The sequence below is a fragment of the Chiloscyllium plagiosum genome, unplaced genomic scaffold, assembly GCF_037043375.1.
Source record: "Chiloscyllium plagiosum isolate Xiang-an unplaced genomic scaffold, Cpla_swu_hap1 HiC_scaffold_17, whole genome shotgun sequence".
In the NCBI taxonomy this organism is placed as follows: Eukaryota; Metazoa; Chordata; class Chondrichthyes; order Orectolobiformes; family Hemiscylliidae; genus Chiloscyllium; species Chiloscyllium plagiosum.
In genome coordinates, this window is record NW_028270155.1 from 5,978,968 (window position 1) to 6,089,703 (window position 110,736).

Here is a 110,736-nt window from a genome sequence, read left to right on the forward strand (position 1 = left end):
TGGGGAAAAGGAAGAATCAGAATTGTGGATTTCCAGGACATGAACATGAAAATCAAGATGCCTTAGGGAGGATGATCTTTCCAGAGGTGCCATCTTTAGGGTGAGGTTCTGACCAGAAGTTCCTGTCTGCCCCCTCAAAGATCCCCTGGTGTTTTGTAGTGAATATTTATCCCTCAGTTAATGTCACGAAGGATCATATTTATTACGTTGTTCATTTGTTAGTTACCTTGACAAAACTTAGCTGTTGCATCCACAACATTACAAATGTGGCTGCATTTCATTGGCTGTAGAGTGCTCTGGGACTTCCATGACTTGTGAAAGGTGCTATATAAATGAAATTTCTTATTCACAAACTACCTTGTAATTTGTAAATGTTTCATTGCTTCTTCGATGTCTCACTCCAATGTATCTTAAAGTCAGTCCGTTATGATGGAGAGGAAAACTGTTCTGGAACATAAAGCCTTGAGCCTTAAGCCATAATGTCTGCAGCTTCTAACTGGAGCAGAATTGTTGCTCTAACCTGAGGCCAAAATAGTAATTTCCCTTAATGAGCTGAGTTATAATTTAGAGCCTTAAAGGATACATCCTATACTCCCGAACCATGTTTGTGCTGATATAAATGCCCATAAGACAATGTGTTACAGCAATTTGTGGGTTTGATATAAAATAAATACATCCTGTGCTTATCTTTCTCTGCCCAGCTGTCTATATGCAAATTTCAAACCGTTTCTGAAAGACAAAATCATTTTCCGGCCAGACAAATAGCAGGAAACAAGCAGAGACTCATCAATTCAACACGAGAATGAATTTCTCAAGTGAATGTGCAATATCGCCTGGCACTGCTTTGACAAAAAGCAGCAGTTACCCTCTGTGTCCCGGGCCACAACTAATCCCTCAATGAATATCGCCAAAATAGATTGCCTGTTTATTTATCATTTTATATCGAACAAGTCCCCATGATCGTGAGATGTCACAGAGGTTAGCACTGCTGCCTCACAGCACCAGGTACCCGGGTTTGATTCCACTCTCAGGCGACTGTCTGTGTGGAATTTGTACATTCTCCCTGGGTCTGCGTGGGTTTCCTCCAGGTGCTCCAGGTTCCTCCCAGTCCCAGGTTATGTGAATTGGCCATAGGAAATTCCGGATAATGATGTAAGGGGGGTGGGGGGTAGAGTTGGGAGAGGTCTTCAGAGGTCAGTCTGGGCTTGATGGGCTGAATGACCTGCTTCCACACTGTAGGGATTCTATGATCAGTAAATTGGTTGTGCTGCTTGCCACAATACAAGAGGCAGCACTCAGAACTGATTCTTCTGCTGTTAGAATGTGAAATACGGTATATAAATGCAAGTCAGTATCAGGCAGGCTATTAGAGAGGTGTGGATGGTCAGAGTCTTTTTCTCAGGATGGTAAAAATAAAGGGAAGGATTGTAGGAAAAGGGGTAATCTGCCATGGGTGGCTAAGGAAATAAGGGAGGCTATTAAATTGAATGAGAAGGCATATAAAGTGGCAAAGACCCAGCAGGAAACTAGAAGATTGACAAAACTTTAAAAGTCAACAGAAAGCCACAAGAAAAGTTATAAAGAAAAGTAACGTAGATTGAGAGTAAACTGGCTCAAATATCAAGGCAGATCACAAAGGTTTCTACAAATATATAAAACAAAAAAAAGAGTGGCAAATGTAAACATTGCTCCTTTAGAGGATGAGAATGTGGGTTTAATATTGGGAAATGAGGAAATGGCAGAGACATTTAATAGGCAATGTGTATCAACCTTCACAGTAAGAACACAAATAATATGCCAGTAATTGATGACAAGGAGGCTAAAGTAGGTGAGGGCCTAGAAACAATCATTATCATGGGGACAAGCTAATGGAGGTAAATGCAGAAAGGTCTGATATAATGCATCCCAGGATACTAAAAGAAATGGGGGAAAAATAGCAAATATGCTCGTGGTAATTTTCCAAAACTCGCTGGACTCTAGAGCAGTTCCGGCAGATAAAACAGCAAATGGAGCCATAGAGTCCAACAGCAGGGAGACAGGCCCTTCAGCCCAAACTGGTCCATGCCAATCAAAATGTCCATCAACACTAACCCCATTTCCCTGTACTTAGCCCATATCCTTCCTTTCCTATCCATGTATTTGTCCAAATGCCTTTTAAATGTTGTTAATGTACCCACCTCAACCAGTTCAGTTGGCAGCTCATTCCATATGCATACCACCCTCTGAGTAAAAATGTTGCTCCTTAGGTTCCCTTTTATTCTTTCCCCTCTAACCTTAAACTGATGCCCTCCAGTCCTTAATTCCGCAATCCTGGGAAAAAGACTGAGTGCATTCACCTGATCCATGCCTCTCGTGATCTTATGCACTCCTATAAGATTCTCCGTCAGTCTCTAAAGAAAAAGTCCTAGCTTGTCCAACCTCTCCCGATAACTCAAATAGTTGAGTCCTGGCAAAATCCTTGTAAATTTCTTCTGCACTCTTTCCAGTTTAATCCAGTTTAATAACATCCTATCGCAAGCTGACCAAAACTGAACACAATACTCCAACTGGGGCATTACCAATGTCCTAGAGGTAAAAACCTTACCAATGTCCTGTCCAACTGCAACATAACTTCCCAATTTCTTTACTCAATACCCTGAACTGATGAAGGCCAGTGTTTCAAAAGCCTTCTCCTCTGCACTTTTAAAGAATCATGCATCTGAACTCCAAGGTCCCTCTGTGCCACTACACTCCTTAAGGCCCTACCATTCACCATTTTGCCAGGACTCAACTATTTGAGTTATCGGGAGAGGTTGATTTGACTTTCCAAAATGCAAGACCTCACATTTATATTAAACTCCATTTGCCATTTCTTAACCCACTTCTCCAGCTTATCAAGGTCCTGCTGCAATTTCTGATAACCTCCCTCACTGTCCACGATACTTCATATTTTAGTGTCATCTGCAAACTTAGTAATCATGCCTTGTACATTCTCATCCAAATCATTGATATAGATAGCAAACAGTAATGGGCTCAGCACCAAACCCTGAGCCACACACGCAGATGACAAGCAACATGAATTCGACTGGGACAACACTACCATTATAGGGAAAGCCAAACAGAGAACAGCCAGGGAATTCCTAGAGGCATGGCACTCATCCACAGACTCTATCAACAAACACATCGACCTGGACCCAATATACCGGCCACTACAGCGGACAGCTGGAACTGACAACCGGAAGCGACAGAGACAGGCCACTATAAATGCCGGAGGAAACATCACAGAAGCACTTCACAGGAGGCTCCCAAGCACTGAGGATGTCACCTAGACAGGGGACGAAACGTTTGCAAGACAAATTCCCAGCTCGGCGAACAGAACCACAGCAACGAGCACCCGAGCTACAAATCTTCTCCCAAACGTTGAGCACTCCACTAGTCACAGGCCTCCAGTCCGACAAGCATCCTTCCACTATTACCCTCTGATTCCCACTATTAAGCCAATTGTGTATCCAATTTGCCAGGTTCCCCTGGATTCCATGTGATCTTACCTTCTAGAGCAGTCTACCATGTGGAACCTTATCAAAGGCCTGACTGAAATCCATATAGAAGACATCTACTGCCCTGCCCTCATCACCCTTCCTGGTCACTACATCAAAGAATTCTTAACAAATTTCTGTGGCATGATCACCCATGCAAAAAGCCATGCTAACTATTCCTAATCAAACCCTGTCTTTCCAAATGCATGCATATCTTATCTCTCAAAATCTTCTCAAGTAACTTAGCCACTATAGGTGTCAAGCTTTACTGGTCTATTGTTCACAGATTTTTCTTTGCAGCCCTTCTTGAATAAGGCACAACTATGACATCACTGATTAAAAATGGAGGTAGGCAAAATTACAGGCTTAACTTCTGTAGTGGCAAAAATGCTTGAATCAAGGTAGAAATAGCAAGACATCTAGATAGAAATTGTCCCGTTGGGCAGACACACCATGGGTTCCTGAAAGGCAGGTTATGTTTAACTAATCTACTGGAATTCTATGAAGACATTATAAGCACGGTGGACAACGGGGACCTGGTAGAAATGGTGTATCTAGATATCCAAATGGCATTTGAAGGTGTCACACAAAACGCTGCTGCATAAGATAAAGATGCAAGGCATTATGGACAATGTATTAGCATGGGTAGAGGATTGATTAACAGGAAGCAAAAGAGTGGGGATAATTGAGTTTCCTGTTTGGTGATCAGTGACTAGTGGGGTGCCTTAGGGATCAGTGTTGGGACTGCAATTATTCACAATTTACAAAGATGATTTGGAGTTGGGGACCACGTTTAGTGAGTCAAAAGTTTGTGGATGACACTAAGGTGAGTGGCAGAGCAGAGTGAGCAGAGGACAGTGAAACTTTACACAGGGACACCGATAGTTTAAGCGAGTGGGCAAATGTCTGGCAGATGGAATACGGTGTTGATAAATGGGAAGTTATCCATTTCAATAGGAATAACAGTAAAAAGGACTATTATTTAAGTGGTAAGAAATTACAGCACGCTGCTGTGCAGAGGGACCTGGGTGTCCTTGTGCATGAATCACAGAGGGTTGGTCTGCAGGTACAATACATAATTAGGAAGGCAAATGGAATTTTGTCCTTCATTGCTAAAGGGATTGGTCTCCTTGAGAAAGGATGGACTGGCACTGGAGAGGGTGCAGAGGAGGTTCACTGAGTTGATTCCGGACTTGAGGGGGTTGGTTTATGAGGAGAGACTGAGTAGACTGGGATTATATTCATAGGAATTCAGAAGAATGAGGAGGGATCTTATAGAAACATATACAATTATGAAGGGAATGGGTAAAATAGAAATACAGAGGATGTTTCCACTGGCAGGTGAAACCAGCACAAGAGGACATAGCCTCAAAACTAGGGGGAGCAGGTTTAGGACCGAATTGAGATGGAACTTCTTCACCCAGAGGGTTGTGAATCTATGGAATTCCCTGTCGAGTGAAGTATTGAGGACTCCTCAGTAAATGTTTTTAAAGCTAAGATAGATAAATTTTTGAACAGTGAAGGAATTAAGGATTACAGTGAGAGGGCGGGTAAGTGGATCTAGGCCATGAAAAGATCAGCCGTGATCTTATTGAATGGCAGAGTGGGCTCATAGGGGGTGGGGCTGCCTTATTAATAACAAATGAAATTAAATCAATAGTAAGAAATGAAGCAGGGTCACATGGTGTAAAACCTGTGTGGGGAGAATTGAGGAACCACACATTCCACAGTTGGAATTATGTACAGGGCTCCAAACAGCAGTCAGAGGCTAGGGTGCAAAATAGACCAGGAGAAAGAAAGGATGTGTCGGAAAGGCAAAGTTAGTGACCATAGGAGATTTCAATGTGCAGGTGGACTGGGAAAATCAGGTTGGTAGTGGATTGCAAGAAAAGGAATTTGTGAAACGTCTTCAAGATAGCCTTTTGGAGCAGCTTGTGGTGGGGCCTGCGAGGGAGGAGGCAATACTGGATTTAGTGTCGTGCAATGAGGCAGACTTGATAAGGGAACTTAAGGTGAAGGAACGCTTAGGAGGCAGTGATCATAATATGATTGAATTTATGCTGCAATTTGAGAGGGAGAAAATAGAATCAGAGGTATTACAGCTGAATAAAGGCATGAGGGAGGGGCTAGGGAGAATTGACTGGCAGAGGAACCAAGCAGGAAAGACAGTGGAACAGCAATGGCAGGAGTTTCTGGGCGTAGAGTCGTAGAGACGTACAGCATGGAAACAGACCCTTCGGTCCAACCCATCCATGCCGACCAGATATCCCAACCCAATCTAGTCCCACCTGCCAGCACCTGGCCCATATCCCACCAAACCTTTCCTATTCATATACCCATCCAGATGCCTCTTAAATGTTGCAATTGTACCAGCCTCCACCACTTCCACTGGCAGCTCATTCTATACACGCACCACCCTCTGTGAAAAATTTGCCCCTTATGTCCCTTTTATGTCTTTCCCCTATCTCCTTAAACATATGCTCTTGAGTTCTAGACTCACCCACACCAGTGAAAAGACCTTGTCTATTTATCCTATCCATGCCATTCATGATTGTATAAATTTCGACAATGTCACCCCTCAGCTCCAGGGAAAACAGCCCCAGCCTACTCAACTGTAGCTCAAATCCTCCAACCCTGGCAACATCCTTGTAAATCTTTTCTGAACCCTTTCAAGTTTCACAACATCTTTCCGATAGAAAGGAGATCAGAATTGCACGCAATATCCCAACAATGGCCTAATCAATGTCCTGTACAATAGCAAGGTAAGCTCCCAACTCTAGTAGTCAATACTCTGACCAATAAAGGAAAACATACCAAACACCTTCTTCACTATCCTATCTACCTGCGACTCTACTTTCAAGGAACTATGAACCTGCACTCCAAGGTCTCTTTGTTCAGCAACACTCCCTAGGACCTCACCATTAAGTGTATAAGGCCTGCTAAGATTTGCTTTCCCAAAATGCAGCACCTTGCATTTATCTGAATTAAACTCCATCTGCCACTTCTCAGCTCATTGGTTCGTCTGATCAAGATCCCACTGTAATCCGAGGTAACCTTCTTCGCCGTCCAATACACCTCCAATTTTGGTGTCACTTGCAAACTTACTAACTATACCTCCTATGTTCACATCCAAATCATTTATATATTTGAGGAAAATTAGTGGACCCAGCACTGATCCTTATGACACTCCACTGGTCACAGGAGACACAGCCAGATTCATTCCTAGGAAATAAGAAGGGACGGTGAGGAAACCATGGCTGACCAGAGAAGTCAGGGAAAGCATGAAAGCAAAAGAGAAAGCATATAATGTGGTGAAGGGCAGTGGGAAACCACAGGATTGGGAAGCTTACAAAGACCAACAGAGGGCAACAAAAGAAGAAATAAGGAGGGAGAAGGTTAATTATGAGGGTAAGCTAGCCAGTTATATACAGGAAGACTGTAAGAGTTTCTTTAGATATATAGAACATAGGACATAGAAGAATACAGCGCAGTACAGGCCCTTCAGCCCTCGATGTTGCGCCGATCCAAGCCCACCTAACATACACTAGCCCACTATCCTCCATATGCCTATCCAATGCCCGCTTAAATGCCCATAATGAGGGAGAGTCCACCACTGCTACTGGCAGGGCATTCCATGAACTCACGACTCGCTGAGTAAAGAACCTACCCCTAACATCTGTCCTATACCTACCCCCCCCTTAATTTAAAGCTATGCCCCCTTGTAATAGCTGACTCCATACGTGGAAAACGATTCTCACTGTCGACCCTATCTAAACCCCTAATCATCTTATACACCTCTATCAAGTCACCCCTAAACCTTCTTTTCTCCAATGAAAACAACCCCAAGTGCCTCAGCCTTTCCTCATACGATCTTTCTACCATACCAGGCAACATCCTGGTAAACCAAAGGGCAAAAGAAAGGCAAAGGACATTGAGCTGCTGGAAAATGATGCTGGAGAGATAGTTGTGGAGAACAAAGAAATGGCTGAGGAACTGAATAATTACTTTGCATCAGTCTTCATGATGGAAGACACGAGTAATATCCCAAAGATTCAGGAGAGTGAGGGGACAGAGCTGAGTATGGTGGCCATCACCAAGGAGAAGGTGCTAGAAATACTGAATGGCGTGAAGGTGGATACATCACCTGGACCAGATGGACTACACCCCAGAGTTCTAAGGGAGATCTCTGAAAAGAATCCCTAGAGTGTGGTAACAGGCCCTTTGGCCCAACAGGTCCACACCGACCCTCCAAAAAGTAACCCACCCAGACCCATTCCCCTACATTTACTCTTGACTCATGCACCTAACCTATACATCCCTGAACACTACGGGCAATTTAGAATGGCCAATTCACCTAACCTGCACATGTTTGGACTGTGAGAGTAAACCGGAGCACCCGGAAGAAACCCACACAGACACGGGGAGAATGTGCAAACTCCACACAGACAATTGCCCAAGTCTGGAATTGAACCCAGGTTCCTAGTGCTGTGAGGCAGCAGTGCTAACCACTGAGCCACCGCGCTGCCCCGAAGGACCCTTTTATCTTTCAGGAATCACTAGAAATAGGGAGGATCCCAAAGGATTGGAAATTCATTGACATGACACTCCTGTTTAAAAAGAGAGTATGACAAAAGATGGGAAATTACAGACTGATTAGCCAAACCTCAGTTGTGGGTAAGATCCTGGGATCCATTGAGAAGGATGAGATTTCTGAATACTTGCAAGTGCATGGTAAGATAGGGCAAAGTCAGCATGGTTTCATCAAGGGGAGCTCATGCCTGACAAATCTGTGAGAACTCTTTGAGGAAGTAACGAACAGGTTAGACCAAGGAGAGTCAATAAATGTTACCCACCTGGATTTTAAGAAGGCCTTTGATAAGGTTCCGCACAGGAGGCTGCTGAGTAAGATAAGGGCCCATGGTGTCAGAGGCAAGGTACTGGCATGGAAAGAATCCAGGCTGTTTGGCAGAAAGCAGAGAGTGGGGATAAAAGGGTCAGTCTCAGAATGGCAGCCGGTGACAAGTGGTGTTCTGCAAGGATCAGTGTTGGGGACCACAACTTTTCAAGTTATATATTAATAATCTGATGAAGGAACTGAGGGCATTCTGGCCAAGTTTGCAGACAATACAAAGATAGGTAGAGGGACAGGTAGTACTGAGGAGGCAGGGAGTCTGCAGAAGGTTTTTGACACGTTAGGAGAGTGGGCAAATAAATGGCAGATGGAGTACAATGTGGAAAAGTGGAAAGTCATGCACTTTGGTAGGAAGAATAGAGCATGGACTATTTTCTAAATTGGGAGAAAATTCAGAAGTCTGAAGTGCAAAGAGACGTGGGAGTTTAGTCCAGGATTCTCTCAATGTAAACTTGCAGGTTGAGTCAGTAGTTAGGAAGGTAAGTACAATGTTGACATTTATTTTGAGAGGATGTGAATATAGAACATAGAACAGTACAGCACAGAACAGGCCCTTCAGCCCACGATGTTGTGCCGACCATTGATCCTCATGTATGCACCCTCAAATTTCTGTGACCATATGCATGTCCAGTAGTCTCTTAAATGTCCCCAATGACCTTGCTTCCACAACTGCTGCTGGCAACGCATTCCATGCTCTCACAACTCTCTGTGTAAAGGACCCGCCTCTGACATCCCCTCTATACTTTCCTCCAACCAGCTTAAAACTATGACCCCTTGTGTTAGTCATTTTTGCCCTGGGAAATAGTCTCTGGCTATCGACTCTATTTATGCCTCTCATTATCTCGTATACCTCAATTAGGTCCCCTCTCTTCCTCCTTTTCTCCAATGAAAAAAGTCCAAGCGCAGTCAACCTCTCTTCATAAGATAAGCCCTCCAGTCCAGGCAGCATCCTGGTAAATCTCCTCTGAACCCTCTCCAAAGCATCCACATCTTTCCTATAATAGGGCGACCAGAACTGGACGCAGTATTCCAAGTGCGGTCTAACCAAAGTTTTATAGAGCTGCAACAAGATCTCACGACTCTTAAACTCAATCCCCCTGTTAATGAAAGCCAAAACACCATATGCTTTCTTAACAACCGTGTCCACTTGGGTGTCCATTTTAAGGGATCTATGTACCTGCACACCAAGATCCCTCTGTGCCTCCACACTGCCAAGAATCCTATCCTTAATCCTGTACTCAGCTTTCAAATTCGACCTTCCAAAATGCATCACCTTGCATTTATCCAGGTTGAACTCCATCTGCCACTTCTCAGCCCATCTCTGCATCCCGCTGCAGCCTACAACAGCCCTCTATAAAAGCAGGGCTGTACTTTTGAGGCTCTGTAACACTCTGCTCAGACCACATTTGGAGTATTGTGTGCAGTTTTGGGCCCCATATCTCAAGAAGGATGTACTGACCTTAGAACGTGTTCAGGAGAAAGTGAGGAGTGCAGACGCTGGAGATCAGAGTCAAGAGTGTGGTGCTGGAAAAGTACAGCTGGTCAGGCAGCATCAGAGGAGCAGGAAAGTTGACATTTTGGGCATAGGCCCTTCAATAGGAATGAGGCTTGTGGGTCGGGGCTGAGAGATAAATGGGAGTGGGGTGGGGTTGGGGGAGGTAGCTGGGAAAGCGATAGGTGGATGAAGGTGAGGGAGAAGGTGATAGGTCAGAGGAGGCAGTGATGGACAGGTTGGAGGCTGGTGCTGAGTTGGAGGCTTGGGACTGGTATAATGGTTGGGGGGGTGGGAATGAGAAAGCTGTTGAAATCCACATTTAGCCCATGTGGTTGCTATCATATCTGATGCTACCATCTCTCCTGGGCAATGTGTTCCAGGTACCTACCATCCTCTGTGATAAACCCTTTCCTCACACATCTCCTTTAAACTTGTCCCCTCTCATTTTAAACCCTGTGCCCCTTTGTATTTGACATAAGAACCAGGAGCAGGAGGAGGTCATATGGCCATAAGACATAGGAGCACAAATTAGGCCATTCAGCCCATTGAGTCTGCTCCACCATTCAATCATGGCTGGCTTGTGTGGTGTTTGAGTGTAACATATTATCCAACACTCTGCCAAATCAGAACATTTTTAATAAAAAATACTTTCTAACCAGCCTGTAGGAAAATATACTTTCTAACTTATTGCCCACCTCTGGAGCTGGTGGGACTTGAACCCAGGCCCCCAAAGGATCCCTAGAAAATTAAATCAGCTGAAATACCCATGATTGGAACTTTTTATTCATTTGGAAGCAAGTCTTTCTCTCCTGGATGCCAGTTATGAAGTGACCTCTTTGTTAATGCAGCTAATTAAGATTTCCTCCCTCCAGTAGTTTAACTAATTAGAGTTATTCAGTGTTGCCACTTGGTTCCAGAGTTGGTACTAAAAATGGTGATTACAAGGCGAGCAATTTCAACTTCTCATCGAAATCAGCAACAACACATAACTCTGAATTTGGGATTACTGTGACAGCACAAATGTAATAGCTTCCAGTTTACTTAGTTCCTTTTACATAGAGTAATGTCCCCCAAGATCTATCAAAATGTTTAGCAATAATCTAAGTAAGATTAGGCTCCTAGGACACATGACCAAAGGCTTGGCCAAAGAGTTGGGTTTTAAAGGTGAGAGAGAGAGAGAGAAGCAGAGGTTTGGGGGTAAGGTAGGCAATTCCAAAACTCAACCTTCAGAAACACCTGGTACATTTTCTGATGGCAGGCAGTGAGATTCAAGGTCACATTGTGAGGAGTGCAGTTATGTGTGGGCTCCCTCAGGGCTGGAGGAGGTTCCAGAGATGGTGAGGGGGTTTTCAACATGAGAATGAGTGTTTAAAATAAATCGGCATTTTTTTTCACTGAGAATCTGGAGAACTGGCCTCTCAGTGTCAGGGATTGGTTGATTTGAACAGATACAGCATTCTCTGTGTTTACCCTCAGGGGAGATGGTGATGCTGTGGTTATGTCACTGGAGTAAACCCCCCCCCCCTCCAGGAGAAAGTGAGGTCTGCAGATGCTGGAGATCAAAGTTGAAACTTTATTGCTGGAACAGCACAGCAGGTCAGGCAGCATCCAGGGAACAGGAGATTCGACGTTTCGGGCACAGGCCCTTCTTCAGGCCCCCCCTCCAACCAGGCCAATATTCTGGGGACATGGTTCAAATCCCACCCTGGCTGGTGGTGAAACTCAAATTCAATAAAAATCTGGAATTAAGAGTCTCGTGATAATGTTCAAACAAAATCATCTGGTTCATTAATAGTTTTCAACATCCATGACAATGTGATTGATTCTTAGTTGCCCTCAGAAATGGCCCAAGCAAACCACTCAGTTCAAGGGTAATTAAAGGTGGGCAATAAATTACGGCTTCGCCAGCAATATCCACCTGCAGGTACAAATGAAGAAGTCTTCATGATAGGTTATTCTTTTTCAGTCTTAAAACTGTCCAATTGTCCCAATGAGTGCTGATTACTTTGTTGCTTGTTACAGTGTACGTAACGCTGCAATGATTTTCCCTTCTCTTCCTGACAATCCATCAGCATTGTGGCTTGATATTCTGTCCATCGTTCTGTCATGTTACTGATCTTCAATCTGCTCCATGTCGAAGCAATCTTTGAGTACACAGGCAGTCCCCAAGCCCGGTCATTATTTCTCAGCTCATGACTCCCACTTCACAAAAGTTCTCTGTCAGTCTTGCTACCTGACAACAAGTTGTGTATGAGTCTGAACCACCGCAATACCCTCCCGCACTGCCCAAACTTTAGCAGCTGCTTGTCTGAAGAAGGCACTGTGGATGAGGAGATTCAACACCATCTTCTACACACCCCATCTTCTACACACCACAATCGTGTTTTTCAAAAGCAAAGACCTTCACAAGTCAATGAGAGCCCTGGTGCCATCATTACACTCCTGTACTGGAGTGAGGGCTGGCCTGTGTACAGAGTAATTCCACCATTCAACCGGAGCACCATCAAACAGATAATACTGTCATAGAACCATAGGAGTGTTACAGCATAGATGGTGGCCATTTGACCCATCTTGCCTGTACCAGCCCATTAAATGAGCATTGTTACCTAGTGCCCTGCTCTCCTGCTTTCCCCCTAGCACTTGCACACTGTTTCCATCCAAATGCTCTCCGAATGCTTCCATTGAACCTGCTTCCATCACATTTCCAGTCAATGCATTCCAGAGTCTAACTCATCCTGGGTGGAAATGCTTTTCCTCACTTCACCATTACTTCTTTTGCAGATCCCTTTAATGCTCCATCTGTCTTAAAGTCAGCTCCACAAGCACTCAGAAAAAAAAACTCGCACAAAGTCAATGAACTGCTCTGACTGGGTTGCAGGTGTCCATAAAGTGTCTCCCCAGCAGCTTCCGTTTAGTTAGCTCTCAAAATGGCCAGCATTCTGGCCAAGAGAAGGGCCCTGCAGAGAGACTCTCCTCGAAGTCCAGCCAGCGATGACCAAAGTAACTAGGAGGAACTTGATCCTAATTGTTCAAAATGGCAGCAGTGTGTCTATGAAGGTGCATCATGGTCTGACACTGAAAGGAAGGGAAAAGTGGAAACTGATGTTTGTGCTAAAAAGCTAAAATTCACAATTAAACTCTTGTAAATCTCTGAAAAGGTCTTTTTCTGCCTCATTGAACAGACGGATATCAGTCTGTTAAATATCTCGAACTACTAATGAAGAGAAACGCAACATTTAAAATCAGAATTCCTCTATTAAAAACAAAGCTAAGAGACCAATAGGTTCGCATTTTCAAGACAAATGATACTTCTGTCTGACAATGACTCACTGGCAATTGTTAGAATTTGGAAAATCACCTCTCTGGAGCAAGACTCAGTCAAAAAGAAATATTCAGAATCTTTTGATTCTCTGATGGGGTCTTTTGTTCTATTTGGAATCCGGTCTGAATTTACGTGGCTCCCAGCACCAGCTGTGGGTCCACCTTGCAACAGGGAGGGGTTATAGTGCAGAAGGAGGTCATTTGGCCCATTGTGCCTGCACCTATTCAATTAAAGAACACCATTATCCGATGCCAATCTCCTGCCTTTGCCCCATGTTCTTGCATTCCTTTTCTATCCAAATAACCATCCAATTCCCTCTTCAGTGCCTCGGTTGAACCTGTATCCACCACATTTCCAGGCAGTGCATTCCACGCCCTGACTACTCGCTGACTGAAACAGATTTTTTCTCACATCACCCTTGCTTCTTTTGCAGATCACTTTACTTCTATGTCCCTCTTGTTCTTGTTCCTTTTATAAGTGGGAACAGCTTCTCCCTCTCTTCTCTGTCAAGCCCAATCCTGATTTTGAAAACCTCGATCAAAACTCCTCGCAGTCTGAACCTCTTCAATTTGTCCTCATTGTTAAACTTTCTTACTCCTGGAACCATTGTTGCAACTGCTTCTGCATTCTTTCCAATGCATTCACTGCTTTCACATGTGGTACCCACACCTGTACACAGATTTAGCAGTTTGGATTGGAAACTGGCTTTCTGTAAGAGGATAGTGTGGCTGATGGAAAATATTCAGCCTGGAGTCTGGTTACTAGTGGTGTGCCACAAGGATCTGTTTTGGGACAACTGCTGTTTGTCATTTTTATAAATGACTTGGATGCAGGCACAGATGACACTGAAATGAGTGGAGTAGTGGACAGTGTGGAAGAATGTTGCAGGTTGCAGGGGGACTTGGATAAACTGCAGAATTGGCCTGAGAGGTGGCAAATGGAGTTCAATGCAGATAAATGTGAGGTGATGCACTTTGGGAAGAATAACAGGAAGGCAGAATACTGGATCAATGGAAAGAGTCTTGGTAGTGTGGATGTGCAGAGGGATCTTGGTGTCCATGTACATAGATCCCTGAAAGTTGACCCCCAGGTTGATAGTGCTGCTAAGAAGGCATACGGTGTGTTAGGTTTCATTGGTAGAGGGATTGAGTTCCGGAACCGTGATGTCATGCTGCAACTATACAAAATGCTAGTGCGGCTGCACTTGGAATATTGTGTACAGTTCTGGTCATCCCATTACAGGAAGGATGTGGAAGCATTGGAAAAGGTGCAGAGGAGATTTACCAGGATGTTGCCTGGTGTGGAGTAAAGGTCTTATGAGGAAAGGCTGAGAGACTTGAGTCTGTTCCCACTGGAGAGAAGAAGGCTAAGAGGGGATTTGATAGAGACATACAAGATGATCAAAGGATTAGATAGGGTAGATAGTGAAAGTCTTTTTCCTAGGATGATGACGTCAGCTTGTACGAGGGGACATAGCTGAAAATTGAGGGATGATAGATTTAAGACAGATGTCAGAGGCAGATTCTTTACTCAGAGAGTGGTAAGGGTGTGGAATGCCCTATCTGCTAATGTAGTCAACACAGCCACATTAGGGAGATTGAAACAAATCTTGCATAAGCACATGGAGGATGATGGGATAGTGTAGGGGGATGGGCTTAGATTAGTTCACAGGTCGGCGCAATGTAGAGGGCTGAAGGGCCTGTTCTGCGCTGTATTGTTCTATGTTGTATGTACACAATCTCACTCTCACTCCTGGCATGTGCACTATGCCCTTGGTTGATGGACAGATCACACTCTGCTTGACGTGTAGGGTCAACACAGGAACATTCCTGATGACGGGCTTTTGCCCAAAATGTCGATTTTCCTGCTCCTCGGATGCTGCCTAACCTGCTGTGCTTTTCCAGCACCACTCTAATTTTAACACAGGAACAGGTCTTTTGGCTCATCATGTCTGTGTGACCATGATGACGTTCTAAACTAATCCCACCTGCCTGCTCATGGTCTGTATCCCTCTATTCCCTTCCATTCTGTGTAAATGTTTCTTACACTTTGCTAATGTATCTGCTTTTCCCATCTCCCCTGGAGGCATGTTCAAGGCACCTACCACCCTTTGTATAAAACTCTTGCCTCAAATATCACCTTTAAACTATTCTCTTCTCATCTTAAACCTATACCCCTCTAGTATTTGACACTTTCATCCTAGAAAAAACACTGACTACCCACCCTACCCGTGCCTCTCGTAATTTTATATATTTCTATCAGATCAACCCTCAGCCTCCAATAACTCAAGTGAAAACAATCCAAGTTTGTCCAATCTCTCCTTGTGACTAATACACTCCGATCCAGGTAATCCTCTCCTGTACCCTCTCCAAAGCCTCCATACTCTTCATGTAGTGCAGCAACCAGAACTGCACACAAATGTGGTCTAACTAAAGTTTTATCCAGCTGCAACATGATTTGCCAATTCTTACACTCAGTGCTCCAACCAATGAAGGTAAACATGCTATACACCTTCTTATCCACCTGTGTTGCCACTCTCAGGAAGCTATGGACCTGCATCCTAACATTTCTCTGTACATCAGTGCTCCTAAAAATCCTCCCATTTGCTGTATACTTTCCTCTTTCATTCAACCTCCCAAAATCCGTCATCTCACACTTGTTCAGATTGAACTCCATGTGCTGTTTCTCCACCTGACTTTGCAACTGATCCATATCCTGTCGAATCCTTTGACAATCTTCTTCACTATCCACAACTCCACCGATTTTTGAGTCATTTGCAAACTTACCGATTAGACCACTTGCATTTTCACCCAAATCATTTATATAAATTACAAATAACAGGAGGTCCCGGCACGGTGGCACAGTGGTTAGCACTGCTGAGCACTGCTGCTGAGCACTGCTGCCTCACAGCTCCAGAGATCTGGGTTCAATTCCCGCCTCAGGCGACTGACTGTGTGGAGTTTGCAGATTCTCCCCGTGTCTGCGTGGGTTTCCTCCGGGTGCTCCGGTTTCCTCCCACAGTCCAAAGATGTGCAGGTCAGGTGAATTGGCCATGCTAAATTGCCCGTAGTGTTAGGTAAAGGGTAAATGTAGGGGGTATGGGTGGGTTGCGCTTCGGCGGGGCGGTGTGGACTTGTTGGGCCGAAGGGCCTGTTTCCACATTGTAAGTAATCTAATCTAATCTAATCTAATCTGATCCTGTGGAACACAACTGGTCACGGACCTTCAGTCAGAAAAAACACATCTCCATAGCTCCCCATGTCTTCTCTGGTCAAGCCAACTTGCAAATTCACTATGGATTCCACGCGACTTGACCTTCTGGATCTGCCTACCCTGAGAGACTTTGTCAAATGTTTTAGTTAAGTTCTATTCTTGGAATTCTGTGTCAAAGGACTTGAGAGCATGTCCACATGAGGGAAAGTCTGCTCACACAACTTGCCAAACAATTCCCCACTTCCACTGTCATTCACAATCCATGAGAAAAATGACCAAATCAGGATCTGGATTTCCTGACACACCTTTACATTGCTCTGGGTCACCATGTCTGTGTCATTCAACTGTAAAGCCAGCTCTGGGCAGGAAAAACTGGGAAAAGAGAGAGAGAGTGGGAGGGTGGAGTTGAAAGAAAGAGGGATAGAAAGATTGGGAGTAAAGAAATTTTATGTTTACACCATTCACATTCTGACCCTCGTGTTCAATGGAGTCTCGGACTGGAATTTGATCTCATAACATTCTGACAGAGGAGAGATTGTGATCTACTGAAATTTGGGATTACTCATTGAGGAAATCTGGGAACATATAAACTGGGATTAGAACAAAACTCTGCATTTATGTAGCACCTCTCACAATCATGGAACATCCCAAAGTCCTTCCTGGCCAGTGAACTAAATACTTTAAAACTGCAGGGTAGGAAATGTAACAGGCAAATTGTGCCCAGCAAGATCCCAGAAACATAAATGTGGTAGTCTCGCAATAGTCTATTTTGGTAATGTTTATCCCTTAGGCAACATTAGCCAAGACACTGGAGGAGAGAGAAAAATAGAAAAAAACAAACTCCCGTGCTCTTCATGTGGACGCACTGGTTACAAAGGCCAAACAATGTCTCTTCTTCCTCCGGCAGCTGATGAAATTTGGCACGATGGCGAATATCCTTGCCAACTTTTATCGAGAGCATTCTGTCTGGATGTATCACTACCTGGTATGGCAACTGTACCATTCAAAATCGGAGACTGTTACAGAGAGAACTCGGCCCGGACAATCACAAAGGCTAACCTCCCATCTATAGAATCTACCAGGCCCGCTGTCAAGGAAAGGCCGCCAGCATTCTCAAAGATCCGTCCCACCCTGGCAATGTTTTTCTACAACCTCTACCATTGGGAGAAGGTACAGAAGCCTAAACATACACACCAGCCAGTTTTGTAACAGTTTCTACCCTACTGTTGTTAGAATACTGAATGGACTCTCAAACTCTTAACATTTGCCTGTACCTGTGTTTTTGTTTTTGCCACTGTTTACCTATTATCTACTTATCTATGCTGCTTAACTCTGTGATCTGCCTGTATTGCTCACAAGACAAAGCTTTTCACTGTGCCTCGGTACATATGACAACAAATTTAATACAATTCTTTTTTCAAAATACTAGGCTTAGCATCTCTTACAACCAGCTGAAAGAGCAGCTCAGTTTCAGATGCTGGTGTGGAAGAAGGTACCTCTGATAGTGTAGCACCCCCTCAGCACTGCACTACACTGTCAGATTAGTCCTATCACAGAACCTGAACTCTGAACCAGTTTGTGATTCAGAAATAGTATCTAAAGAGCTGATGTGTGGTTGTGGAGAGCAGGAATAGTGAAAAATAAGAATGAATGAAAATGACAGGATTTGGGGGCAGGGGTGTTGTGGAGAAGAGATGTAATGAGAATAGACAGAGGAACAATAGACCAGTGAGTCTGATGTCGGTGGTGGGCAAGTTGTTGAAGGGAATCCTGAGGGACTGGATGTTCATGTATTTGGAAAGGCAAGGACTGATTAGGGATAGTCAACATGGCTTTGAGCATGGGAAATAATGTCTCACAAACTTGATTGAGTTTTTTGAAGAAGTAACAAAGAAGATTGATGAGGGCAGAGCGGTAGATGTGATCTATATGGACTTCAGTAAGGCGTTCGACAAGATTCCCCATGAGAGACTGGTTAGCAAGGTTAGATCTCATGGAATACAGGGAGAACTAGCCATTTGGATACAGAACTGGCTCAAAGGTAGAAGACAGAGGGTGGTGGTGGAGATTTGTTTTTCAGACTGGAGGCCTGTGACCAGTGGAGTGCAACAAGGATCGGTGCTGGGTCCTCTACTTTTTTGTCATTTACATAAATGATTTGAATGCGTGCATAAGAGGTACAGTTAGTAAGTTTGCAGATGACACCAAAATTGGAGGTGTAGTGGACTGCAAAGAGGATTACCTCAGATTACAACAGGATCTTGACCAGATGGGCCAATGGGCTGAGAAGTGACAGATGGCGTTTAATTCAGATAAATGCGATCTGCTCCATTTTGGGAAAGCAAATCTTAGCAGACTTATACACTTAATGGTAAGGTCCTAGGGAGTGTTGCAGAACAAAGAGATCTTGAAGTGCAGGTTCATAGCTCATTGAAAGTGGATTTGCAGGTAGATAGGATAGTGAAGAAGGCGTTTGGTATGCTTTCTTTTATTGGTCAGAGTATTGAGTACATGAGTTGGGAGATCATGTTGCAGCTGTACAGGACATTGGTTCGGCCACTGTTGGAATATTGTGTGCAATTCTGGTCTCCTTCCTATTGGAAAGATATTGTGAAACTTGAAAGGGTTCAGAAAAGATTTACAAGGATGTTGCCAGGGTTGGAGGATTTGAGCTATAGGGAGAGGCTGAACGGGCTGGAGCTGTTTTCCCTGGAGCGTCGGAGGCTGAGGGGTGACTTTATAGAGGTTTATAAAATCATGAGGGGCATGGATAGGCAAAGTCTCTTCCCTGGGGTGGGGGAATCCAGAACTAGAGGGCATAGGTTTAGGGTGAGAGGGGAAAGATATAAAAGAGACTTAAAGGGCAACTTTTTCACACAGAGGGTGGTGCGGGAATGGAATGAGCTGCCAGAGGAAGTGGTGGAAGCTGGTACAATTGCAACATTTAAGAAGCATTTGGATGGGTATATGAATAGGAAGGGTTTGAGAGGGATATGGGCCAGGTGCTGGCAGCTGGGACTAGATTGGGTTGGGATATCTGGTCGGCATGGATGGGTTGGACTGAAGGGTCTGTTGAGGAGAAAGTGAGGTCTGCAGATGCTGGAGATCAGAGCTGAAAATGTGTTGCTGGAAAAGCGCAGCAGGTCAGGCAGCATCCAGGGAACAGGAGAATCGACGTTTCGGGCATGAGCCTGAAGAAGGGCTTATGCCCGAAACGTCGATTCTCCTGTTCCCTGGATGCTGCCTGACTTGCTGCGCTTTTCCAGCAACACATTTTCAGCTCTGAAGGGTCTGTTTCCATGCTGTACATCTCTGACAGAAAGAGAGATGAAAATGGAGAGAGAGAGAATAGGCAGAGAGTTTGAGGATAGACTGAGAAAGGGAATAGAATGAGGATAAACAGAAAGAATGAGAATAGACGGAGAGAGAATGAGGACAGAGAGAAAGTGGGAATAAACACAAGAGAGTGAGAATAGACACAGACAGAGAGAGAGAGAGAGAGAATGGCTAGGGAGATTGATGTGAGGGCAGTGGTCAGGGACAGTGGGAGTTTATAGAGAGAAGGTGAGACGGTGCAGAGGGAGGGACTGGAGCTGGAGCTGGGATTACGGAGAGACGGAGGGAGGAGGCAGCAGCGAGCGGCTCCCGCTCCCTAACCCGCCCGGGGATCGCAGCCTGAGAGGCGGCTGCGGAGGCGCTGTGTGACCGGGGCCAGGCGCTACTGCTGCGGGCTTTGTGTGTGCCGAGGAGTCGGTGTGGTCTCCCCCCGCTCCCCCGCCTCCTGTCCCCGGGGCTGGAGTTAACTTTGAGCCGCTGAAGGTGAAGTTTGTCTGGGAGCGGGGAGCCGGTGTCCCGGTCTCAGGCACCATGAGGAATACCGAGGAAGGCGATGGGTTCGAGGCGGAAGCCTCCAGCACCTCCATGATGTCCGGGGCGAGCAGCCCGTACCAGCCGACCACCGAGCCGGTCCGCCCGGGCCACCACCGGCGGCTACAGCTCGCCTGGGACCCGGACTACCTGCGCTCCAGCTTCGGCATCCTCAAACTGCTCGAGGTGGTGAGTGTGACTGTGCCTACCCACCTACCGCGGGCTCACACTCACACTCATTTACACTGTCTCTCATTTACTCTCACACTCACTCATTTACATTCTCTCTCACTGTCACCCGCTCATTTACACTGACACTCATTTACACGCACTCACTCATTTACACTCAGTCTCACTCATTTACATTCTCACAGTCTCACTCATTTACACGCACTCATTTACACGCACTCAGTCTCACACTCATTTACACGCACTCAGTCTCACACTCATTTACACTCAGTCTCACTCATTTACACGCACTCATTTACACGCACTCACTCATTTACTCAGTCTCACTCATTTACACTCCCTTATTTACAGTCTCACACACTTATTTACAGTCTCACACTCATTTACACACTCACAGACTCACTCGTTTACACTTACACTCATTTACACTCACTCATTTACACTCTCACACTGTGCTCACATTCACCCCACGTGTACTCTCACACACACACACATTTACCCGGAGCACTCTCACTCTGTGTGTTTTCACACTCACCCTGGGTACTCCCTCTCAACCACTGTGGGTGTACACACACACTCACCCTGGATGCTTTCACTCACTCACTGCTTGTGTTCTCTCTCTTGCCCCATCTATAAACACTTCTCCCTGTGGGTACTCACACTCGCCCCCATCTGTGCACATTCATCCCACACACTCCCTGTTCACACTCCTACTTGCCCATCTACAAACACTGACCTCATCTATACACACATATCAGGGCTATACACCCTGAGTATACATATTTTCTCCCCCCCCCATCAATAAACATTTAACCCCATCCATACACCCACCCTCTGCTATAAACATTCCCACACCTCTGTGTGCACACACTCACCCTATATGTGTACACAGCAATTTACACAGACTATCTGCATACACTCTCCTCTGCACAGCATTTCCTCCCCCTCCTCTCTCTCTGCCTGTCTCTCACTCATTCTCACAATCTCACACTCACCCACTCATAGGCGTACCCCACACATCCTCTACCCCACGTCCAACCCACCATCAACAGACAAACCGTGTGTTTGTGCACACTCACTCACTGTCTACATCTCCTGCCACCACAGTCCCACACGCTTTCAGATCTCTGCATTAGGTACTTGAGTTCCAGCTACAAACAAGACAGTCCTGCATTTATATAGCACTTCTCATGACCACCCACATCTCAAAGCACTCTGCGGTCACTAAATAAGTTTTTGAAGTGTAGTGCAGTAAACATGGACGCCCCTCTGTACAGCAAGCTCCCTCTAATAGAAATGTGACAATGATCATATAGTCCGTTTTGAACGATGTTGGTTGAATGATAAGGGTTGACCAGACCATTGGGGAGAATTCACTTGATCCTCTTCAAAATAATCTCATGGGATATTTTGCCCTGACCTTTTAGTTTAATGTCTCACCTGAAAGATTGTCACCTCTGACAGTGTACCCTCCGCTCAGGACCACACGGGTGAGTGTCAGTCTTAGTCTTTGAGTTTAAGCTCTGGAGTGGAAGCTGAGCCTTCAGATTCAGAGGGGAGAGTGCAAGCATTGAAGGTCTGAATGTAACCACAAGAGGTACTGGGAATATCCAGGTTAGACAGCATCAGAGAGACAGAAACTGTTTGGGGTTCGGGTTGATCAGAACTGGATGACCGTTAGCTGTGGAACTGACATTAAAATGGGTTCAGACTGCAGTGGGTCTGTTTCTGATACTTGATGGATTTCCATCTCTCTGGGATCGGCCCTGTGTTTCTCTGCACTGATGTTGCCTGACTTGTCAAGAGTTGTCGGTGTTTTCTCCCTTTAGTTTTGGTTTTTTGTTGAACTTTAATGGGCCTGAGCTCCTGGCTCAGAGATAGAAAGTGGAGAGTCTAAGCCCCCACTACAGAGAGGTAGAGGACAGGATCTTGATCCACACTGTCAGAGGGGCCTGTCCATCCCCTCGGCTGAATCTAAAGACTCTGTGACACTATTTTAAACTCATATTACCTATAATGTGGTTATTTATCACTTAAGCACTTGTGTGAGCTTTCTGTTTGCAAATTGGCTGTTTTGATTCCTATGTTAGAACATGGCATGTTGCAGGCTCTTGTGCAGTGATGGTGTCCCTACCTCTGAAGCAGGAGGGCCAAGGTCAAGTCTCACTTGCTCCAGAGGTGTGTAATAAAAGGAGGCAATGGCCAAATGGTCTTATTGCTCGACTGTTAATCCAAAGACCCAGCCAGACGATAAATCCAGGTAATGTGTTCTGGGGATTTGGGTTCATATCCTGCTACTGCAGGTAGTGGAATTTGAATTTCATAAAAATCTGGGATTAAGAGTCTAATGATGACCATGTAACCATTTTCGATTGTCAGAAAAGCTCATTTGATTCACTATTGTCCTTTCGGGAAAGAAATCTGCCGTCCTTACCTGGTCTGGCCTACATGTGACTCCAGACCCACAGCAATGTGGTAGATACTTAACAGTTAGAGATGGGCAATAAATTCTGGGCTAGCCAGTGTTACCCATGTTCCACGAATAAGTTTAAAAAAAACTCCACTGGTTGATTTAGAACAGATCGAAATTCCTGGATATTAATTGTGAATTGGTTGTTGTTAACTGTATGCATGTTGTAAGGATTTGGTATGTAAAGTTGAGGTGAGGGTTGAGGTACAGTTGCATGCTGATTATATTTCCGTTTGTGAATCAATCTAAACTCGATAAAGGTTAACTTTGGTTTCATCCTTCACCAACTGACTCTTGTTGAAAAAGGCAGTTCGTGCCTGAACAAACTTCGATCAATGTCATGAGCTGGTCTATGTCCATTAGGTTATAAAGAACTGCTCCTGGGAGGAGCCAACCAGTTTGTGTTTGCAAGACCAGCTCTTGGTTTCATGTAGCTAATAGTAACTTGAGAATAGCTGAATATTTCCCAAGAGACTTTCATATGGTATCAGTGCAATGTAACTGGTTACTAAATACTATGTAATAAACAGAGTCTGTTTATCAAGGCTGAGCTCCTGGATGGCTGAGGTCATTGTGTGGGTATGTCACTCGGTTCTGGTAATTTAGAAGAAGGATTGGTGTCAGTGAGTCTCCCCAAATCCTGGGTGGACAGGACCATATAGATATCAGCTATCCGGGGGTTCACACCTGCCGATTTTACAGATTCTTTAAGATCTTTGGGATGTTCAGAGGCTCTAAAAGGTGCTACAAAAATGCAAGTTCTTCAGAATCAGCTTTCAATCAATCAGCTACCTTTCCCTCCGGAAGTTTAAACTGTGAATGTTAAAAATTTGGCATTCTTGCATTTGTCCTGATGAGTCCGAGGTGAAAAGCTTTGGTGACATGTTGCTGTTTTCAGCAGCGTTCTAGTTTGTTTGTTCTTTCTATTTCTTTTATCTTTACACCTCTTTCCCCAAACCCTGCCCCTGGGATTGCAATGGGATCATGCTCTACCTGAACCTGAGGCAACAGAACACTAGCCGGGAATCCAACCCTGCATGCTCATGAGCTACGTTTGGAGGTCGCCTCTTCACCACATGGGCAGTGATAGTTACTGGAAACTTGCTCAACATGCCTTGCAGGGTTAGATGCCATCTTTTGTGCAAATTTGGAGCCGGCGATGATGTTAGTTTATCTAATCCTTTCCTCCAGTCTGTTGATTTGTTTACTTTTCGCATATTAACTGGAATTCCCACAGGCTCGGTAAATGCTACTGATGTTGCTTGCTGTACTTGGAGCTGTCAATGACATTTTAAACTGTTTGCTTTCATCTTTGAAATGTTCTGCTAGATTTTGGGCCTTTTTTTTGTGCTAGCTTCTTTTTTGTACCCAGACCAGTATGTTTCCCCACTGCCCCCAGATTGAAGTTTCTCTTAAACAGACACTTCTCTGTCCTTGCAGCCACCATCCCTTTCTGCAGCAGTTGCTTCAGAGCTTTTTTGATTCCTGTACATTCACGGAACATAGAGCAGTACAGCACAGAAACAGGCCCTTCAGCCCACCGTGTCCGTACTGACCATGATACTATTCTAAGTTTATCCCATCTGCCCGCACGTGGTCTGTATCCCTCTGTTCCCTGCTTGTCGATGTCTGCCTTAAAGTGGAGGAGCCGGTGTTGGACAGGGGTGGGCAAAGCTAAAAATCACACAACACCAGATTATAGTCCCAACAGGTTTATTTGGAAGCACTAGCTTTCGGAGGTAGCTGGTGAAGGAGCAGCACTTCGAAAGCTAGTGCTTCCAAATAAACCTGTTGGACTATAACCTGATGTTGTGTGATTTTTAACTTGATGCCTTGTAAGCATTGCTATTGTATCTGCTTCCACCACCCCTCCTGGCAGCGTGTTCCAGGCACCTACCACCCTCTGCAGTTAAACCAAAAACTTGCCTCGCACACCTTCCTTAAAGTTCCCATTCATCTTCAACCTCTCCTGACTTTCTCCCCTTTTTTTTTGTGCTGCACTGAACTTTTGAGTTTTAAAACCATTTTAATGGGAAGGCAGATTTTTGAGCAAGTCTGGGGTTCTCGTGAAAAGGCAGGGAAGAGGAGTTGAGGATGATCAGGTCAGCCATGACCTCGTTGGCTGGCAGAGCAGACTCGATGGGCTGAATGGCCTACTTCTGTTCCTATATCTGATGGTCTGAGAACGTTCCGAAGAAATACTGGAACCTCGACAGAGTGGCCCAAGCATGTCCCTGAGAGTTTTACAGCCTTTTGAAAGTCAGTTCACTGTTGTGATGTAAGGAAACACACCGACCACTTTACAAACAACAATCTGATAAATGAGCAGTTTGTGTTTTTTTTTAGCAATGTCGGTTAGGGATAAATATCAGTCAGGACACAAGGAATGTGGTTTTTAAGAATTTCTGGCTGTTTCTGCCCAGTCATGGTGAAATCAGTTGTAGGGTCCCCACCCATGGAGAGGGAGATTATCAAGACAGTAAACATGACCAGCTCATTCTTATTTTATTAAAGATTAGAAACTTCCTCTCCTCCCAGCACAGTGAGGGGGCAGTTCCACAGCGCTCTCACCATGAATTCCACAACATTTTAGAATTTGTGATGTGAAAATATTTGGTTGAATTTCATGTTCTTTACTGAGGAGTTCAGTGTAATACGTAGTTGTGGAAGGAAGGAAAGAGCAAAGGAGTTTGAATTTTCAATTTTGGGGATCTACCTAAAGGACTGGAGTACAAGAATGCAGAAATTATGCTGCAGTTATACAAAACCCTGGTCAGACCCCACTCCGAGCACTCTGAGATCTGGGCACCACACTTTAGGAAGGATCAATTGGCTTTGGAGGGAGAACAGAAAGTGTGGTGCTGGAAAAACACAGCCAGTCAGGCAGCACCCAACCAGCAGGAGAATCGACGTTTCGGGCTCATTCCTGATGAGGGGCTTATTCCCAAAACATCGATTCTCCTGCTGCTTGGGTGCTGCCTGATTGGCTGTGCTTTTCCAGCAACACACTTTTTGACTCTGAGCTCCAGCATCTGCAGTCCTCACTCTCTCCTTGGAGGGAGTACATTGTAGGTTTACAAGAATGATACCTGGACTTCAGAGATTAAGTTATGAATACAGGCAATGCAAATTAGGCCTGTTTACTCCAGAATTTAGAAGATTAAGGGTTAATCTGATCGAAATCTTCAAGCTGTAAACAGGAGAAGACAAGTTAGATAAAGATAAACTATTCTCACTGGTTGGTGATTCTGGAACTAGGGGGCAGAGTCTGAGAATTAGGGCCAGATTGTTCAGGAGAGATGTTAGGAAGCACTTTGATACACAAAGGGGTGAGAGGTTTGGAACTCTCTTCGACAAATGACAATGGATGCTGGATCAGTTAATTTTAAATCTCAGACAGATTTTCTTTCGTCAAGCAACAGTGTTGAAGGATAGGGACCAAAGGTAGGCAAGTGGAGTTAGGACACAGGTCAGCCGTGATCTCATTGAATGATGGAACAGGCTCAAAAGGCTGAATGGCCTACTCTGTTCCTATTTGGGGTCCAGGCTTTCAGTTTTCAGGTACTGTACATGCCTTAGTCCTCAGATTGTGATCTAATTCGAAAGCGATTGCATGAGTTGTGTGTGAACCATTTGGTAAGATGCAGACGCTCAGTAGCAGCAGTGTATACTATCCACAAGAAATGGGTGAGACCTGGAGCTGAGCACGCAGTGGCAGTTCGGTGGGCTGAGGTAATTAAGAATCTGTGTGCTGACGTTTATCAATGTCAATACCTTTTCACGATAGAGCCTGACTCTTGGCGATCTTTCTCATTCACGAGATGTGGGCATTGCTGACTGGCCAGTGTTTATTACCCATCCCTAGTTGCCCCTTGAGAAGGTGGGGGTGAGCTGCCTTCTTGAATTGCTGCAGTCCATGTGCTCTAGGTAGACCCACAATGCCCTGAGGGAGGGAAATCCAGGATTTTGACCCATTGACAGTGAAGGATCAGCGATATATTTCCAAGTCAGGATGGTGAATGATTTGGAGGGGAACTTGCAGGGGGTGGTGTTCCCATGTATCTGCTGCCCTTATCCTTCAAGATGGAAGTAGTCGTGGGTTTGGAAGGCACTGCCTGAGGATCTTTGGTGAACTTCTGCAGTGTATCTTGTAGCTAGTACACACTGCTGCTACTGAGTGTCAGTGAGGGAGGGAATGGACGTTTGTAGATATGGTATTAATCAAGTGGGCTGCTTTGTCCTGGATGGTGTCACATTTCTTGAATGATTGGAGCTACACTCATCCAGGCAAAAGTGGAGTACTCCATCACACTTCTGACTTGTGCCTTGTAGATGGTGGACAGGCTTTGGGGAGTCAGGTTGAGTTACTCACTGCAGCATTCCTAGCCTCTGACTTGCTCTTGTAGCCATTGTGTTTATGTGGCTGGTCTAGTTGAGTCTCTGGTCAATGGTAACCCTCAGGATGTTGACATTGCAGGACTTGGTAAAAGCACCATCATCACTCTTCCTCCTTGGGGGTGAAAGCTGTTTTTGAAATTGAAGCTCATTGCATTGTCTCCCCTTTGGTTTTGTCAGTAGCACTTATTTAGCCCCTGAGTCATGACCTGGTGGGTTCAGCTCCAATTCCAGGAACATGAGCAAATGATCCAGACTGTGTGTCCAGGATAGCTCAGTGTAGGACTGAGGAATGCACTATTTGAGATGCCAGCTCCCAAGTGAGGCATTAAACTGAAGTCCCATGACACCAGTTCATGTGTTTGTGGGACCTTATTTTGCTCACTGGGCTGCCAACTCTCCAAAGGTGCTGCTTTGTCTGTAGTACTCTTTGGAAAGTTACCGTCCCAGGAAAGGCATGATCAATTGTCAGGCCCTTGGTTTTTTTTCTACATGTATCTCCGCATTGCACTGTCTGCCTCTATCCTTTGAAGTAGATGAGTTTGGACTTGAGAGGGTGTACATTGTAGGAAGGAGTGAGCCACTGCATTGGGACTCTGGAGTTGGAGTAGGTGATAACTATGGAAGTGGGGGGGGGGTGTTCTGGTTTAAATCCAAGGGCTGAAAAGGCACTCCAATCTTGATGACCATTTGTGTATTCTATATCCTTCACAGAGCTAGACGCCTTCCAATATTTATCTCCAAATATTAATCCTCTAATACTGATCTTGTTTATCTCCTCACTGGATGTGGCAGTTGAATTACCAACATAACAACGACTGGACTTTAGGGAATGCAGAAAATTTTGAGGTTACAAAATGTGCTTATGTAAGTAAATGTATTTTCGCGGAGAGTGAATGGCTTTCCTTGAATCAGAAATCCAGTTGTTTCAGATAACATGATGGAGCAATAGTGATGAGGTGACTGTTCACTTGGCATTAAAGCTTACATCCTTTTGACATAAGTCTCCCGCTGATAAACTGGGAGGCGAGAGCCCTTTCTGTGCTGAGGTATGAACAGGACAATTTGACACCTGGCTGTATTTAAGGGCCTTCTGTCCCAGGTTTGACAATGGGGGAAAGACTCCAGTGAGCGGGCAGACTGTAGTTGAGAACAGCACCTGGTGCTTGAAGCCCGATGTAGACTGGAGAAGGAACTTCAAGAATGGAATCATCGAATCCCCGCAGTGTGGAAAGAGGCCATTTGGGTCAACCAATCCTCCGAAGACCCATTTCCCCCTACTGTATTACTCTACATTTACCCCTGAGTAATGTACCTAACCTACACATCCCTGAACATTATGGACAATTTAGCATGGCCAATCCATCTAACCTGCACATCTTTGGATTGTGGGAGGAAACCGGAGCAGCTGGAGGAAACCCACACAGACACTGGGAGAATGTGCAAACTCCACACAGACAGTCACCATAAAATCCGACAAGGGCTCTTTCCACAGAGTGGTGAGAATATGGTACTCGCAACCACAGAGAGGGCTTGAGGAGAATGGAATTGGTGCAATAAAGGGGAAGCTGGGTAAACACACACACAGGAGGAAGGGGGCTACTGAGAGGCTGGGAGCAGACCCATCTCGAGCTGACCAGAGGCCAGGGTGCAGGAGACCTGGGATTCTGCACCGTGTTAGGATTCATGAATGGCCTCATGATGCAGGCACCACGAGGGAGCGGTGACCGTAATATGATTTGAATTTTACATTCTGCTTGAGGGAGAGAATCTCTGCCTCAGTCTCCATCTTTAAATAAGGGCAGTTCTGGGGCACTTAAAGCTAGCTGAAGTGAATTGGCAGATCAGGTTAAAGGACAGGTCAGAAGAGATGATGTGGCAGACTTTTTTTTAAATTACATTACAGTGTGGAAACAGGCCCTTCGGCCCAACAAGTCCACACCGACCCGCCGAAGCGCAACCCACCCATACCCCTACATTTACCCCTTACCTAGCACTACGGGCCATTTAGCATGGCCAATTCACCTGACCCGCACATCTTTGGACTGTGGGAGGAAACCGGAGCGCCCGGAGGAAACCCATGCAGACACTGGGAGAACGTGCAAACTCCACACAGTCAGTCGCCTGAGGCGGGAATTGAACCTGGGTCTCCGGCACTGTGAGGCAGCAGTGCTAACCACTGTGCCACTGTGCCGCCCAATTCTAAGGGAATATTTCAGAATGTACAGTAAAGACTTTCCAACAGAAATTCCAAGGCATGGATCCACATCTGTGGTTAAAGACAGTATGAAACTTAAAGCACAGAACTGTGCCAAGGTATGGCAGGTCAGAGATTGGACAGAATATTAAAATAAAATTACAAAATGAATGGGGAAAATCAGAGTTCAAGAGAGAGCTCACAAAAACATATATAACGATAGTAAGTTCCTATAAATTATGTGAACAAAGTGAGTGTTGGTCTTCTAGAAAGTAAGTCTGGAGAATTGATAATGAAAAATGAGGACATGCCAAGTTCAATCAACAAGAATGTTGCATTGGTCTTCACTAGAAAGGAGATAAGTAACTTCTCAAAAGCAGCAATACATCAGGAAATGGAAAGAAGGAATTATGACAGAGCAGGTACTGAGTAAACTGTTGGAGCTGTGTGCTAATAAACGACCCTATTTCTTCCTGAAGAACCTCCTCCTCCTATTGTCTTGGAGGAAGTGGCTGGTGAGGTAGTCAATGCAATGGTTTTAATTTTCCAAAACACACTTTGTTTGGGGAAAGGCTCCATTGGATTGGAAGATAGCTTATCCTTTTATTCAACAAGGGAGAGAGAAGGAAAGCAGAATGCTGAAGACTGGCTAATTTAACATCTGTCATTGGGACAGTTACAGCTGGGCACTTAGATCAATTCCAGGTGATCAGACAGAGTCAACACGGTTTTGTTAAAGGGAAATCATGCTTAATCAGTCTATTGGAATTCTTTAAGGAGATAATGTGCTGCTGATAGAGGAAACCAGTTGATATACTGTACTTTCCAGAAGGCATTTCATAAAATGCCTCAACAAAAGCATTTGTGGAAAATAAAAGCTTGTGGGAACATAAGCAACGAATCTTCTATCCTTGTTACTATCAGGAAACAGGAGTAGATAGACTAGGCCTTTTCATATTGCTGTAGGAGTCTGACCTGGGACCTCAACTGTTTAAATTTATATAAATAACTTAGATGGAGGGATGGTTGCTAAATTTGCTGATGACACAAAGACAGATGGGCAAGTAAGTTGTAAGAGAGCAAAAGGAGTTTACAAAACAATTTGGCGTGGTCAGATAACTGGGCAAAGATATCGGATAATGTAATCCGAGAAGATGTGAAGTTGTTCATTTTGGCAGGAAGAATGTTTTTGAAAACAAAGCGCATTATCTAAATGGTGAGAGATTGCGGGTTTCTGATGCAGAGGGATCTGGACGTTCTAATGCATAAAAAGCCTAGTATGGGGATAGAGCAAGTAATTGCAAGCACTAAGAGAAAATATTATCATCAGAAATAGGGAGGTTATCCAGGGTACTGGTGAGACCATGTCTGGAGTAATATGTATAGTGTTTGCCTCCTTTTCCTGAGGAAGGATGTAAACATGTTGGAGGTGGTCCAGTGAAAGTTTACCAGACTAATACCTGAACTGGGGTGAGTGGGGGGTGTGGGGGGGGAGAAGATGACGGGGGTGAGATGTTGTCTTGTATCACCTGGAGTCTAGAAGATGAAGGGTGACTTGATTGAAACATAAGTGATCTTGAGGGGCATTGACTGGGTGCTTTCGTGTGAGAATCGCGAACCAAGGGTCAGCCATTTAAGACAAATGAGATTTCTTTTCTCTGTTAGCACTGTGGGTGTTTGGAACTCTATCAATTGTGGAAGCAGAGTCTTTGAATATTTTCAAGACAGAAATAGATTTTAATGAAGGGGGTTCTTATTGAATGGTGGAATGGGCTGGAGGGACTGAGGGGCCTACTGTATGTTGTATGGTACATAAACACCAGCAGTGAGCAGGTGTACTGTAAATGCTATTTAAATCTAAGTGGGATCTTCTGACAATTTTGAAAGGGTACTGCTGGTATGAACAGAGAAGGTGACAGAATGATGGATTTAATTATAATAGACTGAACTGTGCAACAACAACTGTCATTGCAGCTACAGGAACGGATTGTAACAGAGTGAGCTAGATCGCGTGTATGTCATCCTACAGACTTTGTCCGGGTGCCAGCATTTGTTGGATCTCTCTAACTGATATTTGCTGTACGTCCCACTGATATTTATTATGTAACACAAACCAAAACAGGCAGCACAGTGGCTCCATGGTTAGCACTGCTGCCTCATACTGCCAGATTCCACCCTCTGGCAACTGTTTGCACATTCTCCCTGTGTCTGTGTGGGTTTCCTCCCACAGACCAAAGATGTGTAGGTTAGCCTGAATTGGCTAAGGGAAATTGCCCTGAGTGTGCAGGGATGTGTAGGATAGGTGGATTTGCCATGGGAAATGCAGGGTTACAGGGTTAGTGTAGGGGTGGGTCTGGGTGGGATGCTGTTCCAAGGGTCGGTGTGGACTCGGTGGGCCGAATGGCCTGCCTCCACACTGTCGAAATTCTGTGAAAATTGCCGGAGAAACTCTGGCAGCACTTGTGGAGAGAAAGCGGAATTGAGGTTTTGGGTCCAGTGACCCTTCCTCAAAAACCTCTTGGCAAATTTGATTTAAGAATTGATTGCCTGAACATTTTAGAAGCTTTAAACTGGGTGTCACCAGTCTGTGGTTTATATGGTTTTCCCACTCCTGTGTCTGATGTTTCGATCTCAGCTGATGTCTGCCTTCCCGAAAACGATCGCTGGGGACTTTTGAGAATGTAAAAGTGCCCACAGCCCCTTGTGCTGTGCATGACTGCCTCAGAGTCCGAATTGGTTCTAACCTTTTTCTCTTTATCCAAACGCCAAATGTTAAAAATGTGGAGCTCCCTTCCCACTCCACTCAGACTGTCTGTTGAGAATGAACCTGCTGATCTTGCATTCCCAGTCTGACCGGTTTCTCGGGCTCAGGGTGAACGGGCAGGTTGAAATATTTCTCTCTCGTACTCCAGGAAGATTGTGTTGCAAACAGGAAAGAATGAACTTCCTTTTGAATAGCACCTTCCAGATTTGTAATAGAACATTGGTCTTTATTCACCTCTCTTGTGCCTGTGATATTCTGTCACCACAGTACGGTGGTTGAGGTCAAGTAGATTAGGCCTGAACTCGTTGGAATATAGAAGACTGAGACACAATTTTATTGGAACAGGCAAGATTCTTGAAAGGACTTGACAGAGTAGAAGTGGAGAGTGCTTCCCCTTATGGGAGGACCAGAAGATGTAATCTCGGAGTAAGGGGGCTAAACATTTAAGACTGAGATGAGGAGAAATGTCTTCTCTCAGGAGGGCAGTGAATCTGGAATTCCTTACCATAGAGGGCTGTTGATTCAAGTACATTCAAGGCCAATTTAAATTTTTAAGCAATAAGAGAATTATTGTGATTGGAATGATTTGGCCAAGTCAATCTCATTCAGTATGAGTTCCCTGGGTTGGCCCAGGTTAACAATCAGCCAGTATCCAAGGACTAGGAAAATCGATGCTTCAGGCAAAAGCCCTTCATCACAAATGGAGGCAGGGAGCCTCCAGGGTGGAGAGATAATTGTTGGGAGGGGATGGGACTGGGGTGAAGGTAGCAAAGAGTACAATAGGTGAATGGGGGTGGGGATGGAGGTGATAGGTCAGAGAGGAGGGTTGAGTGGATAGGTGGAAAGGAAGATAGGCAGGTAGGACAAGTCATGAGGATGGTGCTGAGCTGAAAGGTTGGAACTGGGGTGAGGTGGGGGAAGGGGAAATGATGAAACTGGTGCGAGTCTGTTTCAGGACATGATTGAAGAGCTTCAGGACATGATTGAAGAGCTTCAGGGCAGAGGAGATGACCTGGGGGTTGCAGTGAGAGAGAGATTCACTGAGATTCTTGTGGAAAGAGGAGGAAAACTTGAAGATAGGCATCCTTGCAAGAGGATTCACAGTAAGGTTAAAATCAACTAGGCAAAAGTGAGGACTGCAGATGCTGGAGATGAGAGCCTAGATTAGAGTGGTGCTGGAAAAGCACAGCAGGTCAGGCAGCATCCGAGGAGCAGGAAAATCACCTCCATCCCCACCCCCATTCACCTATTGTAATCCTTGCTACCTTCTCCCCCCCCCTCTAATTTATCTCTCCACCCTGGAGGCTCCGTGCCTCCATTCCTGATGTGAAGGGCTTTTGCCCGAAACGTCGGTTTTCCTGCTCTTCAGATGCTGCCTGACCTGCTGTGCTTTTCCAGCACCACTCTAATCTTGACTCTGGTTTCCAGCTTCTGCAGTCCCCATTTTTGCCTAACAATCAGGGAGTCCTGGCTGACAGATATCAACAGGAGTCCGAGTCTCCTCTGTCTAGGGCCTGGCTCTGAGCTGGCTGGTCAGAGCCCGTGTGCTGTACTTGTGTAAATAGAGGGTGACTTGGTGACGGGATACTGGCCTCTCTACAGTTATTTCAGAATCAAGGGTTATGGGGAAAAGGCAGGAAAATTAAAGTTGAGGATTATCAGATTAGCCATGGTCTGGTTCAATGGCAGAACAAACTTGATGGGCTGAATGGCCTACTTCTGCTCCTGTGTCTGATGGTCTTTGAGATCTGGGTAAGACCCCTGAGTGCACCTCCAGGAGGATACGATGTCTGCCTAAATGATGCAGCACAGACTTGGCCAAAGCGGTTTGGTATGGAATATGTGAGGGCACTCCGTTAACCTGAGGGGTTGTGTGTGTGTGTGTTGGTATTATAGTGGACTCAATTGGCATGTTACAACCACCTGAAAAAGGTGCACAATTCACCCCTCCTAGCTTTCCCTGCCATTTTATATGATAATGGCTGATCGAATCTGTCTACGTTCCTCACTGCCTGATGACCTTTCACCCCTTGTTACCCACTTCAGCCTTAAAATTATTCCAGGACTCTGCTTACATCACCTTTTTGAGGAAGCGCGTTCCAGAGACACTCACCCCTCAGAGTATTTTTGCCTCCTCTCCATTTTAAGTGGGCCTTCCCTTATTTTGAAACAGTGATTTTTTTCCCCCCCCCTGCCTCATCCTCGATGGTCCCAAAGGAGGAACGAATCACCATCTGCAGATCCACCTGGTCAGCATCCCTCAGAATCTGAGTTGTTTTAAATTTGTTCAAGAACGTTAAAGGAATTGCGAGGATGGGAGACGTTAGAGAGGATGTAGAAAAGATTCCGAGGATGTTTTGAGGGGTGAAGGAATTTAGTTGCAATGAGGGAGTGGGGCAGTTGGGCTTGGGGTCTCCTTGGAGATGTAATAGAGATAAAATCTTTCCCATTGGTGAAAGGATCCAGGACATCAAATTGAAATGATAGGCTAAAAGAAGACCAATAAGATGTGAAATACCTTTCTTACAATGAGTGGTTAGGTTCTGGAATGTACTGTGCATTGTGGTAGAGCCAGGTTCCATCATGGCTTTCAGAAGGAAATTGCAGTACTATCCAAAGTGAAGAGAAGAATTTCAGTGGCAAGGAAAAGGCAGGGGTGTGTGACTAGATTAGACAGCAGCTAATCATTTTCTCTTGGCATTTAATGGCATTACCATCATGGACTCACCCATTATTAATGTCCTTCCTCTAAACTCCAGTGAATATAATCCTAACTGACTCCATCTCTCCTCTACATCAGAGCTGTCATCCCAGAAATCAATTTGATAAATCTTTGCTGTACTCCCTCTATCACAAGAGCATCCTTCCTCAGATAAGGAGACCAAAACTGCACACAGTATTCCAGGTGTATCCTTACCAAGGCCCTGTATAATTGCAGAGGAGAAAGTGAGGTCTGCAGATGCTGGAGATCAAAGTTGAAACTTTATTGCTGGAACAGCACAGCAGGTCAGGCAGCATCCAGGGAACAGGAGATTCGACGTTTCGGGCACAGGCCCTTCTTCAGGAATGAGCAGAGAGTGTTCAGCAGGAGAAGATAAAAGGTAGGGAGGAGGGACTTGGAGGAGGGGCGTTGGAAATGTGATAGGTGGAAAGAGGTCAAGGTGAGGGTGATAGGTCGGAGTAGGATGGAGGCGGAGAGGTCAAGAAGAAGACTGCAGGTCAGGAAGGCGGTGCCGGGCTGGAGGGATCCGGCTGAGACAAGGTGGGGGGAGGGGGGATGAAGAAACTGGTGAAGTCCAAGTTCATCCCCTGCGGTTGGAGGGTTCCCAGTCGGAAGATAAGACGCTCCTCCTCCGACCGTCAGGTTGTTGTGGTTTGGCGGTGGAGGAGCGATTCAGAGAGCACCTCTGGGCCACCCGGACGAACCAACCCAACCAACCTGTAGCACAGCATTTCAACTCCCCCTCCCACTCCACCGAGGATATGCAGGTCATTGGACTCATCCACCGCCAAACCACAACAACCCGACGGTCGGAGGAGGAGCGTCTTATCTTCCGACTGGGAACCCTCCAACCGCAGGGGATGAACTTGGACTTCACCAGTTTCTTCATCCCCCCTCCCCCCACCTTGTCTCAGCCGGATCCCTCCAGCCCGGCACCGCCTTCCTGACCTGCAGTCTTCTTCTTGACCTCTCCGCCTCCATCCTACTCCGACCTATCACCCTCACCTTGACCTCTTTCCACCTATCACATTTCCAACGCCCCTCCTCCAAGTCCCTCCTCCCTACCTTTTATCTTCTCCTGCTGAACACTCTCTGCTCATTCCTGAAGAAGGGCCTGTGCCCGAAACGTCGAATCTCCTGTTCCCTGGATGCTGCCTGACCTGCTGTGCTGTTCCAGCAATAAAGTTTCAACCTGTATAATTGCAGTAAGTCATCCTTGTTCCTGTACTTGAATCCTCTCGCTATGAAGGCCTACATACAGTTTACCTTCTTTACTGCCTGCTACACCTGTGTGTTTACTTTCAGTGACTGGCGCATGAAGACACCCAGGACTCGTGCAACATTCCTGTCTTACTTTACAGCCATTCAAATAATAATCTGCCTTCCCAGATTTGCTCTGAAAGTGGATATTTATCCACATTATGGTGCATCCAGCATATATTTTGCCCACTCACTCAGCCTGTGTAAGTTGCACTGCAACATCTCTGTCCTCACAGCTCACCCACTCACCCAGCATTGTGTCATCTGCAAACTTGGAGATATTGAATTTAGTTCCCTCATCTAAATCATTCCGATATACTGTGAATAGCTGGGGTTCTAGAATCAATCCCTGCAGTACCCCAGTAGTCACTGACTGCCATCAGAAATAAACACCCATTTATTTCTACTGTCTGCTGACCAATTTTCTGTCCATCTCAATACACTATCCCTAATCTCATAGGCTGGTTAGCTCAGTTGGCTGGACAGCTGGTTTATAATGTAGAATAACATCAGCAGCATGGGTTCAATACCTGCACAGGCTGAGATCACTGTGAAGGACTCCCCTTCTCAACCTCTTCCCCTCGCTGGAGACATGGTGACCCTTGGATTAAACCACCTCTAGTCCTTTGCTTTCGCTCTGTCATGATAGACCAACCCTGTGTATTCCAATTTTACCTTTTACCACTAACCAGAAACTGAACTGGGCTCATTGTATAAATGGTGTATCTGCACAAGCAGGTCGGAGCACCCCCACGCCCTCTTCCTGGAGTTGTGACAGTGCGACAGGCTGCTCTGGTATGTGCTTTCAAATGGATTTTTTCTCTCTCTCTCCTGCCTTCTGGCTTTTGTAAATTGCTTTCTGTTTGAGCCCCTTGGGACATGTACTCCATTTATAAGATATCTGTATCTTACCCAAAGAGGACCATTAGATACAGAAGCCAAATTAAGCCATTTGGCCCGTTGAGTCTGCTGTACCATTTGATATGTTTGTCAACCCCATTCTCCAGCTTTCTCCCTGTAACCCTTGATTCCCTTTTTATGTGGTTTTATAAAGTGCAGGCTCCTCTTGGGAAATGTAACTCGTGCAGCAGTTGCTCAGCCAGACTCCAGCGAGGTGATTGACAGGATAATGGAGTAGCCTCATGCTTTGCGAGTGTCAAACCTTCAGATCGATGCAGTCAAAACCTGCTGCGATTCCATACTTGGTGTGTTTGAATGTGTCAGCACTGATTGACTGCTGGTTTCACTTGACCAGGGACATGGTGAAAGTGGATCACGGCAGTGTGACAAGACACTGTGCACTACAACAGCATCGCCAGTTAGCTTCATTCAACTGTATGGGACTCCTAGATTCTGACACTTCATCACTGAGAGAGCCAACCAAATAACTTTATTCCTGAATCCTAACCACTCTGGTCTGAGCAGAGGGGCTGTGGCTTGTGATGTCTGTATTTACCCTGGAGATCGGATATGGAGACTGCTGTAACACGGATTATCACAACAATAGAATCTGCATTGATGTAGCAACTGGAACACAGTAAATACGCACAAAAGGCCTCTGCCAACGTTATCTGATTTTCATACCTAGCTATTTCAATCAGAAAAGTGTTGCAGTGCAGAAAGAGGCCATTTGTCCCATTTGTTCCTGCACCAGCCCATGAAATCAGCATCATTAATCTCCTGTCTAGATAAGAGTTGTGCTGGAAAAGCACAGCAGGTTAGGCAGCATCCGAGGAGCAGGAGAATCGATGTTTTGGGCAAAAGCCCTTCACCAGGAACATTATTCTCCTGCTCTTTTCCCTGTATCCATGAAAGAGGAGGTTTAGGGAAGGCATTCCAGAGCTTTGGGGCCTGGGCAGTTAAAGGTATGATGTCTGACAGTGGAACAATTGAAGAGGGGGGTGTGCAAGAAGCTAGAATTTGAAGACGATGGAGATCTCTCAGGGTTACAGGGCAGGAGGAGGTATGCGATAAGGAAGGGCAAGGTCATGGAGGGATTTAGAAATGATGATAAAAATGTTCCAGTAGTTGCACTTGGGGGAGGGGTGGGGAGTGGGGGTTGCCTGTTGGAGCCAGTGTGTGTCACAGGGTGACGGGGAATGGGGTTGGGGGGGGAGCACTGATTGGGCAGTGGCATTTTGGCGAGTTCATGTTTAGAGTGTGGACGCCAGTAGCAGAGGATCTGAATGGTCGACTCTGGAGGGAGCATGGAACGTAGAGTTAGCAGCAGATGAGCTGAGCCAAAGGAACTGGGAGGAGGCCAACCAGCCCCTTGAGCTCGCTCTACCATTTAATATGATCATGCTGATCACACCTCAACCTCAACTATATTTTCGTGCCTACTCCTGGTAAGCCTTCAGCCCGTTACTAATTAAAAGTCTGTCTCCTTAAATTTACCCAATCTCCCAAAATCCACCGCACTCTGGGGGAGTGAATTCCACAGATTCACAACCCTTTGAGAGAAATAATTCCTCCTCATCTCTATTTTAAGTCTGCTCCCCCTTATCCTAAAGCCATAACCTCTCGCTTTAGATCGCCCAAATGAGAAAATATCCTCTGTGTCTGCTTTGTCAATCCCCTTTAGCACCTTCTAGACCTCAGTTAGATCTCCACTCATTCTTCTAAACTCCAGGAGTATAGGCCTGAACTGCTCAATCTGTCCTCATAAGGTGACCATTTCACGCACCTCTTCCTGTCACCACCTGGTCAGTATTAAGCACCAATGCTTTCAGTTGAATGTCCAAGAAAATCTCTTTCTGCTAATTTGGGCTCCTATCTGTAGGCAGTTGAGGATAGTTTAGTGTCTCTGAGTTGTCTGTAGAGAGTGGGCTATGGAGGCGATCGCTCAGCAACTTTCCAAAGGTTGGGTAGGGAATGGCATGGCACCCTTTTGGGTGAATATTAAAGATCCCACAGGGGGAGGTTGGTTGACTGGTTAGTTCAGTTGGCTAGATGGCTGGTTTGTGGTACAAACAGTGTGGGTTCAACTTCTGCACTGGCTGAGGTTACCATGAAGGACTCTCCTTCTCAATCACCTCCCTTCACCTGAGGTAGGTAAGATGAGGTGACTTTACCCTTCCTTTCAGCGGTAGTCGTAGAAATATACAGCACGGAAACAGACAACTCAGTCCAATTCGTCCATGCCAGCCAGATGTCCTAACGTAATCTTGTCCCATTAGCCATCACTTGACCCATATCCCTCTAAACCCTTCCTATTCATATACCCATCCAGATGCCTTTTTAAATATTGTAATTGTACCAGCCTCCACCACTTCCTCTGGCAGCTCATTCCATACATGCACCACTATCTGTGTGAAAATGTTTTGTATCTTTCCCCTCTCGCCCTAAACCTACACCCTCTAGTTCTGGACTCCCTCACCCCAGGGAAAAGACCTTGTCTATTTATCCTGTCTATGCCCCTCATAATTTCATAAACATCGATAAGGTCACCCCTCAGCCTCCGGCACTCCAGGGAAAACGGCCCCAGTCTATTCAGCCTCTCCCTGTAGCTCAAACCCTGGCGACATCCTTGTAAATCTTTTCTGAACCCTTTCAAGTTTCACAACATCCTTTCTAATGTTTGGGAAGACCTTCCTGTTGAGTTAGCCAGTATTTACCCCCCCCCACCCTCCCCCCCCCCCCCCCTGCAGCTATCACACCACATTTGTGTTTTGTGGTATCTTTCTGTGCATGCGTTGGCACTCCTGTTGCTCACCTTGTAAAGCGACTACACCTTTTTTTTTAACCCTAGGGTTGGTGGTCACGTGTGTTGGAATGTTCTGGGAATGAGAGTGCTGGGTACTATTTATAAATGAGAGGTTTTATTTTCTGTTTTCAGTAGTGCCTGTGTATTTCTGTTCAATTCCTCCCAGGTTTTGTCGGGATTTTCTTTGGGATGGTTGTGGGATGGAGTGTGTGTCTCAAGTGCAGTCACGCTCTGTGCCCTTTGATTGTGTCACATGAGTGGGTGGATAATCCTCCCCCTCTCCTTGTGACATGGCGTGTTTGTTTCCAAACTCTGTGTTTTCCCCAGGGGGGGAGGGGGGTGGGGATGCGGCTCTGCATTTATCAGGCTGCCACATTTGCTACTGATTTGTGCTGCTGGGCCTCACTTTAAAACACCCCCACTTCACGAAGCCTTCATCAGATGGGATTTAGGCTGGCTTTTGTTTTCCCTGCACCCAAACCAGCAGGTGTAACAAAAGACTTGCATTTGTATAACACCTTGGGACTTGCCAGAATATTTTACAGTGAATACAGTTTTTTTTTAAAGTTGGTTGCTGTTGTTCAAAGTATATTTATGCTTGTACCTTACCGGTTAAAGCACAAAATGCATTGTGATAAATTACTGACAATGTGGCAGGTTATAGAGTTAGCCAGGGAGCAGCTATGACACTCCATGAATGGCAGTACCACATAAAGAGACCAACTGATCTCCCATCTTAACTCTGCATCGGTCCTTCGTTCCCCATCTCCACTTAGCTCACATTAACGCTCTCCCTCTTTAAGTCACTGCTTCGATAGCACCTCTGCAATTCTCCTCAAATACTTACCCATCTTTTTGCTCTGTGCGTGTGCTCTCCTCTCCCCCAACCCCAGTTCCGTACCCATGAAGATGGCCTCCCCATACAACCCGACCACACTTCTGTATCTGTAAAATCTTCCTTAGTGTCCTGTTTTTGCACCATCACTTTGATAAATTGTTATGATCTCTCTACCTTAATTTGTACAGTTTTGGATTACTTTATTACTTTGGTTTGACCCTCTGCATGTGACTCTTATACTTAGCATGTTACTCCAGTTATTCCGTTGTCTCCAGCACCACCTTGTTTTTATATTTTGTTTTGTAATTATCTCTCTGCCTCATTTAATCAGATTAAAGATCATCCCTTCACTTGCTATTCAGCTGTTGACACTTTACTCACACCGTCTGGCAATCTTGATCATCTGCAGAGATTGATTATTTGACCCACACACATCATTTGTATGATGTTTTGCTCTCTCTGTCTATAAATTCTGTGCCTGTATGCTTCTCTCTCACTTTACCTGACGAAGGGGCAATACTTCAAAAGTTTGTGATTTCAAATAAATCTATTTGTCTGTAACCTGGTATTGTGTGACTTCTGTCTGCCTCTCTGTCAGTGTGTCTGTCTCTGTCTCTCACTCTCTCTCGCTCCCTGTCTCTTGCTGTCTCATGCTGCCTTGGTTCAGTATAGTCTTGAATCTGTACAGTCCTCGCAGACTTGCTCAGAGCTGGAAGGAGCAGCTGCTGTCTGCTCCGCCCTGAGCTCAGATGCAGTAGCTGCTTCCAAAGGAGGATTCCAATGTTCCAAATCACTTCCCACTCAGTCTCATTCCTGGGTCAGGAATTTCTCTCCTTCCGGATTCTCTGGTACTGGTGCCACGGATTTCTCCTCTGTGCCCTGTGTCCCTTTCGGAAAGGCTTTTGGAAATTTTACAAAGAATGATTTGGAAAACTGGCCACTTTCCTCGGAAATTCCTGATGGTCTGACCAATGCCGCAGTTTTAATGTTGACCTCCATTCCAGAAATGTTTCTCGCAGAGTCATACAATTGTGGAGTCGGATATCACAGAAACCGACCCTTTAACCCAACCTGTCCGTGTTGATCCATTTCCTAAGCTGAACTATGCCCATTTGCCTGTGTTTGGCCCATATCCCTCTAAACCTTTCCTATTCATATACCCATCCAAATGTTTTTTAAGTGTTGTAATTGTACCCACCTCTACCTTTTCCTCTGGCATCTCATTCCATACACACACCACCCTCGATGTAAAAATAGTTGTGTCTCAGGAACAGTTTTAAATCTTTCCCCTCTCCACTTAAACCTATGCCCTCTAGTTTTGGACTCCCCTACTCTGGGGAAAAAGGACCCTGGCTACTCACCCTAGCCATGCCCCTCGTGATTTTATAAACCTGTAAGGTCACCCCTCAGCCTACAAAACCCTGGGGTGGGGGGGCAGTCTCATCTTATCCAGCCTCTCCTTATAACTCAAACCCCGCGGTCCTGATAATATCCTTGTAAATCCTTTTTGCACCCTTTCCAGTTTAATAATATCCTTCCTATAGCAGGGAGAACAGAATCACATGCAATATTCCAAACGTGGCCTCACCAATGTCCTGTACAGCTGCAACATGACCTCCCAACTCCTATACTCAGTGCACTGACCAATGACGGTAAGCATGTCAAATACCGCCTTCCCTATGTCTACCTGCGACTCCGCTTTCGAGGAACTCTGTACCTGTACTCCTCGGTTTCTCTGTTTGGCAACACACTTCCCAGGTCCCTAACATTTAACTGCATAAGTCTGACCTGGTTTGTCTTATCAGAATGCAGCATGTCACTTTTATCTAAATTAAACTCCATCTGCTACTCCTCAGCCCATTGCCCCATCCGATCAAGATCCTGTTCTACCCTGAGGTAATCTTCCTCACTATTCACTATCCTACCAATTCTGGTGTCATCCACAAACATTCTAACCATGCTTCTGCATGTACACCCCCACCCACTCAGCCTCCTCCCTGCTGTCATTGTCTCTTTGTTTTGAAGGGATTGCTGAGCTCTCCAGCATCTCTCTATTGTATCTTCGGGGCTTCCCACTGGTTCTGTCTCCTAAAGTCTGAACATTGTGGTCTCGGTTCGCCAACACCAGGAGCTCGAGCACACAAGCCAGTATGACACCCCTCCCAGCTCAGCATTATGGGAGTGCTGCTTTGTCTGAGGGGCAGCCTATCACAGGAGTCACTAAACTGAGGCACAGCCTGTCCTCTCGGGGGCTATAACTGATTCCATCATATGTGTTTGCAGCAGTGAAAATGAATTCTTCCTGCTTGTCCTGGGCTAATGTTTATCTTTCAACTCCCAACACTCAAACAAATAGGAAGGTGATGGCCTAATGGTATTATCACTAGATTATTAATCCGAAGACCCAGACAGTGTTCTGGGCCCACAGGTTCAAATCCTGCCATAGCACATTAACGATGACCATGGGAAAAATCCATCAGGTTCACTAATGTCCTTTAGGGAAGGAAACTGCCATCCTTACCTGGTCTGGCCTACATGTGACTCCAGACCCACAGTGATGTGGTTGTCCATTTGGATGCAGAACTGGCTCGAAGGTAGAAGACAGAGGGTGGTGATGGAGGGTTGCTTTTCAGACTGGAGGCCTGTGACCAGTGGGTGCCACAAGGAACGGTGCTGGGTCCACTACTTTTTGTCCTTTAAACAAATGATTTGGATGTGAACATAATGAGGTATAGTTAATAAGTTTGCGGTGACACCAAAATTGGAGGTGTAGTGGACAGCAAAGGAGGTTACCTCCGATTACAATGCGATCTTGATCAGATGGGCCACTGGGCCAAGGAATGGCAGATGGAATTTAATTTAGATAAATCTGAAGTGCTACATTTTGGAAAAACAAATCAGAGCAGGACTTACACATGTAATGGTAAGGTCCTAGGGAGTGTTGCTGAATAAAGACACCTTGGAGTGCAGAATTATAGCTCCTTGAAAGTAGTCGCAGGTAGACAGGATAGTGAAGATGGCATTTGGTATGCTTTCCTTTATTGGTCAGAGCATTGAGTACAGGAGTTGGGAGGTAAAATTGCAGCTGTATTAGACATTGGTTAGGCCACTTTTGGAATATTGCTTGCAATTCTGGTCTCCTTCCTATCAGAAAGATGTTGTGAAACTTGAAAGGGTTCAGAAAAGATTTACAAGGATGTTGCCAGGGTTGGAGGATTTGAGCTACAGGGAGAGGCTGAACAGGCTGGGGCTGTTTTCCCCTTGGAGCATCAGAGGCCAATGGGTGACCTTATAGAGGTTCATAAAATCATGAGGGCTGGACAAGGTCTTTTCCCTGGGGTTGGGGAGTCCAGAACTAGAGGACATAAGTTTAGGGTGGGAGGGGAAAGATTTGAAAAAGACCCTGAGGGACAACTCTTTTGTATGTAGGTTTGCTCACTGAGCTGGAAGGTTCATTTTCAGGCGTTTTGTCACCATACTAGGTAACATCTTCAGTGAGCCTCTGGACGAAGCACTGCTGATGATTCCTGCTTTCTATTTATATGTTTCGGTTGGTGATGTCATTTCCTATGATGATGTCATTTCCGGTTCTTTTTCTCGGGGTGGTAAATTGGTCCAAGTCAATGCGTTTGTTGATAGAGTTCCAGTTAGAATGTCATGCTTCTAGGAATTCTCGTGTGTGTCTCTGTTTGGCTTGTCCTAGGATGGATATGTTGTTCCAGTCGAAGTGGTGTCCTTCCTCATCTGTACGTAAGGATATAGTGAGAGAGGATCATGTCGTTTTGTGGCTTGTTGGTGTTCATGTATCCTGGTGGCTAGTTTTCTGCCTATTTGTCCAGTGTAGTGTTTGTTACAGTCCTTACACGGTATTTTGTAAATGACATTAGTTTTGCTTGTTGTCTGTATAAGGTCTTACAAGTTCATTAGCTGCTGTTTTAGTGTGTTGGTGGGTTTGTGGGCTACCATGATGCTAAGGGGTCTGAGTAGTCTTTTATGCAGAGGGTGGTGTGTGTATGGAATGAGCTGCCAGAGGAAGTGGTAGAGGCTGGTATGATTACAACATTTAAAAGGCATGTGGATGGGTATATGAATAGGAAGGGTTTAGAGGGATATGGGCCAAGTGCTGGCAAACGGGATGAGATTAGGTTGGGATATCTGGTCGGCATGGACGAGTTGAACCGAAGGATCTGTTTCCGTGCTGTACATCTGTGATTCTGACTCCTAACTGCAGTCTGGGCAATTAGGAATGGACAATAAATGCTGGCCTGATACACATCTTGTGAATGAATAAAGATGATGTGGGAAAGGGAGTAAAATGCTCACCTGTTTAATAGCAGCATCAAACTCTTCCCAGGACAGGGACAGCATGGTTTTAGATAGAGTAAAGCTCTCTCAATACTGTACCCATCAAACTCTACCAGGACAGGGACAGCATGAGGTTAGATACAAATAAAAGTCAAGAATTTCGATTATAATCGGACAGCAGTTGATGCTGATAAGAAGGAATTAGTCAGAGTGTGTAACCAAACATCTAGTCAGAGGGAGTTTCTGAAGGGCCCTTCCAAGGAAGGAGTGGTGCGGATATTTGAAGCATTAATGGCAGAGAATGGGATCTTCTTGGCTTTCAGTGATGGGCCCACAGGAAAGAGAGAATCTTCTGATTTTTGGGCGGCGGCGGCGGGGGGGGGGGGGCGCCAATGAAGATGGAGGTGGTGACCGAGGTAGGGAGGGACAGGGCAATGGAGAGTTATGTGAAGATTGAGAATGGGGAAGTATGAGGCTAATGGAAACCAGTCTGTAAACAGAAAGGTGATGGGTTAATGAGTCTGAGAGAGTTTGTAATGTCGAGCAGAGTCTGGATTAGTTCCTGCTTCAAGGCCTGAGGATGGGAGCCTGTCCAGGAGACTATTGGCATTGTTCCATCTGTAGATGATGAAGATGTGGCTGAGGATTGTCTGTGTATTGGAACCCTCACTCTCTGGGAGCACTTGATCCTGATGTAAATATCAGAACAGAAGAGCAGAGAGTTTGAAATCTGGTGATTCTGTGCTTCATGCCTAAAGTCCCTTTTCCAACATCTGTCATGAATCTGTTATTTTTATGTACATATGGAGGATACAGTAATATAGTGATGGATGAAAGAAGACATACATTTTGTTGAAATCCTTCAACTTGCACTCACCAGGACAGCCTAGCCGTTAACTGCCAATCATCATTAACTAAAGCATTCTCAATGCCTCTCACTTGCCAACCAATCAGCATTCTCCTCTCGTGTAGCATAAATATTGCTTTTCCCCTTGAATTGGTATTCTTGAAAATTTCCCTGATCAATGCAAGACAGAAAGCTTCAGTAGAATGTGTCTTTTTTTTCAGCAGCACTCGAGTTCTATATAACCAGTGATTACTGTTGGACCGGTAATCTAGACAAAGGAGCCGATGAACCTAAAAGCAAGTTCAAATCCTTCTGAGGCAGCGAGGAACTTAAATTTCATTTAAAATCTGGATTTGAAGTTTAATGATGACGGTGAAGTTACCAGATTGTTGTATTTTTTAAAATCTCACCTGATTCGCTAATGTCCTTCAGGGCAGGAAACATGCCATCTTTGTCCTTTCTGGTCTACTTCTGACCCAGCAAAGTGATTCACTGCGAAGCATCCTCTGGATATGGCCTAATAAGACCCTTGGGGTAGTATTCAGAGGTCAATGCTGGTCATTACCAGTGGCATTCACACACAGCGGATGAATAGATACCAAAGTGGCCCAACATAAAGAGCTAAAGATATAATGCTGGTGGCCGTGCATCGAGGAAACAGTAGTTTTTGGTATTGAGGGATTGTTTTAAAAAATCCAACATACTTTGGTTTATGTGGGAGGTTTAAAAGGAATGCTCGCTCTGCATGCAATTATTTGGTGAATGCATTGGCTGTCCCCAATTTCGAACTTAGCCTTTTTGAGTGATTCTGAAGTGATCCAGAAAAGGAGGAGAGTCTTTTATATATTAAAAAAAAAAATTGGTTTTTAGCAACATATGGTTAAGTTGTTCTGCCCTGAAGGGACAGTGGACAGTTAACTTCCTGAAGCTCATTTTGTAAATATTTTCAGGCGAATGTTTGCAGGTCCTTGGGGGAAGAGCAGGATGGGGAGGGTGAGGTGAGTTGGGTAACTCCTCTAAAAAGGGCTATCACAGTCGCAATGCACCGCATGGCCTCCTTGTCACCACCTCGATCCTATGATTCATTGAGTGGAGCCCTCCCTCTCTCTCTCTCTCTCTCTCTCTAATGAACAGGTTTGAGCTCTCTGTTTGATATTGTTGCTCTCAGCTTACTAGAGGCTGCAGTTCCCATGGCAACAGGAATCTTCAGAGGGGTGTAACATGAACTGTTCCAGATGGGTTATTTTAGTGAATTCATGGCAAGGTTCAGACATTTAATAAAGACTATCACACATAGTGGTGTGATTTAAATTCATAGTAATCATTGCTCTCGATTAAGCCGATCGTTATATACAAAAGTACCAGGTGGCATGTGTTTTATAAATTATATTGATAAACAGATTATAATCCATGGAGCCTGTTAATCTGTACATACTGTTACATATTACAGGCTTGCATGCAGAAATATATATTTTATGAAACACTTATAAAGCCCAGAGTCCTGAAAACGGGCCACTGAGAGACATAAATAATTGATGGGTAACTGGACCATGGTTTTAAGAGACTGATTTATTCAGTGTCTCATGCTGGATCTCCAAAGCATCTCAAAACTGATGTTAATAAAGTTTGAAGTGAAATAGCTCTTGCATGGGGAAGGGCAGACAGCATTTTATGCACAGCAAGATTCCATGACAGCACTGAGATGAAGGACCAGCCAACCAGCTGTGACCTGGTCCCAGGCCTGTTGATCAGCTCAGACCGGTGCTGAACCCCATTGGAGGGAGAAATGTTGAAGAGATTGAAGCCAGACTTTCTGGTCCCCAATCCAAGCTCGGTTTTACCTACTGATTCTTCCATCCCTCTCCCTGGCGGCTATCTGACGTTATGCCAAACTCTCCCCAACCTTGGTGTTGCATTTGACCGCACCAACCACACTCTCCCCAAACAGAGTTATGTCTAGCTCTGTAGCATCTCTCGAGTTTCTCCCTAATTGTGCTGATCTGCTACTGAAACTCGACTCTGTGACTTTGTTGCCTCTAATACTGACTATTCTGACACTTTCCTGGCTTATCTCCACAATGTAACCCATCCTGACAGCATCCAAAAACTGTTGCCTTTGACATAACTCGCACCCAGACCCCTAGTTTGCTGATTGGATTTAAAACTTACAGGCCTGATTTCAAATCCCTGACGGCCTGTTCCCTCGTTAACTCTGTCATCTCCTCCAGCTCCACAATGTCCTGAGATCACTGCATTCCTCTAATTCTAACCTCTTGAATATCCACGGTTTTTAATCACTCCTCCCGTGTCTCTACTTTCAGTTATGGAAACACAGACTAGGAGTAGGCCATTGGACCCCTGGACCATGGTTAATCATTGAGCTCAGAATCCTGATTTCCTCCCCCCACCCCCTCATTATTCCTTGATCCCTTTAGTCACAAGAGCTATATCTACTGCTTCCTTGAAAAAACACAATGTTTTGCCTCCCCACCCGACCCCCCACTTTGTGTTAGTGAATTCCACACGCTCACCACTCTGTGCAGGAAGAAATTTCTCCTCTTCTCAGTCCTAAAGCATTTGCCCCTTATTCTTAACCTCTGACCCCCTAGTTCTGGACTCACCCACCAGCAGGAACATGTGTGGATACAAAACTCTGGAATTCCTTCCCTCAACCTCTGCACCTTCCTTTCCTCCTGTTTGAAATATTTAGTAGAATCGATAACTTTGACCAATTGTTTGTGGTCATCTGCCCCGATAGCAGCTGGTGTAACTGCATTTATTCTTGCTTTACACCATGCGTTCCTGTGAAGCGTCCTGAGACACATCAATAAAGATGCTGGGTAAATACCCTGACAGGACAGCTGTAAGTGACTATTCCTTTGAAAATCTGGGGTTTTAGCCTGTTAACAAAGCATTTTGTCATCTTCAATGACTTTTATAATTAACAAATGATATCATTTAAGGAAAATGGGTTTGTAAAAATAAATCACTTTTTCTTTCGCGTCCCAATGGTTTTTTTCCTTGGGTTTTTGCCCATCAATTAATTTTCCATTCCCAGAGACTCCAGGACAACTTTGGATAGTTGGCAATCCCATAGATGGTCAGGAATGCCTTGTTGTTACAGTGACTTTTATTTGTATCTAACCTCAGAGCCATCACAATCGAATGTTATGCTGGTCAATTCCTGCTGCAAGGAGAATGTCCTCTGGTTGATCTTTGACTCCACGTGTGTTGCCTACTTAGCGTTTTTCTTTGGTAAATTATTTCACCAGTTGTTAAAACATTTGTGGAAGACTTTCCGCCTGAATCTCTCTGTCTGTCTGTCTGTGTCTCTCTGTCTAATGAACATCTATAATGAGACACTTGCTGTCAAGTCCATGGCGTTTGGGATGCCTGTGTGGAGGGAATGCTGAGCATCGGTTGGAGCTTTTACCGTACCAGCGACTTGCCCTTTGTGAGCCGGGCCAAGCTGGCCAGCGCCTGATCTACACAGTCCTCCATCAAGGGTCTTTGCAATGCCCTGCTCTCTGCCCCTCTCCTGTGATTACATCTCCCATGGAGGGGGGGGGGGGGGCATGAGGGCACAGGGCAGACTGGTAATTGGTGGGCACCACACAGGCCGGGGTTTACTATCACCTAGGAGAAAGTGAGGACTGCAGATGCTGGAGATCAGAGCTGAAAATGTGTTGCTGGAAAAGCGCAGCAGGTCAGGCAGCATCCAAGGAGCAGGAGAAACGACGTTTCAGGCATAAGCCATCGCCCCCAACAATAATATTTTAATTTACGTTTGATCATTTTCCATTAACGTCATTCAGTAAACTGCCAGAGGAAGTGGTGGAGGCTGGTACGATTACAACATTGAAAAGGCGTCAGGATGGGTTTAGAGGAATATGGGCCAAATGCTGCAAATGGGACGAGATTAAGTTGGGATGGACGAGTTAGACTGAAGGGTCTGTTTCTATGCTGTACGTCACTATGACTGTATCTGTTAGAGTTCCCCACGGGGCCTCTCTAATTGACAACTGGTTTTTATTAAGAGTAGGGCCTCTTGTTCTGCAGCCTTACCAACATGTACACATTGTTATCAAACCCAGAGGTCTGCCTGAGAATTCGAAGATGCCAGACTATGGCAGTCGGATGGGGAGCCTCCTGCAGAAGGTCTCTGTGGGTGAGTTGGTGTCCCTTACTCTGTGCCTTGTAGCCTGGATCAGATTGCCCTTCACTGGGGATTTTGTAGGTGTCTGTGCATCTACAAATCCTCCCTGCCTGCTATCTGCCCAATCCTCTGTCTGAGGGACGGGTTAGAGTACAGAGACACCTTTCTGGGGGTTTCCATTTGATCAGAAACTGAACTGGTCCAGCCAGGAAATACCTGAGCAGCTCAGACGTTAGGACAAAGGCAGTAGATACATGGGGGCACCAGCCCCTGCATGTTCCCCTCCAAGCCACTCGCCTTACCTGACTTGGAAATATATCACCATTCCTTCAGTGTCGCTGGGTCAAAATCCTGGAATTCCCTCCCTAGGACATTGTGGGTCTTCCTACAGAACACGGACTACAGCGGTTCAAGAAGGCAGCTCACCCCCACCTTCTCAAGGGGCAACTAGAGATGGATAAGAAGTACCAGTCCCAGCTATGATTCAAGCATCTTGCAAATGACCAATTAAAAAGTAGTAATCCTTAAATCACACAAGGCTAATTACAGCAAGGTCAGACAACAGCTTTAAACTGAGAGAGGATTGTGGAAATCTTGTTTCCCTGTGCAATGTGGGTGCCGTTGGGGTTGGGACTTTGATTGAAGCTTTCACAATTAAGAGGTTTGGATTTCATTACCAGGTGGTCAAAGACAAAGAGGCATTAATGGGGGAGGGGGAGAGGTGTTGAAAAGTTGGGTGCTTAAAGGAGGCAATTGAAAAAGACGGGCATTGGCAAGGAATTCCGGAGCTCCAGCCCTGTGGCATCCACTCTGACAGTGGAGCGATCCTGACTGGGGATATGGAAGTGCCCAGGAATTGGAGGAGGGCTGGGGTTCAGGTTGTAAGTTTGCTCGCTGAGCTGGAAGGTTTGTTCTCAGACATTTTGTCCCCATGCTAGGTAACATCATCAGTGAGCCTCTGTTGAAGTGCTGGTGTACAGTCCCGTTTGCTATCTGTGTGTGTTGGTCTGTTTGTGGAGGGTGATAGCATTTCTGGTTCTGTTTCTGAGAGGTTGGTAAATGGGGTCCAAATCGATGTGTTTGTTGATGGAGTTCCGGTTTGAATGCCAGGCCTCTAGGAATTCCTGTGCATGTCCTTGTTGAGCCTGTCCCAGGATGGATGTGTTGTTCCAGTTGAACGGGTGTCCCTCATTGGCTGTGTGTCAGGGTACTAGTGATAGTTGGTCATGTCTTTTGGTGGCCAGTTGGTGCGCGTGTATCCTGGTGGTGAATTGCTATCTTGGAGGGTTGTGGGGCTGAAGGAGTTTACAGATAGGGAGGGTCAGACCATGAAGGGGTCTGAGCACAAGGAGAAGAGTTTTAATGCAGCTTTGTTATAGGAACAGGCGCTGGTACCTTTTTAAAAAAAAATGCTGGTATCAATAAAAAGTGGGAAGGAAGCTGTTGGTTGACCTGATGTTTTGTTAACTGTCCTGTTTTTAGGGAAGGGAATCTCCTGTCATTCACCTGATTCTGATCTAAATGTGACCTCAGGCCTGGGTGATGTGACTGGTTGTTAATTGTCCTCTGAGCTGGACACTCGGTTTATATCGAACTTCCTGGTAAACTTCCCCCCCCCACTGCTGCTTCCTTTTTTATTTTGAGAAGCATTCTTCGGGAGAATTGACTTCACTTGAGGTGACTTGTCAGATGTGGGAGTTTAAAGAGAGTTTAACGGTTATTGTGGATTATATCTACAATAAATGCTGTTGGCTGCAAATCCTGTCAGATCAAGTGGATCGGTTGGAGAGACAGTTAGAAGCGATGAGCAATTTGCAACAGCAACAGTACGTGATGAGTGGTAGTTATAGGAAGGGGGAAAGTCTCAGATACAGTCACATAGATGGGTTAACTTCAGGAAGGGTAAGAGAGGTAAGCAGCTAGTGCAGGAGTCTTCTGTGGCTATACCCATTTCAAACAAGTATGCTGTTTTTGAAAATGTAGGGGGTGATGGATTCTCAGGGGAACGTAGCACGAACAGCCAAGTTTCTGGTATTGAGACTGGCTCTAATGCAACGAGGGGTACATCGGGTTCCAAGAGATCAATTGTGTGAGGGGATTCTCTAGTTCGAGGTACAGACAGATGTTTCTGTGGCCAGCAGAGAAAAAGCAGAATGGTGTGTTGTTTCCCTGGTGCCATGATCAAGGATGTCTCAGAGAGGGTGCAGAATGTTCTCACGGGGGAGAGGGGCCAGCAAGAGGTCATTGTACACATTGGAACCAACGACATTGGAAGGGAAAAGGTTGAGACTCTGAAGGGAGATCAGAGAGTTAGGCAGGAATTTAAAAAGGAGGTCCTCAAGGGTAGTAATATCTGGTTTACTCCCAGTGCTACGGGCTAGTGAGGGCAGGAATAGGAGGATAGAGCAGATGAATGCATGGCTCAGGAGCTGGTGTATGGGAGAAGGATTCACATTTTTGGATCATTATAATCTCTTTTGGGATAGAAGTGACCTATACAAGAAGGATGGATTGCACCTAAATTGCAAGGAGACTAATATACTGGCAGGGAGATTTGCTAGAGCTGCTCAGGAGGATTTAAACTAGTAGGGGGGATACAGTTGAGAACAGAAGCGAGTCAAACAGTCAGGGCAGGCAGGGACAAGGTAGGACTAATAAATTAAACTGCATTTATTTCAATGCAAGGGGCCTAACAGGGAAGGCAGATGAACTCAGGGCATAGTTAGGAACATGGGACTGGGATATCATAGCAATTACGGAAACATGGCTCAGGGATGGGCAGGACTGGCAGCTGAATGTTCCAGGATACAAATGCTACAGGAAGGATAGAAAGGGAGGCAAGAGAGGAGGGGGTGTGGGGTGGCATTTTTGATAAGGGATAGCATTACAGCTGTACTGAGGGAGGATATTCCCGGAAATACATCCAGGGAAGTTATTTGGGTGGAACTGAGAAATAAGAAAGGGATGATCACCCTATTGGGATTGTATTATAGACCTCCTAATAGTCAGAGGGAAATTGAGAAACAAACTTGTAAGGAGATCTCAGCTATCTGTAAGAAAAATAGGGTGGTTATGGTAGGGGATTTTAACTTTCCAAACATCGATTGGGACTGCCATAGTGTAAAGGGTTTAGATGGAGAGGAATTTGTTATGTGTGTACAAGACAACTCCCAAGCCAGGGAACTATAGACCAGTGAGCCTGTTGTCAGTGGTGGGCAAGTTGTTGGAGGGAATCCTGAGGGACAGGATGTACATGTATTTGGAAAGACAAGTGGTGGTGGAGGGTAGTTTTTCAGACTGGAGGCCTGTGACCAGTGGAGTGCCACAAGGATTGGTGCTGGGTCCTCTACTTTTTTGTCATTTACATAAATGATTTGGATGCGAGCATAAGAGGTACAGTTAGTAAGTTTGCAGATGACACCAAAATTGGAGGTGTAGTGGACAGCTAAGAGGGTTACCTCAGATTACAACAGGATCTTGACCAGATGGGCCAATGGGCTGAGAAGTGGCAGATGGTGTTTAATTCAGATAAATGCAAGGTGCTGCATTTTGGGAAAGGAAATCTTAGCAGGACTTATACACTGAATGGTAAGGTCCTAGGGAGTGTTGCTGAACAAAGAGACCTTGGAGTGCAGGTTCATAACTCCTTGAATGTGGATTCGCAGGTAAATAGAATAGTGAAGTAGGTGTTTGGTATGCTTTCTTTTGTTGGTCAGAGTATTGAGTACAGGAGTTGAGAGGTCGTGTTGCGACTGTACAGGACATTGGTTAGGCCACTGTTGGAATATTGTGTGCAATTCTGTTCTCCTTCCTATTGGAAAGATGTTGTGAAACCTGAAAGGGTTCAGAAAAGATTTACAAGGATGTTGCCAGGGTTGGAGGATTTGAGCTATGGGGAGAGGCTGAACGGGCTGGGGCTGTTTTCCCTGAAGCGTCGGAGGCTGAGGCGTGACCTTATAGAGGTTTACAAAATTATATGGGGCATGGATAGGGTAAAGAGGCAAAGTCTTTTCCCTGGGGTGGAGGAGTCCAGAACTAGAGGGCATAGGTTTAGGGTGAGAAGGGAAAGATATAAAAGAGACCTATGGGGCAACATTTTCACACAGAGGGTGGTATGTGTATGGAATGAGCTGCCACAGGATGTGGTGGAGGCTGGTACAATTGCAACATTTAAGAGGCATTTGGATGGGTATATGAATAGGAAGGGTTTGAAGGGATATGGGCCGGGTGCTGGCAGGTGGGACTAGATTTGTGTTGGGATATCTGGTCGGCATGGACGGGTTAGACCAAAGGGTCTGTTTCTGTGCTATATATCTCTGACTCTCTATAAACAGAGGCTGGTGGAGGTGCTCAGCAGGCTCTGGCAGTGTCTGTGGGGAGAGAAACAGAGTTAATATTTTATGTCTTCCTTCAGAGCTGATTAGCAGTGTAAGAGAAGGTTGGTGTATGTGCTGAAGACTGAGCAGGTAGAGATAGAGCTCAGAGAGGGACAGCAAGTCTATTCGGCAGACAAAAGGTTAGATGATGAGAGGCTGAGAAAAGCCAGTAATGGGGACCAGAGATTAGCGAAAATGTAGACTATGCTGAAAATAGTCAAGATTAGAATGGTGCTGGAAATGCACATTCCTGATAAAGGGGTCCTGCCTGAAATGTTGATTCTCCTGCTCCTCGGATGCTGCCTGACCTGCTGTGCTTTTCCAGCACCATTCTAATCTTGACTCTAATGTCTAGCATCTGCAGTCCTCACTTTCGGCCTGTGTTGAAAATAGCCCTTATCATGCTTTTGTCCTTTTTGTCTGTCTGCCTGCCTATCTACTTCTCTCGCGTGCACACTCTCTTTTTCCCTCACTCCTATTTTCACTTACTCCTCCCCCACCCATCCCTTGTCTTCATGTAATACCACCTTTTCCTAGCTACTATCAGTTCTGAAGGAGGGTCAATGGATTCAGACCTGCTGTGTTTCTCCAGCATTCACAGTCCTTTGTTTTATTTTAGTTTAATTTTACATTTCCGCCTTGACCCACCCCACTTCTGTACAAATTGTCACTTCCAAATTTGGTGTTTTGTCACAATTTTCATTCTGACTGTGTACATGTTGCACTGGGCACAATTCAGTGTGAGCTAATTTCTGATAGAGCCATCTGGAGAATGATTGACTGGTTTCTGCCTCTGTTCCCAGTGCCTACTTCAGTCTTTACTTATATAATCCGTGTCACCGTTTGTAACGCCTTCCTCTTTCAGGGTGTTGTCAGCCCGGGGACAGAAGATGGTCCATTCAAATCTCATTCCAAAGCCTGCAGCCCTGATCCCAGACTGAGATTCTCACTGCAGCATGGAGGGGAGTGCTCTCTTTCACATGAAGACACCAAACCCAGGCTCCCTTTGCTTTGACCCTAGTGGCTGTTAAAGGTCCCTAGTTGAGACAGGTCATGGAAGTTCTCTCTTGTGCTCTCTCCTGTTTCCAGTGTCTGTGATAACTGCAGAACCTTGGCACAACCTTGCAGTGCTGTCACTGAATGGCATGCCACAGAGTATCAATAGTACAGAGTAGGCGGAGTTTGATAACTTCTGAATGAGGTCATAGAATCATCAAATCCCTACAGAGTGGAACAAAGCCATTCGGCCTATTGGATCTTTAAGATCCTTTCTTTATCTTTTTGATTTGAAATTGGAAAAGAACTGGTTTGAAAAACAAGGATTGGTGAAGAATTGCAAAATGTTTTCAAAAGCAAGTCACCTGACCCTCATTGTAAGTGCTGTTTACACAGCTGCTTGTTCAGGCAGTGGGCGAGTTCTCATTATCGAAGAGCCAGAGCCAAGGGCTATGTACAAATTGGGCTTTGCCTGGAAACCAGTAGCTGATTAGTCGATGGATCAGGAACCTGTGGCCAATTAGCGAAGACGAAGGTCTCTTGCCTACCAACAGTTATGTGATTGGCTCACGGGAGCTGAACAGCTTGTGGGTGTGAACGTTTGGGTCAGAAACCATCGACCCCCCCCAGACCGGAGGAAGCTGTTTCTGCTGCACAATGAAAAGGCACCTCCAGCCTGAATGTAGCCACGTTATTTACCTCAGCAGTTGCTGTAGATCTTTTTAATCCACCTCTTCAGAAAAGTTATGATATACCACTAGTGTGCTGCAACTGGAACTTGAACTTAGGCTTCCTGTCCTAGAGGTAGGGACTGTACCACTGCACCATAAGACCCCTCTTCTTCAGTCACTAAAGTGTGACTTTTAATAAGTCTGGGACCTTCGTGTATAAACCAGTCACTCTGTGTCTCTTGCAAATAAGTGAGAGGATAAGGAATATTGAGAAGCAGCATTCTTTTCCTGAAGAAGGGCTTATGCCCGAAACGTCGATTCTCTTGTTCCTTGGATGCTGCCTGACCTGCTGCGCTTTTCCAGCAACACATTTTCAGCAGAAGACTCATCTCTGTAAACCTATGGACGGACAGAGAGAACTGAAATGCCGTCCCGCTCTTTCCCTCTGCCCATGACACCCATGTTTCTTATTGGTCTGTCTGTATGTGGGGGGGTGTTTCAGAATTGGGTTAGAGTTAGCACTGCTGCCTCACAGTACCAGAGACCCGGGTTCAATTCCCGCCTCAGGCAACTGTCTGTGTGGAGTTTGCACATTCTCCCCGTGTCTGTGTGGGTTTCCTCCGGGTGCTCCGGTTTCCTCCCATAGTCCAAAGATGTGCAGGTCAGGTGAATTGGCCACGCTAAATTGCCCGTAGTGTTAGATGTAGGGGAATGGGTTGGTGTGGACTTGTTGGGCCGAAGGGCCTGTTTCCACACTAAGTAAGTAATCTAATCATTGAAGGTTCATGTTGTTTATCTGTATCTAGAATCTATTTATCTGTAGCACATAGTGATGCCTATAAAGTACAGAAACCTGGACTGTGCCCTCTGTCAACCTGGGTTGGAAAGACAGCTACATTGGGGAGTTCCATGTACCTTTTATCGAACCTTTTGTGATGACTCTGGAAATAGCAGGGTGTGATTTCCATTGCATTACCCCAGTGAAGGATAACAGTTACTTTGAAGTCTATGCCTGAATACAGTTCCTGACTTTACCTTTTCCTCAATCAGTCAATCCTGAACCTAAACTCGTCATGTAACACCAAACTGCATGATAAAGGAAATAACTTCTTAATCGATATCACAGAAACAGATGATTAAGTTGTTATCACGTTACTGTTTCTGGGAGTTGCTATGTACTATCTACATTGACAATTATGTTTCAAAACTGGCCTTTTATTTTCTGCGAAATGTTTTGCACAGCTGTGGGGATAAAAGGTGCTATAGAAATGCACGTGTTTCTCCAAGGTCAGGCACAGTCCAACCTGCACCCTTTTCCTAAACTGTGTTGCTATGGAAACCTGGACTGTATTGGAACCAGGGTGCAGAGTTTCTGTCTCAGCGGGTTGATTCGCAGCGTGTCTGGTCTCTGTTTTATTGTTGTTTGTCAGTAATTGGTGTGATTTTCTTTTTTTGTTGTTTTTGAAATATCTGACAATGTGATTTAGTTTTCAGTTAATGAGGAAATCCCACTGAGACCAGTCTCAGCCGTGTCTTTCTGCTTGAATGAGCAATTTCCCAGCGTTGCTTTTGAGGTGTATATGTAGAAGGCACAGTGTAGATGCTGAGTTGGTTAAATGTGCAGGGATAATACATAATTAAATCCTCTGACTGACATTTTAGCACTTGCTCTAAATATAGCTCAGCGTAGTCTCCCTTTTTAAGTGCATTACAAATTGTAAGCCCCCCTTCTAATGGCCTGCCCTCTGAGATAGTTTAATTCATTGTCATATTGACAGTCTGAGTCATCCAGATTTCACTTGAAGCTTGAATATCTGTGGCACCTGCTACCTGTGTCATCTCGGCGTCTGTCTGTCTCTCTGTGCGTCTGTCTGTCTCTCTCTCACTCTCTCTGTGTGCCTCTCTCCCTGTGTGTGTGTGTGTGTGTGTGTGTGTGTTTCTCTTTCTTGCTGTCCCTCTCTCTCTCTGCCCCTCTCTGCTTGTGTGTCTGTCTGTCTCTCTCTCTCTGTGTGGCCCCCGCCTGACATTTTGAAGAAGTTTGGGGGGTGTCTCAGTGATTTTGATTTAATATTTATCTCTTCATCAACATCACTAAACTAGATTGAGTCATCCTTATTGTGATGCTATTTGTGTGATTTTCCTGAGCAGTCATTGGAGTCTACTTCACAATTATTCTTTGGCTGGAAAGCAGATTTTGGCACCCTTTTGCCTTGAAAGGTGCTACGTAAATGCAAGTCTTATAGCCTTGAAGAATGGGGTTAAAGTAGTCTCCTGGCACCAATCCTCACCTGTTGGCCAATATCACTTTCCGAAGTAATAATTATTACTCGTTATTATGACTTGATTGTTTGTTTGCTGAGCATTGATTTATTGCCCTGTTTCTGACATCACAGCAGTGATTACACTTCACAGTTACATAACTGGCTTTGAAATGCTTTAAGAGATTCTGAAAGTCCTAATATAAATGCACATCTTTCTTAAAACCTTCGGTGGGAGTTCAGTCATGAACTGACACCTACAAATGGTGAGAATTTGTTTTGAGGTCCTGAGGAATATCACTATCGCATAAACAGTGCAAAAATTGGAAGAAAATTAAAGGCACTTACTGGGGGAATGAGAGAGAATATGAGCCAAAGCCCCAGGGGAGTGCCCTTGTTTCCTTTAACCCCACCAAACCAAGTAGTTGGCATTTTTGCTAATGTAATGCTCCCTCAGTAGTGCATTGGACTGAAACCCCTAATGTGGAGGCAAGTGACCTACCGGTTGATTAAGGCAGCGCACACCTTTTTTAAGGTCACGCAAGATCTGTGGTGAGCTTGTAAGGTGGACAAGAGAACTGGCTTAGTTATAGAAGACTGTGTAATGGTGGAAGGGTGTTTTTCCAACTGGAGATCTGTGATCAGTGTTGTTCTGCAGGGATCAGTCCTCAGTTCTGTTGATTGCAATACACATAAATGGTTTGGAGGAGATTGTAAATGGCCTGATTGATCAATTTATATACGACACCCAAGACTGGGGGAGCTGCGGATACAGCAGGATATAGATAGACTGGAGACTTGGGCGGGGAAGTGGCAAATGGAATTTAATCTGAACAAATGTGAGGTGATGCTTTTGGAAGATCTAGAGCAGGAAGGAAGTATACAATAACTGACAGAACACTTAATAGCATTAACAAAGAGAGGGATTGAGGTACACAGTTCCCTGAATTTGGCAACACAAGTGGATAAGCTGGTCAAGAAGACATGACATACTTCCCTTCATTGGTCGGTGCACAGACTATAAAAATTAGCAAGTCATGTTGCAGCTGTACAGAATTTTAGCTTGGCCACGTTTGGAAAATTCTATGCAGTCTGGTTACCTCACTGCCAGAGTCTCTAGATTAGAGTGGTGCTGGAAAAGCACAGCAGTTCAGGCAGCATCCGTGGAGCAGTACCTCACTACCAGAAGGACATGGAGGCTTTGGAGAGAGTATAGAACATAGAGCACACACAAATGGTTTACCAGAATGTTGCCCGGTTTGGAGGGTATTAGCTCTGAGGAGAGATTGGACAAACTTGGTTTGTTTTCATTTGAATGTTGAAGGACTAGGGATGACTTGATAAATGTTTATAACGTTATAAGAGGCCTGGATGGAATGGATAGTTGGAGTTTTATCCCAGAAATGTCAATTGCTAGGGGACATGGGTTTAAAGTAAAGGAGATGTGAGAATTTTTACAGAGGGTAGTAAGTGCTTGGAATGTGCTGCCGATGGAGGTGCATACGATAGCAATATTTAAGAGGCATCCTGTCAGGTACATGAATAGGCAGCGAATAGAGGGATACGGACTATGTGGAGGTGAAATGGTTTTTATTTCAAAACCTCATGTTGGTGCTGAAGGGCCTGTTCCTGTGTTCTTTGTTCTTGAATGTGTTATCAATCCTGTAGCTTTGCAATACTTTCTGTTATTGCTTAATAGATGAATTTGAGCTGAGCACAAGGTATTTAGGCCTTTATATTTGATTACTCTGCTCTCCCCTGTATTCTTGAAGTACTTTGTTCCAGTTTATTTAAACTCTTGAATGTAAAAACTTTTTTTACAATTTATTGGTGGTTCTGTGTTCTTTGTGAGCAAACATTGAGTTGAGTTTTAACAGAGAATCTCAGAAGTGCAAGGATGGCCTCAGTGGAATTGGCCATGAAGCTGAGATTGATATTAAGTCCATTGGTTCACTGATGTCCTTTCGGGAATGCAGTCTGCTGTCCTTGCTCAATCAGGATCTGTCGTATAACTTCAGACCCACAGCAGTGCAGCTAACTCTTAGCTGTCTGTGGACATGGCTTGAATCAAACGTGTGAAGCCCCCTTCTTGAGGACATATTGAGGTCAGTAAATGGGAAATAATCTGTCACCAACCATCTCCTGAAACCCTTCATAATGTGGAGCGGGGGTCTCTGTTTCAAAATTACAGGTCACCCATTTTAAGACCGAGATGAGAAATGTTTACCGAGAGGGTCGCAAGTCCTAGAAATGTACAGCATGGAAACAGACCCTTTGGTCCAACCCGTCCATGCTGCCCAGATATCCCAACCCAATCTAGTCCCACATGCCAGCATCCAGTCCATATCCCTCCAAACCCTTCCTGTTCATATACCATCCAAATGCCTCTTAAATGTTGCAATTGTACCAGCCTCCACCACATCCTCTGGCAGCTCATTCCATACACGTACCACCCTCTGTGTGAAAATGTTGCCCCGTAGGTCTCTTTTATATCTTTCCCCTCTCACCCTAAACCTATGCCCTCTAGTTCTGGATTCCCAACCCCAGGGAAAAGACTTTGCCTCTTTATCCTATCCATGCCCCTCATAATTTTGTAAACCTCTATAAGGTCACCCCTCAGCCTCCGACGCTCCAGGTAAAACAGCCCCAGCCTGTTCAGCCTCTCCTTATAGCTCAAATCCTCCAACCCTGGCAACATCCTTGTGAATCTTTTCTTAATCTTCCTGAAAAGATGACGGAAGCAGAGTTTTTAAAATGTTTTCAAGGCCAAGGTGGAGAGAAGAGTCAAAAGCCAAGAATGAAGAGATATCCGGGGCAGGTAGGAATAAGGATTTGATTTGATCTCGTATCGTCACATGCACCGAGATAAAGTGAAAAGTGTTGTTTTGCGTGCTATCCAGACAAATCGTACCCTTCCTAAGTACACGAGGATAATAAAACAGAATGCAGAATATAGTGTTACAGCTACAGAGAAGGTGCAGAGAAAGATCAACTCTAATGTATGAGAGGTCTATTCATAAGTCTGATTTAAAAATCACAAAGCAAGTTATAGTCCAACAGGTTTATTTGGAAGCACTGGCTTTTGGAGCACTGCTCCTTCATCAGGTAGCTGTGGAATAGGATCATACGACACAGAATTTAGAGCAAAAAATCAGTGTCATGCAACTGGAGCGATAAATTAGGCAAACCTAGATTGCTATTAAGTCTTTCATCTCTTAGAATGGATTGCAGGTTTTGGTTCATTAATATGTTCTTTCAAAACACATTTTCGAGATAACTCAAGGTTTTATTAAAAAAAGTGACATTTCAGCTCAGGCATGTATTACAGGTGTGAGGTTAGTGTCTGCCTATATCCCAATTTTGAGTCAGACTGATTCTATTTCCAAAGTAGGAATTTATAAAATATTATAAAGATTGACTGACTGCCTGCAGATTGTCTGCTTTTTGAACAAAATAGAATGTATCTGCAAATACAAATTCTACAAGTGCAGATTTACCCCATAGTTTTACGCACGTGTGTGTGTGTGTGTGTGTGTGTGTATGTGCATGCATGTGAGGGAGAGAGAGAGAGAGAGAGTGTTTGCATGTGTGTCCCCCTTGGGGTGTATGTGTGTCTGAGAGAGAGCGTGTGTATAAGAGAGGGTCTGCGTGAGTATATAAATGTGCGTGTATGTGTGTGTGAGAGTGTATAGTGTAGTGAGTCGCCCGTAGTGTGACATGAACCAAAGGTGCCAGTTGAGGCCATCCTCACAGATACCAAACTTGGCTATCAGCAGCTGCTCGCCCACTCTGAGTTTTTGCATATTCCGAAGTCTGCCTTGGTGGATGGTTACTGAAGATCAGAGGCCGAATGTCCTGGACCGCTGAAGTATTCCCTGACAGGGAGGGAACATTCCAGCCTGGCGATTGCTGCGCGGTGTCCATTTATCTGTTGTTTTAGCATTGATTTTGTCTCGCCAATGTACCACTCTGTTTCTGAATGTGCTAGTGCGTGTTTTCAAGCTTTTATATCTTTCTGATGGAAGACGGTGGAAGAGAGTATAAACGGAGTGGGAGGGGTCTTTGAAGTTGACTGCTTTCTTCAGCAGCAGGAAGTGTAGACTGAGTCAGTGGATCGGAGGCTGTTTTCCTGATGCACTGGGCTGTGTTCACAACTATCTGTAATTTCTTGCAGACCTGGGGCAGAGCAGCTGGTTTTCCTGATGCATCCTGTGCTGTATCTATAAAACTTGGACATGACCCCAATGACTCTTACCAATTTCCTTAGCCTCCTGAGGAAATAGAGGCATTGGCGTGCTTTCTTGACCATAGTATCGACGTAGATGGACCAGGGCAGATTGTTGGTGATATTTACTGTGAGGAATTTGAAGCTCTTGAACTTGGAGCAATCCGATCAGCTGTTAGAGGGGCTGAGTGGCCTATTTCTATCTGAATTTGTACGTTTGTATTTAGTCACATGGTATAAGATGGCCAATTTGAAGTGCTTTGGATTGCTTTTGTGCATTACAGCTGCTATATTAATGAAACTTCATTGGATTTTTATTCCTTGCAGAGGGCAGCAAAGTAGTTTTGAGCTAGAAATGAAAACATAAAATGCTGAAAATATTCAGCAAGTTGGGCAAAGTCTGTAGAAAGAGAAACTGAGCTAACATTAAGGTCTGATCATTCAATGACCAGGAGTCACAGTTGAAGGATATAGGGTGGGCCATTTAGGACCCAGAAGGGGAGAAATTTCTTCACCCAGAGAGTGGGGAGCCTGTGAAATATTTTGTCACAGAAAGTGTTGAGACCAAAACATTTTGCATGTTTTCAAGGAGGAGTTTGGTATGGTTCTTAGGGCTGAAGGAATCAAAGGGTATGGGGAGAAAGTGGGAGCAGAGCACTGAGGTCAGTTATGATCATATCGACAGGCCCGGGGTGCCGAATGGCCTACTTCTGTTCCTATTTTCTGTTTCTATTCTTAAAACAGGAACAATAAATATGTAATCTGCTTTTGAGCAAACGAGAAAGTGGGGAGGGGAGAAAAGAGAGGATCTGTCAATGAGCGCAGAGCAAAATAATGAAACGTTTTGAGGTCGTGGGTGAAGATAAGATCAGATCAACAATGATGTTAAATGGCAGAGAGGGCTCGCAGGGCAGAATTGCCCACTCCCACTCCTACAACAACGTCTCTTCTTCCTCAGGCAGCTGGGGAAATTTGGCACGATGGTGAATACCGTCGCCAACTTTTATAGGTGCGCCATTGAGAGCATTCTGTCTGGATGTATCACTACCTGGTATGGCAACTGTACCATTCAAGATCGGAGACGGTTACAGAGAGTGGTGAACTCAGCCTGGACAATCACAAAGGCCAACCTCCCATCTATAGAATCCATCTACCAGGCCCCGCTGTCATGGAAAGGCCACCAGCATTCTCAAAGATCCATCCCACCCTGGCAATGTTTTTTGACAACCTCTACCATCGGGGAGAAGGTACAGAAGCCTGAACACACACCAGTCTGTTTCAAAACAGTTTCTATCCGCCTGTTGTTAGGATACTGAATGGACTCACAAACTCTTAACGAGGTAAAAACAATGACTGCAGATGCTGGAAACCAGATTCTGGATTAGTGCTGCTGGAAGAGCACAGCTGTTCAGGCAGCATCCAAAGAGCAGCGAAATTGTTGGATGCTGCCTGAACTGCTGTGCTCTTCCAGCACCACTAATCCAGAATCACAAACTCTTAACATTCACCTGTACCTGTGGTTTTTTTGTTTTTGCTGCTGTTTACTAATTATCTACTTATCTATGCTACTTAACTCTGTGATCTGTCTGTATTGCTCACAAGACAAAGCTTTTCACTGTGCCTCGGTACACGTGACAGTCAATTCAATTCAATTCCATTCATTACAATACAAAGGCACATTCCAGAAGGAGATATGTGACCGTCTCTATCTCCCCACCTGCCTTCCCACCACAAATAACAGCAGTGGGTGGTGATAGCAGTGACTTGAACAAAGGGGTGAATGCTATGTTTGCAAAGTTTGTGAAGACGAATCAGTAATGGGATATAGTTAGGGTCAGTGAGTGGGAAAGAATTTGGCAAATGGAGTACAATGTGGGAATTCATGAACTTGCCCACTTTGCCACAAAGACTAAAAAGCAGAACGTTAATTAAATGCAGAAGGATCCAGATGTCCTGGTACAGTAATCTCAAAAGGTTAGTATGCAAATGAAACAAATAATTAGTAAGGCAAATGGATACAAATGTTAATAGCAAGGGGAATGGAACTTAGAAGCCGGAGAGTCTTGCTATAGATGTGAAGAGTTGGTGAACTACATCTGGAATATGGAATACAGGTAATTCTTCTATAATGCGATGGTTGTGTTCTTGTGTAACCTCATGTTATAGAAGAAATCTCATTACAGCCAACATACATTTAAAATGTGGATATGCCAATGTTGGACTAGGGTGTACAAAGTTAAAAATCACACAACACCAGGTTACAGTCCAACAGGTTTATTTGGAAGCACTAGCTTTCAGAGCGCTGCTCCTTCATCAGGTGGTTGTGGAGCAGAATCACAAGACACAGAATTTATAGCAACAGGATTGCAGTGTCGTGGAATGTAATATTAAACAAATTTATCTGAAGTCTTTCATCTTTTAGAATGACCATGTTCATTTCAGTTCCTTCATATATAAATCCCAGTTACATTCTCAAGGTAGCTTTTAACAATAGTTAAAAATCTCACAACACCAGGTTATAGTCCAACAGATTTAATTGGAAAAACTAGCTTTCGGAGTGCTGCTTCTTCATCAGATGGCTGTGAGTACACAGTTGTAAGACACAGAATTTATAGCAAAAGTTTACTGAAATTATACATTGAAAAATACCTTGATTGTTTGTTAAGTGTCCCATCTGTTTAACAATAGGTGTCTTCTCAGTCTAACCTAACATTGGGACACAGACAGACTTTAACTTCACACCTTCAATGCATTATCTGAGCTGAGAAGACGCCTATTTTGAGAATGTAACTTTTAAAAATGTTCTGGAATTTACATATGAAGGAAATGTAATGCAGTACTTCACAAGCTACTGCTTCCCAATAAACCTCTAGGACTATAATCTGGTGTTGTGATTTTTAAACTTATGTTTTAAAAGTTTTTGCTGGAGAAACAGCATCCCCAATTCATCACTTGTGTTACAGTGAATTTGTGTTGAAGAAATAGGCGTTATCTCAGAATGACCTGTATAATTTTAATCTCATTTATCGAAGATCAATAAAGCAGTTCAGAGAAAGTTCACTTGACTGATCTCTGTCTTGGGGGATAGTCTTGGGGAAGGGTTGAACAGGCTGGGGAGGTTTTGAAGCATGACTGGTAATAGAACATAGAACATAGAACATAATCTTCTGAAAGATCTTAGGGCTTGGACAGTGTGAATGGTGAGGGCATGCTCTTCATTGAGAGAGAGAGAGAGAGAGAGAGAGAGAGATTAGAATGAGGGAATGCAGGATTGTTTAAAATAAAAAGGTCTTCCACTTCGGGTGGAGATATGAGAGTTTTATTTCCCATAGGGTTGAGTCCGTGAAACACTCTCTAAATGGAGCAGGGAAGGTAAAAACAATGACTGCAGATGCTGGAAACCAGATTCTGGATCAGTGGTGCTGGAAGAGCACAGCAATTCAGGCAGCATCTGAGGACAGACAAAATCGACGTTTCGGGCAAAAGCCCTTCATCAGGACTAAAGGCAGAGAGCCTGAAGCGTGGAGAGATAAGCTAGAGGAGGGTGGGGGTGGGGAGAGAGTGGCATAGAGTACAATAGGTCAGTGGGGAAGGAGATGAAGGTGATAGGTCAGGGAGGAGAGGGTGGAGTGGATAGGTGGAAAAGGAGCTGGGCAGGTCGGACAAGTCCGGACAGGTCAGGGGATCGAGTTGCTGGAGGTTAGAAGCTAGGATGAGGTGGGGGAAGGGGAAATGAGGAAACTGTTGAAATCCACATTGATGCCCTGGGGTTGAAGTGTTCCGAGGCGGAAGATGAGGCGTTCTTCCTCCAGGCGTCTGGTGGTGAGGGAGGGGTGGTGGAGGAGGCCCAGCACCTCCATATCCTCGGCAGAGTGGGAGGGGGAGTTGAAATGTTGAGCCACTGGGCGATTTGGTTGATTGGTGCGGGTGACTCGGAGATGTTCCCTAAAGCGCTCTGCTAGGAGGCGCCCAGTCTCCCCAATGTAGAGGAGACCGCATCGGGAGCAACGGATACAATAGATGATATTAGTGGATGTGCAGGTAAAACTTTGATGGATGTGGAAAGCTCCTTTGGGGCCTTGGATAGAGGTGAGGGAGGTGGTGTGGGCGCAGGTTTTACAGTTCCTGCGGTGGCAGGGGAAGGTGCCAGGATGGGAGGGTGGGTCGTAGGGGGGCGTGGACCTGACCAGGTAGTCACGGAGGGAACGGTCTTTGCGGAAGGTGGGGAGGGAAATATATCCCTGGAGGTGGCGGAAATGTCGGCGGATGATTTGGTTTATGCGAAGGTTGGTAGGGTGGAAGGTGAGCACCAGGGGCGTTCTGTCCTTGTTGCGGTTGGAGGGGTTGGGTCTCCTGGTGCTCACCTTCCACCCTATCAACCTTCGCATAAACCAAATCATCCGCCGACATTTCTGCCACCTCCAAACAGACCCCACCACCAGGGATATATTTCCCTCCCCACCCCTCGCTGCCTTCCGCAAAGACCGTTCCCTCCGTGACTACCTGGTCAGGTCCACGCCCCCCCTACGACCCACCCTCCCATCCTGGCACTTTCCCCTGCCACCGCAGGAACTTATGGAGCAGGGAAGGCAGAGTGCCTTAATATTTTTAAGAAAAGACTTAGATGGGCTCCATTGTTAGTCAAGAATCGAGAGTTTCAGGTGTAGGCAGGGATATGAAGTTGTGGCCACATTCCAATCCACCAAAGGGCCGAATGGCCTGCTGCTGATTCGTATGAGATCTGGATTGAAGGGGAGATGTTTGTCGAGTTGAATGGGCAGAGCAGAGGAGGTTGTGTTTGTTTGGATTACAGTTTCAAGGAGCTGGTACAGACCTGATGGGTTGAATGGCCTCCTGTACAGTGTGTGATTCTAATCTATAGTTAGCCTCATACATTAGTGCCAGGTCACACTGTGTAACTGAGCTGGGCAAGAGCTGGGGCATAGAAATTGTTCTGAGTCTGTTGAAAGAGGCACTGTGCCGTGTGTGTGTGTGCGTGAGAGAGTGTGTCATGGTGTTGGGGAGAGACATGCCCCTCAGCAGCCATTGACCTTGTGTTGTGGCTTTTTGAGCGGACTCTGTGCGCCACTGACTGCCAGGTTGTTTGTTGTTTCATTAATGTTCAACATGAAGCTGTTGGTTACCCAGAAACGGGAAGCCAGCAGGAGGTCATGTTGCTGCTCTGTTCAAAATGAGCCGACATCTCTCCTAGTGAGTGTGTCTCAGTGCAAGTTTTCTTCTATGTTCTAAAGTTTATATGGAACAGTGTCCACTCTCCTGAGAGGGAAATGTTTCATTGAGACAATTCTCAGTATTATGTAGGTAAATTTTGTGTGTATGTGACCCCGCCCCTCAGTGAAGCTGCATTTATTGCCGGTCTCTGGTGTTCCAGTCGGTTGGTTTGGTTTGATAAGTGTTGAGGATATTTTAACTCCGGGTGTGAGGGGTGGAGGGGAAACCTGGCTGAGCCAGTAGCAGCAGCAGCAAGCAGGGGTGGCACGGTGACTCAGTGGTTAGCACTGCTGACCCGCAGCACCAGGGACCCATGTTCGATTCCTGTTTGCACATTCTCCTTGTGTCTGCGTGGGTTTCCTCCCACAGTCCAAAGATGTGCAGGTCAGGTGAATTGGCCATGCTAAATTGCCCCAGTGTTAGGTACATTAGTCAGAGGGAAATGGGTCTGGGTAGGTTACTCTTTGGAGGGTCGGTGTGGACTTGTTGGGCTGAAGGGCCTGTTTCCACACTGTAGGGAATCTAATCTAAAAGACGTTTCTGGGAGCTGCTGAGTTGAAGGAGCCTCAGCCATGGGAGACCAGGCTGTGTTATAAAGGAGGACAGTGTTGGAATTGGGTGGGGGAACCAGATCCAGGTGGTAATGGAATGGGACAGATCCCATTCTGAGCTTTCTACCAGTTAGGAGGGAATTAAAATCATGGTTACGGTCAGGAACCACATGGGGATCACACCATCTTACATTTATCTAATGCCTTTCACGTAGTTGAAATGGCCCTTCAGAGTGCTTTCAGACAAAGTTTGACTCCAAGCCATTCCAGAGAGAGTTTGATAACTTATTCCATTGGGAACAGGAGGAAGCCATTCAGCCCTTTGAGCCTGTTCTACCAATCAATGAGATCCTTGCTGATGTGTGGCCTGACTCCATATATAGTACCTGTCTTTGGCCCATATCCCTTACATTTTTGTTAAGCAAAGGTATTATCTACCTCAGATTGATCCAGCATCAGCTGGTGTTTGTTGAAGAAATTTCCAAACCACTACCTCCCTTTGTGGGTAGAAGTGCTTCCTAACATCGCTCCTGAATGGTCTGGCCCTAATTCACAGACATTGCCCCCTAGTTCGAGAATCCCAGCCAGTGGGAATAGTTCATCTTTATCTACTGTCTTTTTCTGTTAATCAGATCACCCCTTAACCTTCTAAATTCGAGAGAAAACAGGCCTAATTTGCATAATCTCTCCTTACAACAATCCTTGAAGTTCAGGTAATCATCCTTGTAAACCTACATCGTACTACATCTAAGGCCAATATATCTAAGGCCCATACTACATCTAAGGCCCATATATTCTTCCTCAGACCTTGTTTCCGGGCTCTGAGCTACTGAACATTGTTTGACAGGAGATTTTAATATGCATAATACACAAGACTTTATCCAATGCTCGGTTCATCCCCAACTGGAATATTGTGCCCTGGACCCTACACTTTTGGAACAATGTTAAGGAACTAGAGAGTGCAAAATAAAAGTGACTGGGACTGATCCCAGAACTGAGAGACTTCAGTTATGTGGATAATTTGAAGAAGCAGTCAACTCTTAAAGGGTATAATATATTTAGCTAGGCTGGGTCTGCAGCAGGTGACAGGAAAACTAACTCGATGGAGAAACCTACTTTAGCTCGTGTTCACCAGTCTACCTGTCACAGATACATTTGTGCGTGACAGTATTGGTAAGAATGACCACAGCACAGCTTTTATAAGGGCAAAGTCCCACCTTCGTATTGAGGAATACCCATCATTGTATGGTATTGCAGTACCACCAAGCTGAATGGGGCAGACTTAAGCAGCAGCAGGAATATACTCCAACCTCAAGGCCCGGCATATCCTCCACCCAACCGTAACCATCAAGCCAGGGGATTAATCTTGGCTCAATGGAGAGTGTCGGAGGCTGTGCCAGGAACAGCAACAGGCATAACTAAAAATCAACCTGGTGAAGCTACCAAACAGGACTACTTGCATGCCAAACAGAATAAGCAAAATGTGATTGAGGTCACCAATCTCACAACCAACAGATTAGATCTAAGCTCTTCAGTCCTGCCACGCCCAGTCATCAATGGTGGTAGACAATTAAACAACTCGCTGGAGAAGGAGTGTTCATAAATATCCCCATTCTCAATGATGGAAGAGTCCAACACTTCAGTGTTGGGATAAGGCTGAAGGATTTGCAGCAATATTCAGCCGGAAGTGTTATGTGTGTTAGGTTTCATTGATTGAGTTTCGGAGCTGCAATGTCGTGCTGCAACTATACAAAACACTAGTGCGGCCGCACTTGGAATATTGTGTACAGTTCTGGTCATCTCATTACAGGGAGGATATGGAAGCATTGGAAAAGGTGCAGAGGAGATTACCAGGATGTTGCCTGGTCTGGAGGGAAGGTCTTATGAGAAAAGGCTGAGAGACTTGGGTCTGTTCTCATTGGAAAGAAGAAGCTAAGAGAGGATTTGATAGAGACATACAAGATGATCAGAGGGTTAGATAGGGTAGACAGTGAATATCTTTTTCCTAGGATGATGATGTTGGTTTTATGAGGGGGCATAGCTGAAAATTGAGGAGTGATAGACTTAAGACAGATGTCAGAGGCAGGTTCTTTACTCAGTGAGTGGTAAGGATGTGGAATGCCCTATCTGCCAATGTGGTTAACTCAGCCACATTAGGACATTTAAACAATCCTTGGATAAGCACATAGATGATGATGGGATAGCATAGGAGGACAGGCTTAGATTAGTTCACAGGTTGACGCAGCATCGAGGGCTGAAGGGCCTATTCTGAGCTATGTTCTAATTTGCTGCCTCGAACAGTGTGCAGTATTGGGTAAGGGTTGTTCGAGGTAGATTGGTGCAACCAAAACCACCTTTTGTCTTTGAACACAAACCAAAATTGCTGGAGAAACTCAGTAGATCTGACAGCATCTGTGAAGAGAAAACAGAATTTGCTTCGAGTCCAGTGACCCTTCATCAGAACTGGTGATTTGTGATGGAGGATGCAGTACCATGGAGTATCCACAGAGGAGGTGATATTTTTGGATAACAAGGAGGCTTATTTCATGACAGTAATAGGTACAACCACACTTGGTCAGGGGCAATGATTAGCACCTTAGGGAGCTGTGACAGATATACCTCTCTCTCTGAAAGAGAGAACAGGACTCATCATCTCCATCCACTGACTCTGTCTCATGAATTGAAAAAGTGGAGCCAAAGTAACATGAACATTAATAACCATTAATTTATACAAATCATGCTCAACAACTAGCTGTTCCCTGAGCCACTTAGCCCCTGATCTCATTACAGCCTTGATTCAAACATGGACAAAACAGCTGAATTCCAGAGGGATGGGGAGAGGGACAGCATTTGACAGAGTGTGGCATTATGGCTGCATTTGACAGAGTGTGGCATCAAGGATCCCTCGCAAAACTGGAATCAATGGGTATTGGGGGCAAACTCTGTGCTGGTTAGAGTCATACCTGACACATTGGAAGATGGTCGTGGTTGTTGGACATCAGTCCTCTCAGCTCCAAGGCATCTGTGTAGGAATTCCTCAGGATGGAGATTTTCTAATCAGCCTGTTCAGAGATGTTATGACACACTGGCAGCACAGTGGCTGAGTGGTTAGCACTGCTGCCTATCAGCGCCAGGGACCCGGGTTCAAATCCACCCTCGGGCGAATGTACAAACTACACACATGTTCTCCCTGTGTCTGCGTGGGTTACTTCTGGGTGCTCCAGTTTCAAAGATATGCAGGTTAGGGTGAATCGGCCATGAGGAATATTCCATAATGTCCAGGGATATGCAGGCTCGGTGAGCTAACCACAGTAAAATCCCCATGTGTGGGGTGGGTCTGGCTGGGGTGCTCTTTGGAGGGACATTGCAGACCTTCGGCACTGTAAGAGTTCTGAGTGGGTGGAACTTGAACCCAGGACATCTGGCTCAGAGATTGGAACACTAGACCCAACCATTTTCAGCTGTTCATCAATGACATTCCCACTTCTGACTTGATGGAGGCAAGATTGGGGGCGATGTTCAGAAACTGAACTGGATCAGAGCAGGTCAGAGGCTGTGTGTGTGTGTGTGTGTGTGTGTGCCTGCACCCTGAGAACTGCTGCAGTTCGAGAAGGTGTATGACTACCATCACCTTCGAGGTAATTGGGTCAGCGTTTTATTGCCTGTTCCCAATCAGCAACCATGCCCCACAAATGAAGCAAGAGAGAGGTGGAGAGATTTAGGGAGGGAGTTCCAGAATTTAGGATCTGATCACCTGTGCAGCAGGCAAGGAAATTTGGAAAGTGCAAGAGAGCAGAATTGGAGGAGTGCAGAGATCCGAGTGTGTGATAGGGCCGGAAGGGGACTCGAGAGATGGAGAGGCCGGATACCATGAAGGCAATTGACATGAGGTTGGCATTTTTTTTCTGCTGTGGTTTCGAGATGGTAGGAGTTTCTCCTCTCTGAGAAGGGAAACCTCTGAACAGATTTGTTAAAGTTGCTGAACATCATGAGGGGGCTACAGCGAATAGTTGAAGGGAATCTGTTCCCAGTATTGGAAGGATTAAAACTAATTTTTGAGGATGTTGGCAAGGTAACCAAAAGTGACTGGAGGCAAAATATTTTGCGACTGAATGGGTGGGGTTTGGATTGCGGAGCCCAGGAGGATGCTGGAGGCACGGTCAATCGAGGCTTTTGAACCAAAATCTGCCTTGAAGAGAACCAAAGCTGCAGGGGAAGGGTGAGGAGTTAACACAGACTTGATGGATTGAATGGCCTCCCCCTGTGGTGTGAGGATGAAGAGTTTGTGGTTGAAAGAGAGTATTGTGTGTGTGTGTGTCCATTGCTACCTCACTTCTGGAGGACAGTCTCGTTACTCCTCTCTCAATCCTGTCCACTATTACTGTAGAAACATAGACAATAGGAGCAGGGGTCGGCCATTTAGCTCTGTATCAGCCTGCTCTGCCACCAGTATGATCATGGCCAATCATCCAATTCTGTCCCCTGTTCCCATTTTCTCCTCATATTTGTTTGATCCCTTTAATGCTAAATATTGTATCTTAGAGATGTACAGCATGAAAACAGACCCTTTGGTCCAACTCATCCATGCTGACCAGATATCCTAAATTAATCTCGTCCTATTTGCCAGCATTTGGCCCATATCCCTCTTAAACCCTTCCACCTCATATATCCATCGACGTACCTTTTGAATGCTGTAATTGTACCAGCCTCCACCACTTCCTCTGGCAGCTTATTCCATGCACGCATTACCCTCTGCGTGGAAAAAGTGGCCTCTTAGATCCCTTTTAAATCTTTCCCATTTCTCACCCTAAACCTATGCTGCCTTGTTTTGGACTGTCCTACCCTGGGAAAAGACTTTGGCTATTCACCCTATCCATGTCCCTCATAATTTGTGAGGTTCAACTCAGCTGGTCCTTATTACATTCATCACTTTTGGTGGGATCTTGCTGTGCAAGTTTCATACATTACAAAAGTGACGAACAACAAAATACTGTTTCATGTAGAGGTAGAGTCCTACAGCATGGAGACAGGCCCTTTGGCCTAAACTGGTCCATGCCGACCAAAATGTCCGCCCACGCTAACCCCATTTCCCTGCACTTGGCCCATATCCTTATAAGAGTCAAGATTAGAGTGGTGCTGGAAAGGCACAGCAGGTCAGGCAGCATCTGAGGAGCAGGAAAATCGACTTTTCGGGCAAAAGCCCTTCATCAGGAATGAAGGCAGGGAGCCTTCGGGGTGGAGAGGTAAATGGGAGGGGGTGGGGCTGGGGAGAAGGTAGCCAAGAGTACAATAGGTGGATGGAGGTGGGGACGAAGGTGATAGGTCAGAGAGGAGGGTGGAGTGGATAGGTGGAAAGGAAGATAGGCAGGTAGGACAGGTCATGAGGACAGTGCTGAGCTGGAAGGTTGGAGCTGGGGTAAGGTGGGTGAAGGGGAAATGAGGAAACTGGTGAAGTCCACATTGATGCCCTGGGGTTGAAGTGTTCCGAGGCGGAAGATGAGGCGTTCTTCCTCCAGACGTCGGGTGGTGAGGGAGCGGCGGTGGAGGAGGCCCAGGACCTGCATGTCCTCGGCAGAGTGGGAGGGGGAGTTGAAATGTTGGGCCACAGGGCGGTGAGGTTGATTGGTGCGGGTGTCCCAGAGATGTTCCCTAAAGCGCTCTGCGAGAAGGTGTCCAGTCTCCCCAATGTAGAGGAGACCTCATCGGGAGCAACTGATATAATAAATGACATTGGTGGATGTGGAAGGCTCCTTTGGGGCCTTGGATGAAGGTGAGGGGGGAGGTGTGGGTGCAGGTTTTGCAATTCCTGCGGTGGCAGGGGAGGGTGTCAGGATGGGAGGGTGGGTTGTTGGGGGGGTGTGGATCTGACGGAGGGAATGGTCTTTGCGGAAAGCTTATAATCCTTTCCTATCCAAATATTTGTCCAAATACCTTTTAAATGTTAATCTACCTGGCTCAACCATTTCCGCTAGCAGCTCATTCCATATGCGTACTGCGCTCTGTCTAAGAAGAAAGATGTTGTCCCTCAGGTTCCCTTTTATACTTTCCCCTCTAATCTTAAACTGACACACTCTAGTCCTTGATTCCCCAACCCTGGGAAAAAGACTGAGTGCGTTCACACTGAGTCCCTCTCGTGATATGATACATTTCTGTAAGGTCCCTCCTCGGACTCCTACACTTTTGGGGAAAAAAAAAGTCCTCGCTTGTCCAACCTCTCTCTATACCTCAGATCTTTGAGTCCAGGCAACACCCTTGTAAATTTCTTCTGCACTTTTTCCAGTTTAATAACCTCCTTCCCATAGCAAGGTGATTGGCTTGGAAGGTGCTCTGGTACATTCTAAGGTCATGGATGGTCCTGTGGGAAAAGAAGCTGTGAATTAATTTCTGCGCTTGCCTCATGGACTGTCATCAGTTGGTCTTTGATTCTGTAATTTGAGAGGGGTAAGTGAGGCAGCTACAGTCTAAGGTCTGTCGGGAGAGAAAGGGTGAAGGTTGAGGATTGAGAATGGGGGTGGACATGGAAAAGGATGGGTACATACCGAAGCTGGTCAGAGACATTCCCACAGGGACACTGGTTGGTTGCTGGATTGGTTGGTTGATTGTGACTGATCACCCAAGACCCTTCAGTTGTTATGGCTCTGGGAGAACTCCCTCTCTCGCACCTCCACTGCACTGGTCTCCAGGCACCTCCCAGTCCACCCTGAAACTGCATTTGGCTGGAAGCTTCTCCTAACAGGTGAGGGGAGTACTTTATTCACCAAGTCTGAGTATTCTACATTGCAGTTTCACAGCACCCGTATGCCTTGCCTTGTAGAATATTACTGTCACGGGGTCAGGGATTCTCCCCAAAACAATCTGACAACATTGCCAATTTTACTGATTTTCTTTCTCATTTGCGCTTCTAAGCCTTCATTCAAGCAGATCTGGACATCGCTGGCTGGGCCAGCGTTCATTGCCCATCCATAATTACCCTTGGGAGGTGATGGTAGTCATCTGCTGCAATCCCTAGGGTGCAGGGAGACCCACCATACTGTTACAGAGGAGATCTCGATACTGACCCAGCAGGGTAGTTCAAGGTCAGGACATTGTTTGTGGTTTACATTCTCGAGCGGTTTCAGTGCCGACTTGCATCATCTGATGTGCAGTCAGCTGCACAGATGGTCTGTAGGAGTCAGGTACGCCATAATGCAAATGTGCAGGAAATGTCACCTCTCTGAATCTGTCATTTAAAAACGTTCATCCACCTAAATCCCAGAAAAAAGAAAATAACTTGCACTTTGATAGCAGCTTGACTTGGGGATACATCATTGAACCCCTTGTTTTCTCCTCCTAAGTGTAGTCAATGTTGTACTGTAGGAAGCACATTGGTCAATTTAGGCACAGCAGGATCCCATGGAAACATGTGTAAAAAGATAAGTAGTTTTTGCTGATTTTGAGGGATAAATCTTTACCAGAAAACTGGGGCAGTGGGGGTGTGGAGAAAAGGGAGAATGAGGCCATTCAACCTTCAAGTCCGTGTTGGCGCTCTCTGCAGAGCAATCCAGTCGGTCCCACTCTCCATTCAATCCCTGTAACCCTGTGAGTTTATTTTGTTTGAGTCCCTGTCCAATTTCCGTTAGAAATCATTCGCTCTCTGCATGAGCAAGCCACCTGTGGGAAGTGTGTTCTAACTCATTGCCACTCACCACTATCAAACAACATCTTACAGACCGACATGCCGTGGAACGCAGTTGAGGGCAAAACATTGAATATTTTCAAGAAGGAGGTAGATGTAGTTAGGAGTCATGGAGATGTACAGCACGGAAACAGACCCTTGGTCCAACCCATCCATGCTGACCGGAAATCCAAACCTAATCTCGTCCCATTTGCCAGCATCTGGCCTATATCCCGCCAAACCCTTCCTATTCACATACTCATCCAGATGCCTTTTAAATGCTGTAATTGTACCAACCTCCTCCACTTCCTCTGGCAGCTCATTCCATACATGTACCACCCTCTGCGTGAAAAAGTTGCTCCTTAGGAGCCTTTTAAATCTTTCCCCTCTCACCCTAAACATATGCCCTATAGTTCTGGACTCCCCCAACACAGGGGAAAAAACCTTGTCTATTTATCTTATCCATGCCCCTCATGGATAAGATAAATAGACTTTTATAAATTTTTTTTAGATTCCCTACAATGCTGAAACGGGCTCTTTGGCCCAACCAGTCCACAGCGACTCTCCGAAGAGTAACCCATCCAGATCCAGTCCCCTACTCATTCACCTAACACCACGGGCAATTTAGCATAGCAAATTCACCTGACCTGCACATTTTTGAACTGTGGGAGGAAACCGGAGCACCCGGAGGAAACCCATGCAGACACTGGGGGGATGTGCAAACTCCACACAGACAGTTGCCCGAGGCGGGAATTGAACCCGGGTCCCTGGGGCTGCGAGGCAGCAGTGCTAACCGCAGAGCCACCATGCTGCCCCAATGTCAACCTCTATAAGGTCACCCCTCAGCTTCTGACGCTGCAGGGAAAACAGCCCCAGCCTGTTCAGCCTCTCCCTACAGCTCAAATCCTCCAACCCTGGCAACATCCTTGTAAATCTTCTCTGAATCTTTTCAAGTTTCACAACATCTTTCCGATAGGAAGGAGACCAGAATTGCATGCAATATTCCAAAAGTGGTCTAACCACTATCCTGTAAAGCTGCAACATGACCTCCCAACTCCTGTACTCAGTACTCTGACCAATAAAGGAAAGCATACCAAACACCTTCTTCACTATCCTATCTACCTGTGACTTCATTTTCAAGGAACAATGAACCTGCACTCCAAGGTCTCTTTGTTCAGCAACACTCCCAGGACCTTACCATTAACTGTATAGTCCTCCTCTGATTTGCCTTTCCAGAAAGCAACACCTCACATTTATCTAAATTAAACTCCATCTGCCACTCCTCAGCCCATTGGCCCATCTGATCAAGGTACCGTTGTAATCTAAGGAAACCTTTTTCACTGTCCACTACACCCCCGATTTTGGTGTCATCTGCAAACTTACTAACAATACCTCTAATGTTCACATCCAAATAATTTATATAAATGATGACAAGTAGTGGACCCAGCACCGCTCCTTGTGGCACTCCACTGGTCACAGGCCTCCAGTCTGAAAAACAATTCTCCACCACCACCCTCTGTCTTCTACCTTTGAGCCAGTTCTGTATCCGAATGGCTAGTTCTCCCTGTAATCTGTGAGATCTAACCTTGCTAACCAGTCTCCCATGAGGAATCTTGTTGAATGTCTTAATGAAGTCCATATAGATCATGCCTACCGCTCTGCCCTCATCAGTCTTGGGGCTAAAGAGATCACAGGATATGGGGAGAAAGTGGGAACAGGACACTATGTTGGATGATCAGCCATGATCCTATTGAATTTTTTTAAAAATAGAGAGCATATAAATAGAAAGCAGGAATCATCATCAGTGCTTCTCCCAGAGGCTCACTGAAGATTTTACTTAGGGTGACGAAACGTCTAGAAATGAACCTTCCAGCTCAGCGAGCAAACCTACATCCAGATCCCATTGAATGGCGGAGCAGACTCCTGTTGCTATTTTCTACATTCCCTTTAGTCCTAGGAGCTACATTTTTTGTTTTGGTTTCAACTATGTTCGGGGGGCGTGAATTCCATAGGCTCCCCACGGTCTGGATGAAGACATTTCTCTTCAGTCTCAATGATGATCTCTCAGACTCTGACTACTGATCACAGAGGGGATTGGAGAGGATGAGACGGTGGCCTATCATTGCTAACAACATCAACATGCTTCTGCCATTGTAAAGGCAGAGACCAAGACAGTGACCAGGAGCAAAGCAACGGTCAGGGTACATAATGGCAGGGGATGAGTTCGCCCTCAATTTGCAGAACATTTGATGGAGGGCAATGTTGTTAATGGGCTGACCAATTAGAGAAAAGCTTTCCCCATCCACAAATCGAAATGTTCAGCTCAGGAGTGGATTAGATTCTGTCAACAGCCAATGTGGGCAAGAGTCTTTGCTTCTGATTGGAAGAGCAATGAGAGATTCCCCAATGGGATCCCTTTGTCAGGGGCTCTGGGATCCAGTCAGGTTTGGAGATGGAGGTTCCAACTTGTGAGGGAGGAAGGGAGCTGTTAGAGTCATGGGGAGGGATAGAGGTGCAGAAGGGGAAGAGAAACAGGCTGCAAACTGGGCTGGTTGGGTGAGAAAGAGGCCCCAGGAGTCATTGGGAACAGAGTGAGACTGGAAGGGGGCTGACTGAGAGGGATGCAGCAACTGCATCTGGTGTTGGGGAGACTGAGGCTGCAAAAGGGAAAGAACTCTTTCAAACCTTTTGACAAAGGGCTACTTACTGGGAGCCAGGAATGGTTGAAATCATTGAGATTGAGTCCCTTGAAAATGAGTGTGGAATCTCTAGCTTAAGCCTGAAAGTGGGGGCAAATGTCATGGATGTTATCGTAATGAGCACAAAATTGTTAAATTTTAATTGAGGTTGATACCAGAGATGCATCACAGTGGCTCAGTGGTTAGCATGGCTGCCTTACAGCGGCAGGCATCCGGGTTCAATTATAGCTTCATACAACTGTCTGTGTGGTGTTAGCACATTCTCCCCGTGTCTGTGTGGGTTTCCTTCAGTTCCCTCCCACAGTCCAAACATGTGAAGGCTAGGGTGGATTGGCCGTGGGAAATAGGGTGGGTCTGGGTGGAATGCTCAACAGAAGGTTGGTGTGGACTCGATGGGCTGAATGGCCTGCTTTCACACTGTAGGGGTTCTTTTGAGTACAGTAACAAGGGTATTAACTTGGTAAAAGCTTTCAGATTTGCACACATGTTGGGAACATGGGAGATTAGATTAGATTAGATTACTTACAGTGTGGAAACAGGCCCTTCAGCCCAACAAGTCCACACCGACCCGCTGAAGCGCAACCCACCCACACCCCTACATTTACCCCTTACCTAACACTACGGGCAATTTAGCATGGCCAATTCACCTGACCTGCACATCTTTGGACTGTGGGAGGAAACCGGAGCACCCGGAGGAAACCCACGCAGACACGGGGAGAATGTGCAAACTCCACACAGTCAGTCACCTGAGGCGGGAATTGAACCCGGGTCTCTGGCGCTGTGAGGCAGCAGTGCTAACCACTGTGCCACCATGCCACCTCCAATAAGAGACAAATTTAACCACTAACCCATGACATTCAGTAATGTTACCATCATTGATTCCACCACATCCTGGTGTTTACCATTGATCAGAAACTGAACTGGAATAACCTTAAGAATACAGTAGTAACCACAAAGATGTTTAGGATGATTTGGTTTTTATGTTGGAGTGTCTCAGTTACTTTGGAAAATACAATATTATTGTTAACTTTCATGCAGTTGTCTTGTGCCAATTTAAATACAGTAGTCTTTAAGGAATATGTTCTGGCTTTAGGTTCATTTGGAGGATTGATCATTTTTGAGGGTATTGACGAATTCTTCTAATTCTGTTTCTGAGACATATCCCTTGTATCATCACAGATACATTACTGTGTGACTGCATTGCCTAAAAAAATAGTTTGTGAGAAATGTTGGAGGTGGCGGGGGGGAGGAGAGACACTAGAAAGCCAAAAAATAGCTCTCAGGGAGATCCCTTTGAGGCTGGCTGAGAATTATATTGATGCCTGGAGCAAAGTATTTTATTCTTAAAGTGTGTATTTTCCTTTCAGATTTTGGCACTAATAGCTTTCATCTGCATTGAGACGGTGAAGGAGTGTTTGCCATGTGGGGGTCTATACTTCTTTGAGTTTGTCAGCTGCACGGCATTTGTGGTGACTGGAGTTCTATTGCTGATGTTCAGTCTGAACCTTCACACAAAAGTACCGCAGATCAACTGGAACTTGACGGTAAGATTGGCAGAATTGAGGGGTTGCAGAGCATTGTACAGTGGTGCAGAACTGGAATCTTGAAGTGAGAGATTTGTTGCTGAACCTTTTTCATCTTGGATGTATCAGGACACATGCAAGAATGCCAAATTTCATGCTGTCACAACAGTAGGCTAAAGGGCACTGGTTGGCATGGGTGGGATGTTGCTGTGGAGAAAGTAAAGGGAACTGCAGGCTCTCCAAACTCCTGGATGATTCTGAAAAGGCAAAAGGCTTGAACCTATTCTTTTTATTTGCAGAGAATGAGTCCCTATGGAATAATGTATGTCATTTCTAACAAGCATGAATGAGCCTTGTTACAAACTTAATTCATTATCAAAAATTAGTGTAGTTATTTTAATTTACCTGTTTAATTTTTATCTGTTCAGATATGTTATGACACACTTTGTGAGTAAATAGGACTCGAACTCTGACCTTCTGCCCTAGTGGTTGGACCCTTGTAAAGGAGTGCATCTCCAGTCAAATAGTTCATCTATTAACCAGTCTCCTGATCTGCTGAGCTGTTTACTTGGCCCATCATTGCCATCCGGTGGGACAGTGGCTGTCCTGATGAGATCATGGTTTGCTGTGTGCCACATAAACTCTCGCAAACGGACCAAACACCATCCTGTTCAGATCTGTAATGTACTCCTGCTACCTCGCATTATCCTAGTAAGGCAAAGTGTATCAAACATTTGAACAGTTTAAGCAAGTGTTTCACCTAATCGCTGTACTTAGGAATGTGAGTGCATTTTTGTTTACTTGGCGGATGTTACCCTTGGTCCTAAAAACCAAAGGGAAAGTCCCTCAAATTTTCCAATGTACATACCATAACATGGAGCAATTGCTGAACCATCTGCAGTGTGCTAACAGCTACACTAACTCCCTGTTTAATATTGCTTTCTATCACTTTTATTTACGGCGATGATGATCACTCTACTTGAATCAGAAGCTCAGCGGGCTCAATCCTGAGCTCAGATTCTGAAATGGAGCAGTCTAATGAGCCCTCGTAAAAACTGAAAGCACTGCAGATGCTGGAAATCAGAAACAAAAACAGTAATTGCTGGAAAAGCTCAGCAGATCTGGCGGCATCTGTGTAGAGAAATTAGTTAATGTTTCGGATGCAATGATCCTCCTTTAGAACTCAGAGACCCCTTTACTTGGTGTGTGTTGAGAAATCTCTTAATGGGTTCGCCACAAACTGCCCACCACAAACCCGCTCCTCCTGGTCAGTGTACACGTTGGAATTCTACAGCTCCTGATTAGTATAAAATTGGCCTACGGCCTTGTAAAAAAAGAGAGCAAGTCTTTGGTTACTGTGTAGTCTTTATGCTGAAGCAAGAAGCATTGCTGTTATCATGTGAGTCATGAACCCTCCCTCTGTCCCACAAGCTTCCGATAACCCCGGGAAGGTGAGGTATCTCAGACAATTGAGTATCATGTGAAACTAGCTGTCTCATGCACTAGGAACACAAGTATTAGTTTGCATGGACAGGACACTGCCATCAAGGCAAAAACATATTTTAGGTGAAAGTGAGGACTGCAGATGCTGGAGATCGGAGTCAAGATTAGAGTGGTGCGGGAAAAGCACAGCAGGTCAGGTAGCATCCGAGGAGCAGGAAAATCGGCATTTCGGGTAGGATGAAGAGCTCATGCCTGAAACGTCGATTTTCCTGCTCCATGGATGCTGCCTGACCTGCTGTGCTTTTCCAGCCCTACTCTAATCAAAAACATATTTTACCTATCCCACATACATTAGTAATGTGGTGTATCGGTTTTAGTGCCTGTGTGGTGACAGGTAGGTAGGTCATATGTCCCAAAGACTGAAGCATTTGTATCAAGTGGCATGACCCTTTCAGCTGTTTACAACAGAGTGTACTGACTGTACTTGACCAGCCCATGCTTACAAAGCTCAGACCATGGAACATGCAGTTAGCTGCTCATTTGATAGGATAGCACTTGCTCTACAGGTTTGCTAAGATTTACACCAACAACCAGCTAAAGGTTATCAGCTAGGATTGCGGTGTAGCTCACTGATACTTGCTGGATGCTACATATTGATACACAAGGTCCTCTACAACAGGAAACTATCCACACATTGCATCTTTTTCAATGAAACGTTGTGCATTTGGTGTGGAGTGTCTTGACCAATCCGATTCTACTTGCCAGCCAATCAAAATGCCTTTTCTCATGATCACTTTTTGAAATTTTTCATTCTTGCTCCTGTCCTGATGAGTGCCAGGTGGAAAAAATAATGAACTGAGGTCATAACACATTTCAGTTACATTTGCCTGAAGTGATTACATTGATGGGCAGGGGTCCCACACTCTCTTTAAGAGAAACATGTTCAAACCTTGTACCTTGTTTGAATTACCTGGCTACTGTAGTCAGGCATAAGTGAGGGCTGCAGATGCTGGAGATCAGAGTCTGGATTAGAGTGGTGCTGGAAAAACACAGCAGGTCAGGCAGCATCCGAGGAGCAGGAACATCGACGTTTCAATGAAGGGCTTTTTTGCCCGAAATGTCGATTCTCCTGCTCCACGGATGCTGCCTGATCTGCTGTGCTTTTCCAGCACCACTCTAATCCTGGCTAATGTAGTTCCCCGTTGCTTTCTCCATGGCAACATCTCAGCCAATTGGGGTCAACTTGCCAACCAGTCAGCACCTTTTGTTTATTTTCCTGTAGTATAGACTGTTGTGATTATTTGAGGTTTGGCATTCTTGCAGGTGTCCTGAGCAGTGAAGGATTAAAAAGCTTCAACAGAATCTCCCTCTTTCCAGTGAGATTTATACCCTGTATTACCAAGCAATTTGATTTTAAAATGGTTCTCGAGATTGAGTTTGGCACAGCAGGTGAGATCCTCTGAAAGGAACAAAAGAGATCATGGCTGTGCAAAAACCTACTTATTTGTAATGAATGGTTAGTAAATTTCAAATGGTTCTGTTAAATTTATAACAGAGTGGAATATGGCTTCAAATCTCCATTTTATAAAATGGCTATCAGCACTGGGGAAGGTGCGAGAAATATTGTCACTGACAATACCTGAGCTGAGAGGTTCCAATTTTCAGAAAATGAGCAGGGAGGGCCTTTTTTTTTTAGCAGAAAGCTGAGACAGCTCTGACCTGATTAAGATCTGAAATGAGAAACAGAATGTACTCAGAAATACTCAGCAGGTCTGGCTACGTCTGTGGAGAAATCAAGATGGCAATTCATCTGAACTGGGCAAAAGAGCAGGGTTTTGAATGATTAATTCTGATCCTCCTTCTCCATAGATACAGCCAGGACCTGCTGAGTACTTGCAGTTTTTTTTTGTAAATTCCAAAGAAATGTCCTTACTTGGACACTGGTTAGGCAAGAATTATCAATATATTTCTAGGATAATTCTGTAAACACGAAGAAGGATATAACAATTGGGTGAGATGAAGAGAGTTGGGATGAGAGTCACTTTGAGCAGATATACCAACATAAATAATTTTGCCTTGCAGTCTCTGAACTGCTGAAAAAAGCCAAATTGGACAACTAATCTGTGCATTTATGCTAAAGCAAAGTGGTTTTCATTCTTGGTATTTGAAGTCAATGTTTATATTGGTATTAAAATAAGTTAATCTGAAATCCAAGTCATCATGTCATCAGGAGGATTTACTGTAATTTGTTTCATTACAATCATGCCCATTGTTGATATCATTGTGTAGGTGAAAGTGAGGACTGCAAATGCTAGAGATCAGAATCGAGAGTAGGGTGCTGGGAAAGCGCAGCAGGTCAGCCAGCATCCGAGGAGGAGGAAAATCGACATTTCGGGCAGGAGCCCTTCATCAGGAATGAGGCTGGAAGCCTTGGGGGTGGAGAGATAAATGGGAGGGGGTGGGGCTAGTGTGAAGGTAGTTGAGTGCAATAGGTGGATGGAGGATGGGGTAAAGGTGATAGGTCAGAGAGGAGGGTGGAACAGATAGGTGGGAAGGAAGATAGGCAGGTAGGACAGGTCATGAGGATGGTGCGGAGCTGAAAGATTGGAACTGGGGTAAGGTGGGGGGGGAAGGAAAAATGTGGAAACTGGTGAAATCCACATTGATGCCCTGGGGCTAAAGTGTTCCGAGGCGGAAGATGAGGCATTCTTCCTCCAGGCGTCGGGTGGTGAGGGAGCGATGGTGGAGGAGGCCTAGGACCTGCATATCCTCGGCAGAGTGGGAGGGGGAGTTGAAATGTTCGGCCACGGGGTGTGGAGTTGATTGGTGTGGGTGTCCTGGAGATGTTCCCTAAAGTGCTCTGCAAGAAGACGTCCAGTCTCCCCAATGTAGAGGAGACCGCATCGGGAGCAACTGATACATTGGTGGATGTGAAGGTGAAACTTTGATGGATGTGGAAGGCTCCTTTGGGGCCTTGGATGAAGGTGAGGGAGGAGGTGTGGGCGCAAGTTTTGCAATTCCTGCGGTGGCATGGGAAGGTGCCAGGAGGGGAGGGTGGGTGGCTGGGGGGCATGTACCTGACCAGGTAGTCACGGAGGGAACGGTCTTTGCGAAAAGTGGATAATGGATGGGGAGGGATATATATCCCTGGTGGTGGGGTCCATTTGTAGGTGGCAGAAATGGCGGAGGATGATGCAATGCTGGTGGGGTGTAAGGTGAGGACCAGGAGTGTTCTGTCCTTGTTACGGTTGGAGAGATGGGGTTTGAGGGCGGAGGTGCGGGATGTGGATGAGATGCATTGGAGGGCATCATCAACCACGTGGGAGGGGAAATTAAAGGAGGAGGCCATCTGGTATGTTCTGTGGTGAAACTGGTCGTCCTGGGAGCAGATGATCCTCACCTATCCCCTCTACCTTCCTCTCTGACCTATCACCTTTATCCCATCCTCCATCCACCTAATGCACTCTCAACTACCTTCACCCTAGCCCCTCCCTCTCCCATTTATCTTTCCAGCCTCATTCCTGATGAAGGGCTCCTGCCTGAAACGTCGATTATCGTGCTCCTCGGATGCTGCCTGACTTGTGCTTTTCCAGCACCACTCTAATCTTGACTCTAATTTCTAGCATCTGCAGTCCTCACTTTCACCTACCTGACGTCATTGTGTGTCTACCCTGTTATTTAGAATTGTCATTAGGGGCAGCTAGGGGTGGCATGGTGGCTCAGTGGTTAGCACTGCTGCCTCACAGTGCCAGGGACCCGGGTTCGATTCCAGCCTCGAGTGACTGCCTGTGTGGGGTTTGCACATTCTCCCTGTGTCTGCGTGAGTTTCCTCTGGATGCTCCAGTTTCTTCCCACAGTCGAAAGATATGCAGGTTAGGTGAATTGGCTGTGCTAAATTGCCCGTAGTGTTCAGGGATGTGTAGGCTAGGTGGATTAGTGAGGGGTAAATATGGGATAATAGGGTTAGGGAATGGATCTGGGTGGGTTACTCGTCGGAGGGTCGGTATGGACTTGTTGGGCCAAAAGCCTGTTTCCAATTTCCTATAATTGTAGGGATTCAATGATATTAACCACTTGATTTGGAGGTGAGGCCCTGACTAAGGAATCCACTTGCTCACAATTGTGGAACAGACTTTGACACAACAACAACAACACCTAGTGTTTATGTATTGCCTTCTTGGTTGAAGAGTTAAACTTCGTGAAAGCTCTTGTGGTAGTGTACCTATCTCTGAGCCAGGACACCCAGTTTCGGGTCCCACCTTCTCCTGAAGTGTGTCATAATGTTTCTGAACAGGGTGCCAAAATATTAATAAAGAAACATATTTAGGGAAGAAGTGGAGAGGTTTAAGGTTGCAGTTCTGTAAATTGGAATTTGGCCAGCTGAAGGTATGTTTGTCATGGATTATAAGACAAGAAAATAAGGAAGAGCAGAAGTAAGCCATTCAGTCCATTGAGTGCGCTCTGTTATTCAACAAGATCATTGGCAATTTGCCCAAGACCACACCCCCTCTTGTGCCAGCTCAGCATAGCCCTCCACTCCTTGATTATTTCCAAAATCTATCTCTTCTTTAAACACTCCATGATCTCACAGCACAACTCTTTTGGGATAGAAGAAATTGCTGTTTTCAATCAACGTCCCTTTATTCTGTAATTATATACCCCTTAGTCTGAGATTTCCTGACTAGTGGAAACATCCTCAACATCTATCTCAACAAGCCCCCTCAGAATCTTTGTTTCAATAAGGTAATGAAATGGAGTGATTAGAATTGAGGATTCTGGAGATGCTAGAGTTGGAGAAAGTTGTAGTGATGGAGGGGATTACAGCAGTAGAGTTTACAAAGAACATGGGGCAACTTCATCAGGATTCCTGATGAAGGGCTCATGCCCGAAACGCGATTCTCCTGCTCCTCGGATTCTGTCTGATCTGCTGTGCTTTTCCAGCACCACACACTCGACTCTGATCTCCAGCATCTGCAGTCCTCATCTTCACCTATAACCTGGTGTTGTGTGACCTCTGACCTTGTCCACCCCAGTCCAACACCAGCACTTCTACATCAAAGCCCCTTTAAAAATCTTGAATGTTTCGGTGAGGTCAGTTCTCAATCTTCTAATCTGCAGTGAGTTCAGGCCCAATCTAGTCAACCTCTCCTTGTAAAGAAATCCTTCCATACCAGGCATTGGCCTAGGGATCCTTCCTCAGACTGCCTCCTAAGGTAAGTATATCTTTCCTTTGACAAAAGCCCCAAACCAGTTCACCATATTCCAGCTGTGGTCTGACTGGTGCCTTGTACAATTTTGGCACAATCTCCCTATTTTTATGCTCAGTTCCCTTTGAGGCCCAAGACCAAGGGTATTGACGGGGTGAATGTGGAATGAATATTTCCTCATGGGAGAATATAATTGGGGGTCACTATTTGAAAATAAATAGTTGCCTGTTTATGACAAAAATGAGATTTTTTTTCCTGAGTTGAGAGCCTTTGGAACTCTCTTTCTGAAAACCACGATTTGGAGATGCTGGTGTTAGACTGGGGTGTACAAAGTTTAAAAACCACACAACACCAGGTTATAGTCCAACAGGTTCAATTGGAAGCACTAGCTTTCGGAGTGTTGCTCCTTCATCAGGTGACTATCACCTGATGAAGGAGCGTCGCTCCGAAAGCTAGTGCTTCCAATTAAACCTATTGGACTATAACCTGGTGTTGGATTTTTAACTTCCTGAAAACCGTGATAGAAGCCAAGACCTTAAATAGGTTTAGGGCAGGGATGAGTAGGTTCTCCACAAGAAGGTGAAAGTACAGTTTTAACCATTTAATTTTTGTTTCTCAGCTCATGTACAGCAAAACAGAATATTAATTTATTGTCACTTGCATTTTACAAAAGAAAATGAGAAGTGTTTAAGTCACCATCCCATAGTGCCATTTTAATACAGAAATTATATATTAAAAAAATCATCCCACCATTTGCACACCTCTTCCCTATTCTGTACACTCAAATATTGATTCCACTCACCCAGTCCACCCCAGTCTCACACAATGTACACTCATGTATTCTATCCCATTACATTTCTCCTCTGCCAGAGGAATTCATTTCTCTGTGTTAACCCTGTTATGACATGAAATGTTTCAAATGCTTCACCCCACAGTCCTCTAAACATGAGGGAAAAGAAACTGAGTTTCAGCTATTTGACCCCATTACCCCTTTATTACAACTATATCCTCAGCCTGAGATGGAACGTGAATTACAGAGGGCCAAGGGATTATTGTGTAGATGTGTTCATCAATGTCAATCGATAAAGGAACAAGAGAGACCAATCGGCCCCTTGAACCCATCCTTCTATTGAGTGAGATTGAGGGTGATCTGCAGTCAGGGGTAAATGTAGGATAATAGGGTAGGGGAATGAGTCTAGGTGGGTTACTCTTCAGAGGGGTCAGTATGGACTTGTTGGGCCGAAGGGCCTGTTTCCTCACTGCAGATATTCTATTCTATAAAAAAAACCCTGCTTTTATCCATCAACATTGAAAGGCCAAAATCCAAAAACCTGGCCTTAAAATTAACAAATGACTGTGTGCATAATGTTCAGCGCCATTCGTGATTGTTAGATACTGAAACAGTCCATACTCAAATCCAGCAAGACCTGGGCAATACCTAGGTTTGGATGCCCCACTATCAACATCCTGAGGGTTACCATTGACCAAAACCTCAACTGGTCTCACTGCATAATCACAGGTCAGAGGCTGGGAATACTGCAGTGAGTAACTCGCCTCCTGTCTCCCCAAAGCCTGTCCACCATCTACAAGGCACAAGTCAGGAGTGTGATGGAATACTCCCCACTTACCCGGATGGGGGCAGCTACAACAAACACTCCAGAAGCTTGACTCCCATCTCGGACAAAGCAGCCCGCTTGATTGGCACCACATCCACAGGCATCCACTCCCTCCGCCATCGACACTCAGTTGCAGCAATGTATAGTATCTAGAAGATATATTGCAGAAATTCACCAAAGCTCCTTGGATTACCCCTTCCTTAAGGGCATTGTGGGTCTACCTACAGCACACAGACTGCAGCGGTTCAAGAAGGCAGCTCACCCCGACCTTCTCGAGGGGCAACTAATGATGGGCAGTAAATGCTGGCCCAGCCAGCAATGCTCACACCCCATGAGTGAATTTTTAAGTATTCCTAAACAGAAGTATTTTATTTTAATCCACTTCAGATATTCCCCTCTTACTGTACTGGAAATGTAAATTAACTCCCCCTTCAACCTTCCAGATACCAGGGAATACAAACCTCTCAATTTAAGCCTCAGTGCTGGTATCGTTCTGGTGAATCTGCACAGCACTTTTCTAAAGCCAGGATATTCTCCCTGAACATTTGTGGCCTGTAATATTTGCAGTGATGAACTGCGTTACCTAACCAGAGCTTTTGTACAGCTGAAACATGACTATGCCCTCGTATTTTGATCCTCTCGATATAAAGGCCAGCATTCCATCCGTCTTTTTAGTTTGATTTATTTTCTGTACCTATCCTAAGATATTTTCATGATCTGTGCTTTAGCACCCCAGCTCTCTGTAGCCTCCCAGTGTTTGTATTTTTCACGATTTAGAAAGTCTCCATTTAGATTGACCCCATGATTGTCTACATTAATATCCACTTGTGGTTTCTCTGATTAATTTTATACTTTATCCCATAACATTGTTGGCATTTCACCCTTCCATCTGCAATGTTTATCATCTTTCTTTGAGGACATGGGCAGATTTGGAGTTTTGTCCCATTGTCCAAGTCATTGTGGGCGGCACGGTGGCGCAGTGGTTAGCACTGCTGCCTCACAGCGCCAGAGACCCGGGTTCAATTCCCGACTCAGGCGACTGACTGTGTGGAGTTTGCACATTCTCCCCGTGTCTGCGTGGGTTTCCTCCGGGTGCTCCGGTTTCCTCCCACAGTCACAAAGATGTGCGGGTCAGGTGAATTGGCCATGCTAAATTGCCCGTAGTGTTAGGTTAAAGGGGTAAATGTAGGGGTATGGGTGCGCTTCGGCGGGTCGGTGTGGACTTGTTGGGCCGAAGGGCCTGTTTCCACACTGTAAGTAATCTAATCTAATCATTATGAAACCTGGTAAATAACTAGGGCAGAGACCATTCCAGAATACTGCTGGTTACACTCTGCCAGTTGGAGAAGCTGCGATTGGTCTAGGGTCAGGATTAGGATCTGGGTTAACCCTAACCTGATCATCCACACCCTGTCTCTCAGCCATTAGTGGATATGGGGCTGCTTCACTATCTGAGGAGCTGAGCAGTTTGGTTAATACCTAACTGCATTAGTCAGTAACTTCTCAAATATTTGAACCCAGCTATTCAGGAGAAACTGTTATCGTGATGCCCATTTAGAAGATAATGACGAAACCCTTTGTTCAATATTGATGGCTTTACAATGAAAACGTTTCAACATATTAGTGGGCGGCACGGTGGCACAGTGGTTAGCACTGCTGCCTCGCAGCGCCAGAGACCCGGGTTCAATTCCCGCCTCAGGCGACTGACTGTGTGGAGTTTGCACGTTCTCCCCGTGTCTGCGTGGGTTTCCTCCGGGTGCTCCGGTTTCCTCCCGCAATCCAAAGATGTGCAGGTCAGGTGAATTGGTCATGCTAAATTGCCCGTAGTGTTAGGTAAGGGGTAAATGTAGGGGTATGGGTGGGTTACGCTTCGGCGGGTCGGTGTGGACTTGTTGGGCCGAAGGGCCTGTTTCCACACTGTAATGTAATCTAATATTAAGGCCATCCAGACCTTTCCTGATTCTATTTCCTGTTTATCAGACAAAGCACGCATTCAGATCAAGCCTTTAAAATGATAATGAGATTTATGCGAGAGTAGAGGGAGAGAATATAGTTCCATCTGTTTGGGGTTAGAGGGTGTTTAAAATAAAAGAGGAAGGAATCCAGGGGCACAGGTTAAAGCCCTGGCGATCTGGGATCAAATCGCACCATTGCTGCTGGCAATAAATACATCTGGAATGAGAAACTAATCTCTGCAATAGTGAGTTTGAAAACATTGTTGTAAAAACCCATCTGGTTCACGAATAGAATCCCTACAGTGTGGGAACAGGCCCTTCAGCCCAACAAGTCCACACCGACTCTCCGAAGAGTATCCCACCCAAACCTATTCCTCATTACTCTACATTTTACCCCTGACTAATGCACCTAACCTACCCATCCCTGAACACTATGGGAAATTTAGCATGGGCAGTCCATCTAACCTGCACATCTTTGGATTGTGGGAGGAAACGGGAGGAAACCCACACAGACACTGGGAGAATGTGCAAACTCCACACAGATAGTCCGGGTTCGATTCCACCTGAGGCTGGAATCGAACCCGGGTCCCTGGTGCTGTGAGGCAACAGTGCTAACCACTGAGCCACCGTGTTCCCCCAATGCTCCAGACCCACAGCAATGAGGCTGTCCCTTAACTGTCCTCTTGGCAATTAGGGATGGGCAATAAATGCTGGTCTTGCCTTGGAAATAATCAACTGGTTGCTTAGCCAGCATGAGGGAGGGAAGGTGGGGGTGAGTAGTTTGGGTTGGGCTGGTTGGGTGGGGGTGGCAGAGGGTGCATGAGGAGGGCTTGTTGAACCTGATTTTCGAATGGTTCCCTCATGCCGTTCATGATTTCGGAGAGGTTGTATAGCACCAACTCTGAAAACTTGGCTCCCCAGCCTACCCTTGTATTCAAACCAGCAAGGGCTCAGGAATGCTGGTGGAGACTTGTGACCGGAAAGCACCCCCCCCCCCCCCAACCCTTAACTAGAGCCTGTGGAGACAGAAATCCCAAGCTGGGGATTCTGGGATCAGGATCTGTTACCATTTTCAGTAAGCTCCCATGTTGACCTGATTCTGCAAAAATCTCAGCCCATGTCTGTGTCTTCCACACCTCTGCCCCCAGTGGTTAAAGTATTTCCTGTGTTCACACTCCCTGCTCACTGATACTCAGTGTGGGTTCCACCACCCTGCTCCAGACGTTGGCTCGAACAAGGACATGAGCTGAATTCCAGAGGGGAGGTGAGAATGACAGCCTTTGATGTCAAGGCTGCATTTGACTGAGTGGCATCAAGGAGCCCTAGCAAAACAGGAGTCAAGGGGCAAACTCTCTAGTGGTTGGAGATATACCTGACATGTAGGAAGATGGTTGTGGTTGTTGGAGGTCAGTCACCTCAGCTCCAGGTTCATCTCTGCAGGAGTCTCTCAGGGCAGTGACTTAGTCCCAACCATCTTCAGCTGCTTCATCGATGACCTTCCCTCCATCAGAAGGCCAGAAGTTTGGATGTTCACTGATTGTGCAGTCAGTGCCATTCACAATTCCTCAGATACTGAAGCAGTCCATGTCCAAATACAACAAGGTCTGGACAATATCCACACTTCAGGTGACAAGTGGCAAGTAACATTCGCACCACACAAAATGCCAGGCAATGACTATCTCCAATAAGAGACAAACTAACCACTGTGCCATGCCACCATTGAACCTCCCCCACCCCCTCCCCTGGCACTATCAACATCCTGGGAGGTCATCATTGACCAGAAATCAAATGGACTTGCCATATAAGCACAGTGGCTACAAGATTAGGTCAGAGGCTGGGAATACTGCATGAAATAGCTCACCCCTGACTCCCCAAAGCCTGTCCACCATCTACAAGGCACAAGTCAGGAGTGCGATGGAATACTCCTCACTTGCCCTGGATGGGTGCAGCTCCAACAACATTCAAGCAGCTCAACACCATCCAGAACAAAGCAGCCCGCTTGATTGGCACCACATCCACAAATATCTACTCCCTCCACCACTGATGCTCAGTAGCAGCAGTGTGTACCATCTACAAGATGCTCTGCAGAAATTCACCAAAGATCCTCAGACAGCACCTTCCAAACCCATGACCACTTCCACCTAGAAGGGTAAGGGTAGCAGGTACATGGGAGCATCAGCCTCTAAGTTCCACTCCAAGGCACTCACCACCCTGATGTGGAAATATACAGCCCTCAGTGCAACAGGAGCATACCCTGATTTCTGCTGTTCTTTGAGCTGAGCTGAGGTGAGACCAGATTCTCAAGCACAAATGTTGCTGGACTAGGTTTAAGGACATGTTCCTATGGGTCCCTTTTAAAGTAAACCACAAGAATGTCAGCAATTCCATTTGGAAGGTTTCATCAAAATGTGGTTATGTTTTTATGTTGAAGCAAATTCCAGATGTATTTTGCTGCACACATTTTGAACTCTGTGTGCGTCTGCTGTCCATGTGCCTCCTGGATTTCCGTCTCTGCCTTTACATTTTCTGCAACGCATTTTTCAGCATCTGATTATTGAGACTCTTCAGCCCCTTTTGAAAACAGTCTCTCCAGCATCCCAAAGCCACCCAGAGTCTCCCTTTGTAATGTTCAGTGATTTTGGAGACCTGGCCTAATCACACACTGAATTGAAACGTCTGATTCCTTTTTGGCCTCCGTCCCAGGCACTCTTTGTGGAAAGACTTTAGGTTCTCACTGTTCACTACATTTTGGAGGCTGAATTCCCTCCCTGCCCAGTGACTGCTGAGTCAGAGTAATACCGAAAAGAGGAGTAGACCATTCAGCCCTTTGAACCTGCTCAGCCATTCATTAGGATCGAGGCTGATCATCCAACTCAGTCCCCTGCTCCCACTTTCTCCCAAGAACTATACCTAACATCTTCTTGCGAACATTCAATGTTTTTATCTCAATTGCCTTCTGTGGCAGAGATTGAAACTTTATTGCTGGAACAGCACAGCAGGTCAGGCAGCATCCAGGGAACAGGAGATTCGACGTTTCGGGCACAGGCCCTTCTCCGAAACGTCGAATCTCCTGTTCCCTGGATGCTGCCTGACCTGCTGTGCTGTTCCAGCAATAAAGTTTCAACTTTGATCTCCAGCATCTGCAGACCTCACTTTCTCCTCTTCTGTGGCAGAGAGTTCCACAGACTCGCCACTCTCTGGGTGAATAAATTGCTCGTCTCCATCTGAAATGGGCTACCCGGTATCTTTAGACTGTTCTGAACTCCCCCAATCATTATCCAGCATCCCCACCACCCTCGAGCCTCATTCCTGTAATCTCCAGTGAATATAGTCTCACTTCATACATCTGTCCTGCCATCCCAGGAATCAGTCTGGGAAACCTTTGCTGTGTTCCTTCCATCCTGAGGTAGCAAGACCAAAACTACACAATAGTCCAGGTATGGTCTCCCCAATGCCCTGTCTAATTCCAGTAACACACCCCTCCTCCTGTTCTCTAATCCTCTCTCTATGGAGGCCAACCTAGCAGTTGTTGCTGTCACCACTTGCTAGATGTCATGTTGATGTTGTGCAGTAATTGATGAGGTCTCTTCTGGAGCACTGTGTCCAGTTCTGGCCGTCCTGCTATAGGAAGGATACTACTAAACCAGAGGGGGTTCAGAAAAGATCTACCAGGATGGTGCTGGGAATGGTGGATATGAGCTATAAAAGTAATAGGCTGGGACCTTTTTTTACAGGAGCATAGGAGGTTGAGGTCTGATCTGATTGAGGTTTATAAAACCCTGAGGGGCATATATAAGGTGAATAGCAAAGGTCTTTTCTCCAGGGTAGAGGAGCTCGGAACGAGAGGGCATACTTTTCAGGTGAGAGGAGAAAGATTTAAAGACACCGGGGCAATTTTGTTTTAATGGTATGAACTGCCAGATAAGATGCTGGATGTGGGTACAGTAACAACATTTAAAAGGTATTTGGATAAGTATATGAATAGGAAAGGTTTAATGTGATACAGGATTAGTGGTGCTAGCACCACTAATCCAGAATCTGGTTTCCAGCATCTGCAGTCATTGTTTTTACCCACCTTAATGTGATACTGGCCAAGTGCAGGCAGGGGGGGCTAGTTTAGTTTGGAAACATGGTTTGCATGGGCTGGTTGAACTGAAGGGTCTGGATCTGCGCTGTATGCCTCTGCGACTCTATGGCTTCCTGCTTACATTCAGATACTGGTGTACAAGGACAGCCAGGTCTCGTTGCACCTCCTCCTTTTCCTTATTCAGAGAATCATCTCCCTTGTTCTGTTTGGTGTGAAATCTGTTCTCTTGTGTTATCCGCTATGATCTCAGGACTGTTCATGGGAGCCTGCTGTGCATCAGTCAGCTGTTGCATTTCTCTACATTATAAGGGCCATGCATTGAAAGTAGTTAACTGGATTTTGATGAGCCATCTTGAAGATGAGGAAGGTCCTTTTTGTGTCTGTGATAGTGCAGTACTCCCTCATTCAATCTGTACTTTGTGCACAGATCCCTGCAAAGGTGTTTTAACCCAGAGGAGAGAGCACGACTCACTGAGTCTGGGTTCATGCTGCCTGGGGCTATAGCTCTTGGAAGTAGAGCCAGAGTGTTAGACGGGTAGTTCTTTGCGAATTTGAACTCCTTCATAATTCTACTATCTGTACCCTGTCTTGCACCAACTCCTATTCACCCACCCATCCACCCACTGGCTCCTAGACCCACAGACCCTCTGCTTTAGACCTCTTCACCCTATTTTCAGATTGCTCCATTGTCTTGCCCCTCCCCGCCTCAGCTGAAGTACTGCAACCCTCTGAAATCCCAGCTCTCCTGTTGGCCATGTCTGATTTTTCTGTGCTCAGTCAGTGTACAAGACCCTTGTTCAGCCTCAGCTGGAATGTCAAGTACAGTTGTTGGTGGCACATTGTTGGAAATATGTGATGGATTGCAGAAGTGATTGACAAGAATAATTTAGATTAGATTTTTTTTTAGATTTTAGATTTAGATTACATTACAGTGTGGAAACAGGCCCTTCGGCCCAACAAGTCCACACCGACCCGCCAAAGCGCAACCCACCCATACCCCTACATTTGCCCCTTACCTAACACTAGCATGGCCAATTCACCTGACCTGCACATCTTTGGACTGTGGGAGGAAACCGGAGCACGCAGACACGGGGAGAACATGCAAACTCCACACAGTCAGTCGCCTGAGGCGGGAATTGAACCCGGGTCTCTGGCGCTGTGAGGCAGCAGTGCTAACCACTGTGCCACCATGCTGCCCAGAATGGTTCCAGCAATGTGAAACTTCAGTGATGAGGATAGATTGAAGACATTGGGATTGTTCTCCCTGGAAAGAGATTTGATAGAGGCATTCACAACTATGATCAGGCTGGACAGAGTACTGTAGATGGGGAAATTTATTCCCACTTGTAAAAGGAACAAGGGGGCGTGAATTTAAAGTGATGGCAAAAGAATTGAAGGTAATATAAGGAAAAACATTTTCACCCAGTGAGTAGTTTGGGTCGAGAATGCTGGGCATGGAAAGGTGGTGCAGGCTGGTTCAATGCAGGTATTCAAAAGGGAATTGTTTTTATCCAAATGATGATCCAATGTGTAAGGGTTTGGGGGTAGGGGCGAGAAGGAAGCTGGCACTAGGTAATGCTGCTCATTTGATGAGATGGAGAAGGCACGATGGGCTGAGTGGCACCTTTCTACACTAACAATTCTGTGATACTGTTGGGGCTTGTGTTACCCCATTCTCTGGAGTTCCTGAAGGTGACATCCATCAATGTTTTACCTGCACTTTCACACATGTCACTTATTGTACCCGTTGGTCCCGATGCGGTCCCCTCTACATCGGGAGACTGGATGCCTCCTAGCAGAGTGCTTCAGAGAACATCTCCGGGACACCTGCACCAACCAATCCCACTGCCCTGTGGCTGAACATTTCAACTTCCCCTCCCACTTTGCCGAGAACATGTGGGTCCTGGGCCTCCTCCATTGCCACTCCCTCACCACGCGATGCCTGGAGGAAGAACGCCTCATCTTCCACCTTGGGACCTGTGGGCATCAACGGTTTCTTCATTCCCCCCCCCCCCCCCCAGCTCCAACCTTCCAGCTCAGCACCATCCTCATGACCTGTCCCATCTATCAATCCACCTTCCCACCTATCCACTCCACCCTCCTCTCTGACCTATCACCCTTACCCCACCTCCACCTTTACCGCATCTCTCGGGTACCTTCTCCCCACCCCACCCTCCTCCCATTTATCTCTCTACCCCGGAGGCTCCCTGCCTCATTCCTGATGAAGGGCTTTTGCCCAAAACGTCGATTCTTCTGCTCCTTAGATGCTGCCTGACCTGCTGTGCTTTACCAGCACCACTCTCTTGACTGATCTCCAGCGTCTGCAATCCTCACTTTCTCCTAAGGTCAAACCAGATATGTGACTGAGAAGAAGCAATCCAATCCAAGAGAGCAGCCTCTAAATTTTTTATTTTTAAAATATTTTAATGTTATCATTTTAAAAATATACTTTATTCATAAATAATCTCTATATAGACATAGCCAAAAATGGAGTTGCATTCTGTACACTTTAATATCGAGTAAACAAACAAACATTGGACTTTGACAAATCCACAAAACCAAAGACCTCTCTTCTACGTAGAAAACTAATATTGACATTTATTTGAGACACTGGGGTCTGTTTAGTTATTGGACCTTCCCATTTCCCTTCAGCAGGAAGAGCTCTGATGGTGGTCTTTCCCCACTGTGCCTCGGCTGCGGCTGCTCTGAACTTTAGTGTGTCCCTCAGCACGTAGCCCTGACCTTGGAGTGTGTCAGTCTGTAACACTGGGTCAGGGTCAACTCCTTGCTCTGTAACACCAACAAGTTTCGGGCAGACCAAAGAGCGTCTTTCACTGAGCTGATGGTCCTTCCGGTGCAGTCGATGTTTGGCTCGGTGCGTCCCGGGGAACAGATGGTAGAGCAGAGTCCCGCGTCACGGAGCTGCTCAGGACAAACCTCAACACAACCCACTGCATCTTCCCCCAGGCTTCCTTTACAAAGGCACATTCCCAGGAGGAGATGTGTGTTAGCCTTTGAGGGCAGTGTGCGGTGGTGCAGATTGGTGCAAACACCCAATACTCAGGAAAGCCCACAGATCCCTGAATGGAAATAGGCAGGACTATTTCTGAGACAGTTATGACACTGGTACTGCAGAGTTCTCCCAAAGCTTAAAACCTCTCTTTCTGCTTTGTGGCATTCCTTAAAACCTACCTCTTTGATCAAGCATTTCATCATCTGACTGACTGTCTCCCTATGTGGTTTGAAGTCACGTTTTTATGCAGATATGTGCTGTCGAAATAGGCCAATGTGTCCATGAGGAATTTCCTGATTTATGCTCCAGTGATGACCTTTAAGGTGTTTCGCTTTGTTTTGAGTTGCTGTTGAGATGGAGTTTGTAAACTCTCTCCGTTTTAGTGAATACTTTGTCTGTCTGTTTGTTTCTCAGGATTTGATCAACACTGTGGTCAGTGCTATCCTTTTCTTCATTGCCTCCATTGTGCTCGCAGCTGTGAATCAGAAGAGGGGAGGGGAGATCGCTGCTGTGGTAAGTTACCCTGGGGTAATCCCCAGACCATAGAGACCCCAGGGACCCTGCACTTGACCCCAGCGTCCCTGCCTCGGCCTGCACCCGACCCCAGGGACCCTGCCTCGGCCTGCACCCGACCCCAGGGACCCTGCCCCGGCCTGCACCCGACCCCAGGGTCCCTGCCCCGGCCTGCACTCGACCCCAGGGTCCCTGCCCTGGCCTGTCTAAGCTCCCATGTAAAGGATAACCCCTTGCTTGAGCTGTCAGTGTAATCCCTCCCTCCCCATATCATGTAACAGACATAATTACCTCAGAAGATAGCAATAAACACTGCGCGAATGATTGGCTGACTGAATCTCTCTGTTCTGAAAGATGCTGCTAGTTTGTGTCTGTTTGGTTAGAAAAGCTGTCCACTCTCCTGCTCTTTCCTGTACTTTTCTGGAAAGTTTTAACTATTTATCCCTTTTTGTAAGTTTCTTAAATAACTCCACAGAGGCTGGTATCCCATCACCAAGTCCCTCTTTATTTACACACGGTGAGTCCTTGACACTGATCCAGCTCTCTCAGAGGCAGCTCTCAGACAGAGCAGAACCCCTGGCACTTCTGTTTACAGAGGAACCTCGATTATCCGGCATTCGCTTATCCAAATATCAGCTTATCGGGCAAGATCGGAAGGTCCCGATGCTTAGCTAACAACGTTATTCAGCATTCGATTATCTGGAGTTTGATTAACTGAATGAAATACACCCGCCCATGTCCTTCAGACAATCGAGATTCCTCTGTGTATTTTTTTTCCTAGCTATTTTATTAACAATTAACATTCACAGCTGTATACAGAGAAACAGCAATTTACAAGGGAAGGAGTGGCAAAGCCAAGCCCCAAACCCTACCATTCAACCAGTTTTCAGGGAAATGAGGACAACCCCCAAGTCCCACCTTCAGTCATCAAGGTGCCTCTGTATATGTCAGCCAGGCCTCCCTCATTGGCCCAGGTTAACAGCCCCAAGTGGGGAACTCATATTCTGAGATCCACCTGGCTGACCTCGTTACAATCGAATCCTCTTGCACCAGCCTTTTCCAGCAGCTCATTCCAGTTGAGGGCCACTCACTGTAACAAAACATTTCTCCTCCTCTTCCTGTCCACAGTCATTCTCCTCACTCACAGTGAAAACCTACTTTCATTTTGAGCACCTCCATTAAGCTTCCCTTGAATCTCCTCAGTTTGAAGGTCTGCACTCCGGGGATCTCCAGCCCCCTTCACAATCTGGAACTTTCCATCTGAGCGGCCAGCCTTTAAAGACTATAGTACGTAGGAGGAGAAGTAGGCCGTTCAGCCCATCGAATCTGCCTTGCCATTCAACAAGATTATGGATTATCTAACCATCCGTGGCTCCACTTTTCCCCCATAACCCTTGATTCCCTTGCTGATTAAAAATGTCTCTCTCTCCGCCTTGAATATACTGAATGACCCAAACTGGGCAGCCTTCCACAGGTTCACTCCCCTCTGAGAGAAGAAATTCTCCCTCAGTTCTGTTTTAAATATGTAATCCTTTTATTCTGAAATTGTGCCCTCTGGTCCAAATCTACCCGTCAAGCTGCCTGTGAATCTTGTATGTTTCAGAAAGGACTCCTCGCATTCCTTTAAACTCCGATGAGTTCTGTCCTAACCTGCTCACCCCCTCCTTATGAAACAGTCCCTCAATATCAGCCGAGTGTACCTTCTCTGGATTGCCTGCAATTCCAGTGCATTTTTCCTTAGATAAGGAAATACTCCAGCTGTGGTCTGATTAGTATCTTGTATAGTTTTAGAAAAACCTTCCTATTTTTATATTGTTTTCGTTTGAAACAAAGGCCAATATTCCATTGGATTTATAGAGCCACTAAGTACATACATTGCGAGGGATTTTGGTTCACTTTGAGTGAGAGGGAACAAAAGTTTTAGGACACTTTTGAGATGGTGGCATCTCAACTGGGAGGCCTGAGCACCAAATCTGGGCTGGCACTCCTCGTGCCAATACCGAGGGAGTGCCACACTGCCAGAGGGGGCGGTCTGCCCGTTCAGACAGATGTTAAAGACCTCAGCGTTATTTTGAAGGACAGTCGTCCCCAATGTCTTGGTCAATATTCATCCCTCGGGCAACATCATGGAAAGCACGTGGGCCATTGTTAGCTTGTTGTGCGCAAATTGACTGCTGCATCTCCTACATTGCAACGGTGAGAACATGACAAAGTGGAGGACTGCATTGGTTCCTTCATATTTTGTGACTATAAGGCCATTCAGCCCCTTGAGTCTGCTCCACTGAGATTATGCGGTTGTTAAAGAAGTGGAACTCTTTGATGTTCTTACTGTGCATTTTTGCCTTGAGGGATTGGTCCTTAATTGTTCCTCTGTTTCCTTCCCTCCTTGTCCATTCCTCATCAGGTATTTGGGTTCCTGGCTGCGGCTGTCTACGCGGTTAACACGTACCTGGCCATTAAGATTTGGAGATTAGGTGCCCGCCGCCAAACCGGGGGTCCAGCCAATGAGTACACGCGTGCCCGGTCGGAATCTCGGGGAGAGGTGGAGAGTCGGCCTGAGGTCCAACGCTTGGAAGGGTGAAGAGGGGAACAGGACTCCCTTTGCAGCGGACAGAGCGAGAGAGAGAGAGAGGGAGGAGTGTCTGAGCTGTGAAATACTTGGCAGCTGAAAAATTGAACATCTGACATTTTCAGAGCAGACACTTGCAATTTTTTTTCTTTCTTTTACAGTTTGGAATATTGTAGAAGGTCAGGCTAACCGTGGAGAGATGGAATATCAGAGCTTGGAGTCGTCTTGTGTTAACCTGTGGGCACATGGTTGCCAGGGAAGGCTGTGTGGCTCTGAGCAGTGCTTCCTGGCCCAGTTCCTGCTGCATGGAGTGATGTCCAAACCTGGTCCTTGTGCCTCATCCCTGCTGTGGCCCTGATTGGAGATGCTCAACTTTCAGCAGCTGCTAAATAATGAATTAAAATGCTCTATTTATTGGGAAGTGGGTTTGAAGGACAGTTTGCAAACTTGTTTTGAAGTGGGAGTGAAGATCCTCAGAGGGGTGATGGTGAGAATTAGCATGAGGGGCTGTCTCAGTCTAATGTGTGAAGGACTAATGCAATGATGAATAAACTGTGCACTGCGCAGAATGGAGCTTTGAATGACATTGTAGAATGGGAATTCTGCTGGTTAATGAGTTAGGGATGTGTGTGGGTGTCCGTCTGTTTGTATATAGAAGGTTCAAACTCTCCAACACGTAAATAATTTCTTTTCACCTGATTTGCAGTTTGAGTGACTGCGTCATCCACGAATGTGCTTCTTTCCACGTCCTGCAGAAGATGTTGTTCATCGATCTCCATCTCGTTTCTCTTCAAAGTTGCTTGTAAAAAGAAAACAAAAAGAAAAGATATCCAAAGATTTCATTTTTTTAAAAAAAATTTCTTTTGGCTTTATTTTCACTCATGCTGGTGACCAAAATCGGGAAAAAGTCAACATGACTAAAGTAGTACGTTCCATTCCTTGATGAAACCGCTTTTGTAGATTTATCAAGATGTCAGCACTAAAAGAGAACCTTCTGTGACCTCTGGTTAATATTGAATCACAGGGTATCACTTTACTTCACATTGTCCTCCATTTTGTCTGGGTTCAGTCTTGGTCCAAGTTAAGTTAGAGCTCCTGATGCTGACTATTTTATGTATATCTTGATTTGATTTCCATTTTTTTATTCTTAAATCATTTCTATTATGTGCTAAGAATGAGGTATTTATTAGATTTGCTTGGAGTAGTCACTGAATCAGAATTTTTTTTTAAAAAATGCAGCTGAATCACCTTTGATTTGTTTGAGTGCCCTCTGTCAGTGAGAGTCTTTTTTTCTTTAATACAGATGGTGTCCAAGACCTTTCAATATTCGCTGTATATCCATGCCAGTACATTTACAGGCTCTTCTTGCATCTCTAACCTAAACAACAAGGTGACCACTCTTTCTAGCTTGCTTCTATCCCATCTTAAAGTGATACACAAAAGGTTTGAATTCCACATCTCATTGGCTAGAAGCTTTTGGCTTGGTTCAGTGAGTATCTCCCTCAGCTCTTTGATCTGATGGATATCAATTTGAGCCACAGTCGTGAGCACATATCTAGGCCAATGGTGCAGGGCAGAGGCAGTGCTGCATTGTCCTTGGTGCTGTCTTCTGCTCCAGATGTTGGACTGAGCCTCTATTTGATGGTTTGTTAAAAGCCCCATGACACACTTTTTATGAAGAAGACTGGGCAGGCTATCCCCAGTGCTCTTGACCTGTATTCATCCCATCAACTTGGATCACCCAAGAAAGCTTTTTGTGTGGGAGCTTCCTGTATACAAATTGGCTGTATTGAGTTTTCTACATTACAACAGTGACTGCAGTTCAAAAGTTACTTTGCTGGCTCCAAAGTGCTTTGGGATGACCTTCATATCAAAACACAACACAAAGGTTTCTGGAACCCTTCCACTCCTGAATTTTCCCAGTTTTTAACAAAAACCTTTGTGTTTATATTTTTAAAAGAAGTATCAGCTTTTTTATTATCCAAAGTACCGGCTCGACGTTGATAGGTTAGCAATGAAACTCTAACCCAAAGAGAAGTCATTAGGAGTCAAAGGGGAAGCTGAACTTGTAGTGTTGTCTGCCTGCCACTAGATGCCAGCAGCAGCCTGCAATTATCCCTCTGCCCCACAGAGTTGGCAGTGTGAGTGCTCTGCAGTACTGGGGGTGAATATCATATCATCCTCTCTCTATGTCAAAGGTTAATTTCACTGATTAAACCATCTTGTATTTATTTCAGAAGGAAGACTCCCTGACAAAACATTCCAATAGTCTTGTCAATTTTGCTTCAAGTCTTACCAGAGGTGCCTTTCACAGGGAGCAGTTGTTCCCCTGGAATGATGACAATCTTTATTTCCTACAGTTCACTCCCGCTCACTGAGTTCATTTGATTATATTGGCCCCTTTGCATTGTTGGTTTTCTGGGTGAGGTACTGTCTGGGGTTTCGGTTTAATTTCTGATGTGTGTTGCCACGAGTCATCACTGTGTTGAGGAGGGGAACAGAGATGTGATTTGTGATTTTTGGCTTTTGTTTTTGATTTGTCCATTGAACCACCCATTTTGTCCGCCTCCCTCCCACCCTCTTCGTCCTTCAATGGAGAAGTTAGAGGTCCTCTTGTTTTGGGATTGAACAGGGGCAGGGCTTGTTGGGAGGATACACAGTAAGTATGGTCTATACCGAAGAGAATAATAAATGTGAAAAGATCTCTTCATGGCAAGGACTGTCTGATGATGCTTTTTAAATGGTTGGTGTTAATTGTAGTCAGGTTTTATTTGTCATGTCCAGAATTGTGACAATTTGTATTGGAGATTATTTTCCTGTTTGCACCTCACCCTTTAACTTGTCCCTCCATCTCCTCTGAACTGTATTTTTCTATATGTTTAGATTTAATTAGTTTTTGTGAATGTCATTTGATGGTACAGATTCTCACACCTCTCGTGTGTACCCTTGTTAACAAATAAAACTGAATTCACTTGTCAAGGTTGTTGGGAAATGATTGGTAGGTGGTGTTTTGTGCTGGTATGACCATTCCTGTGTGTGTTTTTGAACAGCCTTTCAGAAGGAATTGTATTATTTACCCAATTTCATTTTGAAAATCTTTACAGGCCCTAGCAGCTGTCCCTGTCTGGGCAGGAAGGCCATTCAACCTTTGTGCTCTGTCCTAGCTCCACCACATGAGCACAGTTACCAGTGTACAACACTGGGAGATTGGAGACTCCTGACTGAAATTTCTCTTCAGAATGTGAAAATTAGGAGTAAGTTACTCTCTCCCTCAAGACTGAGCTGCTACAGCTGATCTGCCCCAGGCCACAACTCCTGTTGTGTGCCTCTTCCTAATTGTCCTTAACTCCTCCTCAATTGTTTGAAAAATCCATCTCCTTTTTAAGTATTTTCAGTGACTCAGTCTCCGCAGCGTTCTGGGGTACAGAATTCCACACATTCACGAACCCCTTGGGATGAAAGCTTATAAGTGACATTCCCTCATGTGGCACAGTAAAGTGTCCATATCACTGGACCACGAGGCCTAGCTTCAAGTCCCACCTGTTCCAGAGGTGAACAATGACATCTCTGAGTATGTTGATGAGAAAAATAGGTTACATTTTAAACCAAATGCCGAGTTGAGGTTAAATCAGACCAGCCATAATTTTACTGAATAGTAGAGCAGGACCCCATGGCCAACTCTTGTTCATATGCTTGTAAAAAAAAATTCCTTTGCATCTGTGTGTTAAACGAGTTTCCCCACATTCTGTAGTCATGTCCCCAAGTTCCAGATTCCCTATTAGTGGAAAGATCATCTCACCATTGACCCTGTAAAGGACCCACAGAATCTTGTATTTCTCATCCCTCATTTTTCTAAAATCTATTGAGTAAAGGCTGAACCTGTTTGGCTGTTCTTGATCAGCCAACCCCTTTGCCATATGCATCAGCTGAGTGAACCTACTGGAAACTGTCCCTGAGGTTAGGATATTTTTTTCTTAACTGAAAATGTGTTGCTGGAAAAGCGCAGCAGGTCAGGCAGCATCAAGGGAACAGGAGAATCGACGTTTCGGGCATAAGCCCTTCTTCAGGATTTTTTTCTTAAATATGGGGACCAAACCTGTCTACAATATTCCAGTCATGGCATTCTTGCAGTTTTAACAAGACTTCCCTCTTTTAAAGTCAAGAGTGTGGTGCTGGGAAAGTTTAGCAGGTCGGGCAGCAGCCTAGGAGCAGGAGAATCGACGTTTCATCAACCTTCCTGATGAAGGGCTTATGCCTGAAATGTCGATTCTCCTGCTCCTCGGATGCTGCCTGAACTGCTGTGCTTTTCCAGCACCACACTCTTGACTCTGAGCTCCTGCATCTGCAGTCCTCACTTTTCCCCTCTTTTAAACTCTAGTCCCTGAGCAATAAAGGCTAAAATTCCATTTGCCCTCTTAATTACTTGCTGCACCTGCATGCTAATGCTTTGTGTTTCATGTGCAAGTACACCCAGATCCCTCTGTATGGTTTATTTGCAGTCTCTCTCGTGTAAATTATGGTTTACTTCTGTTTGAATGCTTTCTGTCATGGTAGAGACTGACGCAAGATCTTCTGCCCAGTTTAGCATCTTTGTCTGTTGAGGTTGAGATGTAAATATCAGTAAATGTTGGTCTAAATTATCTGCCTTTTAGCAATGCCCCAGTCTCATCCACTAAGAGTTCCCATGCCCACTTTAACCACTTCCCTCTTTATATACATGTAGAAATGCTTGATTTTATATTTCCTGCCAATTTACTTTTGTCATCAGTTTTTCCCCTCTTTATAAACTTGTCTGCTGCTGGTTCCTTTTTAAAGAAATAATTCTTATGCTCTAATTTCCAAGCTTTTGTCACTTTGTGTGCCTTATTATTGGTTGTTACTCCATCACGATCTTTATTAACCATGGGTGCTTCATCCTTCTCATTGAGTCCTTTTTGACGAGAATACATTTTTGCTGAGCATTACAAAATATCTGCCATTGCTTGTCTATTGACCTTCCCGTAATCTATTTTCCCAGTCCGCTTTAGATAACCCTTTCTGCAATTGCCCATATTGAAATTTGAGGAACTGAGTTGCTCTCCCTCAAACTGAATTTTAAATTCAATCATATTGTGTTGTGATCCCTTAGAAGATCCTTAAGGCAATCCCTTACTGGATCTAAAATAGCCTAATCCTGGGTAGGTTCAGCAATGTACTGCTCAGAGAAACCATTCCTGATCATAGAATCCCTACAGCCTGGAAGCAGACAGTTTGATCCATTGTGTCCACTCTGACCCTCCAAAGAGCATCCCACCAATCCGTGTATTTCCCATGGCTAATCCACATAATCTACGTATCCCTGGACACTATGGGCAACTTAATACAACCAATCCACCCTGACCTGCACATCGTTCGACTGTGGGAGCAAACCGGACCAGACACTGGGTGATGAAACCCATGCAGACACGAGGAGAATGTGCAAACTTAGCAAGTTTTGAGAGGATGTGCAAACTCCAGTCGCCCGAAGCTGGAATCAAGCCCAGGTTCCTGGCGCTCTGTGAGGCAGCAGTGCTAACCACTGAGCCATTGTGCTGCTGATGAATTTGTAAAGTACATCTTCCACATTACCCTTGGCTGATATGCAGATCAAAGTCACCCATGACTATGGTAGTGCTCTTCTCAAGCCTCGATTGGTTCCCAATTACCTACTATGTTCTGTTTCTACTACTTATGGTCACCCAAACTGACTCCATGTTGTACCTCTGTTACTGGTCACCCAAGCACTAACACAATCCCTGGTTAACAAAGTTACCTCATCTCCCTTTCATTTCTGCCTATTTTTCTGGAATATTGAATACCCTTAAATATTTCAATTCCCGGTCACCTTCACTCTGCAATAACTATCAAGTTGCACTCAATTTCTGTCTGTGTCATGAAATCATTGGTCTTGTAACAAATGCAGTGTTCTTTCAGATAAAAAGCCTAAATCTTTGATTTTATCCCATTGTTATTTGTCATACTTTGTTTTATAATGCTCCTGTGATGCACATTGAGATAGTCGTTACATTAAACATGCTAAACAAACACAAGTTGTTTAGTCATTTAGAATAACACAGGAGTAAATCTTTTCTGCACTTTGTTCCAATGCAACCAAAGCTTTTTTTGTCATCCCTATAAATTTGTTGCAGTGATTTCTCCTTGAATTTGTTAATGTTAACACTTCCTCTAAGATTAGATATTTGAATGTTTCCCACATTGGATTCCAATTTTATGACAGGAACATCCAACAGCCTCCAGATGGCACTGTGGGGTCAGGTACACTGTGGCTCAACAGCACCACCACAAGGCTCATTGAGTCAATGCAGGAATTGGCAGCATCACTGTAGGGGATGGTCAATACTCATGGGTTGGGGTGGACAGTAAACTGAGTCCCTTTTTCTGCCTTCCCATCCAGCCCTATAAATTCACAATGACTTGGTAGCACTCCCCAATATTGCTCACTAGTAACCTGTCTTCACGTTGACACTCCCTAGTGTTCTGGGCAATAATTTTGCCTCTTTAACATCTGGTTAATATTCCATCTATTCAGAGGCTAATCCTCTAGTAAATGAGCAAAATCCTGCAGATGCTGAAAAGCTGAAGCAAATCTGGAGAAGCTGGAGCAACTCAGCAGATCTGGCAGCATCTTTCAAGAGAAAACAGAGTTATCGTTAGAGCCTGATTCTTCAGAAAGTGGAGATTGTTGGGAATTGTAATGGGTTTTGGATGGTTTTAAGCAAAATGGGGTCAGGGCCAGTGGTTCAGAAGGGAAGTTAGGGAAAGGGTAAGAGGGTAGGGAGATTGGAGATCAAAGGTGTAGAGTCATAGAGATGTACAGCATGGAAACAGACCCTTCAGTCCAACCAGTTCAGGCCAACCAGATATCCCAACCCAATCTAGTCCCACCTGCCAGCACCCAGCCCATATCCCTCCAAACCCTTCCTATTCATATACCCATCCAAATGCCTCTTCAATATTGCAATTGTACCAGCCTCCACCACTTCCTCTGGCAGCTCATTCCATTGCCATATCACCCTCTGTGCGAAAGTGTTGCCCCTTAGTCCTCTTTTATATCTTTCCCCTCTCACCCTAAACCTATGCCCTCTACTTCTGGACTCCCCGACTCTAGGGAAAAGACTTTGTCTGTTTATCCTATCCTTGCTTCTCATAATTTTGTAAACCTCTGAGGTCTCCTCTTGATCTCCGACGCTCCAGGGAAAACAGCCCCGGCCTGTTCAGCCTCTCCTTGTAGCTCAAATCCTTCAACCCTGGCAACATCCTTGTAAATCTTATCTGAACCCTTTCAAGTTTCACAACATCTTTCCGATAGGAAGGAGACCAGAATTGCATGCAATATTCCAACAGTGGCCTAACCAATGTCCTGTACAGCTGCAACATGACCTCCCAACTCCTGTACTCAATACCCTGACCAATAAAGGAAAGCATACCAAACGCCGCCTTCACTATCCTATCTACCTGCGACTCCGCTTTCAAGGAGCTATGAACTGCACTCCAAGGTCTCTTTGTTCAGCAACACTCCCTCGGACCTTACCATTAAGTGTATAAGTCCTGCTAAGATTTGCTTTCCCAAAATGCAGCACCTTGCATTTATCGGAATGGGAGGGGAGAACCATGTATTGCATAACCAATTGATTGAGGAGGGTTCCTCTGCAAGTGATATTGAAGAAATTGAGAGCCCTCCTTGCACAGCTTCAGCAGATTAGTTCCCACTTGGTAACCACGACGTCATACAGCAAGAAATGACCATGACTCGGAGCCGGGAGCGATTGTTTCACCCAGCGGACAATTTGGGAACCCCTACTGTGCATCATTGGGACATATTAGAGGGGAGGTCACCTAAAGTTTCAGTAGCGCTGACACTATTATGGTGGTATAGTGTGAAACAGAAATGTATTAATATCAGGGATTAATACTGGACTTGCACCTTCGGGCTAGGGTTTGTGAGTCCAGTATCTTGGAACCTAAGCTAGAGGTCCCGAGTGTCACTGCTGTCCAAGTCTGTGATGAACAGAAAGGCAGTGGGAGACTCACTTGTTAAAGATATGTCTCAGACGTTTAACCCAACCATTTAGCTTTAATGTAATATGTGGTTGAAGCTAACATTAATTGATATCTGTATTAAGAATTTCAACCCAATAAATTTGCTATATATTTGTATTTCTGTACTCATTTTGATCAAATCCTTGACAACACAGCACTTGGCCAAGAATCCTCATCAGGGCCAATGTCCAGATTTTCAAGAAGTAGGTGATTAGTTTAAAGCCCTTTAGGTTGTCAGCAAACTGTGAAAGGTGCCATGGAGAGTTTGTTGTGTACTGGCCATCCTGTTGGCCTTATGAAATCCTGCTGTATTAATTGTGTTTTTCAATGAAAATCCAAACGATGTCAGTTTTCGTTCCCCAGTTCTTCATGTTCCATTGCTCACATAAAACCTGAAAGAGCTGAATCTTCACATTCCACCCAGCGTCAACAACAAGAAGCAGCTCACCATCTGTTTGCATCACTTCCTCGTTCTGACTGGTACAGTTGGTAATTATAGCAACTTCTGCCTTTTCTTTCTGTTTCTTCTGCTGATGCCCGTATTTTGTTCCTCAGGCCCTTCAAATCGGAAACACTCTGACAAACTGCACAGTTCCCCAAACTTGAGACGTGGGGGTTATGCTGAGTGATATAAATTCACTGGGGGCAATTCAGAGCAGGCTTACCAGAAAAATACCTGGAATCTGGAGGGTTTTATTACAAGGAGAGATTGGACAGGCTGCGCTTGTATCCTCTCGGGATTAGCAGAGTAAGAATCATCTTGATTGAAACATATAAGATCCCTCGGGATCTTGACTGGATTGATGTGGAGAGGATGATTTCTCTAACACTGGAACCGAGAATGAAGGGTCACTGTTTACAAATCAGAGAAGGTCTATTTAAAGGAAGTCACATACTTTAGGTGAAACCTTTTTTCTGAGAGTTGAGATTCTTTGGAATTCTCTCTCTAAAAGGTGCACATGCATTGGTGCTTGTTTACGCAAGGGAATTTGAGGTTACGATTAGATCTGCTATGCTGTTATTGCATGGCAGAGTAAGCTCAAGAAGCCAAATGGCCTACTCTTGTTTCTTGTTGGGATGAACAACACTGTTAAGGCAGAATGGACGGTGAGCAGTGAGGGAGCACTGGGAAAAAGAATAGAGGCATGGACTATTTTCTAAATAGGGAGAAAATTCAGAAGTCTGAAGTGCAAAGAGACTTGGGAGTTCTAGTCCAGGATTCTCTCAATGTAAACTTGCAGGTTAAGTCAGTTGTCGGGAAGGCAAGTACAATGTTGACATTTATTTTGAGAGGACTTGAATATATAAGCAGAGATGTACTTCTGAGGCTCTACAAGGCTTTGCTCAGACCACATTTGAAGTATTGTACACAGTTTAGGCCCCATACCTCAGGAAGGATATACTGTCCTTGGAGCGTGTTCAGAGGAGATTCACGAGAATGGTCCCAGCTTAACGTGTGCGGAACGTTTGAGGACTCTGGGTTTATACTCAATGGAGTTTAGAAGGAGGAGGGGGGATATAATTGAAACATACAGAATACTGAATGGTCTGGACAAAGTAGATGTTGGGAAGATGTTTCCATTTGGAGGAGAGACTAGGACCCAAATGCACAGCCTTAGAGTAAAGGGAACACCTTTTAGACGGAGATAAGGAGAAATGTCTTCAGCCAGAGAGTGGGGATCTATGGAATTCACTGCCACAGAAGGCAGTGGAGCCCAGGTCATTGAGTATATTTAAGATGGAGATAGATAGGTTCTTGATTGTTAATGGAATCAAGGGTTACAGGGAGAATGAGGTTGAGAAACTTATCAGCCATGATTGAATGGCGGAGCAAACCTGATGGGCTGAATGGCCTAATTTATGCTCCTATGACTTATGGTCATATGGACTCCATTT

General features: G+C 45.4%; 1 protein-coding gene across 1 annotated transcript; it reads left to right on the top strand.

Annotated features, from left to right (window-relative positions):
- The first annotated feature begins 20,074 nt into the window (after positions 1 to 20,074).
- On the top strand, positions 20,075 to 103,740 carry cmtm4 (CKLF-like MARVEL transmembrane domain containing 4). The gene is made up of 4 exons (XM_043706536.2): positions 20,075 to 20,513; positions 80,203 to 80,379; positions 98,094 to 98,192; positions 100,597 to 103,740. Exons 1-4 carry the CDS (start codon positions 20,325 to 20,327, stop codon positions 100,771 to 100,773), a joined length of 642 nt encoding a protein of 213 aa, XP_043562471.2. The 5' UTR covers positions 20,075 to 20,324; the 3' UTR covers positions 100,774 to 103,740.
- The last annotated feature ends 6,996 nt before the right edge of the window (positions 103,741 to 110,736 follow it).

Coding starts and splice junctions, on each gene's coding strand:
- cmtm4 (XM_043706536.2), top strand. CDS start 20,325: ATGAGGAATACCGAGGAAGGCGATGGGTTCGAGGCGGAAGCCTCCAGC. Junction 20,514..80,202: donor TCCTCAAACTGCTCGAGGTG/GTGAGTGTGACT, acceptor TTTTCCTTTCAG/ATTTTGGCACTAATAGCTTT. Junction 80,380..98,093: donor AGATCAACTGGAACTTGACG/GTAAGATTGGCA, acceptor TTTGTTTCTCAG/GATTTGATCAACACTGTGGT.